The sequence below is a fragment of the Garra rufa genome, chromosome 5 (assembly GCF_049309525.1).
Source record: "Garra rufa chromosome 5, GarRuf1.0, whole genome shotgun sequence".
Lineage (NCBI taxonomy): Eukaryota > Metazoa > Chordata > Actinopteri > Cypriniformes > Cyprinidae > Garra > Garra rufa.
Genome location: NC_133365.1, coordinates 3,216,890 through 3,361,068, shown reverse-complemented (window position 1 = coordinate 3,361,068; position 144,179 = coordinate 3,216,890). Strand labels below are relative to the sequence as shown.

The following is a 144,179-nucleotide window of genomic DNA, read 5'->3' as shown; positions in this document are numbered from 1 at the left end:
CTGTTACTTTTAAAAAGTAACGTTAAAGGTGTGTTTGAATAAGCTCAGCAGTTGCACTTCCTGTGCGAGGGGCCACAAGGATACAAATTCTGACAAGTTTTGACATAAAAGACCTGCTCACACAGCAACTTTGTGACATAGGCTACATTATTTTTTATATTACATATACTTGCATCATTCACTGTACTGTTAGTGACTGTAAGTTTTGGATGTTCGTATGACAGCGTGCTGTTGTTTAGTGAGCTGCAGAGAATGTCCAATTTGTCCAGTCCGTGAATGAATAATAAATGAGTACTCTGGCTGTGATTACAGTATTGAACTGGGGATAAGTGGTGTAAAAAGCCTTATAATTCTTAATGAACGTTTAATGAGTCTCAGCTTTGCAGGAAAAGCGTAAGTACAGCACACTGCAGATGATGAAAACAATGCGGCAACACAAACACACCAGTAATGAGTCTGTGTATTGAAGTGTACCTGATTTTTTACAGGATTTTCTCATCTTGCACACACTAAAGGCCAAGCAGAGGGTCAGCAGGCCGATGGAAGCAGCCAGGGACAAAGGCAGGATGGGAAGTGGAGGGTCTGATGCACTGTGTGTAGTCTGAGTAGTTTGAGGCGAGTCAGAAACTTCAACAGAAGAAATAGATTGAATAAGATATTTTGGATGACTTAAATAATGGTTGTCTTTTAGTCTTTTTTACTGTATTGTGATTTGTAAAAAAAAAAAATAATGTTGTAATGGAAGAATCTTACCAGTCACTGTTTTGTTTTCTAGTAGTCTGTCATTGACAGATATGACTGTTGCAGTTCCCTTCTCCTTTTTCAAAAATGGTATGTCTTGGGTCACTTCACAAACATAATGACCTGTAGCATTTTTAAGTATGTTTGTAAGGTTGATAATTGAACAGTTCTGTGTTCTTTGCTCTTGGAGTTCCTGCTTTACTGCTGGAAATTTTGTCTCATTGATGTACCAAGCAATTTTAACATTATGTATGATTTGATTCCAGCAGCAGCTCATTTGAGCAGAATCTCCCTCATTCACAGTGATGTTTGATGGACTCTGAATCACAGACAACTCCTCTTCCTCATCGGAACCTGTGACTGAAAAACAACAAAACACAAATAAACACATGAATGTTTGTGGTCATGGATGTAGTAGTCTGTACAGTACCTTCTCTTCTGTAATCCTTATACTATAAAACAGACAAAATAAAATATAACTTATTTTATTACTTTAAATTAATTTACAATTATCCATTTCCTTTCCATTATCAAGAATTTGATACTGTTTATTATGCTATAAGGGTTGGATTTGAAGACCACACAAAGAAAAGAAAAAAATGCTGATCAAGGTGTGAAAGCTGTGGTTTGAAAGGGTGGGAAAGTAACAAGATTTTTTTAAGTAGTACCTAACATAACTTGTGCTAACTATTTATAACAAAAATAAATAAAAAGATCACAAAGTCTTCCAATGTTCTTCTTAAAAATAAACAAAAATTTTAAATGTAAAAGTTTTCAGGATTTGTAAAATTTTCTGTGACATATAGATGATAATATAATTAGACATATGTGACCCTGGACCACAAAACCAGTCCATATGGTTCAATTTTATCTAAAAACTGAAAAAAAAAAAAGCTTTCCATTGATGTATGGTTTGTTAGGATAGGACAATACTTGGTTTGAGATACAACTATTTAAAAAACTCTGAAATCTGAGGGTGCAAAATAATTTAAAGTTTAAAGTTGTCCAAATGAAGTTCTTAGCAATTCATATTACTAATCAAAAATTAAGTTTTGATATATTTATGGTAGGAAATCTACAAAATATCTTCATGGAACATGATCTTTACTTAATTTCCTAATGATTTTCGGCATAAAAGAAAAATCGATTACTTTGACCCACACAATGTATTTTTGGCTATTGCTACTGTACAAATATATCCATGCCACTTAACACAGGTTCACATATGATGATAATAATAAGTACATAATAATATTCTTTATCTGGATGGTATATGATACACATGCAAAAACCCTTACAGCTCGTATCAGTCATCGACTGCTTGTTGTTCACAGGATATTATGTTATATATGCCTCCAAATGTTACTGAGTAACTTAACTAGTTTTAAAAATGTTTTACTGCAATGTAAATATATAAGTCTTTCTCTTTCCTTAATAGTAGTACTTTTTAATTTCTTATACAGCTCTACCTCATAAAAAATACATTCTTTTAAATAACAACATCACATTGAAAATAAGCAAGATATTTTATATCAATCAAATTTGAAGAAAGATAGCTTTTTTTGCTAAAAAGATGGATCTCAAAATCATACAGTCATTGTTGGAAAGGGTTCAAATACACAAAAATGCTGAAAAACCAAAGAATTTGTGGGACCTGAAGGATTTTTCTGAAGTTCAGCGGCTAGTTTTACTGTTTAGGACAAACAAGGGACTTACGAACAACTATCACTAAACAAACAAAAAAAAAAAACAGCTGTGGATCATTCAGAAATCAACACGGTATTAAGAATCAAGTGTATGTAAACTTTTGAACAAGTTTATTTTTATAAATTCAACTATTATTTTCTCTTGTGGACTATATGTAATGTCTTTTACGTGAAATATCTTATTCAGGTCAGTACTAAATAAAAATAACATGCACTTTGTATGATACCTCTTATTTTGGTTAAATAATTAACATTTTGCAGATTCTGTAAGTGTATGAAAACTTTTGACCTCAATTGTATCTATACAGATCTACAACAAAACAACAGAAAATTATAAATTTCCATACACAGTGATCATGTTTTGGGCAACTCTCCACAAATGTTTCTTTAAAAAGTTTGCCATTTCTGTTAAAGAATGTCTCTTATGATTGCAGGAAGGCAGCATCCTCTCACAGCTTAACAAACATTTCATTTATTTTATTTTGTACTAACACTGAACAGTATCCTGGAGCACCTGTGCTGGTTTTCCATTCGGGAAGGAGTTTTGTGTGGCACTTACCTCTGAAACAAAGGCATGACAAGAGAAGCCCAAACAGGAGTCTGGAGGAATACTTCATTTCTGAGCGTCTGCAGAGAATCTGAATCCGCTTCACTCCCACATCACAACCTTTCACACGCTTGAGACACTCGTACTCTCAGATTTTCACCCCCTCCCCATGCAACTAATTTTATCACAGCGAAGCCCACAGTAAACCACAAGACTGATCTCGCACTCGATTCACCCTGGACAAACTGAACACGAGCATATACACAACAATCCCACAAAACACTCAATCAAACAGAAAGCTGCATGCATGCACAAGACAATATTTAATATTACAATAGAATTTAGTGAAACTCATTGCAAACCATTATGAGTCTGCAAACAAGCTATCATGCAGGAAGTGACATCATAGACTACACACACACACCCATAACTCCATTTCCTCTGTATCACAGAACTGAAACTAAGTCGCCCAGAACAGAAACAGTCCCTTCTTCAATGCCAGCTATTAGATGTGTGTTTTCATCATTGTTCAGAACTTGTTCAGTCTTGTTTTCATTGCTGTGCATTGGAGATGTACCTTGTTCAGTGTTCACAATTACCACAGTCTGCTTTTTGTCATCTTGTCTTTCTTCTGTTGCAGCAGTAACTTTTTTCTCAGGTTTCTCATTGTTGACCCTCTCTTTCTCCTGTTCAGAAACGTTCTCATTCTGTTTCAACTCTTCAGTTTCATTCCTCTGTGTTTCTCCGGCCTCCAGGTCTTCATCTAGTCCTTCTCCCGACTCTACAGCATGCTCAACTGCTTTAGATAGAAAATAAAGAAATAAATATAAAAATTAGTAAGAACTCGCTTACATATATATAAACTTATTTTAAAGGAATACCCAGAAAAAAAATTGCTTAAAATGTATTCACCCACAGGCCAACCAAGATGTAGATGAGTTTGTATCTTTATCAGATTTGGGGAAATTTAGTATTACATCACTTGCTCAATGATGGATCTTCTGCAGTGAATGGGTGCCATCAGAATGAGAGTTCAAATAGCTGATAAAAACATCACAGTAATCCACAAGTAAACCAACAACTATGTCTTGCGAAGGGAAAAGCTTCATGTTTGTAAGAAAAAAAATCTATCATTAAGGCCCCAATCAGATAGAACGCGTTTTTTACAGGCGCCTTTTTTAAATTGTTTTCTGTTGAAAGTGAGCGTTTTGTGCACTGTTTATGCGTTTTAGGCCCCCAATTACACCAAACACATTTTTTAGGTGTGAAAATGCGAGGCGCACCGCACTGCCTATTTTGGTAACTATTAAAAAAAGAGCAGTGTGCTGCGTTTTTTTAATGTTGCTAAGCAACGACCAAAACAGCTGTCCTGCCAGTCTTATCAAATGATTATAGCACGAGCGCTCTAAAATCTTTGGTTTTTGCTGTTAAGTAAACTGTCATATTAGCAGAAACAAAATACAGCTCCTGGTTGCCCGCGACAGACACCACATGATTCTCCTTCATTTTATTGCAGTCTCCGGACTTTAAGCATCGGTAAACTTTCGTCACCACAACAGAAGGCCCGCCTCTCCATTCATTTGATTGGACAATGGAAAAAAAACGTGAATGACGTCAGGCTTTTTCTGCTCAGAGTTGCTTTTTTTTAACTTCAGGTGCTCAGAGCGCTCCTGCAAAAGGCGCAGCAGGCGGCTAAAGGCAAGGTGCCCGGGGCGTATAAGCAGCGTGCAAAACACTCACTGCCAACAGAAAACGATTCAAAAAAGGTGCCTCTCACTGTCATAAACCCTTCTATCTGATCGAGGGCCTAAAGCCGTGGTCACACCAAACGTTTGAAAAGTTCAAATTGTGAAATTCCCTCAGATGCTGCAATGGTCATGATATGACGTCATGCTCTGCAGCGTCTTTTTAAAAAGTTAAATTCAGCACATGACAAATAATAATAGTCAGGCAGGCAGGTATCCTTACAAGATCAGGACGCAAGTGGGCAGCTGACTCATCTGTTGCACAAGCTGAAAGTATGTTGAAGCTACGTGACATCATGGGAACGCCATGCATAGGAAGACAGGGTCTTGGAACTTCCCATATCCAGCAATGGGGGAAGGCTGGATCCAAGGATAGAAGGGCCATGATCCAGGAGGAGGTACGGAACCTGGAGGAGGAAGGACGAAGGGCAAGGGCAGTGGAGCTAGCGTCCCAGGGAGCATGGACCAAGTGGGACCTACCCAAGAGGAAGATCACATGGGGAGATCTGTGGAGATTGGAACCTTTCCGCATCTCATTCATGTTAAGATCGGTGTATGCCACACTCCCAACTCCGACAAACCTGCACAAGTGGGGCTTAAGAGAGGACCCATCGTGCAAGCTTTGTGGGGAGAGGGGTACCATGACACACATCCTGTCAGGGTGTAAAACAGCACTTGCCCAAGGCAGATACAGGTGGCGCCATGACAAGGTGCTCATGACACTCGCTAACACCCTGGAGCAAGAGAGACGCAAGAAACACCAACCACATGGGAGAGCAACACCATCAATCAAGTTTGTAAGAGCGGGTCAAAAGCCACCAACCACAGTAACAACAAGAACCAATCTGCTGCAAAAGGCCCAATCATGGGAAATGAAGGTAGACCTGAGGGAAAGACTGCAATTCCCCCCGGTCGTCCAGACAACCCTGAGGCCAGATGCAGTACTGTGGTCTGAAGAGGCAAAAAAGATTATCCTCATCGAACTTACAGTCCCATGGGAAGAGGGTTGTGAACAAGCGTTTGAGAGAAAGAGCGCCAAATAGCAGGACCTCTTGCATGACTGCAGGGGGAAAGGTTGGCAGGCATGGCTCTTCCCAGTCGAGGTCGGCTGTAGAGGATTCCCCGCCCAGTCAGTATGGAGGATGCTTACAGCCATTGGGGTGATGGGGAGGGAGAGAAAGATGACTGTTCGCAGGATGGGGGAGGCAGAAGAGAGAGCTTCTTGCTGGTTATGGAGCAGGAGGGAGGAGCTTAGCTGGAAGCCAGGGGGAGTTGATGGGCAGTGATTTGGCCACCACTGCTGACCCACCAATGTTGAGGGTGTTGCGGTTCAGGGTTGAAACACCCAATGATCGTTGGATACCGCCTGATGACATCAACTCTTCCTGGCTAAGGCTACATTCACCAAAAGTGAATGAAGGAGAAGCATCTTTGGATGTAATTGTAATCATATATTTAAAATGTAAAAACATACAATCTACTACACATTACCACAGTGCTGCAGTCTTAAATTTAGGTTCTTTTCATTCAGCTAGAAGTCATGTGGTTACACGTGGTGTATACTGCTATTTTGTCCAGAAGCGACAGTTTAAAGTTTAAGTGCCTTAATAATGAATTTGTTTCTTACAAACACACAGCTTTTGGCTTCACAAGGCATTCATTGATGGACTGAAGTGGTGTGGATTACTTGTGGATTACTTGTTTGATGTTTTAATCAGCTGTTTGGACTCCCATTCTGACAGCACCTATTTACTGCAGAGGATCCATTGGTGAGCAAGTGATGGAATGCTACATTTCTCCAAATCTAATGAAGAAACAGACACATTTACACAACATTTCAGCAAAATACTGGAAACTTTATATGCGTTCTGTGCGTTTACAGGCCAACAGCATTTTGGGGACTGAAAATGCATCATTTTGAAAACGGGTTTCAAAGTGCAAAAGTTTGCAAATGCCGTTGTTTTTCTTTTTTTGTGTAAACACCTAATATCTTTGAAATCTTTGAAAATGGTGACGTCATGCACGTGCGTAGTATGTGTTAGGTATGTAGACATGCATTCCGTGTCGATTTTAAGGCAAGCGCAAACAAACAGCACGCCAGCTACTGGCCTGGCATACGTAATACAGCGTTTTTGTCAGTTTTCGCAGATATATGTAAACAAATTGTTTTGAAAACGTTGACATGTATATGTGAAACTTTTTTTAACGCAAGGGAAAAACTTTTCCGTTTTTGACTATGTGTCGTGTAAACTCAAAAGGCCTGTGGGTGAGTACATTTTCAGCTATTTTTTTTTTTTTTGGTGAACTACTTTTTTAACTACTTCTACTGTGGTACAAACCCACTATTTAAAGTTGCAAACCACACTGTGTCATAACAAAGAGACAAAAATAGTCTATTGCTGCATGCATGAAAACAAACTGTCTGAGATGTTGTTACTATATTTAATATAACCACTGACCACAAGTTCATACGCCACTGCTGCGGTTTAAAAATCTGAAATGTATTTGTAATTATACTGTATAAGTCTAAACCTTTCAAGATAGACCTACGACTTTTGGGGTTGTTAAATAGTGACTTTAAATATTTTTATTGATAGTTTTTGAATTAATTATATTTCTAATCATCTTTTGGGAATTATTCTTTCAAATCATTGTAGCAATTCTGGAATTCTGGGATTTTATCTTTTTAGGATACATGTGGCACTGCCCCTATAAAAGATGCATAGGTACCTATTTTCAGTTTTTAAATAAATCTTTGCTTCAAATTAATCATTGTAATCAAGTTAAATCAAATTCTTCATCTCAGGGCTGGTTTGGTTGGTTGAAGGCTTAATAAACAACTACACTTTGCTGTAATGTTTGTGTTTTATGTTGAACAGTTACCCAGTCTTGATGTTGTGACTCGTTTGTCGTCCCTGTTTAGGTAAAAGAACGCCGCCAGCAGACAGATGAAGGGCAGACTTCTGAAAATATAAATGATCACAACCACCCGAGAACTACCTGTGAAAAACAATTGATATTTTTAAGATCTTTAAGTTTACAAAATATACCCAAGGCTCTTTGTAGTTTGTTTGTGGCACATCATACTTTTTAAAGAATTTTAGGATTTTTTTACAAAACAACAAAAGGGGGAACCTGAGTTAGTAAAGCCAAAAACACTAATTAATTTCTCTTTTTACATTCACTTTTGTTTCCATACTATCAGAAAAAAGGTAGCCATCCCTGGGGCGGTACCTTTTCAAAAAATATTAATATGTCCCATTTAGGTATAATGCAGTCAAACCAAAATTTAGTCAAACACCTCTAATGTCTCTCACGTTGTCACAGTTTATTTGCTATAGTTTAGAAAATGGTAATAAAATAAGACCAAAAATCTGAGTTAAACTGTGTCAGAACAAATCCATCTTGATATTGTCAGATAACTTAAGGAGATAGAAAGGTATGTAATGGATTACAATCAACCAAAAATTCAGACAATTGTTAGTATGATGATATTTACACAACTATCAGTACTTTGTTGAGCAATTACCAAGCAATGCTTAATTTTGTTCAGTTTGTGTTGAACATGCTAGAGGGGTCACATTAGCAATTAAAGAAAAAAACACTTAAGCAAAACCTGGTCAGATTAAAGTGCCTGTATAAATTGTGGTCCCAAATATTAATCAGTTTTACTGGATGTCCACTGTATCAAGAATTTTTGGGCATATAATAAATCACAATTTACCTTATTTTGCTATCCTCACTTACATAAATGAACTATAGTACCCTGCACCCACTAGTAAAAATATAAAAAAATTATATCTGGTGTCTGAATAATTTTTGGTGATAGCTTTTGTACATTTTTTCTGAGAATATACAAATTAACAGCAGCTCATTTTAGGTGAACATTTATGGAATCAAATTACTACAAAGTTGTACTAGATGTAAGTTGAACTTTAACATCTAAGATCTGATTTAACATCAATATTCATTCAACATCTTACCTATAGTACCCAAATAATTATAGTTCTCACCTTCTGGATTTCTCTTTGGATGATCAGGTACATCTGGCTTTTCTTCAATGAGAAATATCAATGATGTTAATTTATACTATACTATTATATGATTAAAGTATTATAAATGTATTAAATTTATTCACTTTTATTAGACACACAGACAACAGAGAGTGACAGGAAACCCCTGAGAAACCCAGATCACCCACATGATCCCTGACACACATCCAAACAAAAACTGCTACACTGAAAAATACATTCAGTAACATGGTATAAGTACTCACCGACTGCTGGGTTGAAAAGCGTGTGAACATTGACTGTAAAACAGAAGAAAAAAAAATTAATTATGTCTTTATTCCAGTCCTGACATTGCTTAAATGACATTATGTTGCATGTCTTCCAATGAATGAATGAATATGTTGTTTTATTTTCTCATGTTCAAGCAGGAATGGTATGTCCTTAATCACTTTACAAACATAATCACCTACATTAGTTTTATTTGGGATGCTTAGAATAGATCAGTTAAGCATAAAAGGCACTTCTATGCTGAAATTCTTCTGAGACTTCCTGTTTCTTTCAGGTTTTATTCCAGCAGCAAGTGATCTGAATAAAATTTAATAATGGCAGTCTTTTAGTCTTTTAATAACTTACCTGTTGTTGTCTTTTCTAGTTGACTGTCATTGATAGATAGAGTTATTCTATTAGCTTTCACCTTGTTTAGGAACGGTATGTCTTAGAAAAAATAATATTGTAAAGGAAGAATCTTACCAGTCACTGTTTTTTTTTCTAGTAGTCTGTCATTGACAGATATGACAGTTGCAGTTCCATTCTTCTTTATTAGAAATGGTATGTCTCGAGTCACTTCACAAACATAATGACCTGTAGCATTTTTAAGTATGTTTGTAAGGTTGATAATTGAACAGTTCTGTGTTCTTTGCTCTTGAAGTTCCTGCTTTACTGCTGGAAATTTTGTCTCATTGATGTACCAAGCAATTTTAACATTATGTATGATTTGATTCCAGCAGCAGCTGATTTGAGCAGAATCTCCCTCATTCACAGTGATGTTTGATGGACTCTGAATCACAGACAACTCCTCATCCTCATCGGAACCTGTGACTGAAAAATGATAAACAAACATTAGGAGACACCTTCATCCAAAGCAGCTGACAAATGAGCATATTGTAATTGTGTTTCATAAATGAGCCCTAGTTCATAATGAAAAAAAAAAGACAGCTACTGTATTGCAGTGATTACGACATGTTATATGTTTGCAATTTTTTTTTAACCCTAACTGGTGCAGTGTGTAGCTTTTAATTTTTATACAACCATGTTGGAAGTCCCTTGTCCATTTTGCAGGATGAAAATGCTAAGATTCACTGAGCTCAAATTGTGACATAGTGGTTCAGTGAGCATGAGGAATTATTTTATGAACTGGCCTCCACAGAGCCCTGAGCTAAACCCTTTTGAAAGTCTTTAGGATGTGCTGGAGACAAGTGGTTCAACTCACTCATTTTCAATACAAGATTTCAGGCCTAAAATTAATGCACCTCTTGAAAAAAAGGTGATAATAAATGCTGTGATGTTGTCAAAACAATGCCATGACGAATGCACATGTAATCAAAGCTAAAGGGGATGCAACAAATTATTAGAATGTGCAACCTTTTCGGACAGGCAATGTGAAGTCTATAAGGCCACATAACACACTTAAGACAAAAAGGGAAAAACGGACAAAAAGAAAAACTTTGTATGGTTTTTGAGGAGGATGGGGAAAATCATTAATGTAACACTACAAGTATGTCACAAAAGTGAGTACACCCCTCACATTATTCAGCAACCATTTTAGTACATCTTCTCAAGGGACGATACTATAGAAATGAAACTTGGATATATTTTAGAGTAGTCAATGTGAAGCTTGTATAGCAGTGTAGATTTACTGTCCTCTGAAAATTACTCAATATACAGCCCTTAATGTCACAATAGCTGGCAACAAAAGTGAGTACACCCTAAGTGAACTTGTCCAAAGTGTCAAAATATTGTGTTAGCACCATTGTTATCTAGCACTGCCTTAATCTAGGCATGGAATTGACCAGAGCTGCACAGGTTGTTGCTGGAATCCTCTTCCACTCCTCACAGAGCTGCTGGACGTTAGACACTTGGGGCTTCTCCACCTTCCACTTGAGGATTCCCCACAGGTTCTTAATAGGGTTCTGGTCTGGAGACATACTTGGCCACCCGATCACCTTCACCTTGAGCTTCCTCAGCAAGGCAGTTGTCATCCTAGCGGTGTGTTTGGGATCATTATCATGTTGGAAAACTGCCGTTCGGCCTAGTTTCTGGAGGAAAGGCTTCAGTGCTTTCAATGAACTGCAGCTCCCCAGTACCAGCAGCACTCATGCAGCCCCAGACCATGATGCTACCACCACCATGCTGGACTGTAGGCAAGACACAATTTTCTTGGTACTTCTCACCAGGGCATCACCACACATGCTGGACACCGTCTGAACCAAACAAGTTTATCTTATAGTCTCATCAGACCACAGGACATGGTTCCAGTATTTCATGCATTTGGACAGGTTGTCTTCAGCAAACTGTTTGCGGGCTTTCTTGTGAGCCAGCTTCAGAAGAGAGTCTTTCTTCTGGTACAACACCTTTGCAAACCAACTTGTTGCAGTGTGCAGCATATGGTCTATGGTCCTCCGACTTCTGCAACCTTTAAAGCAATGCTGGCAGCACTCATGCATCTGTTTTTTGAAGCTAGGTTCTGGACCTGACGCACAGAACGAGTGCTCAACCTCGTTCGATCGACCCTTGCAAGGTCTGTTCCGAATAGAACCCATCTTGGAAAACCTCTGTATGACCCTCACCACTGTAGTGTAACTTGGTTTCAGGGTGTTACTGAACCTCTAATAGCCTTGGCCATCTGGAGAGCAACAATTCTAATTCTCAAATCCTCAAAGAGTTCTTTGCCATGAGATGCAGTCAGTATGAGAGAATTGTACATAAAGCACCCAATTTGAACAGCTCTAATACAAGATACACAACTTTGTATGGTCCTGTCTAGCAGACAAAAACATGAACATGATGAATAAGACATGTGGCTTTGCATGGTTAAACAACATACTGCTGTTATCACTTAACAGTGTGCTCATGTTTGTTGCCAACTATTTTGAGAATAATGGCTGTATGTTGTAAGTTTCATTTCAATAGTATTGTCCCTTGAGAAGATATACTGTACTAAAATGGTTGCTGAAATATGAGGGGTGTACTCACTTTTGTGAGCTACTGTATGTTTTTACTTTTAGTGCAAGCACAAATCATAGCTGCACTGAAAAAAAATCATAAGTTTACACAAGTTTGCTGTGCATACATCATTGATATAATGTTGACATACCAAGATGATTAAACTTCTGATATGAACTCTATTAAAAAATAGAAAGGCAAAATAGAAGTCAATATGTGATAAATATGTGATAAAAAATAGCCTTATGGCTAGTAAACATGTATAGACAGATAAGAAATACAAAACGCCATCAGAGAAAGATACCAAAATAATACTGCCTAAACAAAACACACCCTAATGTAAACCCAAGATAATAATATTTAAATAAAAGTATTTTGAGCTGTTGTTTAGGCTCGATTTTGTTCTTACCTTTGACGCGAATGCTGGACAAAATTAACCCACAGATCAGAGGGCCGGAGAACTTCATTTCGAAGCATTTAATCACAAATCCAAACTAAAATTAGCGCTGTCACACGCGCTCACATTAAAACACACAATCAGGCATTACTTCCTTGATTATAAGTGTCTGTGTGCCAAAAGGTTCATCTCATGCGATCTCCCCCCACTCTTTCACTTCTGTCTTCTGGCCAAGGTGTGAAGTGTGAAGCGTGTCAGATAAGTTAACAAACAACACCTTTCATTGTTCTCAATATTCTCAAAACAGATCTAACTTCACCCGACACTTTAAATGAATGTCCGTGTAACTCGATACGTAACTGCTTTGATTTGATAATAAAATAATAAAGTATAACATCAACATGATGTATTTTACAATTGTTATATTTTAGAATTTTCTGTTCAATCTGATGTTGATGGAATTTATTTTGCAGGACTTTACAAATCACTTAAACGCAATGCAAAATCAGCATGACACAATAAATGGACGCAAAGGTTTGCTAATGCAATGATGACATTTTAGTGTCCACTGTAAAGTTCAACATATCAATTTAACTAATTGGCATTCTTAACGTTGACCTCCAGAATAGCTCTTAAACATGTAAATGCATGCTGGGCACTTCATTAAAGACATTATGCTCTCCTGCCTGCAGTCTTTGCGTGTTAATGAAGTCAGCTGCACCGGTCGCTCTGGTTTGGACCCTTCAGCGCTGCTGTCTGCGCTCATGCACCTGTGATGCAGAATGATTGTTTTCCGCTGCTGGTGTGACCACTGCTATACTAGATGCAACGATATCCTCATCATTAGTTGCTGAGATAGAGATACTGTGAACAATTAGACCTGCACTCAGCATTTAAACAACAAATGTACATATTTGGGCATGCAACTGACAGTTATTCTGCATGATGTTCTAGATCTGAGCTCATTATGAGCTCTAAATCATTTAAGATTATAGCTCGTCTTCATCCATTTGATACCACAGGGCATCTTCTCATAAGGTGTCTGCCAGGAAGTGGTCAAGACAACATCTTGATAAACAGGAAGTCCATCAGTGACTGGGTGGGCTTGTGGTTATCTATCATCTGTTACTCTATATGTCTTTTAAAACCTGTCAAGCCAGTCTATTAACAAAACCTGTAGTTAGTCTCATTTGTTGCAGCTATTTTCTGTTTTTAGTTAGATTTTGTGGTCAAGAAGCTCAATTTTCCTAGATTAAAAAATCTTAAAAATTGTGAAATATTATTAGAAATTAAAATAACTGCTTTCTATTTGAATACATTGTAAAATTTAATTTATTCCTGTTACGAAAAGCTGAATTTTCAGCATCATTACTCCAGTCTAGTGTCAAATGATCCTTCAGAAATCATTCTAATATGCTGTTTTGATGCTCAAGAAACATTTTTCATTATTAACGATATTAAAAACATCGTTTCTTAAATAATTTAAAAAATGTAAAAAGTATAATGGTATTTACATACCTTGAGGAACAATATATATCATATGAATCTTTTATACTATGGTATGTATATCTCATTGTGTACTGTGGCGCTACTATCTGATACCATGACTGTGTCTATAAACAGCGTTGTATTCTCAGGTGGAGAGAAAGCACAGGAAATACCCTTTCAGACAAAGCTCAAACAGATCTGACACAAAAACAGGTCTTCCTTCAAGCACCAGCCAGCGAAATTCCCACAACAACAACAAACCTCAAAAACAAATGGAAGAGATTCCCTCACCTGCTTTAACTTTTTTATCCAACCATATAAAATCCTCCACTCACATGAGAGCTTTTAATAGGCCTATCAGTAATAACCTGCGGCACATTCCTCCATTAACTGGCTCCTCCCCTATTAAATAATGAAAATTACCCCATGATTTACTCATCCTCAGGCCATTCTAACTGTATATGACTTTCTTCTTTCAGATAAATACAAGGAGTTATATTAAAAATGTCCCGGCTCTTCCAAGCTTTATAATGGCAGTAAATGGGTGTCAAGATTTTGAATCCGAAAAAAGTGCAAAAATCTATCATAAAAAGTGTTCCACACAACTCTGAGGAGTTAATGAAGGCCTTCTGAAGCAAACTGACATGTTTGTGTAAGACAAATATAAGTCTGATTGTATTCGTCTGAAAGAAGAAAGTCATATACACATAGGGTAATTTTCATTTTTGGGTGAAGTATTCCTTTAATAAGCATATTGGTGGTTTGCACAAATATAAAGGTTTTTGAGAAGAGAGAAATTAATAATAATATTTTGCACTGGAGATTAATTTGTGAACATCTACATCTACTTTGTAACCTTTTAATACAGTTTTTTTTTTTTTTTACAAATTATCATTATAATAAATTTCATAATGTCTTAATAGGCCTTTTGTTTATTGTTTTTTGCTTTGTACCTGACAGGAACAAAACACGATGCAGCGGGTGAAAACTTTTGAATAGCTTGATGATGTGTACATTTTTCTTATTTAGCCTAAATATCATATTTTATTCATTCAGTACTGCCCTTCAGAAGCTACAGAAGATACTTACATCTAGTTTTTACCCCCCGGCTCTTAATGCATTGGTTTTTCTTCTGAAGCATCAGTGAACGTTTGAACCTTCTGTAATAGTTGCATATGAGTCCCTCAGTTGACCTCAGTGTGAAAAGATGGATTTCAAAATCATACAGTCACTGTTGGAAATACACAAAAATGCTGGAAAACCAGAAGAATTTGTGGGATCTAAAGGATTTTTTTCTGAAGAACAGTGGCATTTAACTGTTCAGGACAAAAACTTTTGAACAGGGTCATTTTTATAAATTCAACTATTATTTTCTCTTGTGGACTATTTGTAAACATCTTTTATGTGAAATATCTTATTCAGGTCAGTACTAAATAAACAATAACATGCATTTTGTATGATCCCTCTTATTTTGGTAAAATAATTAACATTTTGCAGATTCTGAAAGCGGGGTGTAAACTTTTGACCTCAACTGCACGTCCTAAAATGGTTATAAAAATATTATAAAAAATTACTTAAAGTCTTAGTTCAGCCAAAAATGAACATTCAATCATTAATTACTCACCCTCATGTCATCATAAGACCTTTGTTCATCTTCAGAACTCAAATTAAGATATTTTTTGATGAAATCCAGGAGCTTTCTGACTGAATAGTCAGACACGTTCAAGGCCTAGAAAGACAGTGAGAACATTGTTAAAATAGTCCATGTGACATCAGTGGTTAAACCACAATGTTATAAAGCGACCAGAATACATTTTGTGTGCAACGAAAACAAAAATTACAAGTTTATTCAAAAATTTCTTCTCTTTCGTGTCAGTCTTTGACGTGCAATGTGCATAAGAGATTGACAAGCAATTTTTTAAAAGGCTAGTCTTTTTTAACCAGAAACGCCACATTTTAATTGTAACGCAATTTGATTGAAGACCTAAACAGTACTGAATCTGACAGATTTCTTATTGTTTCCATTACAGATTTGCGCAAAACTTTGGCAACGTTTTATAAATGTCGATTAAAAAGTATTGCGAAATGAGGGCGTTTCCATTAACCAATGTTATGGCAACGGATTTTTGTTGGATTTTGGCTATATTTAACCGAATGTGACCTTTAAATGCACAAAAAACATTTCCATTGCTGTTTTGCGAAATATTCCTTTTTCGAATGGCCTAAAAAAACACCTAATGCAAGCTCAAAACCTTTTTTGCGATACATGGGTGTTTTTGCGCAATTGACGCGTTTCCATTAGGCACATTTTCAATTCAGAATTTCATTTTGCGCAATTTAAGGGGTAATGGAAACGCAGCTAGTGAGATGTCTTCGCTCTGAGAAATAAAGGTACAAAAGCAGTCACTGGGGTGGTACCTTTTCAAAAAATACACTTTTGTACCTATCAGGTTCTAATATGTACACTTTAAGTACTACTAATATGTACCTTTAAAGTACCAAAATGGACCCTTTAGGTACCTTTTGAAAAGCTTTTGTACCTTTATTTCTGAGAGTGTTTAATTGTAATAAATCCCAAAACATAGTTTCCAAGTTTAAGTTAGATTTTGAATTGCAGATTTTCAATGTAATTCTTGTTTTTATAAGCATTAAATCAGCTTTTCCTGTCCTTTTTTTGTAGACCTCATATCGGATTATTATGACCTTTCCATTTTTTTTAAACCTTGGGCTCCCTGCAAGATGATGGCAACAGCATCCTGACATGAAATCATCAATGCAGCACCACACAGCGGTTTAACTTTAGATTTCTGACAGCGCAAGAGCAGGAGACACGGAGAAAGCGCAGAAGACGATGATCTCATCTTCAAGTCAAGAGCCTTCGTATAGCCGTATGCACCTGCTCTTACACTGTCTCCTAGCAACCAGTGCGCCAGAGACAGAGATTGATTCTTTAGCCGCTTTACGAGTATTGGGTGTCTGATCATGGCAGTTAAATGTTGGCTAATTGAATTGTGTTTTTTTTTTTTTTTTGCTGAGCACTTTCAAGGCCGACGCCACTTTCGAGCGATCCCAAAACCATCCTCACAGGCACTTTAGCCAAGACCGGTTAATTCAATTTAGGTCCTTTCTGAGAGGTCTTATCGATATGACAAACGATCATGTGTTACTCTAACACTCACCGATATTTTAACACTCAGAGATTCTGGTAACAGAATATTTATAAATATTCAAGCTAAATGTGATCAATAAAACACATAAATAAATCAAAACATAGACATTTGTGTTCTTGAAGTCAACATAACACCAAACTAGACCCTATTTACTTAGTATTACTGTACATAATTCATAATTTCTTTCATTGAAAAGAAAAAATAATTGTTTTCATTGACTTTTCCCAAAATAACATCAGAAAAAACATTAATATGTCTCTCTATAGCATTTAAAATCAACATGAAATCCAATTTGAGACTGTTTAAATACACGTTCTGAGTTATTTTAGTATCTCTGAGATACTACTAAAGTTTTTATTAATATTTTGAATTAGTTTTTTATATTTTGTTTTCATTTTAGTTTTAGTTTTGGTAAATTTTAGTAGTCTTTACACATGTCTATATAGTTTTTATCAAATTTATTTTCGTTTTAGTTTAGTTTTAGTTTAGTTTTCACAAAGTCAGAACTGCAAGATAAAAACTCGCAATTCTGTAAAAAAAATTAACAGCTGTGAGTTTGTTTATCTCGCAATTCTGGTTTTCAATTCTGAATTCTGACTCGCAATTCTGACTTTTTTTCCTCACTGTGTGTCACAAAGTGTCAGAATTCTGTGTCAGAATTGCAATTTAAACAGATATAAAGATATAAACTCACAATTCTGAGATAATAAAGTCGCAATATTGAGAAATAAAGTCAAAATTTTATTTCTCAGAATTGCAAGTTTGTCACGCAATTCTGACTTTACAACTCCAAAAAAGTCAGAATAGTGAATTTGTATTTGTATATAAACTAGCAATTGCAAAAAAAAGTTCAAATTGAGCAGAAAAAAAAATTAATAAATAAATCGCAATTTACTTTTTTAACATTTTGTATTCAGTGGCAGAAACAGGTTACCATAACTTTCTCGCCTTATGGGTAGAATATTTGATAATATTAATCAATAATATCACAGCCTACATTTTAACTTAATCAAGTGGCAATGTGCAAACTTTTATTTTTGATGCGATTAATCACAATTAATCGTTTGAGTTTACATCTCGCAATTCAGACTTTTCCGATTTTTTCTCAGAATTGCATTATACAAACTCGCTGTTCTTTGTTTCTCAGAATTGCATGCTATAAACTCACAATTGCGAGAAATAAATTCAGAATTAGAGTCACAATTCTGACTTTTTTTCTCACTGTGTGTCACAAAGTCAGAATTGCAAGATATAATCTCACAATTCTGTGAAAAAGAAACTCGCAATTCTGAGATAGTAAAGTTGCAATTCTGAGTCTGACTTTACAACTCGCAATTGCGAGTTTATATATCACAATTCTGAGGAAAAAAGTCAGAATAGCGAATTTTTATCTCACAATTCTAAATTGAAAGTCAGAATTGAGACCATTTCTTAGAAAACTATTTCAATTCTGAAATAGTAAAGTTGCAATTCGGAGAAATAAAGTCAGAACTGCAAGCTTGTCTCGCAATTCTGACTTTACAACTCATAATTGTGAGTTGATATCTCACAATTTTGAGGAAAAAGTCAGAATTGCGAATTTGTATCTCACATTTCTGAAAAAAAGTCAGAATTGCGAATTTGTATCTCACAATTCTGAGAAAAAAGTCAGAATTCCAAATTTGTATCTCGCAATTCTGAGAAAAAAGTCAGAATTCCACATTTGTATCTCGCAATTCTGAGAAAAAAAGTCAGAATTCCACATTTGTATCTCGCAATTCTGAGAAAAAAAGTCAGAATTCCAAATTTGTATCTCGCAATTCTGAGAAAAAAAGTCAGAATTCCAAATTTGTATCTCGCAATTCTGAGAAAAAAGTCAGAATTCCAAATTTGTATCTCGCAATTCTGAGAAAAAAGTCAGAATTCCAAATTTGTATCTCGCAATTCTGAGAAAAAAGTCAAAATTCCAAATTTGTATCTCGCAATTCTGAGAAAAAAGTCAGAATTCCAAATTTGTATCTCGCAATTCTGAGAAAAAAGTCAGAATTCCAAATTTGTATCTCGCAATTCTGAGAAAAAAGGTCAGAATTCCAAATTTGTATCTCGCAATTCTGAGAAAAAAAGTCAGAATTCCAAATTTGTATCTCGCATTTCTGAGAAAAAAAGTCAGAATTCCAAATTTGTATCTCGCAATTCTGAGAAAAAAGTCAAAATTCCAAATTTGTATCTCGCAATTCTGAGAAAAAAGTCAGAATTCCAAATTTGTATCTCGCAATTCTGAGAAAAAAGGTCAGAATTCCAAATTTGTATCTCGCAATTCTGAGAAAAAAGGTCAGAATTCCAAATTTGTATCTCGCAATTCTGAGAAAAAAAGTCAGAATTCCAAATTTGTATCTCGCATTTCTGAGAAAAAAGTCAGAATTCCAAATTTGTATCTCGCATTTCTGAGAAAAAAGTCAGAATTCCAAATTTGTATCTCGCAATTCTGAGAAAAAAAGTCAGAATTCCAAATTTGTATCTCGCAATTCTGAGAAAAAAAGTCAGAATTCCAAATTTGTATCTCAGAATTCAGGCACAGCCATATCACCCTGCAGCCCAAGATCGGTTGCTCATTGAAGCTAAGCAGGGCTGAGCCTGGTCAGTACCTGGATGGGAGACCTCCTGGGAAAACTAGGTTGCTGTTGGAAGAGGTGTTAGTGAGGCCAGCAGGGGGTGCTCACCCTGTGGTCTATGTGGGTCCTAATGCCCCAGTATAGTGATGGGGACACTATACTGTTAAAATGCACCGTCCTTCGGATGAGACGTTAAACCGAGGTCCTGACTCTCTGTGGTCACAAAAAATCCCATGGCACTTCTCGTAAAGAGTAGGGGTGTAACCCCGGTGTCCTGGCCAAATTCCCTCCACTGGCCCTAGTCAATCATGGCCTCCTAATAATCCCCTTCCATTAAATTGGCTATATTACTCTCTCCTCTCCACCTGTAGCTGGTGTGTGGTGAGCGCACCGGCGCCGTTGTACTGTGGCTGCCGACGCATCATCCAAGTGGATGCTGCACACTGGTGGTGGTTGAGGAGAGATCCCCCATATGATTGTAAAGCGCTTTGGGTGTACGGAAATACACATGAAAGCGCTATACAAATGCATCATTCATTCATTCATTCATTCATCTCGCAATTCTGAGAAAAAAGTCAGAATTCCAAATTTGTATCTCGCAATTCTGAGAAAAAAGTCAGAATTCCAAATTTGTATCTCGCATTTCTGAGAAAAAAGTCAGAATTCCAAATTTGTATCTCGCAATTCTGAGAAAAAAGTCAGAATTCCAAATTTGTATCTCGCAATTCTGAGAAAAAGTCAGAATTCCAAATTTGTATCTCGCAATTCTGAGAAAAAAGTCAGAATTCCAAATTTGTATCTCGCAATTCTGAGAAAAAGTCAGAATTCCAAATTTGTATCTCGCATTTCTGAGAAAAAAGTCAGAATTCCAAATTTGTATCTCGCAATTCTGAGAAAAAAGTCAGAATTCCAAATTTGTATCTCGCAATTCTGAGAAAAAGTCAGAATTCCAAATTTGTATCTCGCAATTCTGAGAAAAAAGTCAGAATTCCAAATTTGTATCTCGCAATTCTGAGAAAAAGTCAGAATTCCAAATTTGTATCTCGCATTTCTGAGAAAAAAGTCAGAATTCCAAATTTGTATCTCGCAATTCTGAGAAAAAAGTCAGAATTCCAAATTTGTATCTCGCAATTCTGAGAAAAAGTCAGAATTCCAAATTTGTATCTCGCAATTCTGAGAAAAAAGTCAGAATTCCAAATTTGTATCTCGCAATTCTGAGAAAAAGTCAGAATTCCAAATTTGTATCTCGCATTTCTGAGAAAAAAGTCAGAATTCCAAATTTGTATCTCGCAATTCTGAGAAAAAAGTCAGAATTCCAAATTTGTATCTCAGAAAAAAGTCAGAATTGTGAGATGTAAACTCACAATTGCGAGAAAAAAAAGTCTGAACTGTGAAATAAAAAGTCGTGATTAACTTTTTTTTTTAATTCAGTGGTGGAAACTTTCTTGGCTTCCATAACTTTCTCACCCTGTGGGTAAGAAAAATATTGAATAATATTAATCAATAACATCACAGGCTATATTTTAATTTAATCAAAGGCAATGTGCAAATTAAGGTTCCGTTCTACAATATTTCTCAACAAATATTCTATTGACCTCAGAAATACCTCAGAATATGGAAGTTACATGTGTTGCAAATGCCGTTTTATGTCTGAATTATGTAAACGGGCTCAAAAACTGTTGTAAGGTTGCTTCTACACCCAGTTTAATTGTTTCCCTGTCCTGCTGTTTGAGATCCTGCTTATAAATTATTCACACAACTTTAGGAGGGAATGTCTCCCTTGAAGGACATTGTGTTGAAAAGAAAATCAACTTAGGAAAAGGAAGTATATTTGTCCTTAATCCCCAATGTGAAACTCCACAGAGATGTTTGTTGTTGTTTGGACAACATTAGACTCACAATAGGAGTAAAATGTCATTTTTTATACAAAACATTAGTGTTTTTGCTTATGCAAAACTCATGATGCGAGTAGTTGTAAGTTTCAAACAGGAAGTGTGTACACATATAGATCATCGCTGAGTTCCTTTACAGCACAGGATTGATGTTGCCCTCTGAATGAACTTCCTTCCTCTATAATTTCCACCTTTAAAATGATGAACTCTCTCATATGAACACATTCACTTTCATTTCCTCTCTCGCTCAGTGTCTGTGCTATGGGGCAGAAAACAGTAAAGTAAGATGATATTAGATACTAACAAATATCATTAAGCGCACACACACAGATGTTCCCACATGAGGTGATTTAGATTCCAGCTAAGTACTGCTTTTAGTGTCACAGCATTAATCATTGCACAGCAACACACACATAATCACATGACTCTTCCCGTAGCCATGGACACTAATTCTAAAACACAACATCTGACATATAGAACATACAGAACGTAGAAGTGGAACAATATAGTTCTTCATAACAGATTCACACTTTTTATCCTGTAACACACACACAGACAGCTGTTCATCAAGTCCCACAGGCGCAGCGTCTTTTGGGATGCAGTCCTTCGTGAGTTTGATTTTTATCCACCTCAAAAACTTCTACATTCACACTACATTGAAGGAATAGAATGAAAAATGAAAATTTGCAGAAAAAGTATTCACCCTCAGGCCATCCAAGATGCAGACGAGCTTGTTTCTTCATCAGATTTGGAGAAATTTTGAATTTCATTAATAGAGTGAATGGGTGCCGTCAGAATGAGAGTCCAAACAGCTGATAAAAACATCACAGTAATTCACAAGCATGCAGCTTTTCACTTCACAAGATGGACTGGAGTGGTGTGGATCACTTATTGTGATGTTTTTATCAGCTCTCATTCTGACGGCACCCATTCACTTGATTGGTGAGCAAGTGATGTAATGCTACATTTCTTCAAATCTAATGTAAAAACAAACTCATTTGCATCTAGGATTTGCCTGAGGGTGAGTACATTTTCATTTTATTAAAACGAAATAATCCTTTTAGACTAAAACAATTATTATCACTGGAACATCACTATCTTCACATGTGAGAGCCTGATGATGCCTCTATTGCTTTAAGATGCTCACTAGCCTCTTGTCTTTCCTGCTTTTGTTACTGATTAAATTTTCTGCCCTTCAGGTGTCTGCATGAGGGTTAGACCATAAAACCTTACATTGATTTCCCATAATGTGGAAATTTATATGGAATCGTGAATTTAATGCGAAATATAATCAGTGAAACAAAAGAGGCTTGTTATGTTTCGCAGCTCAGAGGTGATTTTAATGTGCAAAGGATTTCCGATTCGGTGCCATACAAGGATAAGGACAGGAGAACAGTGCCCCCTGTTGGCAAATACCCAATATAAAGGTTCAGAATAGCATAATACCAAATTACTTTTGCTATTTCTTGAGCATCCTGTATGTATGCCATGCATAGTATGTGAAGTTTCTGTATGCACATGATATATTTGTTAAAATGCGCAGTATACAGTAGAACACACTGCAGGTTATACTGTCTTCCACAATGCAATGCACCATTTCCAGTGTGATAAATTAACAAAATGTAGGATCAACTAATTTTATCATCCCATTTTTGACTTATGTAATAGATCTGCCAGAATTTGAACAAAACCTAGGTTATAAATGTAAAACACTGCATTCATTTTAGCATATACAGTTGAGGTCAAAAGTTTGCATACACCTTGCAGAATCTGCAAAATGTTAATTATTTAACCAAAACAAGAGGCATCATACTAAAGGCATGTTATTTTTTTATTTATTTAGCACTGACCTGAATAAGATATTTCACATGAAAGACATTTACATATTATCCACAAGAAAAAATAAATGTTACATTTATAAAACCCCCTGATCTTAATGCATTGTGTTTCCTTCTGGAGCATCAGCGAGCGTTTGAACCTTCTGTAATAGTGGCATATGAGTCCCTCAGTTGTCCTCAGTGTAAAAAGATGAATCTCAAAATCATACAGGATTGTTGGAAAGGGTTCAAATACACAAAAATGCTGAAAAACCAAACAATTAGCTGGACCTGAATGATTTTTTTTGCAGAACAGAGGGCAGTTCAGGGGTTGGTTAAACAGTTAAGCTGACGGTTCAGGCTCATTTTTATAAATTCAACTATTATTTTCTCCTGTGGTCTGTGTGATGTAAACCTATCTTACATACGTCAGTACTAATTAAAAAATAACGTGCATTTTGTCAGATCCCTCTTATTTTGGTAAAATAATTAACATTTTGTAGTTATTTTTGAGAGAAACTTTCAATAATTTTTTAAAAAGTCTCTTATGCTCACCAAGGCTGCAATTTTTGACCAAAAAATACAGTAAAAACAGTAATATTTTGAAATATTTTTACAATTTAAAATAATAATAATGTTAATCATGTTAATAATACATAAAAATGTTAATGATAATGTTTTCTGAATATACTATAAAATATAATTTATTCCTACATCATTACTCCAGTCTTCAGTATCACATGATCCTTCAGAAATCATTCTAATATGCTGATTTGCTTAAGAAACTTTTTAAAAATTATTATCAATATTGAAAACAGTTGTATTGCTTAACATTTTATGGAAACCATGATACAGTCAAAACAGAACAAAACAGCTCATGTTACTTCCAATTTATCACACTGGAAAGGGAGTCTATTGCATTGTGGGATGCAGTGATCTAAACCAGCTTCACAAGAACACACAGCAGCTTTTAACTAAATAAAATATGTTTCTCAGAATATAAGTGAGTTACGACTTAAACGAATCACTGAATCGTTTCTCTTTCTCACTTCATTGAAACAAACCGTCCAAACAAACCGACTCACTGAAAGGAATCGCACTTCCCAGTGCTAACAAAGTGTTCTTCATCGATGTGTAACAGACACTAAAAATAATGGCTGGATCTTTTCTGTGGCACATGATGGAGCAGGATATCTAAAATCCCTCCTGCTGAAATTCAAGTGTAATGGCCGGATATCTGTCTCAGAGATACGCTCGCTAACCTCCGTCCTGCTGAGCCTTAGCTACGCTCGCACTGACCATCCTCGTCAAAAACACTTTACCCACAGTTCCCTGCAGTGTGTGAGCTTTATTCTGTGATCTGAGACAAAACAACAAAAAAACGTTACTGAACAGTACTTTTGTTGAAAAAAAATAAAAAAAATAAAAAATCAATACAGCAACTGCCCTTTGCCATAGACGTGGGCCATTGCAGGGTTGCTGGAAGTTTTTAAAAAATAAAGTTATTTTTTGACACCCATATATATAAAAAAGTCTTGAAACCAAGCGTAAACATATTTAAACATATTATAAAATAATTATTTTTTCACATTTTGAATGTTAGGCATACTTTGTCTAATAAATCCTAGTTTTTATATTAAATTAGGTAACAATATTACATTTATTAACTTTTGATTTATAGGTTAATGTTTATTCGTAAATAAACTATCTTTGTAAATTCATGTTTGTTCACAAAATCTGAACTCAATATAAGTCTAAGTCCTAAAACGAAGCGTAAAAATATTAAAAATATTTTTTAAAATCTATTTTAATATATTTTTGCATATTTTATATAGATTTCAATATTTAATTTCCCTGCAATACCCATATTTTAAACTCCAGGCATGTTTCTTTTATTAAACCCAAGTATTTACAGTTAAGGTCAAAAGTTTACATACACCTTGCAGAAGCTGCAAAATGTTAATTATTTGACCAAAATAAGAGGGATTATACAAAATGCATGATATTTATTATTTAGTGCTGACCTGAATAAGATGTTTTACATAAAATACATTTACATATAGTCCACAAGAGAAAATAATTGTTGAATTTATAAAAAATGATGCTGTTCAAAAGTTTACACGCTAGATTCTTAATACTGTGTTGTTACCTGAATGATCCACATCTACGTTTTTTCTTTTGTGATAGTTCCTAATGAGTCTCTTGTTTGTCCTGAACAGTTAAACTGCCTGCTGTTCTTCAGAAAAGTCCTTCTGGTCCCAAAGATTATTTGGTTTTTCAGCATTTTTGTGTATTTGAACCTATTTCAACAATGACTGTATGATTTTGAGATCCATCTTTTTACAATTGAGGACAACTCAGGGACTCGTTCGCAGATATTACAGAAGGTTCAAACACTCACTGATGCTTCAGAAGGAAACACAATGCATTAAGGGCCAGGGGGTGAAACTTTCTAAATTTGAAGATCAGCATAAATTTAACTTATTTTGTCTCCTGGGAAACATGTATGTATCTTCTGTATCTTCTGAAGGGCAGTACTAAATGAAAAAAGATATATTTAGGCAAAATAAGAAAAATGTACACATCTTCATTCTGATCAAAAGATTTCACCCCCTGGGTGAAAAAAACATCGTGTTTCCTTCTGGAGCATCAGTGAGCGTTTGAACCTTCTGTAATAGTTGCATATGAGTCCCTCAGTTGTCCTCAGTGTGAAAAGATGGATCTCAAAATCATACAGGCATTGTTGGAAAGGGTTCAAATACACAAAAATACTGAAAAACCAAAGAATTTGTGAGACCTAAAGGATTTTTCTAAAGAACAGTGGGCAGTTTAACCGTTCAGAACAAACAAGGGACTCATGAAAACTATCACTAAACAAAAAAACACAGCTTTGGATCATTCAGGTAAAAACACAGTATTAAGAACCAAATGTATGTAAAATTTTGAACATTGTAATTTTTATAAATTCAACTGTTGTTTTCTCATGTGGACTACATGTAAATGTCTTTCATGTGAAATATCTTATTCAGGTCAGTACTAAACAAAAAATAACATGCATTTTGTATAATCCCTCTTAATTTTGGTCAAATAATTAACATTTTGCAGATTCTGCAAGGTGTATGTAAACTTTTGACTTCAACAAGTTTACTTTAATAACATTAGTTAATGCAGTAGGTATGATGAACTTACAATAAACAACCATTTTACAGCATTTATTAATCTTGGTTAATGTTTTATATTTATAATCATGACTGTTCATTAAACATGAAATTATATTAACTTTAATGTTAATGCATTATGCAGAAATTAACATTCTAGACACTAACCTAGAAAATAAAGGCTGTAAATCTACAGTTCATTGTTATTTCATGATACCTAATGCATTAATTAATGTTAATAAATGAACCACTGTATTATTAAGTGTATAAATCAAAATGTTTAATGAAACAGCACAAATTTCTCAGGAGAGATCATTGGCGGGCAGTCGATTAACTCATTGATTTCTCTAGGGACTGTAAGACTTTTTACTTTGGGAGTCTCTGAACTATATCCAGCCATACAAAATAGTAAACTGTACTCTGCTAAAATAGACATCCACATATTTTTGGAAGTGTACTGTATATTCAGGTGAGAACTAAGTCTGTTCAGGAGGACAAAGCACAAGTTTTGTATGTGTGTCTGAATAAAACAAACTTTGGGGGCCAAAGACAAACATCATTGCAAGGTTGGCTTTGATTAAGCTGCCCGTGTTTGTGTTTGTGTGTGTGTGTCCCTTGTGCCCTCCTGCAGGGTCAAACACACACATAGATTAATTTATTCAAAAGGCATATTAACAAAATCTCTGCTGAGTTAGAGGTGCCCTTGTAACCGGGTTTACAGGGACCTTCTGCCTGCAATAAATCACTCCGAAAACGTCCATAATCTAAAGACAATTATTAGCAAGACAAATCTGCTGCCGTTGAAAACTTGGGGTCATATTTCATTGAAGGAAATTGGCAGCTCAAACCACAGGGAAACAAACTTGTTTAGCGGTAAATATCTGATTTCATTCATCGGACATTGCTTATTTTGTCTCCCTCTCAATCCTTCACTTTCCACTCTTTTCTTCGTCAGTAAATCATTGGTAATGACGCTCCTGCGCAGTTTCCTAGATTTTCTCTCACTTGAATACTAACACGTTCATTTAAATACTCATCACCTTCATCTTACTGCTTAAAATGGCTCTCTTCCTTCCTCATTCGTTTCACTGATTGACATTCAGATAAAGTGCGAGAGACGAGGGCTGGTTGGGACAATTTTCAGTCTCTGTTGAATCTCTCTTGTGGCATAATCATTAAAGGAATAGTTCAGCCAAAAATGAAAATTTGCTGAAAATGTACTCACCCTCAGGCCATCCGAGATGCAGATGAGTTTGTTTCTTCATCAGATTTGGAGAAATTTAGCATTGCATCCCTTGCTCACTAATGGATACTTCGCAGTGAATGGGTGCCATCAGAATGAGAGTCCAAACAGCTGATTAAAAGCATTACAATAATCCAAACCATTCCAGATCATAACTAACATTGTGTAAAGTGAAAAGCTGCGTGTTTGTAAAAAAACAAATCCATCATTAAAATTGCTTATCGACGATCGAAAACATAGTTTACAAGCGAAAACAGTCTAAATTAACACTAAACAAATATTTTGGTAGATTTTTGATGTGAGAGGACAACAGGAGATGCACTTATTCATTGGAGTAAGCATTATTATGAATTATGGACTCATATTTTGGACAGAAGTGCGGGTTTAAAGCAGTGTTGTTTTCGTCAACGATGACGATGACAAAATCATTTCGTTGACGCATCTTTTTTTCATGACGATAACGAGACGATGACAAGATAAAAATGGCTCGTTGATGACTAAAACATGACGAGACATGTGTGAGTTTTCGTTAACGAGACGAGAATAGACGAAAATGTTAGTGGGTGGTCCGTCAGACGTTTAAAATGCACGACATTTCTGCTTATTGTGCATGCCTAAAAAGTATCTGCCGCTATGGCAAGCCGTTTTAGCATTAAATACTCTTTGCCATACTAGTAGGCTATGGCAAGCCCTTTTAGCATTCTATCCTTGTTTGGTTACGCCCACCACCTGGCGTGCAGCGCACAACGTGCTCAACATGTCACATTGTTGTCACTCAGACAGACAGACGATTAACCATGATGGCGGCAGTTTGCACATTATTTCAAATATATGTATTTTATGTCTAAAACCATTCCTTCATTATTGTAATTATTGGTGAAAATAGTCGATCCGGAAGCTCACATTGTGTTGAACTATAGATCTGCTATTTTCACAACTTATAAGTGACACTACCCAACAGCAAAATACTTACTGACCTACATTAATTTATTAAAAGACTACTTTTCTCCCTTTTTTGACTAAAACTAGACTAAAACCTTTATGACTTTTCGTCCACTAAAATTGGACTAAAACTATCACATATAGAAGTGACTAAAATTTGACTAAAACTAATAAGCATTTTAGTCCAAAAGACTAAGACTAAGACTAAATCTAAGATGGTTGTCAAAAACAACACTGGTTTAAAGTTAAAAAACTTTAATGATTGTTTGTTAACTGATGGACTGGAGTCGTGTGGATTACTGTTTTGTTTTTATCAGCTGTTTTAACTCTCATTCTGACGGCACCCATTCACTGCAACTCTTGCATGGCCTGAGGATAGCAAATGTTCATTTTTGGGTGAACTGTTTCTTTAAGGAAACACAACTAGGTGTAAAATAAACTTTAAATTACTTAATTATCATTTACTCACCATAATGTTGTTTCAAATCTGTATGACTTTCTTTCATGGAGCTCAAACAGAGTTATTTTGCAGACAGTCCAAGGCAAGCTGCTCTTTTCCATCCAATGAAGGTAAATGGTGACCAAGGCTGTAAGACAAAAGTTTCAAGTCAAGTCTGGACGCAATAGTCCAACTGAATGTAAACAATGCCACTGAACTGAATGGAACTTGCTGAAAATGGTCAATTATTGTCATGTTTTGGGCTGTACTAATCAGTTGGACCAGGAAAAACATTTGGAGTACTAGACTGCCAAAAGTTATAACAAATCAAGAAGAAGAGTGCAAAAAAAGAAAAGAATATTGACAACATTTGTGTTTGTTCTTATCATTTCAGGTCAGGTAGGTGAAATATTAGGGTAATATTTTAATTAATACTGCTTGTATGTATCTTTATTACCACCTTTTAACTTTAGTTTATCAAAATATAGCATTAGCACCCTTTCCTGCTTACCAAGTCCTTCTCTATATGATTTAGCAGCTTCCACAAGTTTTTCCCCATGATTTAGACAGCATAAATTAGCAGAACATATTCAGTAGTACATTAACCATGCAATCCATACTGTTGTTTACATCCGAGTATCGGCAATATGGCTGCGTATCCAGGTAACTGACCAAATTGTGACATAAATGCCAACTCTCTATTGACATATGCATATGCATATGTATACATTTCCTTATGAAAAAAAAAATGATTACTGAAAAATGTGTTGATGAAGCTAAAATATTTGATCATTCTGATCTATCTGCTATAGTTTACTGTTACTGAAAAAATGAAAACTTTTTTGAACAACTGAAATAACATTTTCTTGTAAAGCGTACTCCAATAATCTTATTTATTATTTAGGCCTACCTTTTTCCGCAAGAGTGGGAAAGCCATTTTCTCTCAGCTATGTTTAGCTATGCAAAACAGCTCGTTTTGCTGCCTAATATTGCAAATTGGTGTGTCTCGCCATTATTTTAATGTATTATCTTAATTATGAACACACTGGCTTGTAGTGCAAACAGTTTTACCGTTTTCTGCAGGTTGTTATTGTTCGCGTTATTTCCTATAGCGGCTTGAACCGGAAGTCTCGCCTATTTTCCATATTATGGTTTAGACAGCCTATGTTCATTAGTAAAATGCTATTTTACTCCAGTTAGTGAAATGAATGTGTATTAGGTCAGATTTGTGTTTGTTTGTGTGCTTCGTTAATAAATGAAGTGCAAATGTCAGTCATCCGGCAGGAAAGCTCGAATATGTGCTGCGAAAGTAAAGCCACATTGAGCCCTAAATAACTCCGTCAAAATGATCAGAGAGAAACGAGCAGACGAAAGACAGTGACTTTGCGACTGTGTAGGTGTTATAGGCAGACGAAAAGAGACAGCAGGTAAAAATTATAATGACAGAGAAACACATCTGAATCATCCGCCAAATCAATCTGAAAATCACACCCATTCTGTCTCTCCATGTCTTTTCCTCCCACTCATGCATACAAATACTTTCCTCACAATGATTTACACACATGCAAGATCCCAATTTTACAGTCGAGACTTTGCAATGATACACTCGAGCCATAAAACTTTTTAGATGATAAACATAGAGGCATTAAGGCATACTTTAACGATATTTAAGATATGCACAGTACAGTTGTGGCTACTCTAAAAAATAATCAAAATAAAAATGATAAAGAGAGTTGGAGTTAGTTTTGGGTAAATGGTCAGCACATCATTCTGAAACTCCAAACCTAAAATAAAGCATAAACAAGCACCTAATTGCTTTCTGGCAAATAATTCAATCTGCATTGATTTTCACATAAGTAAACAGCGCCACCATGTGTACAAAGACTGCTACACTATTCATACGATTCAACAGAACTGCTGAAGTTAATTCATTATAACAAAAAAATACCTGCATTCAGCCTTATTGCATGCATATTCATCCTTTCAGGAATGAACAATTTAGGATTATTTATTAAAATGTGACCCTGGACCACAAAACCAGTCATAAGGGTCAATATTTTTAAATTGAGATGTATATATCTAAAAGCTGAATAAATAAGCGTTTCATTAATGTATGGTTTGTTAGGATAGGACAATATTTGACTGAGGTACAACTTTTGAAAATCTGGAATTTGAGGATGCAAAAAAAAAAAAAAATACTCAGCAAATCGTTTAATGATGTTATTACAAATTAATATATTTATATATAATTACAATAGGAGATTTACAAAACATCTTCATAGAACATGATCTTAACCTAATATCCTAATGAGTTTTGGCCATAATTTTGACCCATACAATGTATTTTTGGCTATTGCTAAAAAAAATACCTGTGCTGCTACCTGTGTTCTGTGGTCTAGGCTCGCAAATGTATTTCATAATTTATTATTTATTATTATTTATATTATTGATTGGCTGCTTTACAGTGTGTGAATGAATATATAATTGAATTTGTTTCTAACTATAAAAAAAATTTATATAAATGTGAAAAAAATGTATGTATGTATGTATGTATATATATATATATATATATATATATATAGTATTAGATGACAAATTTAAACTAAATGAAATTTTTAAATGTTGACTTGGCAACTAACTGAAAGTTGAAGCAATATAATAAAAAATGTGAAATTAATAAACACTAAAACTGTAATAAAAAATATTAGTTTTTCAAAAAAAATAATGACAATGGCAATCGCACATAACCAAACTTACTAAATAATAATAATAAATCAATTAAAAATAAAAAAACAAAAAAGGAACTCGTCATATATATATATATATATATATATATATATATATACACACACACACACACACACACACACACACACACACACACACACACACACACACACACACACACACACACACACACACACACACACCTTTAAATGAAATTATTTTCTTTAATTTATACCCAAATCTTTATTATTTATTATCAGTATTATTGTCTTCATTTGTGCATGTGTGTGGTTTTTATTTTTTATTTAAAAACTGAATTGAAGAAGAACAAATATATAAAATAAGCGTAATAAATAAAAAATAATAATAAATGTTTGAATGGAAAGACATAATAAAGAATGAAAAATATACCGTATATAAAAATTTTATATATTGTAAATATTAGTTAAGAAAAAGTATATCAGTATATAATTAATAATAAAATAGCACTGCTTTGTAGTGTCTAATAACTCATTGTTGATGATTCTTGTATTCCTGTTTAGGAATTTAGGAAACAAGATAAAGCTTCAGAATGATGTAAGTAGCTACAAGAGAATAATTTTATCTAAAGAGAATAATTTAGTAACTCAGATGTATGATGCATAAAAAAGAGCTGAATGTAAAGATATAAAGGATCAGAAGTTCATGTCTGTCTGATGGCTGAGCAGAGGTGAGTTTGAGCTGCTGAGGTGTGAAATACAGAAAGAACAGAAGGAAGAGTGAGAAATGAATGTTGAAGATGTTCTGCTGGACTGAAGTTACCCACTGATCCACAAAATACAGACTACAACATCAGCTCATGGAGCATTTATCTTCCTAAAGCGCTCTGTCTGCCTGAATCTAAGAAGAATAATGCTGAGATCATTCCAATTAACATATTTAAATAAAGATGTAAGTGTAACTCAGTGTCATGAATCACAATGATATGCGAGTGTCTAAAACATTATGAATGAATATAATAGCAAAAGTGATCTTCAATGCAAATCTGTAAAAAAGTTATATTTTTAATATCCATTTTTACATCAGAAATAACTTTTAAGATGTTTTTGAATTTATCTATAACTGCAAAGTCTTGGATACAAAAAAAGCTATTGAATTATTAAATATTTTAATTACTATTGCTCAGGAAAAGTAATACATTTCATTAAATGCATGGTGCCCTTTTGAGCACAACTGTGGGGCATGTTGTCACACTATATAAGGAAAAGTTTCACAATGGTGCCTGCAGTTGAACAGCTCTTCAGTTAAGAACTGTTAAATAAAAAGTATGTATAGTTATGTATTCTATAAAGTAAATGTATACTCAAAGTTTGGACACCTACTTTTTTATTTAAAATATTTCAGACATATAAATGAATAATAGTCAGTAAAAAATTTATCATGCAGCGATAAATCATTAACATTTCAGCTTCTTTGTCTAGAGTTATAAAGACAATTCTGAGCAAAATGTATAAACTCAGAATTCTGACTTTTTTTCAAACAATTCTATTTTTATATCTTTATATAATTTTTTACTTCTCACAATTCTGTAAATTTAATAAAAAAAGATACAATTACGAATTTTTATCTCAAAATGCAGACTTTTATATTCGATTTAAGAGTTCTTAATTTTTTTAATAATAGTTCTTAGTTTTTCAGAATTATGTTTACATCTGGAAATTCTTTTATTTTTTATTGAAAATAAAATTTTAATTTAAATAAAAAATGGTCATAGCAAATAATATTTATATAATGATAAGTATACTTGTGACCTTTTATCTCACAATTCTGTATATACTATAAATTACTTTTTAATTATTATTTTTCTCCACCTTTTAAATTTATAATAGTACAATCCTAAAAAGAATGCAGTGACAAATCATTAATATTTGAGCTTCTTTGTCAAGATTTATAAAGACAATTCTGAGCAAAACGAGAATTGCAAGATATAAACTCGGAATTCTGACTTTTCCCCCCTCACAATTCGAAAAATTGCCTTTTTTTCCTTGAAATTCTATATACATCTCACAATTCTGTGGATTTAATAAAAAAAGATCAAATTACAAATTTTTATCTTAAAATGCAGACTTTTGTAATTGCCAGTTTATATCTTACCGTTTAAGAGTTCTTTCTTTAATCATAGTTCTTAGATTTTGTTTTTACAAATTTACCATAGCAAATAATAAGCATATAACATTTGTGACCTTTTATCTCACAATTCTGGTAGGATGTTATATATACTATCAATTAGATACTAAAACTTTGGACTCCTACTTTTCAATTATTATTTTTTCCACCTTTTAAATTAATAATAGTTCAGTTTTTTTTTAAATGCAGTCACAAATTATTACCATTTGAGCTTCTTTGTCTAGATTTTTAAAGAAAATTCTGAGCAAAATGTCAGAATTGCAAGATATAAACTTTTTTCTTTTTTCTAGTTTTTTTTTTTTATTCAAACTTTTTTCCTTGGAATTCTGCATCTATATCTTACAATTCTGTGTGATTAAATTTAAAAAAAATACAATTATGACTTATTTCAAAATTCAGTCTTTTTTTTTTGTAATTTCCAGTTTACATCTTACAGTTCAAGACTTCTTAATTTTTTAATCATAGTTCTTTAATTCTGTGTTTACATCTATTTTGGCCTCTTTTTTATTATTATTTTTTCCACCTTATAAATAATTAATAGTACAGTCCTAAAAACCATGCCGTGACAAATCCTTAACATTTGAGCTTCTTTGTCTACATTTATAAAGAATGCTTTTCGTCACAGAATTATTTTTTTTTATTCTGAATTCTGTTTACATCTTACAATTCGTAGTCATTTATTTTTTTATTTTTTGGCTACGCAATAGAAAAATAAAATTTTGCTATAGCAATTGTACACTTGTGACCTTTTTTCTCACAATTCTAATATGATGTTATATTACATATAATATAAATTAGATACTAAATGTTTGGACACCTACTATTTTATTACATTTTTTTTCCACCTTTTATAAATTATTGCAGTGAAAAATCATTAACATTAGAGATTCTTTGTCTAAATTTCTGAAACAAAAAAGAATTAAAGAATTCTGACTTTTTTCCTGTTAATTCTTAGTTTACTTCTTAAAATTTTTCCACTGAAATTTTTTTCCACTGAATTCTGAATTTACAGCTCACAATTGTGTGACACCTACTTATTTTATTACTATTTTTCCACCTTATAAATTAATAATACAGTCCTTAAACAATGCATTGACAAATCAATAACATTTGAGCTTCTTTGTCTAGATTTATAAATGCTGAGAAAACAGTCAGAATTGAGTCAGAATTCTGAAATAAATATAAAAAGAATATAAAAATAAATATAAAAATTTGCTATAACAAAAATGTATATAATAAGTATACTTGTGAACTTTTATCTCATAATTCTGATACGATAAGTTTCTTTGTATAGATTTATAAATGCTGAAAAAATTCTGAGAAAAAAAGAATTGCAGAATTGCAAGGTATAAACTAAGAATTCTGACTTTTTCCCTTGTAATTCTTAGTTTGTTCTTAAAGTTCTAACTTTTTCCTCTCAGTTCTGTGACTATTTTTGCCACTGAATTCAGACGTTTTTGTAGTCATTGCCCGTTTATATCTTACAATTCAAGAGCTCTTAAATTTTTTTAATCATAGTTCGTAATTTTTATTTAAGTCATTTATCTCATAATTCTGGTACAATTTTAAATTATATATATACTATAAATTAGATACTAAAAGTTATTATTATGATTTTTACGCATGTCAAAAAATCTAAATCATAAACATTTGAGCTTCTTTGTCTAAATTTATAAAGAAAACTTCAGAATTCAAAAAAAAAAAAAAATCTGAATTCCAAGAAATAACCTTTTTTTTCTAACAATTATTATCTTATATCTTATAATTCTTCAAATTCAGATTTTTTCCCTTGGAATTCTGCATTTACATCTGACATTTCTGTGTGATTTGTTTAGTATTTGTTTAGAGTTTATATCTCATTTTTGCTTCCACCACAACATAAAAAAATCCTACACTGTAAAAAGTTTTCACAAGATTCAACTTAAAAACCTAAGTTCAGCAGCTGCCTTAAGTTTTTAAGTTAAATCAGCTTAAAACTACAAGTCATTTTAACTTATTACAATCAAAATTAGTTGATTTAACTTGTGAGTTTAAATGACTTAAGTTGATTTAACTTAACATTTTAAGGCAGCTGCTAAACTTAAGTTTTTAAGTTGAAACTGGTGAAAACTTTTTACAGTGTACTTTTTATCTCATAATTCAGACTTTTTTTCTAGCAATAGCCAGTTTATATTCTGAATTTAATTTAATAGGCAGAAAGTCTGAATTGTGAGACAAAAAAATTAAAAAAAAAAAAATCACAATATCCTTTTTTAAATCTTGTGGAGAAAGCAAACATTCACAGGTTCCACATCTACAAACTGTGGTCATTCTCTCAACAACTTGATGTAAAAATGCTTTTCCCATGTATACTGGACACTTGTTGGCTTGTTTTTCATGACCATTCAATCAAACTCAACTAAGAATAAACCACAATACCTTTTAGACTCCATCATTAATTTCACACCACAATTCCAGTCCATTCTGCAGTACTGTATCTTTAAGTGATTTCTGAAGGTAAGTCGGAAGGCAGAAGGGGTGCACGAGACGGCTGCGCGCGCCCGCTCCCGTATGTGGACACTCCAAAAAATGTGTTAAGAATTACAAAAGCTGGATCTGTTACACTGGAAGATAAACGCAACAGCTGTTCATCAGTCGTAAGGTGAGCCTCATCCCGTTATCTGTCGCATGCATGCAGCGGGTTGTTACTTCTGTGATGTTTTTTTCGTTAGAGAGAGACAATACAAAGAGAGGGTTTTGCAAAAATGAACCGGCGAGAAGTGGAAGAGGCCCCGCAAGCGTCTCAGCGGTTACATCTCAAGGCGAACTTTACCTTTCTTCCTTCCCTTTCTTTGCTACATTAGAGGGGTGTTGTGTTAAATGTCACATTTAAACCCACGACTTCCGAGCTTTGTCTTAACAGACCCTCCTTTGACTCTAACCGAGTGTAAACACGGCCGGAGACACCGTGGCCGGCAGGCGGAAGACGCTGGTTCCACTACGGTGTCTCTTAGCTCCGCTCCCCGGTCGCGAGTGCAGGCAGAGCCGCGAGCTGCGGGCAGGGACAGCCCGGTGCGCCGGTGAGACGGAGCTCTGACGACGGGTTGCAAAAGCACAAAAAACGCTACAACTTTCTCGCAATGAAGTGCAGACGAGATACAATGTATCCATTTGGCGGGAGTTTCATTGTGGCATCATAGTAGAGGGAGTTATTTTGTCAAAACTTACGGGACTTTATTGTCTGAGGAGATGAAGCGGGTGAAGGCGGCGGAGGGGCCTCGGCTACAGCACCGCTCGGGTATAGATGCATGTAGCCTATGCACCCTTAAAATTAGCAATAGGAATCGATATAATATAGCTATTCTGATTCCTCTTAACGATTCTGATTCATTAACCGTTCAATGAATGATTCGTTTAGTACTTATAGGCGAAGAAATATTTTAAATGAATGCAATTCTTGTTCATATTCATTCTCCTCCGGTGATAATATCATTCAGCAAACGTAACAAAGCGCAAATACATGTTTACACGGATTTTTAGCTGGTGTATAAGTAAAATCTTATCCAATAATTGGTTCTAATTATATATTAGATACAAATTAATGTATATATTTTTATTTAGTCATTTATATAAAACGCCACTGAATCAAAACTTTTAAATTTCACACCTTGTCATATAAACAACTAATCTGTAAATACGCTAACCTTAAATACAACATAGCCTAACACACTGTCAGTTCTGGGCTAATTAGAAAGTAAAGTAAAGAAAGTAATAATGTACAGTTCAGTGAGTCGGATTCATTCAGCAAACGCTCTGAATCAAAAATGATTCACTAAAAGAATCGGTTCATAAGAGTCATTCGTTCGAAGCTCATACCACTGTGGTCGCAGTTGATTCAGTAAAAAGAATCTGGTTAGAAGAGTCGTTTGTTCAGGACTCGCACGAGATGTTTTTATTTAGTAAAACGAACCGGTTTACAAGAATCATTCGTTCGAGAATGGGATTACACCTGTCGTACTTTTTGTTTTGATTCACTAAAAAAGAACCGACTCATTGGGGTCTTTAGTTTGGGACTGGAACTTGTCTTTTGTAATGTAATGGTGTCAAAACAGCCCTTTTCCAGAAAGTGTCTTATTTAACGTTACAACAACATATAAAATGTATCAATTTTCAAATATACAAGTTAGGTTTGGTTATTGTATGTTCATAGTGAATAGTGAAGGGTTGAAATTTCTCATTCTCATTAGATGTCACTGAAACACCTGTTCTGACTTGCAAATATTTATAAGTTGATCAAAGCTGAATAAATACGCTTTCAATTGATGTATGGTTTGTTAGAATAGGATATTTGGCTGAGATACAACTTTTTGAAAATTTTGAATCTGGATGTGCAAACTGTCAAAATATTGAGATAACTGCCTTTGAAGTTCTTAGCAATGCATATTATTAATCAAATATAATATACCCGATATTATAATATATATTGCTACAAATATACCCGTACTACTCAAGACTTATGTGGTCCAGGGTCATGTATTTAATAGACCTGGGTTGTTTCTGAATGGCCAATAAAGTTAAATATCCCCCACAGATCCTCCTTGCCTAATGATGATGGTACTTTGGCTTTTTCCAAATCTCAAAGAAGTTTTAGGGAGGTTTATATTTTTGCCTGTGTAATTGCAATCCAATACTTGTAAACGTGGCAGAGCTCTAAGCACTATTATGACTGAATTGTGAAATCCCAGTTTGCAAATAAACACTGGCCTAAATATTGTATTAGTAGCCTTTCTAATAAATAACTAAAAAAAAAAACAGTGCAATCAAAAAAACTAACTGAATTTAGCTACGTTTTGTCTCTGCTGTCTGTGACCCAGCAATGACCCATATTTCAGTCGTGTGTCTACTCATTTGCCTTGGAGGTTGGGAAGCCCAACAATAAATTTTGTACCAGGCTCTGTAAATTTTTGTGACAGCGCTGCCTGTTATAGAGGAGACTGGGGAATGTGGTAACATCTGTTTGCTTTAATATCAGTAATGTTCAATCTTTTATATAATTTTCCCCCAAAATGTTTGCCAGTTAAAAAAACATGAACAGACTGTTAATGAAATTCACAGAATCTGCTGACGATGCATGTTCTGTTAGTTAACATTCATTAACCTGATTGCAATAAAATTTTAAACCATTACTGATGTGAAGGAAATTGTTATATGACTGATTTCATCCCTGTAGATAATTTCTATGTGGTTAAAGTGACTTACTACTCTCCTACTGCTGGTCTTGCCTATCATAAATGTTTTTGAAAAATTAAACATTAAACATCAGTTTAAATGTGATACGGTTAAGGTCAAAAGTTTACACACCTTGCAGAATCTGCAAAATGTTAATTATTTTACCAAAATAAAAGGGATCATAAAAAATGCATGTTATTTTTTTTATTCAGTACTGACCTGAACAAGATATTTCACATAAAGTATGTTTATATATAGTTCAAAAGAGAAAATAATAGTTGAATTTATAAAAATGGCCCCATTCAAAAGTTTACATACACTTAGTTCTTAATACTATGTTGTTACCTGAATGAGCCACATCTGTGTATTTGTATTTGTGTATGTGTATGTGTATGTGTATGTGTATGTGTATGTGTATGTGTTGTTTTTATGAGTCCCTTGTTTGTCCTGAAATAAATCTTTGGTTTCTCAGCATTTTTGTGTATTTGAAGCCTTTTCAACAATGACTGTATGATTTTGAGATCCACCTTTTCAGGCTGAGGACTACCGAGGGGCTCATATGCAACTATTACAGAAGGTTCAAATGCTCACAAGGTGCTTCAAAAGGAAACATGATGGAATTAAAAGGATTAAAAGGATTAAGAGCTGGGGGTGTAAACTTTTGAACAGAATGGGGATGTGTACATTTTTCTTATTTTGCCTATATATCATATTTTTTTTCCATTTAGTACTGCCCTTCAGAAGCTACAGTAGATACTTGCATGTTTCCCAAAAGACTAAATAATTAAAATTTACCCTGATCTTCAAATTCACTTAATGCATTGTGTTTCCTTCTGAAGCATCAGTGAGTTTGAACCTTCTGTAATAGTTGCATATGAGTCCCTCATTTGTCCTCAGTGTGATAAGATGGATCTTAAAATCATACAGCCATCATTGGAAAGGATTCAAATACACAAAAATGCTGAAAAACCAAAGAAATTGCGGGGCCTGATTCCTGAAGCACTTTTCTGAAGAGCAGCAGGCAGTTTAACTGTTCAGGACAAACAGTTAACAAGAATTTGATAAGAATCAAGTGTATGTAAACTTCTGAATCATTTTACTAAATTCAACTATTATTTTCTTTTGTGGACTATATATAAATGTATTGTAAATAAAAAAAGAACATGCATTTTGTATGATCCCTCTTATTTTGGTAAAATAATAAACATTTTGCAAGTGTGTGTAAACTTTTGACCTCAACTGTATTCTGACCACTCTGCTAAACACTGCTTATGTTGTCATGTTATGTTTTAGAATTACATGTTACTTATTTGTTGCTAAAATTAAGGATTCTCTTTTTCCATTTTAGAATGTAAACAAGATCACCGGTGGAGCTTCCCCATGCACCTACATCCCTTCCATTCCGACCTTTTAGAATGTTCCTGAAGACAGTTCCTCCGGTGGTGGCTATTCACTCGGAATGGAGGTCCAATAAGAGCTGCAGCCTGCCTCTCTTTTTCAATGACAGTGCCTCAGACAGCGATCTTGCCTCTGTTAGCGGCACCCCCATCCCACAGAAGATCCAGATGATTATAGAGAGCCTCCACAGCACCCAGTCTTCGGACATGAGCGATAACATGCAGACCGAAAAGGCTGCTCATTCCAGCCACGAAGCTGGCTACAAGGGTCAATTGCGACTCATGGACACATCTGTGAGATCCCGGCGAATGGGGGCGGACACTAAGCTACAGACCGCCAGGTCTGATACTGGTGACGATTCAGACAGTGATGATTCTGTGGACAGAGGCATTGAGGAGGCCATTCAGGAGTACTTGAAAGAAAAGGTGGACCACAAGCGCAAAGGGGATCCAATGACAAGTTCGCCACCAGCGCCCAAGCTTCAGCGGAGGGAACCAACTGTCCCAGATGCTGCTAAACATCTCTCACATTCCAGTAGTGGTAAGGTGCTATCTGCTAGCAATCATATACAGAGAGCCTTGAGTGGGATGCAACCCTTGAAAAAGAAAGTCAAGAAGAAAAAGCTAAGCAAAGAAAATCCCTTTAAGAAAGCAGACACAAGTAAAGTTCCGCCTGTAAAAAGTCTTCCTCCACCTAGAGCTAAGAAAGGATCTTCTTCGTCTTCAGAAATGGACAGATCTCCACCTCGCCTCGTCATTAAAGAGGAAGAGGAATGGCTTGATTCAAGCAGCGACGATGGAATTGAAGAAGAGATTCAGAAATTCCAGCAAGAGAAAAAAGAAAAACAGGAAGGTGAAAAAGACACCCTGATATCTTCACAACAAAGGGAGGACTCAGATTCGAGCAGTGATGAAGGTATAGAGGAAGCCATCCGTCTCTTCCAGGAAGAAAAACACAAGCAGAAGAAAAAGACAAGTCCTCTCAAACCTGCCCAACTTGTGCCTGTGCAACGTAGCAAACCAGCCATTGCTTCTCCTGAATGCATGAGCACTCAGCCACTCAAAACACTGTCCAAGAAGAGCAAGAAGAAGTTACCAACCAAGAAGTCTAATCTCCCTACACCACTGGGTGTAAGCCACTTTTTAAACAAGTGCACATCCCAGGGCTCTAAAGTCAAAGGGTGTACACCACCCCCTTCAAACCCAAAACCAACCCACACCGAACATCAAATCCATTCCAGCTTAAAGGTCAACACTGCTGAGCTGATGTGTGCTGAAGCCATTCTAGACATCTCCAAAACAGTCATGCCTGAAGTGTTTGAGTCCAGCTTGAGCATTGCTAACAGGAATTTGCTCCAGACACCAACGTTCCCAACTGTTGCAACATCTGTGGATAAAAGTGATGAAAGCTCAGTCGACAGTGAGGACGGAATTGAACAAGAGATTAGGAAATTTTTGGAGCATAAAGCAAAATTGAACAAAGAGCTTCCGACAACAGCAGGTGCACCTCTGCCAGCTTCAGGAGATCCCACAGCGAGCAAAGAGCCAAAGAAGAAGATGAAGGAAACCCAGATAAACAAAGCCGTCAGGCTATCCCTGTCAAAAAAACGCAAATTCAAAGAAGAACAAAGCAAACTTTCCAGAGATGGTGACTTGGCTTTGAATGTTAAAGAGGAGCCTCCAGGGACACCTCTGATTCATAGTGACTCAACAATTCCCACTGTGACATTGCATTCAAGTAGTCCAACCACCTTGAAAAACCGAAAGCAGAACTCTCCACTTCATAAGGGTACAGATAGTAGTTTACCCAAAGACAAGGGTTCCTCTTACAGTATGTCCAGCCCAAAGAATGCGATTGGTTCTGAGAGAAACGACAGCAGTGACAAAAGCAGCTCTTTGGACAGTGATGAGGATCTAGATGCCGCAATTAAAGACTTGCTTAAAACAAAGAAAAAGGTCAAAAAGAAAGTGAGGGACCTGAAGGCAAGAAAAAGCACCAGACCTTCCGATGCTTCACCTTTGGATGCTGTGAAAAAACAGAAGCCTTTTACAGACCAGAAGAGCATCCTACCTTCCAAGCTTGCAAGCAAGTCTGACATCTTGAAAGGTGGCAAAGAAACACTGAATGTTCAGACTAAAAACAACAAGGGTCGTAAAAGCAAAGCGGTTAAAGGCAAACCAGAAGACCAGAACATCAAACAATCTAGGAGTCCTGCACAAGCCGACAAGGTGACTGGGAATGGTGGGGTTCCCAAGCCCCAAGATGTGGATGTACTTACTTCCAGTCTGCATCCAGAAGACGACAGTTCGGTAGACAGCGATGATAGCATTGAGCAAGAGATCAGGAGATTTCTTGCTGAAAGAGCCAAGGAATCTACACCTCTCGCCGCAAACATCAAACAGGAGGAAGAGTCTGTAGACTCCCTGACCTCACCTGCGGAGTGTGATGTTAAACCAGAACTTCAAAAGATTCACATCGAAACTCCAGTTTCTGCTTCAGCATCAACCTCTGGAAGATTCTTCAAAACAGAAACACAAGCAGAATCTGTAGGCACACCTGCGGAACTCAACAAAGAACCAGTCTTGACACCTGGTAGCTCTTGCATTATGGGTTTTAGGAGGACCGAAAGTCAAAAATTTGAGATCTCGACTCCAAGAGATCCAAAAAACGGCAGCTCCCAGATAGGAAAGGATTCTCCGACAAGTCATGCCATCAAACCCAACCCCTTCACTACGCCCTCTATGAGCTCAGATTCGCCCCAGTCATCGGGTCATCAACACCAGAACCTATTTCTGATGAGACCCATTAACAGCAGCATGACTGACGTCAAAGAACTGTCCTCGGCAGATGGTAATGACCTTTCCGTTAGCCGCCAGAGTAGACCGGCCACTAGGATACCTTTGAAGGATGTCATTAGTTCTCTTTGTCCCTCGCCTATCACGAAACCTCAGATTAGTTCCCCTGTTGTCGCCTCTAGTGACCTCACCACCTCGGCGCCCCTTGGCGGGAGGACAGAGGGACTTTACTCGCATAATCGCCTGAAAAGGGACCGAAACCTCTCAGATAGACCACACTTATCCACCATGCACCTGTGCCAGCCCTACAAGGTCAGCAGTGTAATCCAGTTACAACGGGACCAGACTGCTTTCCCAACGCCTTTAGCTAAGACAAACCACCTGCAGGTTAGCCAGACTGAGGCGACTGAGTCCGCTGCAAGTTTAGGAGAAAGACAAAGGGAGGGAGGAAGTGTTAGCAAGGAAGAGAAAGAGCAGGAAGATGAGGAAGAGAAATGTGTCGATGAGACAGATGTAGAGTCAGATGAGGAAAGGAAAGATCAGAAGACAAAAGACAGAAGGAAGCAGCCTCAAAATCAGTGAGTACCTACCTGTTCTCTCCAAAACACACACACATATTAGTTGAGGGAACATGGTTGCCAAAACCAAGTACTTATCTATCCCATTGTTTCATCTGAGATATGAAAGACTTCATCAAATTGTTGTTGATTAGAAAGATTATTGAGTGGTTTGGTCATCAGTTTGGGTGGATCCATGAATCCAAATCTGCGATTTTGCAAGATTCCCAACCATACAGCCGAAATTTTTCTTCGGCTTTAAGCATTAGTTGTTTTATTTTAGCATTAGCCTGACGGACTGCAGCGTCTCATCCTGCATTTCAATGTTTCTGTCTTTTTGTACTGTATGATTTAGGTTCCAAGGGACGTCACATAGGACTTTTTGAGTGTACCACATCCTTTTTTTGTATGTTTGTACATTTATAAATATATTTAAAAGCAGACGTGATGTCATGAAGAGAGATTAAACTTTTTTTTATTGTTTTCGTGTTGTATTTTCTCTGCAGCAGCTGCAGCATATCTGAATGAATCCTGCTTTGCAAATGTTGCTTTTTGAGAAATTCTTATTTGAGACTGCGATTAAAAACCGAAGGTTTATGAAAAGATGACAATATCATTGGTGAGTTTACATGTTAAATAGTTGTTTATATATTTACCCTTTTTTTTTCCTGCAAAAAATTCTACAACCATGCAAATTGCGTCTTAAAGCGTATGAAGGATTGCAGAATGTAAAGACCAAGACAATGAAAACGAAATTGCATTTTCATTCGTTACTCATTCACATTGATTCAACATCATTTAGACCCTTGACCTTTGAGAAGACAGTCTGAGTCACCATAAAAATAATACTTGAGGTTTCTAAATGAGGAAAATGTCCTCAGTGCAACAGTGAATGACTAAGATGGGCCTCATTTGCCAAACACAAGCAGAGTGAATTTCCATCAAATTGTACTATTCAAAGCAAGAATAGTTTTATGAACGATTTACTGAGAAATTTGTTCTGCTTGTTTTATAAATGAGACCGTTGTGTTTACATATGTACATAGAATGTGTATGAAAAACAGCCATTTACTTGGCACTAAAATTTTACAGAAAAACACCAGTAGCAGTTATCATATCCTATATGCTTTCTTTAATCTTTAAATCACTAACGCCCTCAACAAGCATTTTTTTCCCCACAATGTTTCTTTTTTAACATTGTTTTACTTATTTGTGTCATAACCAGGTTATTTTTGTACAACTGGATAACATTCAAAGATTTATATCAGACTGCAAATGTCTCAAAATTCAGTCTTCTTACTATTTTTGCACATATTTGCATACTTATTAGATCGCATTTGTCAAGTCACACCCCTCCTGCACCTGTTTCTTAGTTCCTGTTTCTGTTGCTTATTATATGTAGGTGTTTCCTATGTGAAAAGAATGTTATTTATTTTTGTTTATAGAAGAGAAGAAAGTAAAAGACTCATGCTGACTATGCTGGGCATTGCCAGTTTTCATAAATATTTTGCAAAAAAGAAAAAAATGATTTTTTGGTCCCCTGCTCTGCACAGAGAAACGAAACTCAAACTGTATCTCTGAAGATGTATAATAAAAATTGACTTTGAGACACAAGGCTTTATGGTTATTACTGTGTGTGTGCGTGCGCGTGTAAACATGCATGAACGTGTGAATTCCTCTCAGTATCTTACACAGCTTCCTCTGTGTTGTCTCTTAATATAAATAAGCTTCCTTTCTCACAGATGTTTAAATTGAAGCCGATGCCAGTCTGTGTTTCCGTGCATTGCACATAACTGGCTGACGAATATTCAAAATATTTTATTATTTATAGTTCTGTCCTTCTGTTTTCAAACTCTCTTCACAAGGAATGACCTGTCGATTTTTCATCACAAAAGAAGATTAGAGGATTTACTCTGTAATGTAATGCATTAATTATTTTATCATATAAATGTTGTATCCACTATGTTAGTGACTATATAAACTGTGTTGATGCATGCTATATCTTGCATGTTTCTACTGTTTATTTTTATGTTTTGGTTTTACTTAAAAGGGTAGTTCACTTTCAGAACAAAAACTTACAGATAATGTACTCACCCCCTTGTCATTCAAGATGTTCATGCCCGTCTTTCTTCAGTCCTAAGGAAATTGTTTTTTGAGGAAAACATTTCAGGATTTCTCTTTCTATGGTGCCCCCGAGTTTGAACTTCCAAAATGCAGCTTCAAAGGGCTCTAAACGATCACAGCAGAGGAAAAAAGGGTCTTAAAAAAGCAAAATGATGTTTTTTTTTTTACAATTTATATACTTTTTAACCTCAAATGCTTGTCTTGTCTAGCTCTGTGTGCACTCTGTGTAGAGATTAAAAAGTATATAAATTGTAAATGTTTTTAGAAAATCGATCGTTTTGCTAGATAAGACCTTCTTCCTCAGCTGGGATCATTTAGAGCCCTTTAAAGCTGCATTTAAACTGCATTTAGGAAGTTCAAATTTGGGGGCACCATAGAAGTTCATTATATGGAGAGAAATCCTGAAATGTTTTCCTCAAAAAACATAATTTCTTTACGACTGAATTTGTTGCTTTTCTAAAGCTAAATTCCCAGTGAACACATTCTAATAAAACACAATACACATTGTTTTAGATGTGTCTGCCAAATGCGTAAAAATGTATTTTAAAAAAAGAACATGTTTTGTGTTTATAATATCAGCAATCACTTTGGTTATTTGGCTCACAGATGCAAAGACTGACAGTGTGTATGAATGTGTAAATCTGTTTCTTTTGTTTGCTACAGGTCTTTGTCCACCTCTATAGATCCAGGGTTGTTGTTGAGTCCATATATCGCTCTGGACACAGAGGAGAGGAGACTGAAATTCCAAACCAGACGCCGCCTTATTCAAAAGCAGCTAGAGGTACATGAAAAGAGTGTATTAAAAATTCATGCATTTACTTGCACACACACTGATTTGATACACCTAATTCATGTAATGGAATAAATACCCTACCTGATGGTTTAGTTTTTGATTGTGCTTGATGTAGGGAAGCAAAAAAGTCCAACGAAGACTGCAGTTTGTGGTCAGTTTTACCAGGTAAATACACTTACTCTTCTCACTTTATTCACACTTACTTGAGGCTTAGCTTATAGATGTTCATATAAACTTATTTAGATGCTTTCTGGTTGATAAGCGTTGGTGGATATAATAATGCTAATAATGTTTTGTTCTATTGCAGATAATAGAAGCCACTGGAAAATATAATGAAAACGAGGTTCTCACGTTCAGGAGAATATGAATATATAAATATGAAGTATATTTTAGAATATTTGTTCTCGTTTTATGTTTGGTTTCACTTGTCTCTCTGTTCCAAACGCTAATTTTATCCAGCGTTCTTTATTTATGTTATTTAAAGTATTCGTTGTACTCAAACTGACACCGGTTTCTTCAATAAAGTTTTGATTCGTTTCAATCACTGGGGCCGTTGTGGTACTTGTAGTTCGTGCGGTCTTCAATGCAACGGTTTTAATTCAGCGTATGAACAACATTACCCACAATCCTCTGCAGTCTTACACTCAGTGGGCGGAGCTCGAACGGAAACATGGCAGCGGGCGTCTTAACTGGAGGTGAAATAAAACGTGTTTTTATTTAATGTTAATGTACAAAGTATATTTTATGATGTAAAATGTATAATAGTGAAAATGAATACGATTATAATATATAGTCCTGCTTGTGATTTGCAATTATATAATACATAACGTGACCATCGAGATTTTGTAATGACTTTCTAAATAAACATGTATGTATGTTTTGTTTAATAAATACATTGAATATGATTGATTTCAGTAAGGCAGGTTCTCCGGGGCCCTCGGTTGGCCTCTGCTGTGTTCTCATGTCATGGACAGACATTCAGTTCCACAGCAGCTGCAGTCAAATCACCGCCAGCACCGACAGACAACGGTAAGAATGATATTGATATATAATGATGAAGTGATTATGACACATGCATACAGAATATGCATGTGTCCCAGGACACAGGGAAGTGCAAGGGGTCGTTGAAATGTATAGAGAAAAAGCAAAAAAATATTTTTTAAACATGTTTAAAATGTTAAAATAGACTAATAGTACATAAAACAATTAATTTAAAAATGTAAAAATAAATAAAATGATATTATGTAATCTGTAATTTAATCTAAACTCAATATTATTACACCTATAATAATTTTTAAAAACATAAAGCATCATTTTTAATTTTTAGGATGTGGGTCTCTTGCATGTGGATGATCATTGTCATAATTTATTATTGCCTGATATATGCGCTATTTTCCGTAAAGCAGTAAACATGTTATGAAAAAAGCTCTATAAAAAAAACTTGATTCTTATGAAGAGATTGTAACATAATATTTATTCATAGCTCATAATTTGTTTTTATATGTTTGTTACATGTTCAGCTGCCACAGAGAAGATCCTGAACTTCCCACTCACTCAACCGGACTATTTCCACTTGTCTGAGCTCTTCACTATAAAGGACCTGTTTGAAGCCCGTGTCCATCTTGGACACAAAAAAGGCTGCCGGCATAGGTGAGTCATTGACATTAAATGCATAGCTCACTGAGGCTGCATTCATTTGATCAAAAATACAGCAAAAACAGTAAAATTGTGAAATATTATTTTAATATGAAATAACTATTTTCAGTGTGAATATATTTTAAAATGTAGTTTATTCATGTGATGTCAAAGCTGAATTTTCTTTAGTCCAGTCTTCAGTGTCACATGATCCTTCAGAAATCATTCTAATATGCTTTTAAATATATATTCCAAAGTCAAATGTTTTTGAAAAGTAAGATTTTTCATGTTCTTTTAAAGAAGTCTTTTCTGTTCACCAAGCCTTCATTTTGCCCTCAACTGTAAAATTGTGAAATATTTTTACTAGTAAAATAACAGTTTTCTATTTGAATATATTTTAAAATGTAATTTATTCCTTTGATTTCAAAGCTGAATTTTTAGCATCATTACTCCAGTCACATGAATCTTCAGAAATCATTCTAATATTCTGACTTGCTACTCAAAAAACGTTTCTTATTATTTTTATGATGTTGAAAACAGCTAAGTAGAATTTTTTTCAGGTTTCTTTGATGATTAGAAAGTTCAGAAGAGCAGCATTTATCTGATATAGAAATCTTTTGTAACATTATAAATGTCTTTATCATCACTTTTGATCAATTTAAAGCATCCTTGCTAAATAAGTATTACTTTCTGTAATTTCTTTCTCAAAAACAAAAATTATACTGACTCCAAGCTTTTGAATAGTATAGTGTGTAATGTTACAAAAGCTTTTTATTTCAAATAAATGCTCATCTTTGGATTCCATCAAAGAATCCTGGAAAAAAAATAACTCAACTGTTTTAAATATTAATAATATTAATATATAATAAGCAGCAAATCAGTATATTAGAATGATTTCTGAAGGATCATGTGACACTGAAGACTGGAGTAATGATGCTGAAAATTCAGCTTTGATCACAGGAATAAATTGCATTTTTAAAAATATTCGAATAAAAAACAGTTATTTTAAATAGTAAAAATATTTCACAATATTACTGATTTTGCTGTATTTTGAATCAAATAAATGCAGGCTTGGTGAGCAGAAGAGACATCTTTAAAAACATTAAAAATCTTACAGTTCACAAACTTTTGACTGGTAGTGTATATTCAAAAATTCAGTTTTTCTGAAAGCTATTGTGTGTTTCTCTATCTAGGCTGATGGAACCGTACCTGTTTGGTTCTCGTCTGGACACAGACATCATTGATCTGGAGAAGACTGTAGAACACCTCCAGCAGGCGCTGAACTTCGCAGCTCACGTGGCGTACCGCCGCGGCATCATCCTGTTCGTCAGCCGCAGGCGGCAGTTCGGTCAGCTGATAGAGACGACAGCACGAGAGTGCGGCGAATACGCTCACACACGCTACTGGAAGGGAGGCTTGCTCACAAACGCCCCCATCCAGTACAGCCCCGGCGTCCGGTTGCCGGACCTCATTGTTTTCTTCTCCACGCTCAATAACGTTTTCCAGCAGCACGTCGGCGTCCGGGATGCGGCCAAAATGAATATTCCCACAATCGGGATTGTGGACTCTAACTGTAACCCTAGTCTCATCACCTACCCAGTGCCCGGCAACGACGACACCCCTGTTGCCATGGAGATGTACTGCCGGCTGTTTAAAATGACCATTAACAGAGCAAAGGACAAGAGGAGACAGGTGGAGCTTCTCAAGGGTATTTCAGCCTCAGAATGAGGCAGGTCAACGAGCCTCAACATCTCTACTCAAGTTTGTGTTTATGTATGTTGGCCTCACATAAAAAGTTCAGTGGAAATATAAGTGCAAAAAGTAACTGCAGTTAAAATTCAGACATATTAATGTGTTATTTTGATTAAAGTTCAGTACATAAAAAGTTAGAACTAGAACTATGGATTCCTGTTTCTGCCATGGAATAAAAAGGTAATTGCAACTTTCTCACAGTTCTGACTTTTTTCTCATTTTTTTTTCTCTCAGAACTGCAAGATGAAAATTCAGAAATTTAAAGAAAAATAAGTTTATATTCAACAATATAAATGTTTTTCTCAAATTTCTAAGTTTCCATCTCACAATGCAGGTTTTTCCCTTAATTATTATATTTAATTAAAAAGGTAAATGCTATTTAATTAAAAAGGTATTTTTCATCTCACAATTCAGACTGTTCTTCTCAGAATTAATTGATTTATTTTAAATTTTAAAGTAGTCAGTATTGCGAGATATGCACAACTGTAAGAGTCAAAATTGTGAGGGAAAAAAAGTCAAAAAGAAATTACCTTTTTTTATTTTCTGGTGGCAACAGGCTTCCATACAGAACTAAAGATGGTCCCACATAATTAAAAAATGTGAAATCCAATGACTTCAAACTAAATATTTATTGTTTTTCTTAATACATTTCCACTGATTACCTGTTATGTGAACCCAAAAAGTTAAAATGCACGACGTTCTGACGTGTAATCCAACCTTTATCATAACTGATATGTTTGAAATTTTCATATATACAATTATATAACGTATACAGTACACGTATTTTCTTTAATAATACTGTATACGATCATGTGTAATACCTCTTGTTCTTATGGCATTGATTTAATAAAGCATAAAAAACGTTGCTGTGCAGTGCAAACGACCTTAAATATGCACGTTAACTCTTAAAAATCTGAGTTGTCTTATTTTAGTACTGTGGGTGTTATTTTAATTCTTGGATTGGATACACCTTGAGTTGACGCAGCGCGCGTTACAGTAGCGTGCTCGTGTCAGTAGGGGGCGTGAGCGCGCAACGTTGACACTCGTTGCTGTCAATCACAGTGGAAAGATCTGGAACCACAGACGGAACTAAACCCGCTGTAGTTGTGAGGGGTTTGATTTACACACAAAAAAAGAAGAAATAAATATATAAGTATGCTTTTATTCTACTACAGGCCCTGAATGAAGAACCTTTTCTTTCTGTTTGGAAACCACCATCAGGTAAGGGTTTAGTTTGTCAGGAATATTTTAAAGGTCTCTGCTGAAGGACTAATTATGTTACACCTTAAAATATGTTGAATGATAAGTTAGTACTTTTTGCAGAAGTAAATCTTAAAGACATTTCAAGGTGATAAGAGAGGTAAAAAAAATGAATATTAGGTTAATAGTATATTATCTGTACAAAAACATTTAAAACAGTACATTTAACATACTTTTTTAGTGACAAACTAACTATTACTGAAAGTTCAAATGCTCACTGATGCATCAGAAGGAAACACAATGCATTATGAGCTGGGGGGTGAAAACTTTTTGAATTTGAATATCAGGGTAAATTCAACTTATTTTGTCCTCTGGGTATCTTATGTAACTTCTGAAGGCCAGTACTAAATGAAAAAAAACTAACAAAAAAAAACATGATATTTAGGCAAAATAAGAAAAATGTACACATCTTCAATCTGTTCAAAAGTTTTCACACTCGGATCTTAATGCATTATTTTTCCTTCTGGAGCATCAGTGAGAGTTTGAATCTTCTGTAATAGTTGCATATGAGTCCCTCAGTTGTCCTCAGTGTGAAAAGATGGATCTCAAAATCATACAGTCATTGTCGGAAAGGGTTCAAATACACAAAAATGCTGAAAAAACAACATCACTGCAAAAAATGCTTTTCTTACTTAGATTTTTTGTCTTGTTTCCAGCCAAAATATCAAAAAAATCTTGAATCAGGAGGGATTTTCTAGACAAGTAAAAATTATTATCTTGTTTTTAGTAAAAACAAGTCAAAATTAAGTGAGTTTTTGCTTAAAACAAGCAAAATAATCTGCCAATGGGGTAAGAAAAAAAATCTTATTTCAAGCAGACAACTAGATTATTTTTCTTACCCCATTGGCAGATTATTTTGCTTGTTTTAAGCAAAAACTCACCTAATTTTGACTTGTTTTTACTAAAAACAAGACACAAATTTTTACTTGTCTAGAAAATCCTTCCTGTTTCAAGAATTTTTAGACATTTTGGCTGGAAACAAGACAAAAAATCTAAGTAAGAAAAGCATTTTTTGCAGTGTATTGTATGTTCGCTCTCATTTTGGTCAAATAATTAGCATTTTGCAAATTTAAAAAAGTATACTAAAACTATTCTACTTAATCTATCAATTAATATAATAAAACTGCTTTATAAATATATACAAATCAGAAAAATATGTTTTTGATGAAGTCTAGCATGATGTGTCACTTGAGCTACCCACCATGTGTGCAGTCTTGTGTAGTGAGGTGTGTAGTTTGTGTGTTCTTTGGGTTTTTGCCCCATGAGACGTAACTCTGGCAGTGATGCCAGTGTTGTGCTAAAAGTGGGCAGAAAGAAACTGGCTTGCGATCGACCCTGCCGTCCTGTATGGTGGACCGGGGGCTTGGAACGAGGCCGGATATCCCAACCCAGACCTCTGAGTGTGTTAGTTCCCATGTTACTCTATGAATCCCTTTCGATGTACTCCCTTATTCCACATTAATGTTTCTTTGTATTTGAGTATTGTAGATTCCAACATGTTTTTTTTTTTTTTTTTGCAACTATGTGACTCATTAACCCAAAACAGACACAAGGGATGGATAAAATAGAGCTGCACTTCATGTGAATTGAACAGAGGTCAAAGATCGACTCTGCAGCAAGCTGCAGTAGTAAGTTTCGTTTAAACATTCACACACAAGAGCTTTAGTTGCTCCTCGAGGCGTTGCAGCACAGCTGAATGTGCTGTGTCTGTGTCATGAGGAAGCAAAGAGCAGAATGGCGCTAGAAACTACACTTTGTACCTATAATTCCACAGTGCAAAGTATTAATGACAGCCCCTACAAACCAGCATGAGACCCTGTTTCAAGCAGGGATGTGAATGCTGTGAGATTGGCTCTTAGCCTTATCTTTAAGACCTAACAAAAAGAGAAAGTTTAAATACACTACCAGTCGAAAGTTTTTGAACAGTAAGATTTTTTGTTTTTAAATAAGTCTCTACTGCTCACCAAACCTGCATTTATTTGGTTAAAAATACAGCAAAAGCAGTAATATTGTGAAATATTTTTACTATTTAAAATAACTGCTTTCTATTTAAATATATTTTAAAATGTAATTCATTTCTGTGATCAAAGCTTAATTTTCAGCATCATTACTCCAGTCTTCAGTGTCACATGATCCTTCAGAAATCATTCAAATATTTTGATTTGCTGCGATTCTTAATATTATTCAATTTGAAAACTGTATGATCAAATTTAAAACCGTTGAAGGGAGAAATTTTAGAAATGAATACTTCTATTTAGCAACGATGCTTTAAATTGATCATATGTGATGACTAAAACATTTATTATGTTACAAAATATTTCTGTTTCAGATAAATGCTGTTCTTTTGAACTTTCTATTCATCAAAGAAACGTTGAAAAATTCTACTCAGCTGTTTTGAATTAGAATGATTTCTGAAGGATCATGTGACTGGAGTAATGATGCAAAAAATTTAGCTTTAAATCACAGGAATAAATTACATTTTGAAATATATTCAAACAGAAAACAATTATTTTAAAGTTATTGCTATACTTTGGATAAAACAAATGTAGGCTTGGTGCGCAGAAGAGACTTCTTTAGAAGACATAAAAAATTGTACTGTTCAAAAACTTTTGACTGATAGTGTAGACCAATCTTTCCTGTTTCCATACAACTTTTTACACACTATTTATGAGCTATTTATTTTAATAGTAATATTTTAAGACAAACACTTACTGGACTAAAGCAGCTTAGGTTTACGTGATTATCCATACATCAGTTTTTAGAAAAATCATGTTACTGACATTTCTTTGCAGTTAATGTAAGTAGTCTGTTATACTGTTATAAAGAACTAATTCATTTTCAAGCAATAAGAATTTCAGAATTACTTTTTGGCCGTATATATATTAGCAACAGCACCAAATTGCATAATTTTACTTAGTTTGGGTCTGATTAAAATAGTATGAACTCTATATTCTCACTAGATGACACTATATGTGTCATAAAAGCCTGGTGTATCAAATATGATCCTCAAAAAATGCACAAATGCAAACTTTTTAAAGTATTTAATGTAGATGTTGTAGATACAAAGATATAAAGACTACTAAATATTTAATTCATCAGGGTTAAATGGTGTCAAAAATAAATGTTCCCTCAAATTAGTGCAGAAAATGCAACAAAAAAGTGATCTCTTCTGCCGATGAAACCTGTGTGTTTAGCATTTTGTGAGTATTTTTATGTTCTCAAAAACGGAGCATCGCTTTAATCTTCATTTTGCTTTAATAATTTCAGAAATGTGACAAACCATATGGAGCAAGTGTTGAACTCCACCTGCTTTTTGGGCCAAGATGGAGTACATCTGAACAAGATCATCTAATCATCACCCACATTAATGCATGACACTTTATTCTTTATTTTTTTAACAAGACACAAAACTGTACAATTGTTTTACTCAAATCAATAATCCATTTAATAATCTATATTTTGAAGGACAGGTCAACTAGTCAGTTACACAAAATAAACTCTCTGTAAATTTTGATTATCTGTTAAGAAGAGACTTCTTTTTTGTTGTTTTAATTTATAAAATAAGCTATGCTATAATATTGTGTTTAATTATAGCATATTTTATGAAACGTGATGAATTTGTTTATTAGTACCATTAATAAATAAATAAATTATAGCTTGTTTGAGGTTTGTCCAGCATGTGAATTTACATGTTTTGGTCTTGTAAGTAATGTGTCCTTTTAAAGGTGAGGTGGTTTTGGGAGGCCTCCCTGGACTAATATATGCTGATTCCTTGTTTCTTTCTAAAGGTCGGGTAAAAGGATACCCGCTGTTGTGTTTGTCCTTCGAACAAGTGCTGTACTTTGTGTACCTGTGCTTAACAAAAACCAAAAAAAGACACATACGCACAATTTAGGTTTCAAACATTTACTCTTCAATGAATAATAGCTGAACAAATTGATGGAGGTAAAATAAATTAGCATTTTGTGCTGCTCTCCTTAACGAAGCGCAAAATAAAATGATAAACATGACTTAATTGTACATAAAACCACTTCATTCATAATGTGAAATTGTACTAAAGCCTAATGCACGCTAGAAGACAGAAAATCAACTTGAAAATCACATACGTGTATGTGAATCTGTGCAAGAACTACATTTCAAGATCATTCTTACAAATGATCTTGAAAGTGAAAAGAGGAAACAGAAGGTTTGTAAATGTGCACTTCGTACTTCTGGTTGGTTATTTGAGGAATGTGCCTGATGTTTAGTATTAATGAAATGCAATTTGCGATTTGATTTTTTATGCTAGTGTAAGAGCTGTTTAGAAATCCTACTGTGAGTCAAGGAGATGTGTTTATAGTATGCACACACACTTTCAGGTTTATATCCCTGCACATAATCACTAGACTGTGATTCCTCAAACGGAGTACTTTCTGTTTAACGTGACACCATAATTCCATTTCATCTAGGCTTAATGTTAATAGTAAGCTTTTTCTAAACACATTCAGACATAAACACACAAACCCTGAGAAACACAGTAAGTAATCTCACAAATCCCATCACGAATGCTCTAGACCGCTGAAAAAAAGAAAAGAAAAAAGTATCCTTCCAAGCACACACACACACAAACACAACAAACACTCATTGCCATTTCATGAATTCAGTGTTGACGACATTTCCTGACTTCAAAGGAAGGGTGCTTTCAAACATTGCTAATGATCCCTCTTCTTCCGTGCTGAAAGTTAAAACAGGCGTGGCTGTAGTTTATCCTTCAAGAAGCAACTCAAAGGAGAGTCCGAGGAACAATCCTGCTGTTGCAACCAAAAGTTGCACGTCTTGCTTGAGAGTGTTGTGGGTGTAGACCAAGACCTTCCACTTGGAAACTCTTTTCTTGGGTTACTTTTTGAAATTGACCCCTATTATACTTGTGTTTGCAGCCCAGATCCTCAACCAAAGGTTCACCAACAAGGACTCATTCTGTAAGGGGGTTGCATGGTCAAATAAATGTCCTCTAGTTGTTCCTAGTTGGACATTCTAACTTCACCTTGGACCTTTCAGCCAAAGAAAAGAGATTCTTCTGAAAGTGTTTCTATAGGGTTAAAGGGTCTTCAGGGGAGTCGCTCAAGTAAAATAGACTGTGTGGATGTAGAGTGGGGGTCTCCAAACTGGGTCCTGGATGGCCGGTGTCCTGCAGAGATTAGCTCCAAGTTCAAACTCTGAGGGACACCGTCCCTCCAGGACCGAGTTTAAAGACCCCTAATGTAGAGCAAAGACCATCCTCTCTGAAACTCACAATACACAATACTTTCCTTGGGTTACTTCTTGGAATTGACCCCTAAAATCCTTGTGCTTGCAGTCCAGATCCTTAACCAAAGTTTACCAAGAAGGACTAATTTATGGAAGGGGTTGCACGGTCAAATAAGTTGTTCCTAACTGGACATTCTAACTTCACCTTGGATCTTTCAGGCAAAGGAAAGAGATTCATCTGAAGGTGTTTCTATAGGGTTAAAGCAGGGGTGCCTAAACTTGGTCCGGGAGGGCCGATGTCCTGTACAGTTTAGCTCCAACTTGCCTTAACACACCTGCCGGGAGGTTTCTAGTATTCCTAGTAAAAGCTTGATTAGCTGGTTGAGGTGTGTTTAATTAAGGTTGGAACTAAACTCTGCAGGACAGCAGCCCACCAGGACCATGTTTGGGCACCCTTGGGATAAAGGGTCTTCAGGGGAGTCGCTCAAGTGAAATAGAAGGTAAAGATGTAGAGCAGGGGTCTCCAAACTTGGTCCTGGAGGGCCAGTGTCCTGCGGAGTTTGCACGGTCAAATAAATATCCTCTAGTTGTTCCTAATTGGGCATTATACCTTTACCATGGACCTTACAGCCAAAGGAAAGAGATTCTTATGAAGCTGTATCAATAGTGCTATAGGGTTTTTAAAGGGAGTCGCTCATCTAAAATAGAGGGTGTGGATGTAGAGCAGGGGGTCTCCAAACTTGGTCCTGGAGGGCCAGTGTCCTGCAGAGTTTAGCTACAACCCTAAATAAACACACCTCACACATCCCCACTGAAGCTCTCCCTTCCTTGGGTTATTTCTTGGAACTGACCCTACTATCCTTGTGCTTGCAGCCCATATCCTTAACCAAAAGTTCAGCAAGAAGGACTCATTTGGGAAGGGGCTGCCCCGTAAAGTAAATGTCCTCTAGTTTATTTTGTTCCTAACTGGACATTCTAACTTCACCTCAAAAGCTTTCAGCCAAAGGAAAAAGATTCTTCTGAAGGTGTTTCTATAGGGTTAAAGGGTCTTCAGGGGATTCACTCAAGTAAAATAGACGATGTGGATGTAGAGCAGGGGTCTCCAAACTCAGTTCTGGAGGGCTGATGTCCTGCAGAGTTCAGCTACAACCCCATATAAACACACTTAAACCAGCTAAACAAGGTCTTACTAGGCATGCAAGAATCTTTCAGGCAGGTGTGTTGAGGCAAGTTGGAGCAGGACACCAGCCCCCAAGGAGCGAGTTTGGAGACCCCTGATGTAAAGCAAGACCATCCTCTCAAAACTCCTATTTCCTTGGTTGCATCTCGGAACTGACCCTCCTATCCTTGTGCTTGCACCCCAGATCATTACCCACAAGTCCACCAAGCAGGACTCACATTATTTGGGAAGGGGATAAAAATGTCCTCCAGATGGTTTTCTCTGATGAACAACTTGGATATTTTGGCAAGAGGAAAAAGGGACTGTTCCGAAGGTTTTTCTGTTAGGGTTAAAGGGTCTTTATTTGAGTCACTAAAGTAAAAGAGACAGGGGATGCAGAGCAAGACCATCCTTTTGGAAACTCCTTAGGTTTCTTTTACTTGGAAATGGCTCTACTATCCTTGTGCTTGCAGCCCAGATCCTTAACCAAACATCCATCAAAAAAAGGACCCATTTGGCAAGGGGCTGCATGGTCGAAGAAATGTCTTTCAGTTGTCTTTGTTTCCATTGGACGGTCTTCACCTTGGGCCTTTTGGCCAGAGCAAAATGAGTGTTCCGTAGGTGTTTCTATAAGGTTTAAGGTTCTTCAAATGAGTTGTTAAATCAGAAGGTGGAGATGTAGCATATGCTTTTTTCTGAACTTGCATTCACCAACTTCCCATGTTCACAATTGAAGTTCGACAAATTTGTAGTCCGTAGTGGCTGGCAGAGTTCAGCTATTCTGTTAGCCCTCCTGAAACAACTGTACTGACCCCACTTTTGTTCTCTGGAAGTGTCCATCTGTTCTCTTGCTCCCCATTTCCTTTCTCTTGATCATCCTATGACGGTCTCAAGAGTACTTGGTATTTGAGATCTTCTTCCACAGTAGCGTTTTGAGGTTGTTCAAAACAAGGGAATGATGCACCTCCATCTGCGAGGCCAGTCCGCTTAGAGTCACACAGGTGCGTAGCTGTTTCTCCAGGTCTTCCCTCAGGTCTGACGGCGCTCCGAAGAGCAGGAAGTCTTGCAGGAGCGCGCACACCTTGGCCAAGTTGGGCTGCACCACCTCCACGTTGCACTGCCTTGCCAATCGGTCGCACGTTGCGGTACAATCCCGTCCGTAAGTGCAGTCGGCATTTGCCTCGCAAGTCCTCCCTCGAAGGAACCCCTTGACAGTTGCCTCCGATGCTACGCTTTGAAGGTCTGCCATTTTGAAGTCGTATTTCGCATTATAGCCGACCCGTCTTGGGCTTGCGTCACAAATGTAGAAGCTTCCGTATACGCCATGGAATACCTCTTCAACAAACTCTAGTAGTCCGATGGTGATTCGGGCTCTGCGGGGCCATGCAGGAGCGAGCCACTGGTTTAGAGCGACGCCCAGCGCCTCGGGAAACACTGGCTGCAGCCAACCAGGCACTTCCAGTCTGAAGAGGGCGCTGTGTGCCACACGTTCAGTCACATAAAGGTCTCCGCAGAAGCCCAGCAAGCGTGGAGCGTGTTCTTTATCTTGCAGTGCCACCATTAAAACAAATTCATTGATCTGAAGCAAAGCCCAGACGGATTTCGCCTCCGCTAATGAAACTTTTCCATCGCTGTTGACATCCGCCAGTGAAATCACACGAGTTACAAGAGTGCTAAGAGATGACTGCTCACCAACACTGTCCTGTGAATGAATGGAACAGGAAGAAAGAGATTTTTAGACCTTTATAGACTAAATATTATTTATTTATCCTGCACTTCATTGGGGGTAGGGGCATTGAACAGCTTGTTCTTTAAAAAAAAAATGCCATCAATAACCTTTATCTTACGTCACGGTCATGAACTATGATTTACTACTTTCTGTTTCCAGTCAAAAGTGGGTGGTATTTATAATTTAGGGGAAGGGGATGTTTTCGTTCTAAATAGCATTTTATTGGAGAAAATTCTACATATGCATCTCTGTATGAGATTAATGTCAATATTTTTGGATTGTTTTCCTGGGAAATAAGGGGTAAATACACTAGCATACAGATTGGCCTCAACACTAACTTAAATGGACTACAAACTACACAACTCATTTTTATTTCATGAGATCTTTAAGTACAGTCTTTATCAGCATTATGTATGCATACTGAAGTGTGCACAGCCATTTACAGCACTTTGTGTGGATTGTGTTTAAGTGTGTGTGTTAGTGTTGTTCTCCCCCGTGACACTGAGAGTGAGTGTATTGTTCTGGCTGTGACCTTTTCAAGCTCCTTCAGTTATTTTTGGCTTCTCTTCCCTATTACCCCACTCCCTCCCCTGCGCTCTCTCTCCATTTTCACCCTCCTACAGGGGACCTTGAGGAAGAGCCGAAAGCTCAGAAAGGGTAAGAATGTCTTAGATCCGTTTCTGCTTTAGTAAGCAGGACATAAACATCTCCAATATCAGTCATAACGAGGGCTGGGTGATAAGAGTGAATATTCATGATAAACATTTGATTGGGGATTTCAGTTAATCAAAATTGAAAATCATTGCAATATGTCTTACATTGACAAAGATGGCATTAGAGTTGATAAGTTCAATTCATTTTAGTGAATCATTTTAAACTGTCCTGTTCAGAAAGTTGAATCAATGATTCATTTGGGTCACATTTGTTTCTAAAGTATTAAAATGCTTTCTTTTAATCAATCAAAATGATTAAATAACATATGCAAATCGTTGTTTACTGAAAAACTCTGGAAACATTTTGAATCTACTTAAAAACAATGGCTTTTAGAGTAACATAATGGTTCAAATTAAATGCATAAATATTGGGACATCCACTCACTGTTGGAACTTCAAAAGATGGAAAAATATTGAGATAATATTTTTGCTATATCTAGAATTAAAGGACAAGCGTTCTTCAGCTCGAGTATCAAATTGGTTTCGGTGTCAACTACAGGTCTGATTTATTGTTATATTTGTGTATAATGTGAAAAAAGAAGGAAATGGACAAAAAGACCTTGAGAAAGGAATGCAGCATCGCTCTGAATTCATCCATGGACGTTCCACGGCTAGGTTTATCATAGAGGTTGTTGTCATGCCGTAGTGGAGAATCAGGACCGTTTTCTCCTCTCATACTCTCTTCAATACCACACTTCACCAATACGGCTTTCTCCTTCCACACAGCACTATATATCTGCAATGTAGTATATTATATATGAATAGATATTATGTGTGCCAGATGTAATTATATATATATATATATATGCATTTTTTACATTGTGACCAAAAAAGAAAAAAATTATGTGTTTAATAATACTAAAAATGAATTAAAATGAACAAAAAAAAAAATATAGCTAAATATATTATTATTTTGCATTATTGGGAATCACCAATGAGAATTATTTTTAAAAAGTAAATATAGAGTAAAATGTTTAAATGCATTTTCTCTTTTGGCAATAAAACTGTTATGAAAAATGAATGCAATACAAAATGATTTTTTTGGTATTTTTTCATTTAAATATGACCCTGAAATTTTTTGTGCGAATCATTTACGCTACCAGTCAAAAGTTTTGAACCGTAAGATTTGTAACGTTTTTTAAAGACGTCTCTTCTACTCATTAAGCCTGCATTTATATGATCTAAAATACAGCAAAAACAGTACAATTTTGAAATATTTTTACTGTTTAAAATAACTGTTTTTTATTTGAATATATTTTACAATTTTATTCCTGTGATCAAAGCTACATTTTCAGCATCATTACTCCAGTCTTCAGTGTCACATGATCTTTCAGAAATCATTCTAATATGCTGATTTGCTGTTCAAGAAACATTTTTAAACAGTTTAGTACATATTTATTTTTTGAAAGAAATTATATAAATCAATACTTTTATTTAGCAAGGATGCTTTAAACTGATCAAAAGGGATTATAAAGACATCTGTAATGTTACAAAAGATTTCTATTTCAGATAAATGCTGTTCTTCTGATCTTTCTATTTATCAAAGAAACCTGAAAAAAATCTACTCGGCTGTTTTCATCATAATAAATGTTTTTTGAGCAACAAATCAGAATATTAGAATGGTTTCTGAAGGATCATATGATTGGAGTGATGATGCTAAAAATTCAGCTTTGAAATCACAGGAATACATTACATTTTAAAATATATTCACATAGAAAAGAGTTATTTTAAGTAGCACAACTTTTACAAGTTTTGCTGTACTTTGGATCAAATGAATGCAGGCTTGATGAGCAGAAGAGACCTCTTTAAAAAACAATAAAAATTGTACTGTTCAAAAACTTTTGACTGGTAGTGCATCTGTGCGTTTTTGAGTGTTTACCTGGTGTGTTGGTGATGTTGAAAGACAGCGTTGAAGAGATAGTGTTTTCTCCTCGCAGAGAGACTTACACACCGATCCCGAGATAATACCTCTGCGATAATGATCACACTGAAACACAGACACACACAGGAAACAGACAGGCATTAACCACAACATCGTCATCTTTTCTTGTTTTATCACTCTTGTGCAAACAACCTAAAAAAGGACAAACTGGCCAGTCAGAGGACAGAGGGCTTCATGATGGACAGGCACTTAAGCAGACGATGCCTAAAGCGAGCATATTATTTCTTCTCATCTGCATTCTCTTTTTTTTCTTATCATTTTCAATTCTGATATCTACATGTGTGCATGTTGCAAAACTGAGCTGAAAAGGGCTTTGCTTCCCCTCGGTCTCACAAAGCGTCTAAATTACAACACTGACTCATATATAGATGTGTGAGAGCCTCTGAAAGCCAAATGTGTTTTTGCAAGAGATAGTGCGTTAAAAAAACTAAATGTTTCTCAAAGTGTTTTTTTAGCAACTAGTATCTTAAAGAAATAGTTCACAAAATAATTAAAATGTGTTATCATTTACTGACACTTTTTGGTTAAAGTAAGTAAGTAACCAAACTGTGGACTTCCATAGTATTTTTTTCTATGCTATGGAAGTCAATGGGGACAATCAACTGTTTGGTTACCTATATTCTTCACAATATCTTCTTTGTGTTTAGCAGAAAAAATTAATTCATACAGGTAAACAATGCCAGAATGTTTTAGATTTTTAGGGGTGAACTATTCCTTTAAATCTAGGTTTGTTCCTTATATAATACTGTTGTATGGCTTTAAAAGACTGTGCAAAGCCAACGTTTATGGTACTTTTTATCATTTTGGAGCTTGATCACACTAGTTACTATACACTTTCGTTGTTTTGAAAAGAACAGCCTAATTGTTCTACTAAAAAATGCAACAGGATAGAAAAATACTAATGTGGATCTTACTAATGTGAATGTACTTCACAGTAAGAGGAAGTTCTACTTTCCTGAAGGGGTTTCTGTTTACATCCTGAATGCAGAATTTGTGATTAAACGCAATCACGCTGCATAATGAGCCTACTGTTACAATAAAAATGTGAATATTTAAATTTGGCTTTCATAATTATGATCTGTCAACTCTCTCGCTTCCTCTTTTTAATTTTCCAGTTCCTCTCTCTTATTTTCTCAGTTATGTGCAAAGACTTCCTGTCAGTGAGATGCTTGGAGACAAAACAGTATAAATATTACACCATCTGTGTGTACGGACTCACTGAAGTGTTTGTCAATCATCATCAGACACTCACTCTCTGTCTTAACCTGCAATGTGATAAAGAGGCAAATCCTCTCTATTCCATGTTGGTTTCTCCTAGTCTCAGCCTCAGACGTCACGCCCACGGAACGTTGGCTGAACGTCTGATGCATATGGTACACTTAACTGGAAACACTTCAGGAATGTCGAAGTCGTCATCTGATTAGTTGAATTTGACCGGAATTCCGGGAGACGCGAGTGTCGCGTTTATTTTCGGTCCGCCGGGAAACAAAGCGCAGACTGATTTACTCTGCGTTTTGCTAAAACATGCTTTTGCAGGCGCCATTGTTGTTATACACATTTGCAACGTTCGCGAACAAATTACTGACTTACTGCTTGTTCTCCCTCTTCTTTGTTATCTTTCAATGCTGGCTATTTCAATGACTGACTTGTTGCACGCCAGTCTGTTGTTGTGGGGGCATTTCCACGCGCCGAAACGTGACGTTGAACGAAACGAACTGTGATTGGTTGTTTGACATGTTGATCAAACGGTCTTAAGGCGGGCCTTGGCCAATGAAAGCTGCCATGAATTCCAGACCTTCAGCCGTCAGTTTGAAGGTCTGGCTACGCGAGACTAGTTTCTCCAAAGTGGCGAGGAATGGCGCTCATGGGAAGGCATGCGCACCTGAACTCATGCATTATGGAGGATGCAGTTACTTACGATGAGCATGGTACAGACGTGTCCTCTGCAGAGCTCTGAATAAGAGGAATACTGCATATAGATCACCCAGCTGGCCACCAGAATCCCAAACCACGCCACCAACAGGTACTTGACCTTAACTGCAGGTAAACGGGACTGAAAGAGACACATAATAAACATAAATATACACACAATATTTCACATAACATACAGTTGAGGTCAAAAGTTTACATACATCTTGGAGAATATGCAAAATGTTAATTATTTTACCAAAATAAGAGGGATAGTTGTTCATGAGTCCCTTGTTTGTCCTGAACAGTTAAACTGCCTGCTGTTCTTCATAAAAATCCTTCAGGTTGCACAAATTCTTTGGTTTTTCAGCATTTTTGTGTATTTGAACCGCTTTCAACAATGACTGTAGGATTTAGAGATGCATCTTTTCACACTGAGGACAACTGAGGGACTCATATGCAACTATTACAGAAGGTTCAAACGCTCACTGATGCTCCAGAAGGAAACACGGTGCATTAAGATCTGGGCCGGTAAAATCTTTTTGAATTCTGGGAAACATGTAAGTATCTTCTGTAGCTTCTGAAGGGCAGTACTAAATTAAAAAATATAATATTTAGGCAAAATAAGACAAATGTACACATCTTCATTCGGTTCAAAAGTTTTCATCCCCCGGCTTTTAAGGCATCGTGTTTTCTTCTGAAGCATCAGTGAGCGTTTGAACCTTCTGTAATAGTTGCATATGAGTCCCTCAGTTTTCCTCAGTGTGATAAGAAGTATCACAAAATCATACAGTCATTGTTGGAAAGGGTTCAAATACACAAAAATGCTGAAGAACCTTAGGATTATTCTGAAGAACAGCAAGCAGTTTAACTGTTTAGGACAAACAAGGGACTCAAACAACTATTACTAAACAACAACAACAACAACAACAACAAAAAACACAGCTGTGGACTATATGTAAACGTCTTTTATGTGAAATATCTTATTCAGGTCAGTACTAAATAAAAAATAACATGCATTTTGTATGATCCCTCTCATTTTGGTAAAATAATTAACATTTTGCAGATTCTGCAAGGTGTATGTAAACTTTTGACCTCAACTGTATATAAGCTCTACATTTAAAAATACATAAATTGGATACAAATCAGAATTTAGCAATGTGACTTTAGTGTAAAAATCATGCAATTTTTATATCTTAACTCAATATTTGACATATTTGGACTACATATATTATAAAATAATCATAAAATAAATTATCTTAAGTTTTACACAGAAAGGAATTATGTATAAAAAATATGTATAAAAATAAATGTAAACCAAATACATAAAATATTTGTAAAACATACAAGGAAAGTGTCATTTTAATTACTAACTAATTACTAAATAATTAATTACTATTTAATTTTAAATTACATTAAAATATTATTTTATTTAAAAAAAATACTTGAACATATGTCATAATTCAGATCAGAAAATTAATTTTGAAAAAAAATATAAACTTAAATTACATTATGTCATAATTTGTAAACACACACACACACACACACACACACACACACACACATATATATATATATATATATATATATATATATATATATATAAGATTTATTTAAAATAACTAAATGAAGTATTGAATAAGAATTTGCATAATTTATGAATATTTTAAAATCTAGACGCAAAATGTAAGATTAATTTGCATATAAAATCAAAAGGACTTTTTTTTTTAAATACGCATTTAAAATGAAAATGTAACATTTATTAATTTACATTATGTCTCAAATGTTTTGCTTTGAACAGTGACAGCAGATATCTAAACGGAAAGCCCATGTGGTATAAATTTCATATAGTACAAAAAATATATATTGAATTACATTATGAAATGTTATGATGACGTTATGATGAATATGCCAGGGTGGGGTGTTTAATGCATATGGGATGTGGCACATTTAAAAGGTCATTTGAAAAACCATTTTCTTTTTTTTTTCTTAAAAAATAAATAAATATATAGATAGATGTATATTAGCGAAAAATCTGCACTGTGAGTTTATGCTACTTTGAGAGACTGAGTGGGAGAAAGTGACAGAAAGAGATATTAGTGGTCATTAGCATGTGTCCCAACAAGATTAAACGTAGCCTCTTGGACAGTTTTCAGGTGTAAAAGGGCATTTAATGCCGAAGGCAGCAACTGTTCTCTGTGCTGGAGTGGGAAAGCGAGCGTGCATTTGTGTTGTGTGACTCTGTGAAGACACACATATCTGATTACTGCCTGTTGATACAGACAACTGTTATTAGACACCTAAATTCACTCTATGTGTGCGCGCTCGCTGAAAACAAGGCCTGAACACGCAATCCAAAAAAAGACTGCAGCGCACTTTAAAAGACATTCATGTCGTATAAACATGCATTGAAACCTGTAAAGGAATAATTCAACCAAAAATGAAAATTCGCTGAAAATGTACTTGCCCTCATGCCATCCAAGATGTAGGTGCATTTGTTTCTTCGTCAGATTTGGAGAAATGAAGCATTACATCACCTGCTTACTAATGGATCCTCTGCAGTGAATGGGTGCCGTCAGAATGAGAGTCCAAACAGCTGATAAAAACATCACAATAATCCACAGCAGAAAAACTGAAGAGAAAAACTGTAGGTTTGTAAGAAACAAACCCATCAAGACATTTTTTTATGTTTTATATTGTACTTAATAATACATAATAATGCTTCCTCCAGTGAAAAAGGACAATCTCCTGTTGTACTCTCACATCAAAATCCACCTACATATTGTTTAAAACTGTAAACAGTGCTTGATCTGTACATATTTCTCTCCTGATTCAGACGAGACATCTTTTTTACTGGAGAAAACATTATTATTGACTCATATTAAGTTATAATGCTTTGATGATGGACTGGATCAGCTGTTTAGACTCTCATTCTGATGGCACCCATTAACTGCAAGTGATGTAATTTCACATTTCTCCGAATCTGAACAGTTAAATTGCCTGCTGTTCTTCAGAAAAATCCTTTAGGTCCCACAAATTCTTTGGTTTTCAGCATTTTGTGTATCTGAAACTTTTCCAACAATGATGATTTTGAAATCCATCTTTTCACACTGAGGACAACTGAGGGACTCATATGCAACTATTACAGAAGGTTCAAACGCTCACTGATGCTCCAGAAGAAAACACGACGCATTAAGATTCGGGGGTGTGAAAACTTTTGAACAGAATGAAAATCTGTATATTTTTCTTATTTTGCCTAAATATCATTTTTTTTTTTCATTTTGTACTTCCCTCAGAAGCTACAGAAGATACTTGCATGTTTCCCAGAAGACAAAATAAGTTAAATATATCCTGATCTTCAAATTCAAAAAGTTTTCACCCCTGGCTCTTAATGCATAGTTTTGCAGATTCTACAAGGTTTGTGTGAACTTTTGACTTCAACTGTAGTTATTAATTCCAGACTGAATGGTTTGTTCACAAACTGAACTGATTCAGTAACTCAATATCAGTCTGTTCCTTTCATAAAACTATTGTATGGCTTCAGAAGACTTTCAATATGGAGTACAAGTCATAGGAACCACTTTTATGATATTTCTAAGCCTAGTGCAATTGCATGTGGAAAAAAAACACTATTAAAACTCTTATTTTTCCTTTTGTGTTCTACAGAGGAAAGAAAGTCATACGCGTTTGCAACACCTTGAGGGTGAGTAAATAATAACAGAATTTTCATTTTGTACTGAACTATCCCTTTAATAATATTCTGTTGTCTGTTTAACCTGAGGAACTGTGCTTTTGTTTAACTTCAGGTCGAAGCCCTGCTGTTTTCCTTCTCTTGTACGAGAGAACTGAAAGATGCATTTGTCATCTGTGACATCTTCAGCGCAGGGTTCAGCTATGTATCTGACGGAGTTGACCTACACCGTTTCAAACGGTCGCAGTGTGCACTTACAGTGAGTGCACTTACGAAAGAGGGCTCTTAGTGCGGATCTACCGAAATACTGTCAGCATACGGTGTGCATTAAGCACTCAGACCAGCCCTGTGTGTGTGTGTGTGTGTGTGTGTGTGTGTGTGTGTGTGTGTGTGTGATTAGCTAACGATGGAATTAACAACAAGAATTAAAATGATAGATAATTTTTCATAAGATTTATGTACCTTGTCTTTTATAAATTCAGAAATATACAATGATTGTATGCATGTATATGGATCAATGGGGCTAGTTGTCACACTGGATCACAAAGACTTTAAAAGTCCAATTATGCAAATGTATTTTGGCCCTCCCTTCATACCCGGCGGGTTTCTCTTCATATACAAGATAATCCTGGGCAAGACACCTCTCTATTTGTCATCTCTTCTTCATGCTGCTCATAACGCCTATCACACAAGATCAAGTAATTTGATTAAATTTAGTACCCCCCCTACTTCTACTATCTTTGGACGTAATGCCTTCCGCTTTGCAGCAGTTCACGACTGGAACATACTACAAAATACCCTGAAACTTACATCTCTGATCCCAATCTCCACCTTTAAGCAAAACCTCCAAAATTACATAGTTGACTCTTGTTCCTGCTGACAATTATGAAACATATTTATACACACATATTTAAGCACTTTATTCTTTTTGGTCTACCTATTTTAATTCAATTGCTTGTTCTATGTGTGTCATGTGTTTGTCTATGTACAGTTGTACAGTATGTCCCTATTGATTCCTGTAGCCTCTTGGCCAGGTCATGTTTGTAAATGAGAAATGGTTCTCAAACAATTTACCTGGATAAATAAAGGTTAAATAAAAATAAATAAAAATTTTCACTAGTAGAAATTACTTGATATGTTTATATGTTGCCTTTAACATATTCACTGTTTACATTGCTGAATAGCATGTGATAAGGTACTTTATGGCAGGTTTACACTATATAACCAGGGCAGGTTATTACAAAATATTTTATTTTTTCGGCCAAAAATGGTGAAAATGTCCTACCCTGAGATATTTACTGAGGTAAAAAGTGTGACAACTAGCCCCAGTTTATCTTATCACGGTGCTGAATGACTTCCATATTGATGCATCATGGTATTTACGTAGTATTCATGGTAATACCATGCCTAGGAAACATTTTCCATGGTGCAGTGTTCAAAAGCATGGTAAAACCATGGTACTTTTGTGTTAATTGTCATTCTTTATGAGGTTTCTGAAGGAAAAATATAGGCAAACATTATTATTCTAGTGAAAAAGTTACCTGTAAGCCCTTAGATAAGGGACAGAAGAGCACCAGGTGCACCAGCCTGCGTAAACTCCTCGGCATCTTCACAGTAACACTGATGGTGCACAACACAAATGAAGATTGCTCTCCAAACACGCCTTCACTTTTTCATCTCGTCTCCTCCATTACAGGCGGCGCGCCAGCAGTGTTCTCCAGCGCATAAAAAGAGCAAAAACAGGCGTTTACTCTTATTTTATCGCCATGTGTTTTCGTTTTTGGATGCAATCGGCCGTGCGATGGAGAAATATCCCATGCTGGTGGTGCTCAACTCAAGGACACGCGCGCGCACACGCTGCATCCAGAGACGCGCGAGCTCCGGGCATCATCCTCGCGCGAGATGCGACACAGCTAAAGATGCTTTGAAAACTATCTCTAGCATCTGAGGGTTGTTTAGACCGATGTTGGATTCGAAGGGACTTGTTAGCCCAAAGATGAGCGCGAATCGAGTGGATGAGATGGAGCTGGAATGAGAATCACTGACGATCAGCTGGAGATTCGGCCTCTCTGCGACTCTACAAAGGGCCTTAAAGGGGCAGAGACCCTCATTTACGCTACCGACAGAAAACAAATATTACTGTCCCTTTAAATGTCACTGATGACAACGGAATTGAAATAAGTGGAAAATATCGTCAAATGGCATCATAATAAAATATACTTAAGATAAATATTTAAAGTCGATTTAAATAAAAAAATACTTTTTTAATTATTTACTTTATTTCATTCATTTATTTTTTGTATTTTCTGTTGTCTTTTTAATTTCAGTTAAAGATTTAGTACTTTTGTTGGGTTTTTATTTAAAAAAGATTATGAAAATGTATTAATATTTAAAAAGTATTTATAGTATTAAGTATATTAAGTACAGTAATTACAATATACATTCAATTTTAATTAAATAATAAATAGATAAATAAGTTTCATTTTAATCGCATTACTATATTTAAAAAGTATCATTATTAAAGTGTAGAAATACATTTTTAATAATAATAATACTGCTGAATATTTTATTGCCATTAAAAATCCATTTAAAATGAATAAAAAATGACAAAAATGAGTCTAAATAAAATACAATACAAAATTTTAAATACCTTTCATTTCCTTTTTTTAATTAAAAGAACATGTCGATATACATTCAATTTGACAACAGACAATAGGATATAAAGACAAAATAACTTTAAATGTAATTAAATACAATTTAAATAATGTAATAAAAATAGATAAATAAGTTTCATTTTAGATACATTATGATATAATAAAAAAAAAACCTATGGGGATAAATAGAAAAAAATACAAACAAATCCAAATACTATTTATTTAATTTTTTTTTTTTTCTGTTTTGTTTTGTTTTTAATTTTGTTTAAAGTTTTAGTAATTTAGTTGAGTTTTTAAAAAAATACAAATTATAAAAATTATAAAAATATATCTGAAGAGCAACTAAAAAACGACTAAAGTGACAGAAATTTATCAATAATTATTATTTTAAAAAACAGTAAATATTTACTTTATTTTAATATCAGATTACAGTGTGCAAAAATAGAATAGAATGAGATAAAATACCTTTAATTTAATGTTTTAATTAAAAGGTAAAAATAGCCCTTGACTACATGACAATAGAACATAATTTTGACACACATTTGACTAAATAAAAAAATAGAATTTTTGATTCATTAATATTATAGATTCCTTTTTTATAGAATCCCTTAAAATGTGACTAAATATAAAATAAGAAAAAATTTGGTATTTGTACATTAGGTATTGGTGATGGGAGTGTCAGAATTATTATCATTTAAAAAAAAAAAAAAAAAAAGCAAACATCTAAACCGTGAAAACACACACCAATTCAATTTGATTAGTGATTTTAAGCTATTGAATATCAAGATACATTTTTGAAGCATATAGTATGCATGTGTAAAGTGTATAGGCTTTCAGACTGCTGTTTGAGTCTCTGTGTTTGTATTTGAAGGCTACAAGTTTCATCTTGCCTTGTGGCACTTTGAGAGCAAAACATTCATTGCAGAGACCGAGTACAATAGAGTGTATGCTCACTTTAAGTGCAAATATAGGTTAAGGGTAACGTATGTGCACGCATGGACAATGTGTTTACTTCTTATGTGACTTTAAAAGAATATTTTAGTATCTTAAATTATACATTTGCTTACTTGGTATCCTTTTAAGTTGCATGAATTCTGCGCAATAAACTTTTGCAGTTCATGTTACAGACATCAGAGGGCGATAGCGTTTCATGGAGATTTCTGTTTGTCTTAAATTAGAAAGGAATGCAAAAAAAAAAAACCCACAAGATTTATTTTTTAAAAACCGAATATCTTCAATGATAATACATCACTTCTTCTTATATTTCTGAATGACCTCCATATGAAAGTTCATACAGTATCTCAGTGTGACAACATCTATCCTGGGACAAAGTTTAGCTCAAAACTGTGACTGAAGTGGTTCCTTGAACATTACTCTCTGACGTCATGATATGAAGAAACTCTGCTGTGATTGGCTGTTTATCTCAGCTGATAAAACGTCAGTTTAATGACATCAAAAGGCAACTCGAAGAATAGTCCACAAGAATATCTTAACTCAGTGTCTTAAAAGAGAGTTCATTTTCACAATTATACACACTTGTTACATTTTACAAAAAGTAAGCACTATGTGACATATATGTGACCCTGGACCACAAACCCAGCACAAACCCCCACATTTTGTCTGTATAATGTATTGTTTCATGTTATAAGAATATTTTTTCTGTTAAAGTCTATAGACCCCAGGAAGAATAGCTACTGCTTTTGCAGCAGCTAATGGGGATCTTAATAAACTAAACTAAACTAAACCCAGTCTTAAGTAGACAAGCCAAAAATCAAAATTGGGTCAAAATTATAGTTTTAAAACCATATTAAGATCATGTTTCATGCTAATTTTCTACCGTAAATATATTAAAACAAATTTTTGATATGTAATATGCATTGTTAAGAACTTCATTTGGACAACTTTAAAGGCGATTTTCTCAATATTTAGATTTTTTTTGCACCCCCAGATTCTAGATTTTTAAATAGTTGTGTCTAACAAACAATACATCAATGGAATTCGTATTTATTCAGCTTTTTTATTCATAGGTATAAATCTCAGTTTCATAAAATTGACCTTTATGGCTGGTTTTGTGGTCCAGGGTTACATACACCCATGCATTTCAAAAGAATTGTGTGGGAATAAACACACACACTGTCTGCTGTGTGTCACAGAGCTGTAACTGTGGTCAGGTCACATTTAAACACCTAAGTGACTCTGTGACCGCAGTATGAGGATCTGCTGTATCAGATTACACACCCTGATCAGCCATTTAATCTTGTTAACTGTGCCTCCTATAATCCTTAATCTGACTATCCGCTTCTCAACACTTGGCAGCAGGATTTGTTCTACAAAGTATCCTAAGATTGCAATAAACTAAATTTTGTGGAAATATTTTGCAGTGTTATTTTAGGATATTTTTTGTTTGTTTGTTTACATTTTAATCTTAATTTTAGGCCAAATTTAAAAAAAAAAAAAAAAAAAAAAAAAAAAAAATATATATATATATATATATATATATATATATATATATATATAAAATTGGACCTAAAATTGGTGTTTTATTTTTTTAAGGTGCAAGAATTTTAAGCCTGTAAAATACCCACACAGATTGCCCAAAGTATGCACAGCATGCACTGACACCTTTGCCTTTCCCAATACGTATTTACTTAATCAAATCAGATGTAAATACTTTATCTTGGTGGGATCAGTGCTCAAGACTCGTCCCTGTAACTGTTGACAGTGCTGAAAATTTTCCTAAGAAAACACACTGCACCGTTCCAGAACATTCCAGGCATTTCTTACACACTCCAAATATTGGCACATTATATATACAATATTGTGTCTTCTATCTAATAAAGTAGTTTAAGACAACACTGCACCAAACACACATGACAAGGAAACACAAGCAACCAGTACCCGGAAACACACACGCGAGATGGATTCAAACTCACAGCAGGAGCTTTGTGCATAAGACAGAGCGCGGGGACGTCCGATTCATTTGAGCGAATCGGTTCGTTCGAACGGTTCGCTTCAGTGAACTAGTGCGACCAATTCAACCAAATCATCACTCAGTTGTTATAGATTAAGATCGAAGTAGTTAGGATTGTTTAGAAGCTCAGTTCATGTGGTTTTAATTCTGTTTTTGACACAACCATTACTTAATCATTCAACTACAAAAAGCATTTTATTATTACTGCTTTGCGTTATTATTATTATATTACAGTAAATTATTTTTTAAACGTATATTGTAACCCACAACGTTTACCTTATTTTTCAACGCGGAAAACGTTTTCTGTGAATGTGTGAGACTTCCGGTTTAGTCACCTTAGGAAAGTAACGAGAAGAATAACAAAGTCATGTAAACAGTAATACTGTTTGCACTACAACCCAGTGTGTTCATAATTAACATAAAACATTAAAATAATAAGGCGAGACACACCAGTTTGCAATATTAAGCAGTAAAATTAACTTTACATTTTGTGCAGCTAAAAATAGCTGGAAGTGAATAACACTGGAATCCAAACACATTAAATTTGCAAATGGCAAATAAAACAGTGTGAATATTATTATTGCTTTCTGTTGACTATAATTCTTATGTTTTGTCTTTGAAGGGCATAAAAAACTAAAAATCATTCAAAAGTCAAAAATTGTATTCAGTGTTTAACCTTGTATAATTTTCCCCCTCTGGTTTATGATATTTATTTATTTCTTTGTTTTTCAGTTCATATATTCATTTATTTTACTTTCTATCTTTTTTTTTTTGTATTTTGTCCTTTATTGTTTTGAAGGTTGTTTTTTTTTTTTTTTTTTTGCTTGTTGTGAAGTGTTTTGGCATCAATACAAAATAAACAAGGTGGATATTATTATCATGTTTTTGTATTATTATTAATAATTTATTTCATTTATTGTTTTGCATACAATATTGCCAAAGCATAAACGCACAAGCAGTGACAGAAAAATTATAAAATAAATTAAATAAAATTATATTTATAATAAATAATAATATAATAAAGAATGAGATTTGCGCTAACAACGTGATCTGAACATATTTTTTGTTAGTAGTATTTTTTTATTAAGCTTATTATTAGTATTTTTAATGACCCTGGACCACAAAAACAGTCATAAGGGTCTTTTTTAATCGAAATTCATACATAAATAAATGTTAGGATAGAACAATATTTTGCAGAGATACAAATCTGGAATCTGAGGGTGCAAAAAAATCGAAATATTGAGAAAATTCCCGTTAAACTTGTCCAAATGAAGTTCTTAGCTATGCATATTACTAATCAAAAATTAAGTTTTGGCATATTTATGGTAGGAAATGTACAGAATATCATCATGGAATATAATCTTAATATCCTAATAGTTTTTTGGCATAAATGAAAACTCGATAATTTAAAAACTTGGCTATTGTTACAAATATATATACTGGTATTGTGGTCCAGGGTCACATATAATATCGCCATAACATACACAAACAATAACAGGAAAAAAATAAAGATAAAAACATAAAAAGCTAGTAATGTAAACAACAACAACAACGGTAATATATATATATTTTTTAATGTATGTATTTATTGGACATGTTTAATACTACAACATTTAGGAGTTCTATCGAAGTAACTTTAATTGTGGTAGCTTGGTGGAAATGTCTAGCTATAAGTGAGCCGTTCACCAGTGCTCGGACCGAATCATCTCAAAGAACCGATTCAAAAGAATGATTCGCGAATCGAACAGCGCCAGTTACCCACACGGCAGACAGCCAAAGGTTACACACGCAACGTTCTCAGTAGATAACTCTGCCTGGCTCTCTATAAACCGGTTCTTGTTGACATCCACCTCATTCGTCTGCCATTGCGTAAACGACAAACAGGGGGAACGGTAAAGTTGCTCAAGGGTGCGACCTGGACGCGGTGTCTGATGTAGACTCGGCTCTGAGTTGATCCCGTGCGGTCCCCCCCTCCACTCCACACCGCTGGCCTTCTATCATTTCTCGACAGCCGGGAAAGAGGCGCTGGTCGCGGGTATGGATGCCGTGTGGATGCTGCCTGTGCTGCTGGTGCTCCCGCTCCTCTTATGGACCAGCAGCACGTTCGTTTTCTATTTCAAAAAGTGCTTCTATGTAGCGTACATGATGCTGCTGGCCGTTATCGCCATACCGATGTGCATTCTGAAAAGCGGCGGCAGGGACATTGAGAATATGAGGTGAGTTGTCAACAACGGAAGTCACATAATGTTGGTTTAGGACTGTCATTTTATTATGGGGTTCATGGGGTGTTGCAGAAACAGATATGGATATAAAACCCATCATAATTTCCATTAAATTAACTGTAACTGGTTTTATTATACATGCATTTTCAGTAAAATGCCCGTGTGACGAAAATAAGAATGCATTTGTAACGGAATGCAATGCATCTGTTTACACCGGACAGATGTGGATCTTTAGCCAGCTCGCTAAGTACAGTTCACGCGAGAACACATGCAGGCCTTTGTATAATATTTTTAATACGATAGCAGGGTGTTGCATGCCTAAATCAAGCTATGCAAGGTTTAATAACCTAAGGCGATGTAAATAATGTGGTTCGCACGCTTGCATTTTCCATTAGTGGGTGGTTGAGCAGCGTGCTAGCTGCTTTAGCGTCTTGTGCAAGCTAGAGATGGCGTCCAAAGCGTGTGTTTGTTTTCTCAGGATATGATGGGAAGGTTTAAAACGGATGTGGGTTGCTAGTTGAGCGTGCTCTAGTTTGTCCGAGCCAAGACTCTTTCTAGTTTGCATTAATGAGGTCGTGATGGATTGGTCTCATGGCTCCGCTGGTGCAGAGTTCACGCTGGTCGATGGTGCTAGATTAAAACCAACAGTCACACTCGTTCCACACATTGGACAGTTGATCAATGGAATTGTGGATTCCAGGCCATCAGTTTAGAATCGATGTTCGCGACGAAAATCACTTTGAAACGTTCCGAAACATTCTAGAATGTCGCTGCCTGTAATGGACGTTCTAGAACAGCGGGAGGTCCCTCACTTTCAAATTCAACATTAATTGTTTGAGAGAAACTAGGACTGTCAGTATATTAAAATAATTAATTGTTTAAAAAATGATGTAGAAGCGATATTAATCTATTTTTTCCCCTTAAAGAGAGTTTTCACTAAGCGTCGTCAATTGGCCATATTGGCGGCACTGAACGTAAACAATGCCACTGAAGCAAACGAAACTGGCATATTTTGCTTATTACTGTTGAAAATGGTCAGTTGATGTATTGTTTTGGGCTGTACTAATAGGTCAGACTGGGGAAAAACATTTGGAGTACTATAGACTGCTAAAAGTTAACAAATCAAGAAGAGTGCAAAAAACTTTCTGAGGAGCAAAAGGCGTTAGTGGTTGGCCAAACTGAACCTGGACTTCCAGAGCAAGAATCTTGACCAGATTCGTGTTTGTTCTTATCATTTCCGGTCTGGAAAGTGAAATATTATTAGGCTAATATCTTACTTAATACTGCTCATATCAGGGGCGTAGCAACCGGGGGGGACACGTCCCCCTCACTTTTAGAAACAGGTGATTCTGTCCCCCGCACTTTTTTTGACCTAGCGCCAATATTTCCGCCCCTGGTCTCTGATTTGTTACTTAGATTTGAGTGAAGTAACATTTAGCCAATCACAGCGCGAATCTCTTGGGCGTCTGCCATGAGCTTCAAATCTTGTTGTTCTTGTAAACAGAATGTATTATACTGTATGAACATCACCTTTGGGTCACATGACCATACTGTCCCCCCCACTTTTAAATTGGCTGCTACGCCCCTGGCTCATATGTATCTTTGTATCTTGTCAAAATATTGCCTTTTCCTGCTTACTAAGTCTTTCTCTATATGATTTAGCAGCGTCCACACATTTTTTTTCCTGTGGTTTAGACAGCATAAATTAGCAGAACAATCTATGTAGTAGTACATTAACTCTGCAATCCATGCTATTCTTGCCCTGGAAATCCTGGTTCAGTTTGGTCAACCACAAACGAATTTTGTTCCTCAAACAGTTTTTTGAACTCTTCCTTGATTTGTTAACTTTTGGCAGCCTATAATACAACAAATATTTTTCCCGGTCTGACCGATTAGTACAGCCCAAAATGTTACAATAATTGATCATTTTTAGCAGCAATTATCAGCAAAATATCTGAGTTTCGTTCATCTTCAAGGGCCAATTCATTGAGCATAATGGAATTTGTGTTTTTGAATAAATCTGTTATCATGTATGTAAACACGTTTCTAGTAGACCCACTATTTAAATGTTTATATTTCAACAACGGATTGGAATAGAAACATAATGATATAATTAAAAAGTTTATATAAAAGCAGCCTTATGTAAAATGTAAATGCATGCCTTTCAAAAGTTTGGGATCAGACTTGTAATGTTTTTTTCTCTTCTGCTCGTCAAGGCTAAATTTATTTGATCAAAAATACAGAAAAAGATTATTCCAATATAATTGCAACCTGTGGTACTTTTGTCAGGATTCTTTGAAAAATAAAAAGTTAAAAAGAACAGCAATTATTGATTGATAAAAAGTGATAATAGTCTTTGCTATCACTTTTTTTACTAATTTAACACATCCTTGCTGAATAAAAGTATTAATTTCTTTAAAAAAAAGAGAGAATAAAAACTTTTTATTCATCAAGGAATACTGGAAAAAAGTATCACAGGTTCCAAAAAATATAAAGCAGCGCAAATGTTTCCAACATTGATAATAAATCAGCATATTAGAATGATTTCTGTAAAAGCAATGATGCTGAAAATTCAGATTTAATTAAAAAAGTAGATTTTAATGTATATTTAAAAAGTAAAATGTTATTTTACATCATAATAATATTTCACAATATCACCTTTTTCTGTATTTTTGATCCAATGAACAATGCCTTGATGAGCATTAGAAACCTTTAAAAACATAAATCATACTGATCCCAAACTTTTAAACGGCAATGTTTTATTTGAAGTGTTGATTATTCAACAAATTAATTCATTAATTCATTTATTAGTTTTTGACTCAATTCAACTTTAATTTCAGTTTCTGTAAAAGTATGCAAAATTGTTAATTAAACACAGATTTTTGGAGTATGTTTCACACACACACACAAAAAATTACTTCACATTTTTCATAAAGTTTCACATTTAATTATATGTTCATTAAATTCAATTTAAAAGGGATGTGAAATCACCATAAAATTAAGCTGTAAAAATGTTTTTTTTTTTTTTTTCAAAGTTGTTAATTAGAGCTTTTTTGTGAAAACTACTAATTAACAACTTTGAAAAAAAAATTTTAAAGCATACTTTTATGGTGATTTCACATCCCTTTTAAAGCTAAAAAAAATGATTGCGGCATTTAACAGCTAATTTGAGGGAAAATAATCAAAGAGTCGCAAAAAAAAAGCTTCTTATGACGAGACTTCAGAAACTTAAAAAATACACTGACAAAAATTTGAAATTGCTAATAATTTTTAGCTATTTCAGAAACATTTTCAGTGTATTTTTCAAGTTTCTGAAATCATGTCATGAGAAACAATTTTGTTTTTCATTAATAATTTTCCCTCCAATGAGCTGTTAAATGCAAATCAAATGACCTATTTTATGCAATTTGTATTTATATAGTACTTATTAATTTTTTTTAGTTTGAGCTATTTTAGTATTTAGTATTTTGAAGTCAAGATAAAAAAAAAAAAAAAAACATGCTTTTGAAATATTTTAGTTATGAATTTATTTATTTATTTACACACTGGCACAGACAGGATCTCATGTGTGTTTTTCCGCATCACCTGTTATGAAAAGCAGCCTTGTGGTTCGGCCTTCGCTAAAAGAGTGCATGTGATATGAAAATTGGAGACCTGAGGTCTGCATACGCACAAAACGTCCCGTCAGCGCCTGTCCCGGTGTTCTTTGAAAGCAAGTCTTTCACATGCTCACTAAAAACGACGCATTTCTGCTCTACATGACAATCGGTTCATTCATACACATGGTACAATGAGCACACTAGGCGCCATAGAATAACAGACGTCTATTTATTGCAGTTATTAAACAACCAAGTTGAAGTTCACTGGCTTTTAGTAGTGATTCAAGCTATCAGCGCCATGTGTCAGGTTTGTAGTTCACAGGTGAGTCTGTCCAGGTCTCTTCAGGACAGTGTTTGAATGTGAGGGTGCGACGTTACCCGGTAATTACGCCGGAAGAGTTTGAGCTCTTGTGTCAGTGCCGGTGTACGCTTACCGTAACTCAACTATCCCGTGTTGACATGCAAAATGCAAATACTGTACTAGAATCCCATCGTGCCAAAAATGTGCCAACTAGTTTATGTGAGCTTTTTGGTTGTGACCATTGAGTCTGTTTTAACAGAGTGACCTAACACCCATATTTACCAAGACCAAATGATGTTAGGAACGATGGGTGGTGTCTTGTTGCATCAGTGTTGTTCTTCACTATTAAGGTTATCTGGATGGCTCTCTTTTTCTTTTTCCATCTCTCTCTTTATCAGTGTGATAGGTGATAGGAAAGAGTGATTGAGACACAAAGTGAGCTGATGCAGCAGGGATGCCAAACTTATTGGGTGAAAGGAGAGAGATGACAAGGCATATAGAGAGAGAGGTCAGATTTTTGATCAAGATAGTTCAGCTAAAAATGAAAAGGATGTCGTTTATGGTCATTCCAAACCTGTAGGACGTTCTTCCTTGTGTGGCACAAAATCTGTTGTTTTCAATGCACTTGCAATGAATGAGAACTCATAAGATTTCAAGCTTTACTAAGCATGCAAAAGCACTGTAAAACTACACTGTAGAAATTATTTCTTTGACGTTGTAAATTGAACACATAATAGGAGTGGGTTTCACTTTTAATGTATTGTTACTTAGCATTTCTTTGTAATCATTTGTGAAATGTACTTGCAATTTCTAAATAAAAATTCTTTTTTCAGTGTATTTTTTTTTACATTTTCTAAAGCCATGTCATGAGAATTTTTTTTATTAGTTATTCACTGATTATTTTATTTCCAGTGAGCTGTTAAATGTCACAATCAAGTTATTTTATTTTATTTTAGCTTTACAAAGGATGCACGAGCATCGTAAAAGTATGCTGTAAAAATGTTTTTTCAAATTTGTAAATTACTGGGTTTCACAAAAATTAATTCTCAAATTTCGTATCTTTAATGTTACTTGCCATCTCTTTGTAATAATTTGTACAATTTGTTAAAAAAAAATTTTCAGTGTGTTTTTCAAGTTTCCGAAGTTATGTCATGAAAAAACAAAATTTTGTTTTATTTTCCCTCCAATGAGCTGTTAAATGCAAATCAAATCATTTTATTTTATTACTTTAAAAGGAATAAAAGTATGCTGTAAAAATGTTTTTTCAAAGTGGTAAATTAGTAGTAACTTTTTTCAGTGTAATTTTCATGTTAAGTCATAAGAAACTAATTTGTTTTGTTTATTCATTGATCATGTTCCCTCCAGTTAGCTCTTAAATGCCAAAAGCAAATTATTTTATTTTGTTTTGTTTTATTTTATTTTATTTTTTGTATATATACTATATTATTTTATTTTTATTTTTACAGTCCCTGGCCAGGAATAAAAGAATGGTGTATTTTAAAACATTAGTCAATGTGATATGACATGTGAGATTTATGTGTTTACAAAAAATAAATTTAAACATCTGCTAAATTAATATACAGGTTTCTGAAGTCATGACGAGAAACAAAAATTATACTTGTAATTGATTATTTTCTCTCCAATGAGCTGTTAAATGCCGCGATAAAATTTATTTTATTTTACAGTCCCTGGCTGGGAATAAAACAACAGTGTGATTAAACATTAGTCGATAAATAACATAACACATGCAACATTAAATAAAAAGGCAAATAGCAAAAGCACAATTACAACTGAGTTGCACAGTAATAAATGATGTAACCCCTAAAATGTATGGTTATAAAAACTTTATTTAAAAAAAAAAGTTAATAAATTGCATGGTGTTCATTAAGTCAGTATGTTAAGGCAGTAAACTAAATTCAACCAGATCAGTTTGATTCATGACTGTATCATCAAACTGAGTCATTGCAAGGATATGACTCAAAATTATTCTTTTGTGAATCTAGAGCTAGAGCAGAGTTCAAGAGACTTGCAATATGTTGCACAAGTCATTTTGTAATGCTTTAATAATTAATTTTTCTTGGATTGAGCGCCAGTCCCCATTCATTTTAATTAAATTGAAAAAAAGAGGCCTGTGCTAGTGACCCAGTATTATTTTGGTATCATTCGATGTTATTTTGGTATCATACTATTTAGGGCTGTCAAAATTCCTTGATTCAATTCAAGTACTCAATTTAAAAAAAAAATCCTCTATTGCATTATGCCCTTGTTGAGTAATCGGCAAAATACCGGAAATGGCGCATTTCACTGTTAGACTTTTTTTTTTTAAGCTGCATGTTATATTAAACCCATTTAAAAATTATAATGAAGCGTAACGTTATTGTGAATTAACAAATGCTGTGATTCAATTAAATAAATATATGCGTTGCAGGTTTAATATATGTGCTTCGTTCACAGTAAATGCTGCTCCACATAAACTATTATTGTTTACACTTATTGATGTCCACATATTTAAGAAATTACAGTGGCTGCAGCATTTCTGTCAGGAAAATAATGGCCAAATATTAAAGATGAAGTGGACTTTTCAATTAAATGTTGTTTAGTCAGTATTAAAGAAGTAGAAGAATTTTTAGTAATATATCATGTATTATAACAATTTTGTTCAATAAAACCATGATCGCTTGCTTTAAGTACTTTATTGAAATTTTGTTTGTTTAGGTCTTTTTTTATTACTACAAAAAAGATGCCCTAATACTATTACAGTTCTTTAAAAATATCTTGAATCTAGAAATTTTTCTATTGTGCATTTCCTGTTTTCATTTTCATTTTAAAGTTTTAGTTTATTAATTTTTGTTTCAGTTTTAGTGATTTTTTTTTAATACGTTATGTTAAACCATATGATGACTTGCTTTTAATACTCAATTTAAACTAATAGTTGATTTCTATTTTGTTCACATAGGTCTAATTTTATTACAACAAAAAAATTATAATAATCTGATTACTTGATTAATCACCAAAATAATCATAAGTGACAGCCCTAATAATATTAAAATATCATGAATCTAGAAATGTTTTTGTATTTGCTGTTTTTGTTTTAATTTTAAAGTTTTAGTTTATTAATTTTAGTTTTAGTATTCAATTTAATGCTTATTTTAAGTAATAATCTAACATGGTTTTAGTTTGAGTTAACTATAATAATCCTGCCCTGTACATTATTCAAAACATTTTATGTGCCCCAATATAAATAAAGTTATGCAGCTTTGAAATGGCATGATACACTGGAACACACATTTCAGATAGACTGTAATAACCTTTAACCTAATTTGTGATCTGTGACGTTGATAAACTACTTGTCAAGTTTAAGATATACGATAACAGTCCAGCTGGGCAGGCTTTAAACTCTTGTGTTCCTTCTGCATGTGTAGCAGGGCAGCGTGTCAGAGAACAGGTTGACATTTGTGATAACAGAGTTTATTTAGGGTAAAATGATGGCACTGTGTTTTCAAAGCTAGACATAAAATTGACCTATATTTGTCCAAAACAAAATGGTAATTGTTTAATTAAATTATAATTTTTTTTAATTAGAGCACTTTTTTAGTTTGAGTAAAGAGTCATTAAATTTAATAATTTTGTCCAGATTTGCATGTGTGTTTGTTCAAAAGTTTGAGTACGACTTTAAAAAAAAAAAAAAAAAAAATTATATTTTTTTTTAGGAAGGATACATTAAATTGATCAAAAGTGACCGTAAACAAGTGTTACAAAAGACTCCAAAAGAATCCTGATAAAATGTCATATTTTCAGAAAAATATGAAGCAGCACAACTGTTTTCAACATTTCTAATAATTTTTCTTAAAAAGCAAATACTGAATATTAAAATGATTTTTTTTGCAAATCATGATGATAAATTCAATTTTGCATCACAGAAATAAATTGTTTTAAAAGATATTCAAATAGTAAACAGCTATTTGAATTGTTATAATATTCAGGAATATTACTAGTTTTACTGTATTTTTTTTTATCAAATACAAATAATGAACAGACTTCTTTCAAAAACTTCTGAAAAATCTTATCAACCCCAAACTTTTGAACTTTTTAAAATCTAATATTTTTTCATATTATTTCAGCTTTGTTTTGGGGTTTTTAAATTTCATAAAAAATATATATAAAATATGAAATATAAATTAAGTAAATAATAATTTAAAAAATTATTATGTGTGATGGTGAGACTATTGTTAGACTAAATTGATCTAAGCAAATTTAGATAATCTAGATTTATAGTAACAGCACAATTTATTTCATTTTCTTTTCTTTTCTTTTAGGGTTAGCTTTAATTTTTGTATTTTATTTATTCCAGTTCTTAATTTTAGTACTTATTTTTGTTTAGTTTAGTTTTTAGTTTTAGTTTTTTATATTATATTTTATTATATTTTAGAGTTAGCTTTCATTTAAAAATCTAATTATTAATTTTAATGCTTTAGTTTAAGTTTTTGTCTTTTATTTATTTTATTTTAGGGTAAGCTTAAATTTATTATTATTATTAATATTATTATTATTATCCCAGTTGTTTATTTTAGTGCTTCGCTTTTATTTAGGTTTAAGTTTTATTTTATTTTATTTTATTTTAGGGTTAGCTTTAATTTCTTAATTTTTTTCCCCAGTTATTTGTTAATTGTAGTGCTTCACATATTTTTGTTTAGTTTAGTTTTTATTTTTAGTTTTTTATATTATATTTTATTATATTTTAGAGTTAGCTTTAATTTAAAAATCTAATTAATTTTAGTGCTTTAGTTTAAGTTTTTGTCTTTTATTTATTTTATTTTAGGGTAAGCTTAAATTTATTATTATTATTAATATTATTAATATTATTATTATTATCCCAGTTGTTTATTTTAGTGCTTCGCTTTTATTTAGGTTTAAGTTTTATTTTATTTTATTTTATTTTATTTTAGGGTTAGCTTTAATTTCTTAATTTTTTTCCCCAGTTATTTGTTAATTGTAGTGCTTCACATATTTTTGTTTAGTTGAAGTTTTTATGTTCTATTTCATTTAATTTTTTTTTTTTCGTTTAAGTTTAACTTTTATTTTATTTTAGGGTTAGCTTTAATTTGTTCATTTTTACCCAGTTATTTGCTAATTGTAGTGCATCATTTATTTTTGTTTAGTTGAAGTTTTTATGTTCTATTTATTTAATTTTATATAATTTTATTTTTAATTTTATTTTAATTGTCTTTTTAGTTAAGTTTTAACTTTTATTTTATTTTAGGGTCAGCTTTAATTTGTAAATGTTTTCCCCCAGTTGTTTGTTAATTGTAGTTAGCTGTAGTTCTTCAATTATTTTTGTTTAGTTACAGTTTTTTTATCTTCTTTTCCTTTATTTTATTTTAGGGTTAGTTTGAAAAAAAAAAAAAGATATTGAATTTTTTTTTTTTTTTTTCAGATTTATTGCAAGAACAGGCTCAGTCTTGAAAGACATTTTACTCTGTTTCTCAAAAAGCACAAGCAGTGACTGCAAAGAGTGAGATCTCGATGCAGTGAGCTGTTGTTTACTATTGAGAACCTGTCAAAACTCAAACCCTCGGGGTGATTTCACAACAATCACACTAGTGAGGTGACGTGTAATGGGGACAAAGATTCATGTCAGAGCATTGCTGATATTATTGTCAGTTTACTCACAGAAAGCACACATGCGTTTTAGAGCTTAATAAAATCAAATTAGCAGTAAATGTTTAGTGCTTGCCAAGTCAAGCATCATTTTTATTGTTGTTCATACTTGAGGTTAATGATTGAGCATAACATTTCACCCATAACCTACTAAATATTTCAACATGATTCACAGTAGCCCACAGTCATAAGTACGTCTCATTATTAGACTCTGAATCATTCTTCAGGATCCTGAAGCGTTTGAATGAACGAATGCTCTGATCCAGCGGAGTTTTGTTGACTCTCCTCAGCTGCGCTGTTATGTAAGCACAGATGTCTTTTGCCCGCGTTTGCTCCACATATTCACATTACTGATATGAGCATCTAATGTGCTCAAAGGTCTCGTTGATATTATAATCTTCGTTGATATTATAATCTTCGTTTATCGTGCAACATCCAATGATAAACATCAAATAATTTAGCATTTTGATTTAGATTTTACAATAGTCTCTTAACAGTGTTATTTCAGGTTATTTATATACTTTTGCAGGTTTTACTGTAAAATTTATGAATTAGCTTTTACTTTTGTATTTTCAGTTTTTATTTTTAATTTAAATTTTTAGTTTTTTAAAGTGCTTTTGTTATATATATATATATATATATATATATATATATATATATATATATATATTTAAATTATTACGATTTAGTTTTTGTTTTGAGTTATTCATTTTAGTGCTTTTTTATTTTATTTTAGGGTTAGCTTTAAAAAAAATATATTGTACTTTTATTACTTTATTATTGCTTATTTTTGTTTATTTTATTTTATTTTATTTTATTTTAGGGTTGGCTTTTTTATTCCGTAAAAAAAAAAATTTTAGTACTTCAATTATTTTTTATAATATTTCATTTTATTTATTCCATTTATTAATTTTATTGCTTTTTGTTTAGTTTAAGTTTTTACATTTAATTTTATTTGGTTTTATTTTAGGGTTGGCTTTTTTTAATTCCAGTTATTCATTTTAGTAAAAGAAAATGACTTTTTATTTTATTTTATTTTAGGGTTTTCTTTAATTTAGTAAAAAACAAAATACAGTTATTAATTTTAGTGCTTCACTTATTTTTGTTTATTTATTTTTTTATTTTTTTTATTTTAGCTTTAATTTCGTAAAAAAAATAATTTTAGTACTTCAATTATTTTTTTATAATATTTCATTTTATTTATTCCAGTTATTAATTTTATTGCTTTTTGTTTAGTTTAAGTTTTTACATTTAATTTTATTTGGTTTTATTTTAGGGGTGGCTTTTTTTAATTCCAGTTATTCATTTTAGTAAAAGAAAATGACTTTTTATTTTATTTTATTTTATTTTAGGGTTTTCTTTTATTTAGTAAAAAACAAAATACAGTTATTAATTTTAGTACTTCAATTATTTTTGTTTAGTTAGAGATTTTATCTTTTGTTTATTTTATTTTAGCTTAATGTTTTTTATTCCAGTTTTTTTTTTTGCTTTACTTTTTGTTTAGTTTAAGCCTTTATCTTTTATTTATTTTAATTTAGAGTTAGCGTAATTTTTTTTCCCGTTTATTAATTAATTTATTTTATTATTTTATTATTTAATTTTTTTATTTTATTTTAGGGTTAGCTATATATATATATATATATATATATATATATATATATATATATATATATATATATATAATTTCCAGTTATTAATTTTAGTGCTTCACTTATTTATTTGAAGTATATATCTTTATTTATTTTATTTTAGGGTTGGCTTTTTTATTCCAGTTATTAATTTTAGTGCTACACTTATTTTTGTTTAGTTTTTATTTTATTTTATTTTATTTTATTTTATTTTAGCTTTAATTTCGTAAAAAAAATAATTTTAGTACTTCAATTAGTTTTATAATATTTCATTTTTATTTATTCCAGTTATTAATTTTATTGCTTTTTGTTTAGTTTTTACATTTTATTTTATTTTAGGGTTGGCTTTTTTTAATTCCAGTTATTAATTTTACTAAAATAAAATGACTTTTTATTTTATTTTAGGGGTTAGCTTTAATTTTGTAAAAACAAAATACAGTTATTAATTTTAGTACTTCAATTATTTTTGTTTAGTTGAAGATTTTATCGTTTGTTTATTTTATTATTTTATTTTATTTTAACTTAATGTTTTTTATTCTAGTTATTAATTTTTTTGCTTTACTTTTTGTTTAGTTTAAGGCTTTATCTTTTATTTATTTTAATTTAGAGTTAGTGTAATTTTTTCCAGTTATTAATTTTAGTGCTTCACTTATTTATTTGAAGTATATATCTTTATTTATTTTATTTTATTTTATTTTATTTTATTTTAGGGTTAGCTTAAAAAAATAATTAATTAAATTAAATTAAATTAATTTCCAGTTATTAATTTTATTGATTTATTCACTTATTTTTGTTTAATTGAAGTTTTTTCTTTTATTTTGTATCAGATGTATTCCATACCTAAGAAGATTAGCTTTGATTTCTATATTTTTAGTATTCATTTTAATTGTAGTTAAATTTTTAGTATTTTTATGTCACTTTTGTCATTTTTATCAGACATTATTTAAGCCATTTACCACAAAAATCCTTGAAGAACACACTGACTTCAGTACAATAGAGCCAAAAGTGCTAAAATGTTCATTTCTGGGTTTTCGCCAGCAAAAATACATTACAAGCACTTTTTAGTAGTTGATCGGTCTTATAAGTCTTTCTGTCTACTTCTGCTCAGAAATGATTCATGTTGCAGACATGAGCAATACCTCAATTTTGATGGACTACTACATTTATTTGTGCCTGGGGATCAATAAAACAATGGAAAAATCCCATAGACTTGCATTGAATGCATTCTAGAAGCCTTATTTTTGAAAACTGATTGTTATTGGTCATGTTCTGGGTTATAATGTCTTTACTTCCTGCAGGGTCATCCGCTTCATTGTTCGCCATGTGAAGTACTTCCTGGGTCTGCGCTATCAGGTCAGAGGTTGGGAGCATCTACAGACGGACGGACCCTACGTCATCATCTCCAACCACCAATCATCACTCGATGTGCTAGGTGAACAAATGCATACGACCAATCAATACTCACGTGTTTGGTATCACTATTATTACAACTTTAAGCTATTTAAAAAAGGTTAGGGTCAAACTTTCTACATACAAACCCAGATGTCACATGATCGCACTAGTGTTTGTTCATCTCTGAACTCTGAAGGCATGATGGAGATCTTGCCGGACCGCTGCACGATGATTGCCAAGAAGGAGCTGATATGGGCCGGGACGGTGGGCATGATTTGCTGGCTAGGAGGAATCGTCTTCATCAACCGCCAAAAGACCAGCGACGCCAAAAACGTCATGTGTGACGCTGCTAAAACCATGTTGGCCGACAAGGTCTGTCTTTGCTGTGATCAAATAGTTTACCTGACAATTCATTCAGTTCGACTCTCTTAGCATTAGCTCTTACTTTATTAATTGACTTTAATATGATCCTACTGAAGCACAATTTCTTCTTTAACCTAAAGTTGTATTTAATAGCCAAATTCCAAGTGAAAAATTACACTTTCCATCAATCTTGAAGAGAAAAGCAATGCAAACATATGAGGACAAGGTTCTCGTATAGTGTTATACAGTTTTATGTTTATTTGTCAGTTTAGATTCATTTCATATTTATTTAGAATTGCTAGATAAAGTAGTAGTTGAGTATAATTTTATTTTATTAATTGCATATATTTATACATTTATTTTATGGTTAGCTTTAATTTTGTGGGGGAAAAAAACAAATTAAAAAAAGTATTTTATTTTAGGGTTATCTTTTTTTTTTCAAATATTTATTTAATATTTTTTTCATTAATTTTTTAACATATATATATATATATATATTTCAGTTTTCATTTTAATTTTAGTTTATTTTTTATTTTTATTATTTTATGTGCTTTTGTCATTTTTTATTTGACATTATTTCAGGCATTTAGCCAAAAAATCCTATTTTTATTTTATTTTTATTTTATTTTATTTTATTTTAGGGTTAGCTATAATTTTTTTTATTTTATTTCCAGTTATCAATTTTAGTGCTTCACTTATTTATTTGAAGTTTATATCTTTTATTTTACTTTATTTTGGGTGGACTTAAAAAAAAATACAATAAAATTCCAGTTATTAATTTTAGTGATTACTCACTTATTTTTGTTTAGTTGAAGTTTTTATTTTATTTATTTATTTATTTTTTATTAATTATTATTTTTTATTAATTATTTTATTTTAGGGTTATCTTTTTTTCCAAATATTTATTTAAGATTTTATCATTAATTGTTTTAAATATATTTTCAGTTTCATTTTAATTTTAGTTTATTTTTAAGTATTTTTTTTTACGTGCTTTTGTCATTTTTATTAGACATTATTTTAGGCATTTAACTAAAAACATCCTTTAGAAGTGCTAAAATGTTCATTTCTGTGTTTTACCTGGGGTTTCGCCTTATCTTGTATATTTATTTTATATTTATTTAGAATTGCTAGATAAAGTAGCAGTTGAGTATTATTTTATTTATTTATTATATGCATATATAAGAAAGTTTTCACCTTTTAAAACTGATTAATAATTTATTATTTTTAACTACAATCTTAAACATGAAATAAAACAGTTTCTTTTCGTCTTTATCTAACAATTCTAAATAAATAATATAAATCTAAACTGACAAATAAAGTCGTAGTTTAGTATTATTTTACTTATGCATTGTTAAATATAAAAATATATACAAAATGATTAATTTTTTAAAATGCAAATTAATATTTCAACTGATATATCATTTTATTGTTATATTTAGCTACTTTTAAAGATGAGTTAAACCATTTTAAACGTTTGTCAATTTATTACTTTTTAATTTATTTAGAGTTTTTTTTATTGATTTTGTTTATATACATACCTAAAATGTTTAAATATATATAAGAAAGCTTTTATCTTTTAAAAATTAATTTATTTTTATAAGTAATTAGTTTATATTTAACCACAATCTTAAACATAAAATAAAACAAATTTCAGTCTTTATTTGTCAATTTATATTTAACAGAATTGATAAAATGTTCAACTACAACTCGTATTTATTTATTATATGCATATATTTATACGTTAAATATAAAAATATATGCAAAATTATTCATTTTTAAAATTTATTTTTGTCAGTTTATATTTATTTAGAATTGTAATACTATTTCACAATATTACAGTTTTTTTACTGTATTCTTCATAAAATAAATGCAGCCTTGGTGAGCAGAAAACACTATTCAAAAATATTGAAAAGTTTTACAGACATTTAAAATATCTTGTTTTTTATGTATTAATTTTAGTTTTAATGTATTTTTTAGTAAATGATGCTTGAGTGATTGTAGTTTCAGGGATATTACCTTATATCATTACTTGAAATAAAATAAATAACTAAATAAAATAATTTAATGTTTTTTATGTATTTTATTTTATTTCAGCAGGTTTCCAAGGCAAGATTTAAAGGTTGTATTTATTAAAAAAAAAGAAATTAAAACAACAAAACTATTAAAAATGACAAAAACACACAAAAAATATTAAAACTTTAACTAAAATGACCATGACTGTAGAAAGTATAAAAATAAAACCTAATTCAAAATAATCTATAGTATCTAAGTGATAAAAAAATAACACTGCTTTGCCCTTTTGATTCCTTTTCCTGCTTTTAAATTAATTTTTTTTGTTTAAAATTTGTAATGTGATATGTATTCTGTTGATGGCTTAGAACTGTGACGTTCCTATGGAGAAAATAAAAAGGAAAATGCAACCAAAACCACTGAAAATATGAACTAACTTGCATTATTTTTCAATGCTGAACATTCAAATAATGGTAGAGATATCATGCTTGATTTGGAAAGTAAATTGTAACCTGGATTTGCATTTGTTAATCTATATTACATGATATATTACTATCAGCCTTTATTGCTCTAGTAGGGTGTTGTAAATCAAAATTTGTGTCTGCATTGAACTTTCCCTAGATCCGATTGTGGGTGTTTCCAGAAGGCACACGGAATCAGAACGGTGGGCTTTTGCCCTTTAAAAAGGGAGCGTTTCATTTGGCCATTCAAGCACAGGTAAGTGTTACTAGTGAGACACCGTCTCTTATACTTGACCTGATGTAACCTGACTTGTAGTGCAAAGTACATAGCTTTAATAGTTTGCATTGCACAACCTGAACAAGCTTGAGCTCAAAGGTCCCTCATTAACGTGGGTCAGAGGTAGCAAGGGAGATTGTTTTTATGCATGTGGTGTTGTGTCTTGTCTTCACCAGCAGAGGAAGCTGTCGTTCCTAGTATATTTTAGTGTCTGGCTCCTGTTTTGTTTTAGTGCAGCCACATAAAAACTTTCACTCTTGTGCATTTGGTCTGCACAAAGTCATTTCCAAAGCCACATGTAACATTCCTTCATTGTTTGTTCTTTTTTTGTGGCTTGTGAATAAACTAGAGAAATAAACCAATTGGACTGTATTAGAAGAATCTAATGCATGGCGGTATTTAGACTTTAATACTTCCTGTTTCTTTTTTAAAACTTGACGTTGTTAATGTTTTATATATATATATATATATATATATATATATATATATATGTATATGTGACCCTGGACCACAAAACCAGTCATAAGGTTAAATTTTACAAAACTGAGATATATACATCATATGAAAGTTCAATAATTAAGCTTTCTATTGATGCATGGTTTGTTAGGATAGGACAATATTTGGCTGAGATACATCTATTTGAAAATCTGGAATCTGAGGGTGCAAAAAAATCTAAATACTGAGAAAATCACCTTTAAAGTTGTCCAAATTAAGTTCTTAACAATGCATATAACTAATCAAAAATTACATTTTGATAGGTTTACAGTAGGAATTTTGCAAAAAATCTTCATGGAACATGATTTTTACATAATTTCCTAATGATTTTTGGCATAAAATAAAAATCAATAATTTTGACCCATACAAAGTATTTTTGGCTATTGCTACAAATATACCCCAGCGACTTAAGACTGGTTTTGTGGTCCAGGGTCACATATGTAAGTATATATAGTGTTAAGTTATATTTATATACTTTCAAATACAGCAGGGAAAATAAGTATTTGACACATCAGCATTTTTATCAGTAAGGGTATTTCTAAGTGGGCTATTGACGCAACATTTCCACCAGATGTAGCCATCAAGACAAATATTGAATTCATACAAAGAAATCAGAACATTTAAGTATACAAGTTGAGTCATAATAAATAAAGTGAAATGACAGGGAATTATATATATATATATATATATATATATATATATATATGTATATATATATATATATATATATATATGTATATATATTAACAAATTTAAATAAATATTGAAAATGGTTTACTTTATATTTAAGATTGTAGATAAATATATTAATTGATTAATTTGCATTTGATTTGTACATTTATTTTTATTTGTTTGTTTATTTCAGTTTTGTAGTTTGAAAGCAGTTTTTCTTGTTGTTTTGACATTTGTTCTTTTGAAACAGGATGTTAGTGCAGAACATAAATGTCCTTTTTTGTTTTATAATAGACAATAAATTCTGTCACAGCTGAATAAACCACTCTTTTTTTTTCAACTTTTAGTAGAGCACTAGCATATTGATTAGGCTCAACACTAACAAAATCTAATCTTTCCACAAAACTCTAGGCTTTCACGTCTTTCTCAACTAAAAGTAAAACACAACAATTGCATTTCCATGGCCACAACAAAATGTTTTGGAAGATTGCTGTAATGACTGAATATGTAGATCATTTGTCACAAGTTCATGTGAGGAGAGTAATTTGTGCTGAAAACGTGTTTATTTTTTTAAGTTTGACTTTCTATGTTCAGAATACAGTAATATGAATCATGTGTGTGATGATGCATACTGATATCAAAAATGGCAGACTGACATAATCAAAACCAGATGAGCTGTGAGTTAAGGCGGACAGACATCACTTAATCTAGACTAGAGTAATAGAGGCCTGGTGGTTCTCATTAGTTAAGGTAAAGTATGTGAACAATCTAGGCCGTATCTTATCTTTTTATATCTGTGTTTTACATTTTGGCATTGTGCAGATATAACTTGTGCAACCTAGGAATTTTATACAGTCTAAACTTTAAATAAAGCAGGAATGGCTTACATTTTAAAATATGTAAAAATATTTATATAAATATATGAAATAAAAAAAAATATTACTGATGTTTCTTATCTTTTAAACTGCTTATTGGTCAGTTTGAGTTTTTTATATTTAGATTGAAATTTAGTAGTTGATAATTTCATATTGTTTATTTATTAAATTATAGTATATATTTATATTAATATTTTAAAATTTTAAAAAGAATTTTTAAAATAATTATTTTACTGTTATATTTATAACAAGAATTTTTAGTAGTTGTCAATTATATTTATTTAGAATTTTTAAATAATTTCGTGATTGATTTTCATATTATTACTTATTATTATTAGTATTTTGTACGTACAATATTCATATATTTCTACATTTTTAAATTAGTAGCTGCTTCTTTCTCATTTTTGACATGTAAAATATATGCAAAATGCGTTTTTTTTTTATATTTAACTATATTTTCAGAATTAAACTTTTTTTTAATTGTTTATTTTATTGTTTAATTATAATACAAATATAACAAGACATCATCAAAACAAAAACAAATATTTATGTTGGTTTGTTTATATATATTTAGAATTTTTAAATAAATTAATAGTTGATTCTTTCGTTTTCTAATTATTATTTTTTTCTGTATTATATGCATATATTTCTACAAGAAAAATATATGCCAAATGCATCATTTTAGTTTTATATATTTTTTTTTTTTACATTTTTTGACATGAATTAAACATTTCAAAATATTTATGTTGAATTTTTAAACAATTGGGTAATTATTGGGTAATTATTTTATTTTTCTATATTTTTATTTATTTTTAAACTGACATATTCACACACGCTGTCCAGCTATGTCGTCATGAGAAACAACGACTCTGGATCTATTATTAGTCTGGGAGGATAGTTCAGTCTGTGTATGATCATATTTTTGTGTGAGAGAGCGTTTCTAATCCCTGCTGACTTACTGTCTGCTGTACTGCACACTGTCAAACCATCCTGCTCTCTCTCTCAGGCTCCCATCATACCCATCGTCTTCTCTTCCTACAATAACTTCTACCTTCGAAAAGAGAAAGAGTTCAAATCAGGTAAAGCACATTGCAAACATATGTTATGGAGAAACAAAAGACCTTTTGTGTAAATTAAAGAGAAAGAAAAGACAGAATTGTGAGAAATAAACTTGCAATTGTGAGAAAAAAAGTCTGATTTGCGAGATAAAGTCTCAATAACCACATACATGCAATAAAAAAAAATGAGAGAAGTAAACTCACAATTATGAGGGAAAAAACAAGAAAAAACTGTCAGAATTGCAAAATAAAAAGTTTTTTTTAATCAGTGGCGGAAACAAGAAAAAAACTGAATTGCAAGACTGCAGACTTCTGCAGACTTATGAGATATAAAGTGAAGTTCTGAGTAGAAAAAGTCAGAATTATGTGACACAAAATCAAAATTTGAGAAAAATATGTTCAAATATGAGTCTTGATATGTTTATTTGTTTTCTGTGTCTGAATTGTGAGATATAAACTTGAAGTTGGGAGAGGCAAATTTGCAATAAAAGTCACTTTACCTTGGGTTTTTTGGCAGGAAAAAAAATACAATTGCAGATGTAAAGGTCCAATTCTAAAGAAAAAAGGATTGTGAGATAAAAAGTTGTAATTTTTTTGTCAGTAAAAATAGTACCTTTTTTTAATTTTAATTCTGTTGGAAACCTAAAAAAAGCAGAATTGTGAGGGGGAAAAGTAAAAAAAAAAATTAGTTTCCCATTCCATGCAGTAAGAAAACAATTGCAAGATGTAAACCAGAGTTATGAAGAAAAAAGACTCAGTTGTGAGAAAGTAAGAATTGCTAAATAAAAAGTCGCAAAAAAAGAATTGCAAGATCTAAAAATGTCTCTAAAAAGTCATAATGACTTTTTTTGGCAGTAAAAAATAAATGTGACCCTGGACCACAAAACCAGTCATAATGTTAAATTTTAAAAAACTGAGATGTATGCATCATATGAAAGTTCAATAAATAAGCTTTCTATTGATATATGGTTTGTTAGGATAGGGCAATATTTGAAAATCTGGAATCTGAGGGTGTAAAAAAAACTCAAAATACGGAGAAAATCACCTTTAAAGTTGTCCAAGTTAAGTTCTTAACAATGCATATTACTAATCAAAAATTACATTTTGAAATATTTATAGTAGGAATTTTGCAAAAAATCTTCATGGAACATGATCTTTACTTCATTTCCTAATGATTTTTGGCATAAAAGAAAATCAATAATTTTGACCCATACAATGTATTTTTGGCTATTGCTACAAATATACCCCAGCGACTTTAGACTGGTTTTGTGGTCCAGGGTCATATATATATAATTGCAAGATATAAACTTGCAAGTCTGAGGGGGAAAAATAAACCTCACAATTGAAAGACAAAAAAATTAGAAATTTAATATATTTGTATGTTTATGTGTCTGAATTGTAAAATATAAACTTGCAATTGCAAGAGAAAAAGTCAAAACAGTGTGATAAAAAGCAGTTGCTTTTTTATTTAAATTCTGCTGGAAACAACAACAGAAAAGCTCAATTATGCGGAATTATCTTTTTTGTTTTCTATTCCCTGCAGTACAAAAAACAACATCTGTGAGATGTAGACTCAAAACTATGAGGGGGAGAAATCGTGAGAATAAAGTAAAAATTGCTATAAAAAAAAAGAATTGCAAGATCTGAAGCCGCAATTCTGAGGAAAAAACAGAAGTGAGATATAAACTTGCAGTTCTGAGAAGAAAAGTCAGAATTATGTGACAAAATTCAAATTGAGAGAAAAAGTCTGAGTTTTGATACGTTTATGTCATCTGTGTCTGAATTGTGAGATATAAACTGTGCAGTTGCAAGACAAAAAGTTTAAATTGTGAAAGTCAAAACTGCAATAAAAGTAAAAAAATGTAAACTTAAAATTATGAGGGGAAAAAAGTCACAATTATCTATTTAGTTTTCTATTCCCTGCAGAAAACAACTGTGAGATGTAGACTCAAAGTTATGATGGGGAAAAAATGAAAAATTGCTTTAAAAAAAAAAAAAAAGAATTGAGATCTGACATAATATGAGATATAAACTTGTAGTTCTGAGAAGAAATGTCTGAATTGTGAGATGTAAACTTGCAACTGCGAGATTAAATTCCAATTATCTTTTTTATGCTATGGGAACAAGCTTCCATATAAACTAAGAGCATGTTGATGATAATGTCTGTGATTTCTGCACAGGAACCATCACTCTGAAAGTCCTCCCAAAGATCGAGACGAAGGGACTGACAGCAGATGACGTGACGACGCTCTCCGAGCAATCGTTCGGCGTCATGCTTTCGGCCTTCCAAGAGATCTCCGGCAAAAGCGTGCAGAGCAACGGGCCGTCCAAACACTGAGCGCCCTGCTGCTGTCACGCTCTTTCATTCGCTCCGACAACAAGGATGGCTTGAGACTACGTCTTCGTCGTCGTCGTGGTGGTGACGGTAACCATGACAACCAGGCGCTTTAGTATCCTCTCCGACGTCGTCATGAAGCAGGAACACATGTCCATACAGACACCTTGACCTTCACCTTGACTATAGTACATACAGCAGATGTTACCTTAGCCTAGTTTCGATCTCCTGTTGAACTCCAGGGGGCGCTAAGCGGCGTTGTTTCTCGGCGTGACGCTGGCTCGGACTGCTTTTGTCGGCGACGGGTTGAGTTTTGGAGCGACGCCCCGAGAACATCGTGGATGTGCGTTCGACATGCATGCCTTTTCTATGTTTCTCTTCCTTTCACTGATCTACAAAGACTCGTTCTGTTCGTTTGTGTAGGTCACTTTTTCCTCAAGGTTCTCTGCTTGCGTTATGGGAAATCGTGTGTTCGGTTTTACTTTGATGCAAGAGTTTGTTTTTTTTTCTTTATAGACACCCCTTTATTGATTTATTGACCAAAAAGACTCATTTGGAAATGTCCGATACACTCCATAGGAAAGCTTTTTGTGTCGTCACACCCAAGGATTCGGAAAACTGCGTATTAGTTCTGTTTACGTTTTTGTCATTACAAAGATTTAGTTGGTAACGAATATTTCCATTGTCACCGTTCAAGTGCGGCTTATTCCTGTGCCATGTGTCCAAAGTGTCTCAGCCGTTGGCTGCATATAAAGGTAGAATATTGTGGAAAAACACTATTGATTATTGATCTGTGATCAGGATTGTTTGATTAGAGTTTAGAATAGAAATACGTTCCGGTTGGCTTTAGTTCAGTGCTTTTGGTCATTTCCATTTTATTTTGGTTCGTTTTCAGGCTACACAATGACTTTTCATTTAGAAAAATGTGTTTTAATCCTTTTGTTTAAACTAAAAACCATTTATGAGTAAATTATTATTATTATAATAACTAATTGAAAAAGTATTATCTAACACCTTATATAGACTGTGGCGTTATCTAAGCAGCTGATTAAACTCAAATGTGTTTAAGAGCCATTATTACTATTCAGATTTTAAAGGACAAACTAAAAAAATACATTTATTTTACACTGCTGTTCAAAAGTTTGTGATCAGTACATTTTTTTTAATCTCTTATGCTCATCAAGGCTGTATTTATTTGATTAAAAATACAGAAAAAACAATAAATATTTTTGCAATTTCTAATACTGGTTTGCCATTTTAATATACTTTCAAATGTAATTTATTCCTGTGATATAAAGCTGAATTTTCAGCATCATTACTGCAGTCATTAGTGTCACATTTCCTTCAGAAATCATTCTAATATGCTAAAAACGGAATAAACACTATTTAATTTTTTTTAAAGAATCCTGAAAAAAGTGTCACAGGGCCCAAAAAATATTAAGCAGGTTTAAACAATATTAAAATGTTTTGACATTGATTATCAACCAGCATATTAGAATGATTTCTGAAGGATCATGTGACACTAAAGACTGGAGTAATGATGCTGAAACTGCAGCTTTATAGCACAGGAATAAATTACATTTGAAAGTATGTTCAAATATCAAACTGTTATTTTAAATTGCAATTATATTTCAGAAAATTCATTATTTTTTTAAACATAAAAAAACGTATTTTTCCGAAACTTTTGAACAGCAGTGTATGTTTGTTTGCAAATGCATTCTTTGAAAAGGAATTATTATAATGTAAATTGCTGAGGTTTGTAATAGTTTTAAGAGTTCGCAGATTGTCAGCGTCTAGTAATTGTCATGAGCTTATTTCTGCTCATACATCAGGTATTAAACTTTATCCTCAACCTTAAGGAAGTCCATATAAAAAATATATATATTTGAAAATTCACCATTTAATCTAAAAATGACTAGTTATTTAACACCTATTTATTAAACCAGACTGTATCGACAGCTTATGGCAGTAAATTAAGATGAAGATTTCTTATTACTTTCTAATCGCATTGCATTGTTGTTTAAAATCTTATATTTAATGCTCGATGTTGCATTTCTTATCGTTTAAGAATGTATAACATCTGATCCTTAATTTAATATGTACGATATTATTTAAGATGACTGAATTGTACGTATCACATATAATGGCTCGTGAACGAATGTTCAGTTTGGTTTTCGCTAAATGTCCAAATTAGGCCCTGTTATTAGTAAAAATTTTGCAGTTATTGAACCCTTTTATGTTTTGTATTAGGTCACAGATTTTATAACCTCCCTTGTTTTTGATGTAATTTTTGCCCTGCTGACTGAAAACCGTGCTGCGTTCACAAAACAATGTGTGAAACAGTGTGTACAAGGTGTTGTGTGATTTTCACCAAAGCTATTAAGGATGTACAACAGGTGACGCTTGTAAACGCTCTGATTATAAGATCCGTTAAACAAACCTGTCAGACATTTCATGGGCAGCCTTGTGTACGTACATGTGTGTGTGAATGAGAGAGAGAGAGAGTGTGCGAATGTGTCCATTGTGTGCTGAATGTGTTTGTGTGGTGACCCGACACACAAATGAGCTAAAGCCCATTGTAAAATCTGTAAAGTCATATAAGACGATGATTATATATAAAAATGTTGATTGTGGTAGAATCTGGATGCGACCTGTGTTAAGAACATCTAGGACAAAGAGTCAATAAAATCGTCTGTTTTTCCAATAGGAATGGTAGGATTTGTTATTGACGTTTGTCATCTCTCTATAAATTTATTTCTCTTTTTTATCACACACACATTTATTCAATCTAAATGAAAACACACTGTAGACTTATGACTTGTAGAATTTTGATACTAATTTAGCTCCATACTATACATTTACTATATATTTACAGTGCCTTGCAAAAGTATTCATAGCCCTTCATTTTTTTCACGTTTTGTTGCAGCATTATGTTAAACTGCTTTAAATTACCTTTTTTTCCCACATCAATCTACATCTCACACACCATAATGACAAAGCACAAAACAGGTTTGTAACAACTTTGCAAATTTATTAGAAATAAAAAACTGGAAAGATCCTGTTGCGTAAGTATTCATACCCTTTTCTGGGACACTCGAAATTTAGCTCAGGAACGTTCATATTGCTTCTAGATGTTACTACACTTCGAGTGGAGTTTAACTGTGGCTAATTCATTTGAATGAGTATGATTTAGAAAGGCACACACCTCTCAGAAAAGGTCTAACAGCTGAAAATGCATATCAGAGCAAAAACCAAGTCCTGAGGTCATGCCTGTCACATCATACCCAAAAAGACTTGAGGCTGTAAAGGTGTTTCAACTAAGTACTAAGTTTAGGGTATGAATACTTATGCAATGTAGTTATTTCTGTGTAATTTTTAATAAATTTGCAAATCTGTTTTTTGCTTTGTCATTATTATGGTGTATGGAGTGTAAATTTAATTAATAGGAAAAAACTAATTTAAGGGGCCGTTCACATGTCGCGCCTAAAAACGCGTGGAAAACGCTAGGCGCGCCGCTTTCTTCCTTATCAACAAAGCGCTCGGGCTAGGGATGCTCATTTCGGTTAATTTTCCTGACCGACAACCGCTGCTCGTTATCCGAACATTAACCGTTAACTGATAAAATTAGAATAATAATAATTTAAAATAAAAATAGAATGCACGAGTATCTGTGATGATACATTAAAAATACAAGCAAATGTTTTATTTTAACGTGCAAACAGCAGCATACAGAGTAACAACAAAAGCTGTATTGACATATACTTAAATTATCGCGCATCAGCAGCGGTTCTGAGAACAGAGAAAATCTGAATGAAAAAAAAAAAGAATAATATAAATAGGCCTACACTAAATATGTATAAATTAAATAACTACCTAATTAAGATGACAAAACTAAAACACACTGAATCCTTTTATGCGCTTTGAAGAACTGTACCGGTCTTATTCTTCTCGTCGGACATAAAAATATATAGCAGGCCAGCCAATACCTCAGTGTGCCTAGTTTTTAACATGTCCACATGCTGTACGGATAGGCAGGACCGCTGCCTGTTAACTTTTAGATCCGCGAAAAAAACACCATCACAAAAACCCTTTCAAATTGCGGTTCGGGACTTCCATCCACTGTCATATACGTGTGGAGAAGCGCGTGTTTTACAGCGTTCAGCAATAGCCAATCACAGACATGTATGTTGATTTGATTATCACTGTGGCCAATCAGAGGAGGCTATGTTACAATCCACTCACCAACCAAAGTGCCGGTTTCAGTTTTGCTGACTTCTACACTTTCGCGAACTCTCTTATTAAAACAAAGTGTTGGCATTATATAAATAAGAGATTAATTGTGCAGTCTAAAGGTTATTTTATTACTTTTTAATAACTTTATGAGATTGCGATGAACTACTCTAGGATGAGTGATAGCTTTCCAGTGATTGTAACGGGAGCGCCTATTGCGCACTTTCTAGACTATAATTCATTCAGAATTTGAATACATTCACTCACGGATTCACTCTCTGATAACCCAATAACGCCACTTGCCATTGAGTTGCATATACTACATCAGTTTACTAAGTAAAGGTGAAGCGAAATATGTCTGTCAGTACAGCCACAGCCACACTGCACGTGTCGACATGCGCGCGTGAGTAAACAGATAACTTACAAATAGCATTATTTCTTTCACCATGCAGCAAACGTAAAAAAAAAAAAAAAAAAAGAATAGAAAAAACACCTTTTAAACCGTTTAACTGATAGTAATAATCGGTTAAAATACTTACTGTCGGTTAACGGTTAAACGGTCAATATGAGCATCCCTAGCTCGGGCGCTTGCGCTCCGGAAGCGTCTGCCGTTTGCGCTCTAGCTCCAAGCCTATGCGTCTCCATGCATTGTTTCTTCTATTCGCGTCAAAATAATGGGGGCTTGACAAATCATAAAGTTCAGGAAATCCCTGGACCACAATGATGAGCTGCTCCTCCATGTTTCTGCTGAGGTTTCAATGTAACGGAAAAACGTGAGGAAGCCGATTGGTTAGTTCATGTCACATGACCTGCGGTGCGCTTGCGACATTCTGAAAAGTTGAGATGTTTTTAAATCGATGCGGTGCGGACACGCCTGGAAAAAAAAGACCGCGTCGCTTCCAATATGCGCGCAAGCCGCGCGTCTCCATTTGAAATAACGAACTTGCGTGCGCATAAGACGCTTCATGTGAACGGCCCCTAAAGCAGTTTAACATAATGCTGCAACAAAACAAAATGTGAAAAAGGGGTATGAAGGGGTATGAATACTTTTGCAAGGCACTGTCAATCCTAAAAAGTAATGTTTGTTGTTTATTAAATCTAAATGGAAACATACTGTACATTTATTATTACAGAAAAACGCAAAACCTTAAAGAAAAAAATGCATTTCTTGATGAGCATTTTTTTGCACCACTTTTGATACTATTTTAGCTCCATATTATACATTTGAATATAGTTACTATATCTATATATTTAAATCTAAGAAAGTGTTTGTTGTTTAATAAATCTAAATGACAACATATTGTAGACTTATTACTGCAGAAAAACGCAAAACCTTAAAGAAAAAAAAGCATTTCTTGATGAACATTTTATTTGCACCACTTTTGATACTATTTTAGCTCCATACTATACATTTGAATATAGTTACTATATATTTCTCTGAATAAGTAATGTTTGTTGTTTACTAAATCTAAATCTACAGTGTGATTACTACAGAAAAACCCAGAACCTAAAAGAAAAATATTTGCTTTTTTTTTTGATGAACATTTTATTTGCACCACTTTTGATACTATTTTAACTCCATACTACACATTTGAATATAGTTACTATATCTATATATTTAAATCTAAAAAAGTGTTTGTTGTAAAAAAAAGTGTTTGTGACTTATTACTACAGAAAAACACAAAACCTTAAAGAAAAAAAAGCATTTCTTGATGAGCATTTTATTTGCACCACTTTTGATACTATTTTAGCTCCATACTATACATTTGAATATAGTTACTATATCTATATATTTAAATCTAAAAAAGTGTTTGTTGTTTAATAAATCTAAATGACAACATATTGTAGACTTATTACTACAGAAAAACAAAACCTAAAAGAAAAAAATGCATTTCTTGATGAGCACAAAATACGTTTTTATATTATTTATATTCACTAAATTAAATGTGGAAAATCAAAGAATAAAATTGTGAAATGTAAATTTGGTTGAATATTTGCATACTTAGTTTAATATATTCAGAAAATATGACTTACAAATGCTCAATTCACATTCACAAAAACTGATAGTTGACATATTTGCAAACACAAAATCAAGTTTAGAGTTTTAAAATAGCTGTTTGCATATTTAATAAATACACTAATTTTGATACTATTTTAGTTCCATGGTAAATCAGGTTTTGTCAAATTTAGACAACTTCTGGAGTATTTTTGCCTCCATACTATAGAAATATAAACCACAGAAAATCAATTTTGTACAAATTGTAAACTGAATGAACCGCAAACTCTAAAAATATTCAAAGTTTAAGCAATTTTATTACAAAAATGTAACCATAAAAATGATACAAAAAAAGAAAATACAATTTTGTATTTTTTTTCCCAATAGCAATACTCAGGACGAACATGGACTTATAAATATATATAAATTTACATTTCTCCTGACTCAAACTTACACATGGAGAGACCATACAGCCGCACTTACACAGGAAATTAAATGAAAGAAATACATAGAAAAACAATTGAAGCACCAGCACATGCACCAGAAACCTCCATTTTTGCTCAAACAGGAGTTTGTGTGCTTGACATGTTTTTTGAGTGGATTGAACATTTTTACATAATTCAGGCCCTTTGATCAGTACTGCAGTTGTTTATTTCGACTTCTCAGATATTGGTTTCACTTGAGGATCCAGCCCATCTTTGAGTGTTGATCTAGTTTTCCTGGCAGGCACCTGATAAAGATGTTTTTTGTTATTTTATCAGTTGAAACGGATTGTACAGAAATCTCACACACAAATATATGCTTACAGGCTCCGATCCGCTCCTCCAGGAACCCGACCTGCTCACTGAGCGAGTCGATGCGGTCTAGTTGCTGCAGAGAATGCGACAGGAAGTTGGTCCTCTCAGGCAGGAAGCTGTTAGTGTCTCCCACACCATCCAAGGGGAAGAGCGTGGTGAAGGGAGCCAGAACCATCTCTAGTTTCTACAGAGAGAGAGAGAGAGAGGAAGGTATTTTTACATTTGAGGACACTGAAATTATGACTTTACAAATAGGAAATATTAGGATAATGTTACCAGAGTAGTTCTTACAGTAGTTAATTATCTATTCATTATCTAAATTTAGATAAAATATAAAAACCTATTTAAAAAAAAATTCTAATGATAAATTTGAATTTAAAGTTTAACTTGATATACTAGCATAACTAAAACTAAGAATAAAATAAAAAATAATGAAAAAAAAAAAAATATATAAAAACTAATAAAAATGGCATAAACAACAAAATTACAAAAAATTCTATTAGCGAGAGCTATAATAGTAAAACTTAAAATGTAAACTAAAATTTAAATGTAAAATTTTTAAGTAAAATTAAATAAAAAAATAAAAAATAAATTCTATTAAAAATAAATTAAAATGGCAAAAACACACAAACAAAAATTTAGCTAAAAGGTAAAATGGAAAATAAAAAATGCTATTAATAATAATATTTAAAAAATCAAATTATCAATAAAAGCTATAATAGTAAAACCTAAAGTCTAAACTAAAATGTAAATGTAAACTTTTTAAATTTAAAAATTTATGATGTACTCAAATAGTCATATAAACTATCTAGACATATAAAAACGAATAAAAATGGCATTAACACACAACAAAATTACTAAACATTTAGCTAAAATACAATAAAAAGGAAAAAATTCAAACTATTAATAAACGTTATTAGTAAAACTTTTATTTATAAAAACTATCAAAAATGGCATAAACACAACAAAATAACTAAAAATTTAAATGGTAAAAAAATACTTTTAATAAAAAAAATCTAACTATATTAAATAAATAAAAATGGCATAAGCACACAACAAATTAACCAAAACTTTTTGCTAAAATAAAAAAATAAAAACTATTAAAAATAAATAAATAAAAATGGCGTAAACGCACAACAAATTTACCAAAACTTTTGCTAGAAGTAAAATGGTAAATAAAAAATACTAGTAATAATAATAAAAATAAATAAATCTAACTATTAATAAAAGCTATAATAGTAAAACATAAAACTAAACAAAAATTTAAATGTTAACTTTTTAAATAAAAGTAAAATTTAACTTTAAAGTTAAATCTTGATGTACTAAAATAACTAAAACCAAGATAAAATAAAAATTCATAAAAACGTATGTAGACATATCAAAAACAAAACAAAATATAATAAATAAATAAAAATGGCATGAACACACACAAAAAATCTTTTTGCTAAAAATAAATAAATAAAAATCGCATAAACACACAACAAAATAACCAAAACTTTTTGCTAAAAGTAAAATGCAATAAAGTACTATTAATAATAATAATAAAAAGTATTTTTAAAAAACAATTAATAAAAGCTAAACTAAATTAATTTAAATAAATGTAAACTTTTTAAAAGTAAAATTTAACTTTAAAGTTTACCTTGATGTACTAAAATATCTAAAATACATAACTATGTAAACATATCAAAAATAAAATATAATAAATTAATAAATAAAAATCGCATAAACACGCAACAAAATAACCAAAACTTTTTGCTAAAAGTAAAATGGAATAAAAAAAAGTACTATTAATAATAATAATAAAAAGTATTTTTAAAAAACAATTAATAAAAGCTAAACTAAATTTAAATAAATGTAAACTTTTTAAAAGTAAAATTTAACTTTAAAGTTTACCTTGATGGACTAAAATAACTAAAATACATAAAAACTATGTAAACATATCAAAAACTAAACAAAATATAATAAATAAATAAAAATGGCATAAACACACAACAAAATAACCAAACCTTTTACTAAAATTAAAAGAAAAATAGAAAAAAAATACTATTAATTTTTTTTTTTTAATTACCAAAATTGTAGTTAAAATAACACTGGTAAACTGCTTAGAATATTAAAAAATTGATTATTATTATTATTAAATATATTTTGGAAACATTAATTTCTGATGTGAAAACTGCTTATCAACAGATGAGAACAATAAAAACTGAAAATATGAAATAAACATAATTTAAAACTACAATACTGTATCAATAATGCTAAAATAACACTGCATACTGTCGCAAACTGGAATTTAAGTGAAATTAAAGGCAGTTTTTACTGTTCATATTCAGTCGTAAGCTTGCATTGATTTGTTACTATGTAAATAGTGTGAGTAATTGAGTGTGTCGTAAGTGTTTATTATTATTTACTCGCAATATATCTGTCAACACACTCTTTTCTGACCAGCAAAAGTGGTCAACGGTCACCTGCATCTGCTTGTGTTTAATGTTTCAGAACGTGAGATGTGTGAGCTCCACTACTGCTTTTAATTAAACTATTAGCGAGGCTTTGAACCAATAAGCTATTTTGGCAAAAGCACTACAGTTTCCCGTCGTTTGAAGTGGGATGTGTCCCGAGGGTGTATGTGTATATGTGTGTGTGTGTGTTTGTGTGTGTGTGTGTGTGTGTGAGACCTGCTCAAGGAGCTCCACTCTGTTTTTAAGGATCTGAACTTCTTCGGTAACATTTTCTGCCAATCCCAAACCTCCACCTTTAAGAACAAAAGAAATACACACAGAAATTAGAGACGGACCACACACACTTTGACATTCAGTCTTAATTAAAACCTGTAATGCAATGCACAACTCTGTTTTTGTTTTTTTAAGATCCAGGCTTTGAACATAAATAATGCTTATGTTCAGCATGCAACATACAAACACTCACGCACTGACTGGGAGATTTTGTAAGACTTTGAGAAAGCTGTGTTGTTTAATGTCATATTTCTGCATGTTCTTTGCGTGCATGATTCCATGATTAATATCCAAAGCAATCCCAGAGCAGACCAAAGAGCACAGACGAATAAAAAGACAGACATAAATAGAAATAGAAAGAGAGAGAATGAGTGGAGGGGGTGATAAAAGGGGGAAAGTTTGAGGTTTGGCAAGAATATCATGCAAATACTTCAATATGCAGTTGGGTCCAAAAGTCTGAGTCCACTAGTGAAAATGTTTGTTCTTTGTTTTCCAATTTATTAAAATAAATAAATAAATAAAAATTATATTATCTGTGTAGCGGTTTGAGTAAAAATATAAATTTAAATATTTACACAAATGTATTTATTAAGCATTTTTTATTTAATTTTTAAGTATTATTTATTAAATAAACTATTGATTCGTTGATTGATTCATTCAAAATAATGTATTAAGATATTAATGAAATTATTATTTAATTAAAACAATGTATTTTATTTCTTTAATTACTTTGATTTATTAGATCTTACATTATTTCTTAATTAAATAAATTCATAAATTATGTATTAAATGAATAATGTATTAATTATTTGGCATTTATTTTTTTCTTTTGTTAAATTATTGTGGTTATTTATTTTACATAATTTTTAAAGAAGTAAGGTATTTATTTATTTCATAAATTATTAATAATCTATTAATTTAATTACTTAAGAATAATTTATACAAATAAATACATAATTTAAATCTAAATAATTTAAGCTAAAATAAATAAAGTAATTTTTTTTAATTGACAACAATTGAATAAATAATAATAAAACATTATTCAATAAATAAATTATTTATAATATAATAAGAAAATATTTTTTAAATAATGGTTTGTTTTTTATTAAATTATTATTCATTTATTTCTTAAATTAAGTCATTTATTGTAGTTATTTATTATACATTATTTTTTAAAGAAGTAAGGTAGTCATTTATTTCTTAAATTATTATTCATTTATTAATTAAATTACGTTAATACAATTATTCCATATAATACATTTAATACATAAATGAATATAATGTAATTAGTAAATAAATAAATAAAAATACTTAAATACATAATTTAAAATATAATAAAGAAATATTTAATAAACTTTTTTAAATTATTAAATTATTATTTGTCATTTGTTAAATTATTGTAGTTATTTATTTTACATTATTTATTAAAGTAGTAAGGTATTACATCAACAATGTATTTGTATTGAATTGTTAATTAATAAATAATTTATTTTAAATTATTAGTTTATTAATTGGAATTAAGAGAATCTGATGATAAAAAAACATCTGACCATCTTCGCAAAGAGTCAAAAGTGCAAAATCTGAAACATTTCCTCACGTTATGTCATGTTTCTTTGCTTAAAAACCGTTCATTTCCAGGTTAAAATGAAAGAAATCCCAGTGTTCTCAGACTTTTGTACCCAACTGTACATAAAATCAGGTCATATTTCATCACAAGCTTCAGTAAAAGAATAACCAAGCATTGTGATTGTAAATGGACGTGACTTAGAGCCAATCATATCAGAGCTCAGCCCTGTAAGCCCCGCCCATTGGCAGTAATTCGGAATGTTTTGGATTGCAAGCTCTAAAACAGTCTAAAAACTAGTCAATGGATCGCACACACACAATGAAACACAGTCAATCTGTCCCAGATGTGTGGTGTTATGAAGACACGTGGGAGCGAGCATGTGTGTGTGTGATTTGTGTGAGGGAAAACAGTGACCCCCAGCAGTCTGAGTTTGATAGATCTGGAATGTGAGCTAGGGATCGAGCCAAAGCGAAAAACGGGAACAACAGCTACAAATCGCGTCCGGCTCTGGCCTCTGCATGCAAAATCACCAACATCATACGACTAAACATTCAGCTTCCTGTTCTTCTACCTGATGACACTAATGTAGTTATAAACTCAAGGTTTCAGGGGATTTGGGGCCCGCAAACTCAACAGAGCATTTGGACGATCATTTATGTGGTCAGAATGACATTACGACCAGAGATAAGGCCAAAGAGCAATGCTCTGTCTCTTTCCATATCCTTCTGTGTTCCTTTAGATTCAAACTATTCACTTAAAGTGAAACAATGCCCTTTTTTTAGTCAGAAGTTAAAAATACTGTCTTATTCCACTTGGTAAAAATGTGCAAAATCAGCAAGTTTAGTCTAACAATAGACTGAAAACTTAAAAAATAGCTCATTAATCAGAAAAACATGTTTAAATGACTTAAAAATATCTGTAACACATGCACATATTGACAAAAATACCATAGTTTATTTTTGGCATACTGCAAAAAAACTGTAATCTGGTATAACTGATTGATTAATAACTGATTATTTAAAAATAGAATATTAATAAAATTAAATAATTAAAATATATATATATATATAATTTGTATTAAATATTCTATATTATATTTATTTATAATATTATACATTTTATAGATTATTTTAAATAAATTTTTTTTATATTATTATATATTTGTACATTTATATATATATATATATATATATATATTTATTTTTTATTTATTTTTTTTACTTGAATGCATTGTTTTAATTTATAATTATTTATATTATTTTTTATTAATTTAATTCTATTTTTTTTCTATAGTAATAGTAACTAGCAAAGTAAATATTTGGTGTAAACTGAATAAAATGATCTTGCACATTAAGATTTGTTAAAAGTATTGTTATTAGCTACAAGGGTCATTAAAAAAGGTTTTTGTTCAAATTATATATTTTTACATATATATATTTTTTATTTATTTTAATTCATAGTTTTATTAAATTAATGTTTGCATTACATTATTATTTTTATTAACTTCTATTTTTTACTGTAGCAATAGTAACTAGCAAATAAGATATTTGGTGTAACGTGAATAACATTTATTTAAATTATATATTTTTAATATATTTTTTAATATTTTAATTCATAGGTTTATCAAATTAATGTTTATATTATATTATAATTTAAATTATTAGTTTAGCAATAGTAAATAGCATATAACATACTTGGTGTAAAATGAATTTAAATGAAATTAACTTTAATATTAATTCATTAAAAATAGATTAAACGTTTTTATTAAATAGTTTGTTATATTTTATATATCATTTTAAATTACATAATTTCATATTAGTTCATGTTTATTAGTTTATATAGTTTATTTTTTAAATTAATTAATTTATTAAAAGTTGATTAATTTATTGATTAAATAATACATTTAAAAAGAGAATAAAAAATTTATTAAATATTTGGTTATATTTGATAGACATAATTTTTATATTATTTTATTTTGTCAATTTATATATTTATATATATTATATATATATATATATATATATTTTTTAATTGTATATTTATTATATATTATTATTTTATTAATTTAGTATTATTTTTTACTGTAGCAATAGCAACTGAATAAACTAATAAATTAACTTTAATACTAATTAATTAAAAATAGATTAAAAGTTTTTATGAAATATTTTGTTATATTTCATATATTATTTTTAATTACAGTTTTATTTATTGATTAAATAATACATTTAAAAAGAGAATAAAACATTTATTAAATATTTTGTTATATTTGATAGACAATTTTTATATTATTTTATTTTTGTCAATTTATATATATATATTTTTTAATTGTATATTTATTATATATTATTATTTTATTCATTTAGTATTATATTTTTTTACTGTAGCAATAGCAACTGAATAAACTAATAAATTAACTTTAATATTAATTAATTAATTAAAAATAGATTAAAAGTTATGATATATTTTGTTATATTTTATATATTATTTTAAATAATTTTATTAGTTCATTTTTTATTTTTTAAATTTATTTATTTATTAAAAGCTAATTAATTGATATATAGTTGAATATATATATATATATATATATATATATATATATATATATATATATATATGTTACATTAATCTTATTATTAATAATAAGTAACAGTACCAAATAAAGCATTTGGCAAAACTGTGATTAAAAAAAAAGGGAAATGGTGGTGTTGTTCATTGTGGCTGATGACAGATTAAAGTAATCTGATCTCACACCTTGAGTCCCAGACGGACGTCCCGCAGACAGATGCTGATGTGTGACTGTGACTCGGGGTCAAACTCAACAACACTAGTGTGGGAACAGACAAAGTAGGGCACAGGGTCACTCAGAGGTTTCTTTGAAATGTTTTCCCTTTCATCAAAACATTAAGCGTTTGCCTACAGGAACAAGGTTTTCAACAAACCTAGACTCGCATTTCTTTGCCTTTACTACTAGAGTGGCTTCAGACATTATTGCTGAGATGTTGAAATGTACTGCTCTCTTGTACAAACTCCAGGAATGTGTGTTTGAGCTCCGGCCAGCAGTCAGAGCGAGTGGCGATTATTTTAGCCTGTCGCTAGGAAACATGACTATCTAGGGCCAGAGGAGATTCTGAGCCTGCTGTTATTTTTAAATCGCAGACAGATATGAAATAGTGTAGGGAGAGAGGAAAAATGAAGAAACAAAGGAAAAGAGGAGGAGAGGAGGGAGATGCTGCCAAACAGGCTTGAAGACACAAGCTAGATTTGGCAAACGAACAGAGAGGATAATGCTCAGCAGTTCTCATAGGGACTTTAGACGCTTCTCAGTGGAAAGAAACATCACTAGGCTTACAATTATAAGCACATCAGTAATGTTTTGTTCTGTGCAGGGCTGTTATAGTTAAAAGTAAGTTGTATATAAAACTATTAAAAACATTTTTGTTCATTGAAATAAAGCTGAAATGAAATATAAATATTATGTGAAAAACTAAACTAAACTTTGATGGTTCATCTTGGCAACTGATATATGTTTAAAGCACTGAAATTACTAACTGGAAATAATTAAAAACTAAAACTGAACACGAAACTTAAAGTAACACTTAAATAAATATAAACTAAACCGAAACCTAAACTTAAAATAAAAACTGAAAATATAAAATTGACACAATTTAAAATATTGTGTATATATTATATATATTTATTCATGAAAATAATAAGAATAATTAATATTCAGCAGATTAATAATGAAAAAATATATAGTTAAATAAAAAACATAAGAAAAAATTATTTTAATTAAAAATTAATTATAGCAACAACAACAAAAAAAAATTCTGTAGACTTTAAATTTAAATAATTAAAATATTAGATATATGTATTTAAATATATATTAAAATTATTAAAATTATATATATATATGTTATGAAAATAATCAGAATAATTAAAATTCTAGATATTAATAATGAAAAGAACATATAGTTAAATAAAAAATAAACGAATAAAATAAAACAATACTTTTAATTGAAAATGAATTAATTAGCAAAAATGAAATACTGTAGACTTATGCTTAAAAGGTTTAAATTTAAATAATTAAAATATTAAAAATATGTATTTAAATATAAATATAATTGTACACACACACATATAATTAAAATAATAAGAATAAGTAAAATTTACAATATTAATGATGAAAACTGAACTTTAATATAACAAAAAATAAATAAAACCTAAGCTTGAAAAATCATGAAAATAATAACAAGAATAATTAAAATTCTAGATATTAATAATGAAAAGAATATATAGTTAAATAAAAAATAAACTAATAAAATAAAACAATACTTTTAATTGAAAATGAATTAATTAGCAAAAATAAAATCCTGTACTTATGCTTTAATGGTTTAAATTTAAATATTAAAATATTAATTAATTAAAAAAATATTAAAAAATAAAAATATAATTGTTTTAAAAAACTAAGCTAAAGTGTAATTGTCACAGATTAAGTAAAATGAAAACTGAATATATATTTTTAAATATAATTACTTTATATATAATTAATATATGAATTAAAATAACACAAATATTACAGATGTGTAATTTTATATATTTATTTTTATATATATAAAATGTTATATTTTATTATTTTTATATATAAAAGGCTTAATATATAATTAATTCAAATGACAATAATAAAATATAACAAATGTGTAATTTGATAAAAAGGACAAAAGTGTTGTCATAGTCACATTGCATATTTGAATGATATTTATAATTTAATAATAATTCAATATTTTATATAATAAAATGTTTATTTTTATAAGATTGTATATATTTTATTACTTCATTTTTATATATACACTTTATGAATAATTAATTAAAATAACAAAAATAAAAATATTACACATATTTTATAAAAAGGACAGGTAAAAATCTGAGGGAACGGGACTATTGTCAAGATCTGTTAAATATAATACATCTGTGAAGTAATGTTATGCTCTTAAGAAGCTCAGTGAGAAACACTGAAGACTGGGCTTGTATTTTTAGGGAACCCATGTGCTGCTGGATGTTCAGGTGGTCTGTAATTGTGGTTTTGAGGTGGTTTTTGAGTCGGATGTGCTCCAGGTCTGTGGTTGTTCGCTGAGGTCACCAGTCACAGTGCACTATTACTCACGGTACGAGTTGAGGGTGGCATAGCGCGTACCAAAAGTAATAATGAACCGTGAGGCTGGTCAGGGCTCCACCTGCAGGGGGCGCTAAAGAGGAAACACGCTCATATACCGCGGTATAAAAGCCCATGCTTACCCACAGTCACACATTTCTGACACTGCAATCTATTACCACTCAATATAATTTTTACTTTTTTATTTTCAAGACTTTTTAGTGTACTATTCATTCTAAGCAGCATTCAAGTTTAGAACAAGCATGTCTATTCATTTGAAAGCCATAAGTAAAAAGCTCTGGGATTTCCAGTGGATTTGTGAAGAATGCATCTGTGCATGCTTTTTGGGTTAATATTGCCCACAATGCCTTGTGCAATGGAAAAGCAGGAATCTGAGACTGTTCTCTTCCCACACTTCCAGTTGCAGAAAAGTGGTCAGGAATGTGGGACCAAAACTGCCACCGCTGTTTATGTGCATGACACATGATAAATTATAGGCTAATGCATTCAGATCTACACAAACAGGGATCTGTGGTATTATAATGAGTGTAATGTGCATATAATTTGTCCCAATGCTTATTTATGTCCTGATATTGTCAAAAACCACGTATGCTGTAGTGTGTATTAGAAATTTATTTGAAACTAATTTCATGGACATAACGCTTTAATGCTTTAAATTCAATTAATTTTAATATGAAATATATATATTTAAATATAAATATATTTCAGTACAAATGTATGTATGAATACATATTTAAATATATATAATTAAATATGAAGTTAAATCATTCTAATTAAGAATAAATTAATTGGCAAAAATAAAATGTTACAAAATTACACTTATGTTTTAATGGTTTAAATTAAAATAATTAAAATAAGTTGTATATATATATATATATATATATATATACATATATACTTATATTTAAATTAAATATTTATGTAACTATATTTAAATAAATAGTTAAATATAAAATCAAACAATAATTGTAATTAAAATGAATTAGCAAACATAAAATGTAATTCTATAGACTTATTCTTTATTGGTTTAAATTAAAATATTAAATATGTGTATTTAAATATAAATGTAATTATATTAAAATAAAAATATATTTATGAATACACATTTAAATATATAGTTAAATATAAAACCAAATAATAAAACAATAATTCTACTTAAAAATGAATTAATTAGTAACAGCTCTATAGATTTATGCTTTAATGGCTTAAATTAAAATAATTAAAATATTAAATATATGTATTTAAATATAAACATAATTTTATTCAAATAAAGATATATTTATGAATATATTTTTAAATATAAAAAAACAATAATTCTAATTAGTTATTTTGCTATAATAAATTGTTATTATTGGACAAACCTGTTCTACTGACTTATGCTTTAATGGTTTAAATTGAAATAATTACAATATTAAATACATGAATTGAAATATAAATATAATTATATTTAAATAAAAATATTTGTATTAATATATATTTAAATATAAAATTAATTAATTAATTAATTAATTAGCAATAATAGAATGTTATAATTCTATAGACTAATTCTTTCATGGTTTAAATTGAAATAATTAAAATATTACATATGTATTAATATTATTTATGTATTTGTAATATATTTAAAAAATAAAGCCTATATTTAAATCTAAACTAAAATAATAAAATAAATCAATTATTCTAATTATGTAATAATGTTATAATGTTATGATTTTTGTATGTATATAAAATAAAATTATAATAAATGTTATACAATCATAAAAATTTTATATTTACCATATATATATATATATGTGTGTGTGTGTGTGTGTGTGTGTGTATGTGTGTGTGTGTGTGTGTGTGTGTGTGTGTGTGTGTGTGTGTGTGTGTGTGTGTGTGTGTGTGTGTGTGTGTGTGTGTGTGTGTGTGTGTGTGACCCTGGACCACAAAACCAGTCTTAAGTCGCTGGGGTATATTTGTAGCAATAGCCAAAAAAACATTGTATGGGTCAAAATTATTGATTTTTATTTTATGCCAAAAATCATTAGGAAATTAAGTAAAGATCATGTTCCATGATGATTTTTTTGTGAAATTCCTACTATAAATATATCAAAATGTAATTTTTGATTAGGAATATGCATTGTTAAGAACTTAATTTGGACAACTTTAAAGGTGATTTTCTCAGTATTTTGATTTTTTTGCACCCTCAGATTCCAGATTTTCAAATAGATGCATCTCGGCCAAATATTGTCCTATCCTAACAAACCATATATCAATACAAAGCTTATTTATTCAGCTTTCATATGTATGTATACATATGTATACATGTATACATCTAAGTTTTATCAAATTTAACTTTATGACTGGTTTTGTGGTCAACAGTCACATATATCCTTAAACCTTTTTTGTATAGAAATTCGTGGAAAATTGAGTTTGAGTGTTAATCCAGTGTGGATGATGGGTCTCTCCATCAGTACGTCTGCGGCTGATGATAATGTATACATGTCTTACCAGCATGGTTTCTGGATGAGCGATCGTCTGCTTTCGGTGGCCCTGCAGGAGACGGGGAGGGAGTAGGATTTCTTGAACACGTTATTTCATTTTCAGCCAGACTGAATCCGTCCTGACACACACACCGATAACTCCCCTCTGTATTCACACACTTCTGTGAGCAGCGATGATGACCTTCCTTACACTCATCCACATCTGAGAGAGAAAGACGGCTTTTGAAAAGCTTTGAAAATTACTTTGAAAAGAGTTTTAAAAAGTATTTTACCCCCAATAGGCCATTTATGTTACTAAATCTTTCTGACAACAAAAATGTCAAAATTAAGCTTTTCTTTCCTTCTAAACCACATTTTCACAGCTTTTTTATAATTATATATTTATAATATATTTGTAGAAATTATTTATAAATGTATTCAAAGTTTATATAATTAAAATTAAATTTGAAATATTATTTTTTAAATAATACTTTGTTTTTCCTAAATATTATTTTATGTAATATTTAATATTACACTTATATTATTTAATATTAAATAAAACAATAATAATAATAAATGTATTCAAAGTTTATACAATTAAAATTAAATAAAAAATATATATATAATAAAAACAGAAGTCCTGTTTTAATATTATTAAATACTTTTTTTAACATTTTAATTATATATATTTGTTTTTCCCAAATATTATTTTATATAATATTTAATATTACATTTATATTATTTAATAATAAATAAAACAACAATAACAAATGTACTCAAAATTATATAATTAAAATAAAATTTGAAAAAAAAAACAAAATTACATTTTAATTATATATATATTTTATTTTATTTATATTTATATTAAATTTATATTATTTAATATTAAAATAAAAATAAAAAAAATATTAAAAGTTTATATATTTAAAATTAAATTAAAAAATAATAATAATAATTAATAACTTGCTTATGAACATTTGTGTGTACCTGTTTGACAGTAACGTCCCATCCATCCTTTCGGACATGCACAGTGATTAGGCCTTACACACGAGCCTCCGTTGGCACACGATTGCTCACACACCGCTAGAGAGAGTAATACATATGTAAATACATACACAAATGAAAACACATTTAGGGCTTATGTTAAGCAATATGTTGTCCATTTACCTTGATTACAGTTGTGTGAATGCATACGTCGCCATCCTGGACAGCATTCTGGGTAAATGTGTGAGTTAGGAGCGGCTCTGCTCACCTGCCTATAAGAAACCCTGTAGATTGTCCTGTAAAACAAACAGTCCAGTGAAACCATGATACATAATGTAGTATAATGCGTATGTAAATGTGTTTTTGTGTTCTTACTTGTATGTGCTACACATGCGGTTGTTTTGGCACATGGTGATGTAGGGTTTGTGTACGGGCTGAAGAAACGACTCTGTGCTGTAAGACACACGACGACTCCAGGCATCGCCAACACACACTCTCCTCCTGAAACACACACACACAATTATAAACAAACACACTTCTACTCACAAATATGACATACTGTTCAAAAGTCTTTGAGTTTTTCTGCTCACCAAGGCTGCATTTATATGAAAAAATATTTAAAAAAATGTTAAATATTTTTACTATTTAAAATAACTGTTTTCTATTTGAATATATTTTAAAATGTAATTGATTCCTGTGATGTAAAGCAGAATTTTCAGCATCATTACTTCAGTCTTCAATGTCATATGATCTTTCAGAAACCATTCAAATATGCTGGTTAAGATTTTTTTTTCAGCATTTATTTGAAATAGAATCATTTACAACATTATAAACACATTTACTGTCACTTTTGATCAAATTAATGCATCCTTGTTGTATAAAAGTAAAAAAATCTATCAGTCAAAGTTTTTTTTTTTTTTTTTTAAATAAGTCTTTTCTGTTCACCAAGCCTGCATTTTATCTAAGATTTTACAGCAAAAAACTGTGAAGTTTATAGATATTTTTACTGTTTAAAATAACGGTTTTCTATTTGAATATATTTTATTCAAAATTATTTTTGTGATTTCAAAGTTGAATTTCAGCATCATTACTCCAGTTACATGATCCTTCAGAAATCATCTTAATATTCGCTGTTTAAATACATTTATTGTTGTAATTTTGTTGAAAACAGCTGTACAGATTTTTTCGGGTTTCTTTGATGAATAGAACGTTTAAAAAACAGCATTTATTTGAAATAGAAACCTTTTGAAACATTATAAAAGTCTTTATCATCAATTTACAGCATCTTGGCTGAACAAAAGTATTAATTTCTATTATTTCTTTCCCATAAAAAAGCCTTTGAATGGTATAATGTATAATGTTACAAAAGCTTTTTATTTCAGATAAATGCTGATCTTTGGATCTTTCTATTCATCAAGAATCCTGAAAAAAGTGTACTTAACTGATTTAAATCAGCATATTAGAAAGATTTCTGAAGGATCATGTGACAGTGAAGACTGGAGTAATGATGCTGAAAATGTAGCTTTGATCACAAGAATAAATTACATTTTATAAAATATTCAAACAGTTGTCCTTCAGTTGTAATTGGACATGACAGTCTGATGTAATTAGCTGCTATTATATGCATTGACCTTTAACCTAATACTGACCCCTAACCCCTGAGACCTTAAAGCATGAGAACTGACATTTCCTGACACTACAGACACAAAAGTGTGTGTATTTACCCGTGGTGACCGTGAATCTGAGGAGTGCAGGTCACATGCAGGAGAAACAGAGAGGAGGAGAGCAGGACCACTGTGTACATCTCTCTCTCTCTCTCTCTCTCTCTCTCTCTGTCTGTCTAGCTGTCGCTCGCTCAGGTGTGTGTGTGTCCACCTCAGGTACAACCAAATTTTTCAGCTACCTAAGAAAGATAAATAGATAGATAGACAGGCAATCAATACATTTAAAATACTACATAATACTGACAATGATATATGACCCTGGACAACACAACCAGTCATAAGGATACATTTTCAGAGATTGCGATAAATAAGCTTTTTTACTAATGTATGGTTTGTTAGGATAAGAAGGTATTTGGCCGAGATACAATTATTAAAATCTGAAACATTGAGAAAATCGCCTTTAAAGTTGTCCAAATGAAGTTCTTAGCAATGCATATTACTAATCAAAAAACAAGTTTTGACATATTTACAGTAAGCAATGATCTTTACTTAATATTCTAATGAGTTTTGGTATAAAAGAAAAATTGATCATTTTGCCCCATACAATGTATTTTTAGCTATTGCTACCACATATGATAATAGTAAAATACATATGTTTTTAAGTTGAAAATGAGCACATCAGAGCACTGAATTGTCCTCAAATCTGAGATCTGAGTTCTTAACCAGCAATAAGAAATGTTATTTATGCTTTAACAGCTGGATCTCATCATACATACAACACACAACTGTTCTTTGGACAGATATTAAGAATTAAAACACGCATTTATAACCATTCTCCAAAAGCACACAGTTATGAGCCGTTTCATGTTTATACATGAGGGAGTTAATGCACTTTTAAAGGCAGAAAATCAGAGATAATTTATCATCATTAAGACTGCATTTGTTGCAAATCACTGAACTGAACATGCTTCTGGGAAATGTGTGTATATTGTATATAAATACACACATACTTGCACATTTTACCATGCGTATTAAGACTTGTATGGCTTATTATAACATAAATTATGTCTCTTACTGAAATATGTAGCAGAAAACATGAAAGACATGTTATTTTAAAAAAAATCCACATCGTTTTATACATATTTTGGACTATGGGGAGCGCCATTATTCTGATAATATATGTATATTAAATAAGTTGCACTCAGTTGGCTACTGGCACTACCTGTTACTATTTTTACTGCAAAACAACTCAGAAAATAAAATACTGATATGACTACAGCTAGTGAAAAATCTTACAGGTGGTGACGGATATAAGTGCATGCTTAAACCAAATGCCATACCATTGAATTTCCCCCCAAGGAGTCTAAATGCCCCAGATATCGAGTAAAATCCATGCAGAGAAATTATTTTTGTGGTTGTAGCGTCATTTTTATATTATCTAGTGTTTCTTGTCTCTGTCGTTTGTAAGCTTTTTCAGTAGCTGTTGTCTACTAAAAGCCTCAAAGGCATCAGGGCTTAAGTGGAGAGAACAAAGATGCTTGTCTTTAGGCAGTTTTATTCATCCACTGCCATCTTCCATTCTTTTCTCCTCTTCTTATCGCTAGGAAAAGCAGTGAAGACTCACGTCACTTCTCTTGTTGACACTTGAGTGAAAATTACAACCAAAAGCCACACAATGTGGTGTCATATCATTTTTTTATTTTTAGAGTTATGTTGTGGTGAAAATAGCAACAGGGACACTCTTAAAAATAAAGGAGCTTCACGATGCCATAGAAGAACCTTTTTGGTCTAAATGGTTCCATAAAGAACCTTTAACATCTGAAGAACCGTTATGTTTCACAAAAGGTTCTTTGTGGCGAAAGAAGGTTCTTCAGATTGTAAAAGGGTAAGAAAAAGATGGCTCTTTAAAGGAGTAGTTCACTTTCAGAACAAAAATGTACAGATAATGTACTCACCCCCTTGTCATCTAAGATGCAGCTTAAACTAGTGTTTTCATTTTCATTTGGGTGTTATGAAGACATATTTCTGTCTTTCCATATGTAATGTGAAGATTTTAGGTTATAAGGGTATTAAATAGTATTTTCATAAAAACACATTATTAAAAACATGTCTTTAATTACTGAAACAGCGTTGTCCCGCCACACACATGCATGTATTAATCTCTGTTTCTTCTCAAAGCCAACTATATTAAAAGTCATTTCTCTTCCTGAGCTCATGTGCATGCACACACACGTGTGTTCTCTCATCTTGAACAGCTTACAGTAATCATTAGGTTATTGCTGCTTTAATGAGTTCAGGTTTAGAGCGCGGTGTAAAACAGATCTCAGCATTCCCCAGAGAGCTTTTGACAACAACCCTAAAGCTGCAGCTATTATAGGCCTACCTACCACACCTGTGTGTGTGTGTGTGTGTGTGTGTGTGTGTTTTAATAAGAAGCACTTTAAATGAGCTCTTGTCTCATATTTTCTGTAGATTAACGACCCATCTTACTCCTGTTCTGTGTTTAATGGTTTTGTCCTGTGTGTGGGATGCACTAAAGTCTGCACTTCGATTTTAGGATTTACCACAGGGACAGAATAAGTTAGCGAGCAAAACTTAGCGAGTTTATTTTTAGATTTTGGAAAACGTTCCAAAAGTGACTAACAAGATGCAATTTGAGTTTTATGGACTGCTTTGTAAGACATTACTGCTCCTGATGTAAGGGCTGTTTTAAATAAGTCAACACAATTCAGAGACACTACATTTTGACAAATGCTAAAGAAGAATCAAATACAATCCCAGAATGCACTGCAGAAAACTCAGTGAACTATTCATTCAATACCAAAACATATCCTATGTAGGGCACTACATGATTCGTGATGCAGAAAAAGCAGATAGAATCGCAAACATAAAAATGAAATTTACTGTATAATGCAGAATGTAACGAAATTTGTCAAGTAAACTTGAATCAAATCGCTATGTGGTCTATTATCTGTAAATCTTCCAACGCAAAGACTATTTAAATATGAATGTTAACATAAACTGCTCTGAGAGTTACTTCATGAGCATGAAAAAATATCATCATATACAAACAGAAACTTAAAGGTCTTCACAGTAATCTGTCAAAATAAAAGTTTGGTTGAACTTGAAGAAATGGTGACAGAAAAAAATATTACTCAATAGTACTTTTAAAAAAAAATTGAGATTAGAGATGCTTTTGATTATTCAAATTGAATGAAACCATTCAAATGGAATGAAGAAAATAAATGGAAAAAAATGAAAGTGAATTTAAGAAAAAAAAATTCATAGGGCCTTAAAAATTTCATTTTTGTTAAACTTCTAATAGGTTGCTGTTAAATTGTGTAAGTATTGTGATTTCTGTAAATTTTGTTCATTTTTTTAAATTTAACCATTAAAACAGAGTCTAGAAAAAATTTAACAAAATAAAAACGAAATCCAGATTTAAATTTAAATGGAAAAAACAAATTTGGAAAAAATAAAACTGAATTTAGGCCCTACAAACTCTTGTAAAAAGTAAGTGCACTCGATAGTATTTAATGAGTACTTGTAGTATACTTTAAATCTTAAAAATCTTGAAGGTAATATATTGACACAAAATGCAACTTAAGTGTACTTAATCTCAGGGCGTTACAGTGTTTTCTGTATGTGCGTCTGTTTGTTTAATATCAGATTTGTTAAGACAACACCACTTTCCGTGACACTGCTGAGGTTTGACATCTCAGCCTAAGGATTGTGGGTCAGATAGTGTTTTCACATGTCTTCAGTTTGAGTTGGCCGGCCCACCACAGAGCGTCCGACACCACAATGAGGCAGTAAAGTGGTTTAGGACTTCTGGATGACTTTCACACAGATCTCCTGCCAAACACCTAATGGTTTCTACAGGTCCGTACCTACAGGCCGTTTCGTTTACAAACGCTGTATATGTGTACGTCTCCCACAATTCATCTGATCGCCGTCATATGTAAACACTTACCACGTGTCGTATGTAAATGCTGCCAGATCTCTGACTCACGCTCTCTGAGCGGCAATGTGCGTAACACATTGTGCATCGTCAAAAATAAACTGCGGTTTACAGACAATAGATTGCAAAACCAATAGTTTTTCAATCATGTTGAGAGATGACATTTAAAGGAATAGTTCACCCTAAAAACTTGCTGAAAATGTACTCATCCTAAGGCCATCCAAGATGCGAATGAGTTTGTTTCTTCATCAAATTTGGAGAAATATAGCATTCCATCACTCGCTCACCAATGGTCCTCTGTAGTGAATGGGTGCCGTCAGAATGAGAGTCCAAACAGATGATTAAAACATTACAATAATCCAAAACACGACTCCAGTCCATCAATTAATGTCTTGTGAAGTAAAAAGCTGTGTGTTTGTAGGAAACAAACCCATCATTAAAGAATTTGAACTTTAAACTGTTGCTTCTACTGCATAAAAATGTTTCCTCCAGTGAAAAATTCATCTCCTGTTGTGTTCTCACATCAAAATCCACCAACATTTGTTTAGAGCTTTTAGTTTTGGACTGTTTTTGCTTGTAAACGGTGCTTGATCTGTGCATATTTCTCTTGTTTTCTTACTAACAAGATGTTAATTGATAAACTGGATTATTGTGGTGTTTTATCAGCTGTTTGGACTCTTATTCTGACGGCACCCATTCACTGCAAAGCATCTCTTGTTGTGTTCTCACATCAAAATCCATCAACATATTTGTTTAGAGCTGTTTTAGACTGCTTTTGCTTGTAAACAGTGCTTGATCTGTGCATATTTCTCTTCTGATTCAAACAAGACGGCTTTTTCACTGAGGAAACCACTATTATAGATATAAGACTTGGATGGTTTGATGTTAAAAATGTCTTAATGATGAATTTGTTTCTTACTAACAAGATGTTAATTGATGAACTGGAGTGGTGTGGATTATTTGTTGATTATTGTGGTGTTTTAAATCAGCTGTTTGGGACTCTCATTCTGACGGCACCCATTCACTGCAAAGCATCTCCTGTTGTGTTCTCACATCAAAATCCATCAACATATTTGTTTAGAGCTGTTTTAGACTGCTTTTGCTTGTAAACAGTGCTTGATCTGTGCATATTTCTCTTCTGATTCAAACAAGATGGCTTTTTCACTGGGGAAACCAATATTATAGATATAAGACTTGTATGGTTTTATGTTAAAAACATCTTAATGATGAATTCCTTTCTTACTTTCTTACAAGATGAACTAAAGTGGTGTGAATTATTATTTTTATTATTCGGCACCTGACGGCACCCATTCACTGCAAAGCATCCACTGGTGAGCAAGTGATGCTACATTTCTCCAAATCTGTTCAGATGAAGAAAAAGATGGCCTGAGGGTGAGTAAATGTTTAGCTAATGTTCATTTTTGGGTGAAAGATTCCTTTACGAAAAAATAAAATATATAATGGTGCAAATGTCCACAATGACAGAGCAACATGTGTACAATGCAAAAAATAAATTCCTCACTCAGTATTTTTTTAATTAAAATTAAGTGAGTTTATACTTAAAACGATAACAAATGTTCCTTTGTATCTTTTTGTAAGCTGTTTTGGATAAAAGCATCTGCTAAAAGCATAAATGTAAAATTATAGTCTGTTATTTGGGGTAAGAACAAAAATCTTAATTCAATGGAGGAGGGAAAAAAACATTTCCTTACCCCACTTTGTTTTAAGCATAAATTGGTAGACAGAAATGTAAACCTGGACCACAAAACCAGTCATAAGGGTCAATTTTCTTTTTAAACTGAGATTTATCATCTGAAACTGAATAATAAGCTTTCCATTGATGCATGATTTGTTAGGACAGGAAAATATTTGTCCGGGATACAACTGAAGGTGCAAAAAAACCTAAATATTGAGAAATCGTTTTTAACGAAAGTTTTTAGTATTATAATCAAAAATTAAGTTTTGATATATTTACGGTAAGAAATTCACAAAATATCTTCATGGAATATGATCTTAATATCCTAATGATTTTTGCCAATAATTTTGACCCATACAATGTATTTTTGGCTATTGCGACAAATACTGCTTAAGTGTTACTTAAGATTTTGTGGTCCAGGGTCACACATTTGTTTACATACATCTACATAATAATTTTTCCAAAAAAAAAAAAAAAATCACAGATATTTGTACTTTTTTAAACATACAGTAATGCTTTACATACAGTAAACCTTTTTGTCTAAATGGTTCCATTAAGAACCTTTAACAACTGAAGAAACTTTCTGTTTCACAAAAGGATCTTTGTGGTGAAAGAAGGTTCTTCAGATTATAAAAAGGTAAAAAAATGAGATGGTTCCTTAAAGAACTTTTGACTGAATGATTCTCTGTGGAACAGAAAATGGTTCTTCTATGGCATCGCTGTGAAAGTACCTATCCCTTTAAGAATGTTTATAATTACATTTAAACCACAAAAACGATTCAAAATGAATGAAAAACTCTGTATGTCAACACACGAAGGCATTTAGATCCACATCATTGCGTATAATCGCAAATAATGGCACTAATTAGAAGCGGAAGCACTTAAGACTAATGGAGGGCCGGCAGTTTGGTTATGTTTGGAATGAAACACAAGCATACTGCTTAGTGTGCAGTATATACTGCATACTATTTCTCAAAGAAGTATGTGAAACAAATATATCATGCAATATGCATTTAAAATAGTAATTCACACTGGAAACCGTGTGATACAGTATCCTGCAGTGCGCATTTTGGTTATGTAAGTATTTTAAGCAGTATGCATGCTACATAATTCAAATAGTAAGAGTGGTATGCTATTGTTAACTTAGTTTGTAAGTATAGTGTGCGGTCTAAACGCTTTTAAATAAATGACCAGCAGTCGGCGCTGTTTCTCTATAGCATTATATGCGACCGTTCACATTCACAGTTGAGCCAGTTAAATCTAATCTAATTATAATTATAGTAAAACAGTCACACATAGGCTAATGACTTGTACTAAGCTTATGCATATGCAAATAAGTAATAATGAAGCGCATGATGCATGCATGAACTTACACAAACAGTTAAAAATATAATATCATGTATACAATGACTCACTGGAGCACTTCTGTCCACGAGATTAACCGCTCCTGCGTGGATGTAAAAAGCCGAAGAAAGAGGTTGGTCCCACAGCGCGTCGCAAAAACAAAGTTTCCCACCAAATTCAAAGGACAGGGCTGGAATTCTCTTATAAACAGTCCAAAAATACCCGCATGTGCCCAAACTCACACTGGCACAAGACTCGTAATTCCACAGTGCGCGTCTCCCGTGGCTCGGCTCTCCGTGTTTAGGAGTTTTTTGCACACTCAGTTCTCTCAGAACTGTCAAAGCGTGCAGGGGGGTAACCACACCACTACTGCCCCTCCTTCACCGGGACGTCCCGGGAGAAACGCTCACGCAAGAGCTCACGGGAGACCCTCGCGCCGCGTGACGTCACCGCTGCTGGAATTCACCCGCAGCAGCTCGGTTTACCGGGTCACACACCGAGAAATAAAGTGGGAGGAAATAAAAGCAGGAAAAAAGAGAAAGCAAAAGCTGTAACCGTTTTTGGCCAACTTAAAGTAGTAAAAAAAAAAAAAAAAAAACGAAATTTATGAAAAGTTAAAATGCTTGAAAAAGTTTGTAGACTAATTGAATTGAATTGCCCAAAATGCCTGTGCATGTCTTTACTACCATGAAAGAAGTTTATATATTTTTGTGTTTGTGTATAATGAAAACTGTGTAATTTTATAAATGATCGAATATTTTTAAAAAATGTTGACTTCACATGACTTCATTTTCAGACCATTTTTCGATTTTTAATTATTTAATTACTCAGTAATACAATTATTATTATGTTTTTAAAATTAGTTTAAACTTAATGTATTTTTGAAGGTTTTTTAAATAAGTGTTGCCAAAAAAGTGCACATTGCATAATTTTACATCGTCCGTTTAAATACTTATGAACCTTCAAGTCATGAAACTTTAATTTCCTATATCATTCATACTGAATTCTGTATGAACTACTCCTTATATAATATTCAATGGCTTTCCGAAAGTTGCATCAAAGAAAATTCACACACTCACCCTGTTAATAAAATCACGTGATGTCGCGCTGAGCCAGATGGCATTCGATCCACCTGTTGCGCTCTCTGACGCGCCTCTCCATCGCCGCCATTTCTTATAAACTCTTCTTCTGTCTGATAAAGAGCACCGTGCGGTCAAAATCTCGATGCTCCCCGTGAACCGACTGGCGAGGAATGAGATGCTTTTGGGCGTTTTTCTCCTGCTTTTTATTCCGCGCTTCCTGTGGAGCTCAGGAATTGGACGGACAATCCCAAACCGGAAATCCTGCAAGTGTTTGGAGCTGATAAACCCCTCTGGCCTGCACAAACACTCCCCTCATGCCCCTCAAGTCCCTTCCACGGGTAAATCACGTCTCTCTCGGACCACAAACACACTGTGATATCTGGAGAAACAAGCCAGTTTGGCTCTGATTTTAACTAATAGTTGAAGTCAAAAGTTTATACACCTTGCAGAATCTGCTAAATGTTATTTTACTAAAATAAGATGAATCATACAAAATGCATGATATTTTTATTTAGTTCTGACCTGAGTAAGATATTTCACATAGAAGATGTTTACGTATAGTCCACAAGAGAAAACAATAGTTTAATTTATAAAAATGACCCTGTTCAAAAGTTTACATACATTTGATTCTTATACTGTATTGTTACCTGAATGATCCACAGCTTTGTTTTTGTTTAGTGATAGTTGTTCACGAGTCCCTTGTTTGTCCTGAACAGTTAAAGTGTCTACTGTTCTTCTGAAAAATCCATTGAGTCCCACAAATTCTTTGTTTTTTCAGCATTTTTGTATATTTGAACCCTTTCCAACAATAACTGTATGATTTTGAGATCCATCTTTTCACACTGAGGACAACTGAGGGACTCATATGCAACTATTACAGAAGGTTCAAACACTCACTGATGCTCCAGAAGGAAACACAATGCATTAAGATCCAGGGGTGAAAACTTTTGAACAGAATAACCTCAACCTCAACCTGTACTTGAATGTGGAAGTGAAATGGCACACAATATATTGCACAATATTTTGACAAACTAAAGTTAATAGGTAGTAAAGATATGTACAAGCAGTATTAATTAAGATATTAGCCTAATATTTCACCTACCTGACTGGAAATAATAACAACCATGAATGTTGTCAAGATTCTTGCCCTGGAAATCCAGGTTCAGTGTGGCCAACCACAAACGTCTTTTGTTCCTCAGATAGTTATTTGCAGTCTTCTCCTAGATTTGTTATCTTTGATATCTTTTGGCAGTCTATAGTACTCCAAATGTTTATCCCAGTCTGACTGATTAGTACAGTCCAAAACATGACAATAATTGACCATTTTCAGCAGCAATAATCAGCAAAATATTCAAGGTTTGTTCGGTTCAGTGGCGTTGTTTACATTCAGTGCTGCCAATATGGCCAATTAATGAAGCTTCGTGAAAACACTCTATAATCAATGCAGCATATTGAGATTGAAAATCATATCCACATCATTTGGAGTATTATATTTTGTCTTTGGAGCTTGACCACATCATTCCCTATTAATTCCACGTGATTCTGCTATATTTCTCTTTTTATTTTCAACAGATGAAAGTCAGTCATACCAGTCTGGAAGGACATGAGGGTGAGTAAATGATGACAGCAGCATTTCCATTCTGGGTGAACTATCACTTTAAGACTGGTTTAATGGCTGTGGGTGGGGGTTATGAGTTATGGGTTGGTGATTTGAACCATCAGATTAAATCAGGCCAGAAAAGAGGTCTGGTAGACGTAGCATTTATGCTGCCAGTCCTGACACACTGACATTGTAATGCTTACAGGGTTGTGTGAAGTGTGTTCTAATGCTCACACACAACGATTGAAAAAAGGTTTTCTTTGATCCATTTATTTATGGTATACGTGTGTGTTAGAGAATGAACGCAAGAGTCTGATTATGAATGTATTAGTCCAAAGAAGTGGAGGAAATGGCTCTGCACAGCGTTTCCTGTGAATCAGGAAGCAGGAAGTGTGTGGAAGAGGAAGATTGTGCTTTGGGTCACAGTGAACAATGAGAGTAAGTGCTTAAAGGAAAGAGTCCTGCGTCAGCGTAAGAGCAGGGCGGGAAAGTGGCGGACTGGGATTTAGAAAGCGAATGAGAGAAGACAAAATGATCTCTTATGCTTTTACTGCTTTCATGTTCATTTACTGTTAATTATAAAAGCAACACGTTTATTTTTTTCTGATAATGCTACTTTTCTGTCTTTTTCCATTATTTGATTGATTAATTTATTTATTTAAACTGTTTATTCAAAAAGCGGAAGATGGGGAGGGCAAGACATAAAGTAAATATTATTGTTACGGACAATCAACCTATAATCCAAAATCCTGTGTGAAATCTGTTTTTATTTGTGTTTGCTTTGACTGAGATTCTAGATCTATCTATCTATCTATCTATCTATCTATCTATCTATCTATCTATCTATCTATCTATCTATCTATCTATCTATCTATCTAGTCAAATGGTCTAAATGGTAAGTATTTTACCTAAATAATAGGGATCAAACAAAATGCATGTTATTGTTTTTTTTAGTGCTGTCCTAAATAAGATATTTCACATAAAAGATGTTTACATGTCCATAAGAACATAATAATTAAATTTATTAAAATTACCCTATTTAAAAGTTTACATACACTTGATTCTGTATACTGTATTGTTACCTGAATGATCCACAGCTGTTTTTTGTTTGTTTGTTTGTTTGTTTTTTAGTAATAGTTGTTCATGAGTTCTTTACTTGTCCTGAACAGTTAAACTGACTGCTGTTCTTCAGAAAATTCCTTCAGGTCTCACAAATTCTTCGATTTTTCAGCATTTCTGTGCATTTGAACCCTTTCCAACAATAACTGATTTTGAGATCCATCTTTTCACACTGAGGACATCAAAGGGACTCGTATGCAACTATTACAAATGGTTCAAATGATTACTGATGCTGGGGGTGAAAACTTTTTAAATTTGTTGATCAGGGTAACTGTTTTTTATCTTCTGAAAACATGTAAGTTCCCAGAAGTAGCTTCTGAAGGGCAGTACTAAATTAAAATTAGGCAATTTTAGGCAAAATAAGAAAAATGTACACATCATCATTCTGTTCAAAAGCTTTCACCCCGGGCTCTTAAAGGGATGGTTCGGAGTAGATTTGACTTGACTTCATTGCTATGCACTCCGAAGCCCATGTAAATACCCCATACAAAGTTTTTTTTTACCTTATTCGCACATTTAGGGAGATATCAGAGTTTTTCGAATTGTTTGCTACAGCAGTACATGTGATGTATCTTGTAAATTGCACCACTAAACGTGCAAGTAATCTTACCAAACTTCTACAGTAGTGTAAATAGGGTATGTACTCACTACAAGTCGACGTCACTTCCCTGGTTTGGGAAAAGCACGTAAAAGTCCTCCTACAAGTTGACATGCACACAGATGTAGTAGGAGGACTTTGACATGCTTTTCCCAAACCAGGGAAATGACGTCGACTTGTCGTTTTTGAGACTAGTAGTTCTCGGGTAAAACGTGTTTTTAAAACACTCATGGTGGACTTACAAATGTTCCGATGCAGCGTTTTGTGAGTACATACCCTATTTACACTACTGTAGAAGTTTGGTAAGATTACTTGCACGTTTAGTGGTGCAATTTACGAGATACATTACATGTACCATGTACTGCTGTAGCAAGCCATTCGAAAAAATCTGATTCCTCCATAAATGTTCGAATAAGGTAAAAAAAAACTTCAGATGGGGTATTTACATGAGCTTCGGGGTGCATAGCAATGAAGTCAAATCTACTCCGAACCATCCCTTTAATGCATTGAGTTTCCTTCTGGAGCATCAGTGAACATTTGAACCATCTGTAATAGTTGCATATGAGTCCCTCAGTTGTCCTCAGTGTGAAAAGATGGATCTCAAAATTATACAGTCATTGTTGGAAAGTGTTCAAATACACAAAAATGCTGAAAAACCAAAGAATTTGTGGGACCTGAAGGATTTTGAATAGTTTCTTTTGGACTTTATATTCAACAAAGAATCCTGAAAAAAAATGACAATTTCCACAAAAATGACAAGCAGCACAACTGTTTTCAACATTGAACATAATGATAAATGTTTCTTGAGCAGCAAATCAGCATATTAGAATGATTTCCAAAGAATCATGTGACACTTAATGACTGGATAATGATGCTGAAAATTCAGCTGTGCATCAAAGGAATAAATTACATTTTAAAATATATTTAAATAGAAAACAGTTATGTTTAATTGTTATAATATTTCATAATTTTCAGGTTTTACTGTATTGTTTGATCAAATAAATGCAGACTTGGTGAGCATTCTTTAGAAAAATGTTAGAAATCTTATCGACCCAAACTTTTGAACAGCAGTATGTTTGTGATTTAATAATGTTTATAAATCTTGAGCTGCATTCATATGTCATTTAGATCTCAGTGGTAAATAATTATTATCTGACTTTATAAACTCTATAAAAATCCTCTAACTTTCAGCAGTTTTGCACAATCCTGTCAAACAGAAACAAACAGGAACCTGCTGCCCCAAGTCACCGCTGAAAAAAGACAATGGTGTGTGTGTGTGTGTGTGTGTGTGTGTTTGTGTGCGCGCGCACATATGGTTTTACATGTGTGAGTGTGTTTGTGGAAATATGTCAAATTGGCACATTCATTATCGCAACCAGATTCCTCAGTGCTGAGGGAGCACTGGAACAGCACACACACACACATCTACAATACACTTCACAGAATATCTGTGTCAGCTTTGATTTTCAGAGAGGAGTGGAGAACTTCCTTAGTATCAGATGCTGTCAAAAACTCAGCGTGACTGAAAACTGATTTTACATTTATATTTAATTATGAGAGTATTGCTTAATAATCTATGCATTTGGCAGATGCGATTATCCAAAGCAACTCACATTGCATCCAAAATATACATTTCATTAATTCATGCGTTCCTGGTAATTTAACCCACAACCTTGGCATTGCTACTGTATCTGTGCCAACTCTTTACTGTAAAAACTAAAAAGTGAAGTTGATGAAATACAGAATCTAAAGTCATTGAACTCAAAGTTCTTCCAAGGAAAATGTATCTTATAATTAGTTGCACTGTACTCTTACTTTACTCTAAGTTCTCAACAATTGACTCTTATTTCTTCTAAGCTGATACTGTAATGAATCATAACAGAGAAATTCATTATCTAAGCAGCTTCTGAGTAATGTTCCTCAGGGAGAAGACCGTAGAAAATGAGAGTTGGAAAGACGAAAAGAGAAATAAACTGAGTGAAAAGCTAAAGGACATGTGCCTGCTCCTGAACTCAAAGCTACTCCTGGACTTTATATTGTTTAGACACTGAATCCTTTTAATAACACACACACACACACATACACACGTAGTGGATCGTATGTTCACTTTTCCACCAATGTTAATAATGAGAAATGTGTCTTGAGCAAAAAAATCAGCATATTAGAACGATTTCCGAAGGATCATGTGACATTGAAAACTGGAGTAATGTTGCTGAAAATGTAGCTTTGCATCACAGGAATAAATTACAATTTAAAAAATTATTCAAATAGAAAACAGTTATTTTAAATTGCAAAAATATTTCATAATTTTAAAAGTTTTTTTTGTTTTTTTTTATCAAATCAATGCAGCCTAAGAACAAAATAATCGTACTGACTCTGCACTTTTCAATAGTGCACATACTAGTTTCTTTCATATATAATAGTTAGTGTGTCATTCCAGACATGTGTTTGGAGTTTGGCTGCTCAGTTTTCATTCACGCGTGTTATTGCTGCTCAGGTGCTGACACGACGAATCAGAGGTCATGCTTTTCATCTCAATGGTAATTCTCACAGATGACTGGCTGCTTGCAGTGTTGCAGTGTTGCAGTGTCGCATAAGGAACCAATCAGAGGTTCATTAGTATTCATATGCAAATATCTGCTTGACCAGATTTGTAATGACATGCATTTTAGTCAGTTTAACAACTGATTTGTGTATTTGTGTTTATGATGTATGTTATGCATTACCATAATTGACCCCAGGTGTGTGCATGTGTGTTATTTTAGTTAATAGCTCTGCTGACAGAAAGTCACAGATAGTGACAGTTCTGACACATTTTTAATGAACCTTGTGCCCTGGAAACGTGACTTTGTGAGGTGCACAGTGTGTCAGTGTGCTTTTAGAGTGACTTCAGTATTGATGTCTGAAGGTGCTTTTACCTTTTTCTATAAATCAAACGAGTCTCAAAATAAATGTAGCACAGTTTCGACATATTCCACACCTTACAAATGTCAAGCAGCACGATATATATAGATAGCCTAATATGTGACCCTTGACCACAAAATCAGTCATAAGGTCAATTTTTTTGATTAGTTGCTAAGAACTTTATCTAAACAACTTTAAATCTAAATATTCTCTCAATATTTAGATTTTTTTGGCAGATTCCAGATTCTCAAATAGTTGTATCTCAGCCAAATATTGTCTTATCTTAACAAACCATACACCAGTGGAACCAGTTTTTATTCAACTTTCAGATGAAATAAATGTATCAAATCAAAAAATCAGAATGATTTCTGAAGGATCATGTGACACTGAAAAAGTAATGATGCTGAAAATTCAGCTTTGCATCACACGAATAAATTGCACAATACTAAAAAGTGTGCTGAACTGAGTTGGTTAGTTCAACAGAAAGAATTACGTTTTCATACAAACACACACTCATGCACACACACACATTAATGTTGGGTGGAAAATGTGCAGTAACCCTCAAATCACTTCAGTGCTGACAGACGTTTCCTACAGAGAAAAAAACATCTCTTACACGTAGACTATGAACTGAATACTGAGAGAGTCATGTTGTCCAAAAGTCAAGCTCAGACACCATATTTCATATTTACATGACAACTGCATTGAGTGAGGTAGACAAGAATGAAACAAGATGTTGATGGAGTTTAGACTTCCACATTAGTTGTTCTGCGCCTTTACATTCATGTCTCTGAGGAATTACATTCCAAAGCCTGAAAATAACGTCAGAAACAAAGGCAGGAAGTGATATCAGCATTGCTGCCCCCTGTGTGGCCGACAATACTGAAAACTGATACACACCCACCGCAGATATGCTGCCATTGACTTTCTAATACACATCCAGTTCACTTGCAGAATTACAATTTCCTGATCATTTACTCAACCCCTTGTCATCCAAGATGTTCTTTCTTTTTTCAGTCGCAAAGAAATTTAGGTCTTTGAGGAAAACATTCCAGGATTTATCTCCATTTATTACACGGCTCTCTGGAATGCTTGATTCTGATTGGTCAGTTGAGACATTTGTAGGTTCGTTCTTTTCAAATAATCACCGCTCCAAAGTAATAACGCATAGCCGGTACTACTTGTATGTTTAAAATCCCTCCGTGCCAACAAAGATTACCGTTTGGCCCCATCTTGTGACAAACACTGGACAACCACAATTAACAATGGAAAATTTCGACATTAATCTATTTAAATTGTCTTACTAACGTACATAGTTTGAATGTTAGTCACGTGGTACTATATCGTTTCGCGGAAGGATAAAAATGTTAATTTAAAACAAATATGCCAATAAAAGGTTTCAAATTCATATTCATGTCCAGTTTTTTTCCTTATGTGGCAAGTAGCCGTGTAATAAGCGGGATAATGTACAGGCAGCCTGTAGTTATCGCGAAATAAGCCCCTTCAGTGTGATACAAGACCACACTGTCGGGGCTTATTTCTGCGATAACTACCGGCTGCCTGTACATTATCCCTTACATAATGGACTTCTGTGGTTCCCAATGGGTTGAAGGTCCAAATTGCAGTTTCAGTGCAGCTTCAAAGGGCTCTACACGATCCCAGCTGATGAATAAATGTCTCATCTAAACAACTGGTTATTTAAAAAAAAAAAAAAGAGAGAGAGAGAGAGAGAGAGAGAGAGAGAGAGAGAGAGAGAGAAGTCAATATACTTTTTAACCACAAATGCTCTTCTTGCACATTGGAATCACATTGAAAAAGTCACGCGCGGTTCTTCGGATCAAAAAGGTAGGGCGAAAAACTGACATTTTTTCCTCCAACTTCAAAATTTTCCAATTACGTTGTTTGACCCTTTTTTGTAAAGAGTGTTTGAGTTTCTTTGCACGTTTGCTCAGTCGGTACTTCCGTCCATGTCAAGCTTGACCTTTCCAACGTAATGCATATAGTGCAAGATGAGCATTTGTGGTTAAAAAAAAATTACTTGTAATTTTTTTTTTTGAAAATGACAGATTGTTTCGCTAGACCCTCGGCTGGGATCATGTAGAGCTCTTGGAAGCTGCATTGAAACGGCAATTTGGACCTTCAACCTGTTGGTCTCCATTGAAGTCCACTATATGAAAAAAATCCTGGAATGTTTTACTCTAAGACCTTCATTTCTCAACTGAAGAAAGAAAGACATGAACATCTTGGATGACATGGGTGTGAGTAAATTAATAAATAATAATAAATTATGAGGAAATGTTTATTTTGGAAGTGAATTAATCCTTTTAAGTGTTTATTCAAAAATAAAAAATCTGTCATTGTTTACTCACCTTCATGTTTTTCCAAACCAAACACAAACACAAAGGAAGATATTTTAAAGAACATTGGTAACCAAACAGTTACTGCAGCTATTGACTTCCATAGTATGGACATTATAATATGTGAGACAATGGCTACTATCAACTGTTTGGTTAAAGGTGCATTCAATGCATTGATACAGTATTTTGAAATTGTTCTCTGATAGAAGGTTTGACATAGGAAAGGGTCAAAAAAAATCTCCAGAAACAGTTTTACAAGTCCATTTACAACCCTAGGATTTGTCCCTAGAATGAAATGCTCTGTTATTACCTTATTTGGAAGGTTAATGAATAATAATGATGAGCTCTGTTCTGATTGGCTGTTTCACAGAGTGGCTCATTTCAGTAGATCACACGTGGTGGAAAATATATATTTAATCACGGAGCTCAAGCCGCTATTAATATGCGGGTCATTGAAACTGCCGTTTTGAATGCGCGATCATTTTACTTTCACTTTTAAGATTTGCAATTGCATGTGCTCTGTGTAACTTTATACCACAGCAACAGTGCTTACCACATATTTTAAAAGTTTAGAAGCTTGTTAGTGATGCTCAGGATCTGTAAATCATTTGTCAGTCATCTCTCCTTACACTGTTTATGTGGTAAGTGAAACCTGTCCCTTTAGTGGATCGCCTTATTTTATTAGAATGCTTTGTTTTTTTTCCTTGCCTTTCTGAGTAATTTATAAACACCAACCCACCCCTGCACTTAACATCTCCTGCACAACCTGGAACATAACATTTATTCCTGTGATCTGCCATTTTCGATATTGTCCTGGCTTTGTTTTTTTTTTGTTTTTTTTTTCTCTTGACAATAGCCTACCTGCAGAACTTCTGATGATTCGGTTATGCAAATGTTGGGGGCGGGACTATTAATGATTGGACTATAACGTCATAGTCTGTGTTAGGATATTTTTCGGTGGTCTTTTGCAAACACCAGATTTATATAAGAAAGAGGAAACGATGGTGGTTGAGACTCACGGTATGTCATGTCCATGTACAGAACTCTTATTATTCAAATATGCCAAGGTAAATACAGTTTTCCATTCTATGGCACGTTTAAATATTTTCTTCCGTGCTTTTAAATGAAACCATTTACCTCTTAAACTCTGCGGACCCGCCGGCGGGTCCAAAAAGTGTTTCAAAATGTTGCTGCTTCATTTACATGACCTTCCTCATATAGTATCAGCCCATATATGGTCTCATTTGAAAGCTTAGAGTCTCCTCTTTACGGGGAATACCATAACTTTTAGTTTTATGATTCATAAAGTAGTAAAATTATGCTTAGAATTTATGTTGTTCCACACACAAATTTCCGCCTAACGATTGTGAAGAATTATTACAAAGAATGTGTATTTCTTATATTTTTCACAAAACAGACAAGTCATATATCACAAGAAAGCTCTCATTCTCAAGAATCTGACCATATAAATCATTTTATTGTGTGACAAACACAGATCGAATAATCTTCAATTGAATTACGATGTCAGAATATAATAAAAAAAAAATCAAAATGTTGCTGCTTCATTTACACGACCTACTTCACATAGTATCAGCCCATAAATGGTCTCATTTGAAAGCTTAGAGTCTCCTCTTTACGAGGAATACCATAACTTTTAGTTTTATGATTCATAAAGTAGTAAAATTGTGCTTAGAATTTATGTTGTTCCACACACAAATTTCCGCCTAACAATTGTGAAGAATTATTACAAAGAATGTGTATTTCTTATATTTTTCTCAAAACAGACAAATCATATATCACAAGAAAGTGCTCATTCTCAAGAATCTGACCATATAAATTTTATTTTATGACACATTTTATTGTGTGACAAACACAGATCAAATAATCTTCAATTGAATCGCGATGTCAGAATATACTTGAAGAATATGATGATATATTATATTACTTTCCTCCACATACTACTGCTTCAGTTAGCCGCAAATAGCCACAAACTCCATTTTATCTTTTAGATTAGGATCTCTTCTTTCAAACAAGACCATTTTCACGTTTCTGCGTTGCACCATTGCTGAGAAACCGTTGTTTTGCCAGATGCGCTCGGACGCGGCATTCCAAGCGCGCTCTGAGCCGCTCAAGCAGGTGTGTGTGTGTCTGCGGCTGCACTTAGAGCGTGTCAGTAGATCAGATTACACCCTCCGACCGCATGCCGTGCTGCTCCGAGGTGTGAACGATGACAGCTCAGCCTCTCCAGACGCGAAGAAGAAGCAGAGCCATGTAGAGGTTCCGGGTCACAAAAGATGCTTCGACGGTGCCGGGCATTGTGGGATATGTAGTTTTTGGACTCTTACACCGGAGATATGCGTCTGTTGGCGTCTCAGAGGAATATAGCGGTCTCAATTATCCAAAATAGACGCTAAATGAATAAATAACGGGCCGTTTCCATGGAGAGCAGAGGATCCGCGGCTCATAAGCGCGTCTATAAGAATAACAGTGCTTCTATTCAGGTTTGTTTTATTCTTATAATTACTTTGAAACGTAAAGGACACCAAAACAATCTGCTAAGCTATGTATTGAGTGTATATTGAATGTTGACAGTAAAGTACAGTATGTGTTTCAGTAAATACACAGGCAAACATAAAAATGAAACATAATTCAGTCAATTATCATGAAAAGTGCTATGGTACATAGTAAAATAGTATTCTATTCTATTCTCAATAATGTGCTTAGTTTATAAAGCCTGTTTTTGCAAAGAAACAGAAGGACACTTTTAGGGGGAAAAAGGGGGAAAAGGGGCAATGCGACTCCCTTCGGTTATAATTCAATAACTTTCAATTAGAAACTGTTATATGAAAAAATCTTTTTTCTGGTATATCCTGAGACCTAGTGGAATCAAACAAAATAATTTGCAAAGAACTGAGACACCTAAATCCTGAGTTATAGACTTTCAAAAAAAAACTTTTGAAAAAAAAATCAAAAAGCGCCTATGTTTTTTTTGTTTTTATTGTAATATTTGAAATCTATATAATGTTATTTATAAATAATTACACTGATATTATGTAGTTTAAAAGGTTTTCTATACAATGAAACCATTTTTTTTTTATTTCCTCCATTGTATGTGTATAGGGGAACCATTTGAATTTAGGTAGGCCAAATGCAGGCGGAAATCCCCCAAATAGCCGCAGAGCTTAAGGGGTTAATAAAAAAATAAAAAAATAAAGATCATATCTAGCGAAATAATAGGTCGTTTTCTAAAAAAATTTTTTTTTAAATTGAAATGCTTTTTTAACCACAAATGCTTGTCTTGCACATAGGAATCACATTAGAAAGGTCATGCGCAGTTAGTTCTTCATCTGTCAACTTCGGATCAAAAAGGTAGGGTAGGGCGAAAAACTCCATCTCATTTTTTCCTCCAACTTCAAAAACGTCCAACGTCGTTGACTAAAAATTAATTTAAAAAATAGACATATATTTTTTTAAAAGTACAAAAAAATAAAAAATGGCAAAAGAAATCAGAAGTGACAAGGACAACAAAATTACAAACAAAACAAAATATACAAATATATTCGAAATATTACAACAACTATAATAGTTTATCAGCAATACTAAAATACCACTAGTGTAGCATAGAGGAAGAAGCTGGAGGCAGTTTATTTGAAGAAGTATTATGTGGACGGCATGCAGAGGGTAGAATTTCACTCAGGATGGCAAAATATACGCTACTAATGTTACACAAAAAGCAAACGGCTGTGGTACACCGCAGTCAAACACACAGATGACATCATGGAGAAAATGAATCGTTTTACTATTTGCTCATCAATTTATGATTGCATAAAGAGACTGTAATCGGTTTAGTTGCATAAACATCCACTGGCCTCAAAAACATTACTCACTTTCAGGCCATCCAAGATGTAGATGAATTTGTTTCTTCATTAGAACAGATTTGGGGAAATGTAACATTCCATCACTTGCTCATCAATGGATCCTCTGCAGTGAATGGGTGCCGTCAGAATGAGAGTCCAAACAGCTGATAAAAACATCACAATAATCTACAAGTAATCCACGCCACTCCAGTTCATCAACTAACATCTTGTGAAGTGAAAAGCTGTATGTTTGTAAAAAAAAAAAAAAAAAAAAATCCATCACAATGTTTTTAAACTTTAAACCATTGCTTCTGGCTAAAATGAGTCCATAATCCATATTGAAGCTTCCTCCAGTGAAAAAAGTCCTTGCCACGGTGTCCTCTCAAATCAATATCCACCAACATATTTGTTTAGAACTGTTTTCATAAACAGTAAACTACACTGCAAAACATGCTTTTCTTACTTAGATTTTTTGTCTTGTTTTCAGTCAAAATATCTAACGATTCTTAAATTAAAAAGGATTTTCTAGATGAGTAAAAATGATTGTCTTGTTTTCAGAAAAAAACAAGTCAAAATTAAGTGCATTTTTGCTTGAAACAAGCAAAATAATCTGCCAGTGGGGTAAGAAAAATAATCTTTTCTGTTTGAAATCATATTTTTAGTTTACCCCATTGGCAGATTATTTAGCTTGTTCTAAGCAAAAACTCACTTACTTTGGACTTGTTTTTCTAAAAACAAGAAAATAACTTTTTGTCTTCTTGATTTAGGAATTTTTAGATATTTTGGCTGAAAAACAAGGCAAAAAAAATCTGAAAAGTAATAAAAGCATTTTTTGCAGTGTATAGAAGCCTGTTTTTGCCACTGAAAAAAAAGGTTATTGCAATTTTTTTCTTAAAATACTTTTTTTCCCCCTAAGAGATATTAACTCACAATTGCGTGTTATAAAGGCCAATTTTAAGGTTTCAGAATCGTGAGTGTGCACAATTCTGACTTTATAACATGCAACTGCAACTACGAGAAAAACACTCGCTAGTTTATATTTTACAGTTCTGACTTTTTTCTCAGAAATGCAACTTTATTTTTTAGAATTCTGTCTTTATAACTTACAATTGCGAGTTTATATCACATAATTCAGAATTGTGAGTTTGTATCAAGCAATTCTTAAACTTTATTTCGTAGAATTGCGAGTTTATATCTCAGAATTGCAACTTTTTTTTCAGAATTGCAAGTTTATATTTTACAAGTTCGAAATTTATAACTCACAATTGCGAGTTTATATTTCATAATTTAGAATTATTAGTTTGTATCACGCAATTCTGAGAAAAAAGTCAGATTTTGAGTTTTATCTCACAATTGTGACTTTCTTTCTCACAATTCTAACTATATTTCTTAGAATTGCGAGTTTATATCTTACAATTCTGACTTTATTTCTCACAATTCTGACTTAATTTCTTACAATTGCGAATTTATATCTGACAATTCTGACTTTATTTCTTAGAATTGCGAATTTATATCTGACAATTCTGATTTTATTTCTTAGAATTGCGAATTTATATCTGACAATTCTGACTTTATTTCTTAGAATTGCGAATTTATATCTGACAATTCTGACTTTATTTCTTAGAATTGCGAATTTATATCTGACAATTCTGACTTTATTTCTTAGAATTGTGAGTTTATATCTGACAATTCTGACTTTATTTCTTAGAATTGTGAGTTTATATCTGACAATTCTGACTTTATTTCTTAGAATTGTGAGTTTATATCTGACAATTCTGACTTTATTTCTTAGAATTGTGAGTTTATATCTTACAATTCTGACTTTATTTCTCACAATTCTGACTTAATTTCTTACAATTGCGAATTTATATCTGACAATTCTGACTTTATTTCTTAGAATTGCGAATTTATATCTGACAATTCTGATTTTATTTCTTAGAATTGCGAATTTATATCTGACAATTCTGACTTTATTTCTTAGAATTGCGAATTTATATCTGACAATTCTGATTTTATTTCTTAGAATTGCGAATTTATATCTGACAATTCTGACTTTATTTCTTAGAATTGCGAATTTATATCTGACAATTCTGACTTTATTTCTTAGAATTGCGAATTTATATCTGACAATTCTGACTTTATTTCTTAGAATTGTGAGTTTATATCTTACAATTCTGACTTTATTTCTCACAATTCTGACTTAATTTCTTACAATTGCGAATTTATATCTGACAATTCTGATTTTATTTCTTAGAATTGCGAATTTATATCTGACAATTCTGACTTTATTTCTTAGAATTGTGAGTTTATATCTGACAATTCTGACTTTATTTCTTAGAATTGTGAGTTTATATCTGACAATTCTGATTTTATTTCTCACAATTCTGACTTTATTTCTTAGAATTGTAAGTTTATATCTGACAATTCTGAGTTTATTTCTCACAATTATGACTTTATTTCGAAGAATTTCAACTTTATTTTTCAGAATTGCGAGTTTTTGTGTTTCACAATTCTGAATTTATAACTCAAAATGACAAGTTTATATCTCAGAATTCAGAATTGTCACGTTGTATCACGCAATTCTGAGAAAAAAAGTCAGATTTGTGTTTATATCTCACAATTCTGACTTTATTTCTCACAATTCTGACTTTATTTCTTAGAATTGTCAGTTTATATCTGACAATTCTGACTTTATTTCTCACAATTCTGACTTTATTTCTCACAATTCTGACTTTATTTCTTAGAATTGTCAGTTTATATCTGACAATTCTGACTTTATTTCTCACAATTCTGACTTTATTTCTCACAATTCTGACTTTATTTCTCACAATTCTGACTTTATTTCTTAGAATTGTGAGTTTATATCTGACAATTCTGACTTTATTTCTCACAATTCTGACTTTATTTCTTAGAATTGTGAGTTTATATCTGACAATTCTGATTTTATTTCTCACAATTCTGACTTTATTTCTTAGAATTGTAAGTTTATATCTGACAATTCTGACTTTATTTCTCACAATTATGACTTTGTTTCTAAGAATTTCAACTTTATTTTTCAGAATTGTGAGTTTTTGTGTTTCACAATTCTGAATTTATAACTCAAAATGACAAGTTTATATCTCAGAATTCAGAATTGTCAGTTTGTGTCACGCAATTCTGAGAAAAAAAGTCAGATTTGTGAGTTTATATCTCACAATTATGACTTTATTTCTCAGAATTGCGACTTAATTTCTCAGAATTGCGAGTTCATATTATATCTATATATATTTATATCTCATAATTAAGAATTGCGAGTTTGTATCATGCAATTCTGAGAAAAATTTTGAAAATTGTGAGTTTATCTTGCAGTTCTAAATTTATTTCTCTGAATTTTATATTTTATATTATATATATATAATCTTATAACTCAGAATTGCGAGCTTGTATCACACAATTGTGAGTTTATATCTCTGACTTTATTTCTCAGAATTGCAAGTTTGTTTCACAATTCTAAATGTATAACTCAAAATGACCAGTTTATATCTCATAATTCAAAATTGTAAGTTTGTATCATGCAATTGTCACGGATTGGCCAGGTTCTTCCACCACTATCGCCCGGCGATCACAATCACCCGAATACTGATCACACACACCTGCACCTAATCAGCCACACCCCTATAAGAGCACACACCACGCACCTCTCATTGTCCAGGCTCGTTCATACGAAGCGGACTCATTGTGCGTCTCTCCTCGAGTTCACAACTATTACCTACCTGTTGCTACTTACCTGTTCTTGTCCAATTCCAGTCTGTGCAGATCCATCCAGCTCTATCCACGGGGTGTGTGCGTCGTAAGTCTGTCACCGATCCTGGATCCATTCAGCGGTGTGTGTGTCCTAAGTTTTCTGAAGACTCACTCAGCGAACCCACCTTCTCCTCCCGTCGTTCCTGCAAAGAAACCAGATCTTCATCAAACCACGGAATACATCAACAAGATTGAGATACTTTCCCATTTGTGCACGTCACTCTCCTTCAGCTGCTCATCTGTTGAAAATAAACTGTTTAATATTGTTTGCAACTGTTTGCAAGTCTGAGAAAAAAGTAAAAATGTTGAGTTTATATCTTCCAATTCTGACTTTATTTCTTAGAATTGTAACTTAATTTCTCAGAATTGCGAGTTTATATCACACAAATATGACTTTATTATTTGAATTGCGAGTTTATATCTCACAATGACTTAACATTATTTTTCTTTTGTTTATATAATTTCATCATAATATCTCATAATTCAGAATTGCGAGTTTGTTTCATACAATTCTGAAAAATAAAGTCAGAATTGCAAGATGTAAACTTCCAGTTACGAGAATTGCAACTTTATTTTATTTTTTATCTTTATTAACTGGTAAAAACAGGCTTGCATATAAATGGTTGATCTATGCATATTTTTCTCCTGATTCAGACAAGACAATGGAGCCTGCAATATTAGGGATAAAGGACTTTATGGATAGAAATAAAAAACGTCTTAATGATTGATTTGTTTTTGTTTTTACAAACAGCTTTTCACTTCACAAGACATTAACTGATGGACTGGAGTGAATTGTGGATTATTGTAATGTTTTTATCAGCTTTTTGGACTCATTGTGACGGCACCCATTCACTGCAGAGGATCCATTGGTAAGCAAGTGATGCAAAATTTCTCCAAATGAAGAAACAAACTCATCTACAACTTGAAAGGTCATAAAGGGTATGGAAATTGTCAGCATGTTTTCAATTTTTGGGGCCGCTGTACACGATCACATCCACCCCTCATGCTTAGTGTGTGGTGAATGACCTCTGTTCCCGTCCAGTGTGCTTGTATTTGTGTGGGAGTGACGGTAGCACAAAAACAGATCTGGACTTACCGGAGTGTGTGTTGGTGTTGTTGTTTGACTCTGTGTTGTCAGGTGTATGTCGTAGTGTCTAGTCTCTCAGCTCCACCTGTGATCCATTTATTTGTCTTTCTCTCCCTCCTGCTGTTTTTCTTTTCACTCGTTATTTTGGGTCGCCTCTCCTTGTAACTTCCTTCTCTTGGCCTTTTGTTCCTGCTCTCAGCATGTGGACCCAGATGGCAAAGACCTTAAAGCAGACATATTCCCACAGACACACACTCTCTCGCTGCCTCTGAACCCAATCCATGTGCTTTATTAGCTAATCATGTGTGACTGAGAAAATATTTAACTCATGTC

General features: G+C 32.9%; 6 protein-coding genes, 1 long non-coding RNA gene and 2 other non-coding genes across 9 annotated transcripts in view; 6 read left to right on the top strand and 3 right to left on the bottom strand.

Moving 5' to 3' along the window:
* The window catches only part of LOC141335900 (uncharacterized), a 7,739-nt gene extending 3,954 nt beyond the window's left edge, over positions 1 to 3,785 (bottom strand). Inside the window, exons 1-3 of the mRNA XM_073841456.1 lie at positions 3,007 to 3,785; positions 754 to 1,101; positions 475 to 627 (exon numbers count right to left, since the gene is read on the bottom strand). Coding sequence (XP_073697557.1) covers positions 475 to 627; positions 754 to 1,101; positions 3,007 to 3,064 — 559 coding nt within the window. The 5' untranslated portion in view covers positions 3,065 to 3,785. The remainder of the gene's footprint in view (positions 1 to 474; positions 628 to 753; positions 1,102 to 3,006) is intronic.
* A 32,739-nt stretch (positions 3,786 to 36,524) lies between these two features.
* On the top strand, positions 36,525 to 45,573 carry ppp1r26 (protein phosphatase 1, regulatory subunit 26). Its single transcript, XM_073840535.1, has 2 exons — positions 36,525 to 36,642; positions 40,558 to 45,573. Exon 2 carries the CDS (start codon positions 40,625 to 40,627, stop codon positions 43,982 to 43,984), a length of 3,360 nt encoding a protein of 1,119 aa, XP_073696636.1. The 5' UTR covers positions 36,525 to 36,642; positions 40,558 to 40,624; the 3' UTR covers positions 43,985 to 45,573.
* A 1,959-nt stretch (positions 45,574 to 47,532) lies between these two features.
* mrps2 (mitochondrial ribosomal protein S2) lies at positions 47,533 to 51,128 on the top strand. Its single transcript, XM_073840536.1, has 4 exons — positions 47,533 to 47,571; positions 47,792 to 47,905; positions 48,397 to 48,526; positions 49,705 to 51,128. Exons 1-4 carry the CDS (start codon positions 47,547 to 47,549, stop codon positions 50,237 to 50,239), a joined length of 804 nt encoding a protein of 267 aa, XP_073696637.1. The 5' UTR covers positions 47,533 to 47,546; the 3' UTR covers positions 50,240 to 51,128.
* A 212-nt stretch (positions 51,129 to 51,340) lies between these two features.
* Positions 51,341 to 55,183, top strand: LOC141335287 (uncharacterized). Its single transcript, XR_012355608.1, has 3 exons — positions 51,341 to 51,484; positions 53,070 to 53,151; positions 54,791 to 55,183. It is a non-coding gene; the product is annotated as an uncharacterized lncRNA (long non-coding RNA).
* On the top strand, positions 52,777 to 52,906 carry LOC141335919 (small nucleolar RNA SNORA17). The gene has a single exon (XR_012355658.1). It is a non-coding gene; the product is annotated as a small nucleolar RNA SNORA17 (small nucleolar RNA).
* LOC141335918 (small nucleolar RNA SNORA17) lies at positions 53,189 to 53,326 on the top strand. Its single transcript, XR_012355657.1, has one exon. It is a non-coding gene; the product is annotated as a small nucleolar RNA SNORA17 (small nucleolar RNA).
* A 90-nt stretch (positions 55,184 to 55,273) lies between the features above and the next one.
* dipk1b (divergent protein kinase domain 1B) lies at positions 55,274 to 69,961 on the bottom strand. The gene is made up of 5 exons (XM_073840698.1): positions 69,433 to 69,961; positions 64,211 to 64,345; positions 62,230 to 62,337; positions 60,910 to 61,086; positions 55,274 to 59,610 (listed from the first exon to the last, which is right to left on the bottom strand). Exons 1-5 carry the CDS (start codon positions 69,496 to 69,498, stop codon positions 58,798 to 58,800), a joined length of 1,299 nt encoding a protein of 432 aa, XP_073696799.1. The 5' UTR covers positions 69,499 to 69,961; the 3' UTR covers positions 55,274 to 58,797.
* A 5,312-nt stretch (positions 69,962 to 75,273) lies between these two features.
* agpat2 (1-acylglycerol-3-phosphate O-acyltransferase 2 (lysophosphatidic acid acyltransferase, beta)) lies at positions 75,274 to 99,566 on the top strand. The gene is made up of 6 exons (XM_073839844.1): positions 75,274 to 75,732; positions 88,223 to 88,356; positions 88,513 to 88,688; positions 91,311 to 91,406; positions 94,476 to 94,548; positions 96,708 to 99,566. Exons 1-6 carry the CDS (start codon positions 75,554 to 75,556, stop codon positions 96,863 to 96,865), a joined length of 816 nt encoding a protein of 271 aa, XP_073695945.1. The 5' UTR covers positions 75,274 to 75,553; the 3' UTR covers positions 96,866 to 99,566.
* A 3,819-nt stretch (positions 99,567 to 103,385) lies between these two features.
* On the bottom strand, positions 103,386 to 125,988 carry egfl7 (EGF-like-domain, multiple 7). The gene is made up of 9 exons (XM_073840891.1): positions 125,531 to 125,988; positions 118,519 to 118,697; positions 117,170 to 117,295; positions 116,978 to 117,090; positions 116,798 to 116,893; positions 115,839 to 116,033; positions 106,558 to 106,634; positions 103,895 to 104,069; positions 103,386 to 103,818 (listed from the first exon to the last, which is right to left on the bottom strand). The coding sequence occupies exons 2-9, from the start codon at positions 118,596 to 118,598 to the stop codon at positions 103,799 to 103,801; spliced, it is 882 nt and encodes a 293-aa protein (XP_073696992.1). The 5' UTR covers positions 118,599 to 118,697; positions 125,531 to 125,988; the 3' UTR covers positions 103,386 to 103,798.
* Between the last annotated feature and the right edge of the window lie 18,191 nt (positions 125,989 to 144,179).

Coding starts and splice junctions, on each gene's coding strand:
- ppp1r26 (XM_073840535.1), top strand. CDS start 40,625: ATGTTCCTGAAGACAGTTCCTCCGGTGGTGGCTATTCACTCGGAATGG.
- mrps2 (XM_073840536.1), top strand. CDS start 47,547: ATGGCAGCGGGCGTCTTAACTGGAG. Junction 47,572..47,791: donor AGCGGGCGTCTTAACTGGAG/GTGAAATAAAAC, acceptor GATTGATTTCAG/TAAGGCAGGTTCTCCGGGGC. Junction 48,527..49,704: donor AAAAAAGGCTGCCGGCATAG/GTGAGTCATTGA, acceptor TTCTCTATCTAG/GCTGATGGAACCGTACCTGT.
- dipk1b (XM_073840698.1), bottom strand. CDS start 69,498: ATGCCGAGGAGTTTACGCAGGCTGGTGCACCTGGTGCTCTTCTGTCCC. Junction 64,346..69,432: donor CCTTATCTAAGGGCTTACAG/GTAACTTTTTCA, acceptor TGTCTCTTTCAG/TCCCGTTTACCTGCAGTTAA. Junction 62,338..64,210: donor ACGTCTGTACCATGCTCATC/GTAAGTAACTGC, acceptor TCTGTGTTTCAG/TGTGATCATTATCGCAGAGG.
- agpat2 (XM_073839844.1), top strand. CDS start 75,554: ATGGATGCCGTGTGGATGCTGCCTGTGCTGCTGGTGCTCCCGCTCCTC. Junction 88,689..91,310: donor AAACCATGTTGGCCGACAAG/GTCTGTCTTTGC, acceptor AACTTTCCCTAG/ATCCGATTGTGGGTGTTTCC. Junction 94,549..96,707: donor AGAGAAAGAGTTCAAATCAG/GTAAAGCACATT, acceptor ATTTCTGCACAG/GAACCATCACTCTGAAAGTC.
- egfl7 (XM_073840891.1), bottom strand. CDS start 118,598: ATGTACACAGTGGTCCTGCTCTCCTCCTCTCTGTTTCTCCTGCATGTG. Junction 117,296..118,518: donor CAGATTCACGGTCACCACGG/GTAAATACACAC, acceptor TGTGTGTTTCAG/GAGGAGAGTGTGTGTTGGCG. Junction 116,034..116,797: donor GGGACGTTACTGTCAAACAG/GTACACACAAAT, acceptor TTTCTCTCTCAG/ATGTGGATGAGTGTAAGGAA.